The sequence below is a fragment of the Homo sapiens genome, chromosome 18 (assembly GCF_000001405.40).
Source record: "Homo sapiens chromosome 18, GRCh38.p14 Primary Assembly".
NCBI classification, from domain to species: domain Eukaryota; kingdom Metazoa; phylum Chordata; class Mammalia; order Primates; family Hominidae; genus Homo; species Homo sapiens.
The window spans coordinates 71,714,007-71,858,185 of record NC_000018.10 but is presented as its reverse complement, the minus strand read 5'-3'; the positions used below and the strand labels follow the sequence as shown (position 1 = coordinate 71,858,185).

Here is a 144,179-nt window from a genome sequence, read left to right as displayed (position 1 = left end):
CATGTGGAACTGTGAGCTAATTAAACTACTTTCCTTTATAAATTACCCAGTCTAAGGTATGTCTTTATTAGCCATGTGAAAACAGACTAATACAGTGACCTAACAAATGATATATCCTTGGGAATTATTTATGTGCTGAAAACAAGAATGTGTGTTCTGTAGCCACTGGATGAAATCTGTATATTTATATTAGATCTATTTGTCTATAGCAAAGATAAAGTCCAATGTTTCTTTGTTGATATTCTGTGAGTAAGATCTGGCCAATGCTAAAAGTGAGTGTTTATGTCTCCAATTATTATTATACTGGAGTCTACCTCTCTCTTTAGCTCTAATAATGTTTCCTTTATATATCTGGGTGCTCCAGTGTTGGGTGCATATATATTTCAAATTGTTATATTCTTTTATTGTATTGACCCCTTTATTGTTAGTCACCTTCTTTGTCACTTCTCAGAATTTTTGCATTGAAATCTATTTTTTCTAATACAAGTAGAGTGACTCCTGCTCTTTTTTTGGTTTCCATTGGCATGGAATATCTCCCTTTATTTTCACTATTTTTGTGTCTTTATAGCTGAGGTGTGTTTCCTGTAGGCAACAGATCAATGGGCTGTTTTTTCTTTATCCATTCAGCCACTCTATGCCTTTTGATTGGAGAGTTTAGTCCATTTACATACAATGTTACTGTTGCTAAGTAATGATTTACTTCTGTCATTTTGTTATTTATTTTCTGGTTGTTTCATGGTCTTTTCTTCTCTCTTTTACTGGAGGTGGTTTTCTCTGGTGATATTGTTTAGTTTCTTTTTGCTTTTTGTGTATTCATTCACTCAAACCATTTTTGGTTTGAGGTGAACACGAGATTTGGAAATACTCTCTTATAACAAATTGTTCAAGCTGATAACAACTGAACACTGCATAAACCAACAAATAAGCAGAAATAAAACTAATAAAAATATCTATATCTTAACTATGTCCCCTGATTTTTAACATTTTTTGTTTCTATTTATATCTGATCATACTATATATGCCTTGCAAACTTGTTGTAGCTACTATTTTTGTTTAATGGTTTAGTATTTCTACTTAGCATACAAGTAGTTTATACACCACAATTACAGAGTTATAATATTATGTGATTTTCTGTGTGTTTATTACCAGTGAACTTTGTACTTTTAAGTGATTAGGTATTGCTCATTAACATCCTTTTTCTCTGATTGAATTATTTTCTTTAACATTTCTCCAAGTCTGGTGTTAATGAAATCTCTCAGCTTTTGTCTTGGAAAACAAAACAAACTTGTTTAAGGGATATTTTTGCTGGATATACTATTCTAAGGTATTTTTTTTTCCTTCAGCACTTTTATTATGTTGTGCCACTCTCTCCTGGCCTGTAAGATTTCCACTAACAAGTCTGCTGCCAGACATATTGGAGCACAATTGTATGTTGTTTCTTTTTTCTTGTTGCCTTTAGGATCCGTTCTTTATCTTTGATCTTTGAGAGTTTGATTTTTAAATGCTTTCTGGTAATCTTCTTCGGGTTAAATCTGCTTGGTATTGTATAACCTTCTTGTACTTTGATGTTGATATCTTTCTCTAGGTTTGGGAAGTTCTGTTGTCCCCTTGAATAAACTTTCTATCCCTATCTCTTTCTCTGTCTCCTCTTTATGGCCAATAACTCTTAGATTTGCCCTTTTGAGGCTATTTTCTAGATCCTGCAGGTGTGCTTCATTTTAAAAATTCCTTTTCTTTTGTCTCCTCTGACTGTGTATTTTCAAATAGGAATAAACCCTATTTGATTATTGTATATTAATGTTTTATACCTTGCTGAATTTGATTTGCTTGCATTTTATGGAAGATGATATATATATGAAAATTAATTATATAATGCATTAATATTTTATTAAATTTAAGAAATAAAGCTAATGCCAATTAGCAAATTGAATTACTTTGAGCTAAATAAAAATAATTAGCACATCCATCAAAATTGTGCTTTAATGCAACTCTACCTGTATATGTATCTATATATTTATTTACATATATAAATTTAAGTATAGAAATTTATCCTTAGTGAGAAAACATTTTATACATTTTTAGACTATACAAACTAGCTGATTTTTTTAAAAAATAAAAATATATAACATTCCATTATTTCTCAGCTCTAAATTCCAGAAAGTGTAAACAAAAAAAAAAAAACCAAAATATTTTGAAAGTAAAATTATTATAAATATGATCTTTAATTTTCCTCAGTTTTATTCCTTACAGAGTGATATGGTTAGGCTTTGTGTCCCCACTCAAATCTCATCTTGAATTGTAATCCACAGGGGTTGAGTGAGAGACCTGTAGAAAAGTGACTGGATTATGGGGGCCATGTACTCCATGGTGTTCTCATCATAGTAAGTAAATTTTCACAAGATATGATGGTTTTATAAATGGTAGTTTTTTTCTGTGCTCACACACACTCTCTCTTGTCTGCTGCCATGTAAGACATGCCTGCTTCCCCTTCTGCCATGATTGTAAGTTTCCTGAGGCCTCCCCTGCCATGTGGAACTGTGAGGCAATTAAACCTCTTTCCTTTATAAATTACACAGTCTCAGGTATTTCTTTATGATGGTGTGAGAATGGACTAATATACAGAGCGAACAAAATTTGTCTCTCTTTCATAGAGACAATTAAAATTTGTCTTTCCTAGACACCCTGTGGCTTTTTAGTGTACTATTTTGAGACTTTGTTTATGAAATATAAAGGAATTCTTGATAATAAGACTTTATGTATTATCATGTGCTAATGGTTGATAATCACTTGCTGCATATGAATATATCAGACCACAAACTAGAATTTAGTGTTATTTCATCAATAACACAGCATTATTTTTCTTTAAGGTATTCCTTGTGTTTGTTAACTGTTTATTATTTTTAACGTATTTCCCTTGGCTTTAATTGTCATATCATACAGGAAAACATTATTCATTTTCCCGCCAAATAGGAAACCCAAGCTGAAAGAGGTAATGATTTGCCTTACATTATGCAATTAAAAATTATGTGAGCTATAATTTGAACCAAAAATTTTCAAGTCAATCTTTTGAAACATTTCTAGAAAATTCCACATTTTAGTAATTCTGAAATATATTCATTTACCTCACAGAAAATCTCTGACATTATAAAGCAATGATATATCATCTCTGTTTTAAGCATGATTCAAACTAACTTATGTTAAAATATAGAGTCTCTCTCTCTCTCTATATATATATATATATGAAATACAATTTTAAGTACAAAATTTTTCTATTGTTTTTAATTCATAAATTAGCTTTTCTTCTGATTTTAATTCTGCTAGTTTTTATTAATCAAATTAAGTCACAAAAATTTAATTGAATATTTGTGTCACTCAAGAAAAATAAAACCTGATCAAAAAAGTTTATATTAGCACTTATATAAATTTATTTCTGCCACAACCTACAGATTATATTTTACTATAATATGAGATGTAATATTTAATGTAATATTTTATCTATATTTTTTGACAAATATTTTATCTATTTTGGTTGACAATACCAATTTTTCAAGTTAATGTATTCCAGGTACCCGTGTAGCAATCAGGAGACTATTAGATCTACACAGTTTTTCTAGCCAAAAATTGATAACATAAGAAACATTAGGAATGGAAGTTATATTAGCTTGTCTACTCAGTGCTGTTCCTAATAAAGGAATGTTCCTTTTAGGGTGTTGTAAAGTGTTCAATTTACTCATTAAATGATTCAGAGTTCAAAAATCTACAGCCATTCCCTGAAGAGCTCAGTCTGCTGCCTAAAAAATTTCACAGTAATAAAAATTATCTCCAGTACTTAATCTATTTTTACAATTGAATTAATTAATTAGTTATATTTAATTTTCTACTTGCGTACCTTTTTGGCATTTCTTTCATTTTTATTGGGTTTATTATAGCACCTTCCTTTTAATGATTAACTAATTTGCTATCACTCCTCAGTCATTTATATTACTTTCAGAAAATTTTCCCAATTTATACTGCCGAAGTGAGTCATGTTGTATACAGTTGTTTAATATTCCTTCAGTTATTCAAAATATTTTTAAAATCCTGCCTCTACAAAGTAATCCGGAAGTGTTTTGAGAAAAATTTGATTATATCCTTTTAATTTCACATCATTATTTCAATAAATTTTGGAAGTTCATTCTATACTTCTAACATGAGTCCTAGCTGGCTTATTCCCTGCTGAATTAATCTTCCATGGTACTCCTCTTTAACTGATCAATTCACATAGCTCCTCCATAAGGATTTACTGAATAAATACTGCTTTATAAATATTGTTTTATAATATGAGGACACAGTACTCAGGATGATGGGGGACAATCACAAATAGCTTAAATTCACGTGAGGGAGCATAAAATAAATCACTAAATTTATCAACAATTTTCTTTTAGGAAGTGAGAGTTCATATGATAACTTTTCTGTCCAATCTGCAAATTCTCTCTTTCCCTTGCTCTATTTCTAGCACTTGTCTTTGGAAACAACCATGTAGGAGCGCTGGAAGTGTTTGTGGGTTCATCCACGCAGCATTCACATCCATTTTCCTTTCAGATCTCACCAGTTTCTCTTTCTCAGGGGTATTAGGTTTTTGCTGTCAATTACATGGGCATTGTGTGTGACGTTTTCGTATTGGCTATCATTATTTATTCAAAACATATACAGTATCTATGAGAAATCTATGTTCTAATCTATCGAATCACAAACAAAACAAAACAACAACAAAAACAACAAACCTCAAAAGGTAAAAAGAATTGTCATCATCCTAATAAAGGAAACCACGAATGGAAAGCACAAGCAGTTCTATGTGATGACCACACCCGAGAGTCCACACAGAGCTGATTCTCTCCTGCTTCCATTTTAAAAACATGTTAAAATACGTCATATCTTTATGTAATGTTTATAGCAACATTCTAAAATGTTGCTTTTCTAACCTCATATACAACAAAAATAGCTTTATAAGATGAAGAGTTTGAAGATTGATCTCCTAGAACTCTAGATTTCTCCAAAGAATATTTGGGAATATTTATCACTTTCAACAATTGTATTCTTACATAACAGCGCAAGATGCTTCTCATAGAACAACAGGATTCCTCAAAGATCTTTTTCATTTCAACAATTTAGAAATAATAACCAGGTTTCCATAGCAGCTCTTGGCAATAAAAGCCTCATGATTTTCTAAAAAGACCATAGTCTTATGGAATCATAGAACATTACAAGCCAAAGGAATCTTACCAATCACTAATTTCAGCATTTCTGGTAGCATACATGACAATCTCCTCCAAGGGAATGAATGGAAAATACAATACCTTACACTCTTCATTCTATATATTTGTTACTTACTAATGGTCTATTTGGAATAAAACATTCTAGTGCATTTAAAACACGTTTGAAATGTACTGATGTAAAGTGACCACTCAATTTATATATTAGGGAATTAAATAGGACTTGTCCATAATAACAAAAAGCTTTTTTTTTTTAATCAGAAACCAAAATTACAAAATGGAACCTTATTACCTACATTTTTTTTTTATGATACTAAGTTTTAGGAATCTCTAGAGGTTACCCTCTATTCTAAATTTATTATTTAGGCCAAAGCTTTCTTGTCTAAAGACTTTTTATATGAAGGATTAAAATCCATTCAGATTTTTGCTGTTGTTGCTTAGCACACAAGTAATCAACTGGAAATTAAAATTATCAAATGAATTAATATATCTGTGAGGGGCTGAAAGACATCTGAGAAGCAGATTTTGAAGAAATAGTATATAAAATTTAACTCTATTTTTGGGTGAACTTGAGTGAACTTGGGATCAGATTAATTTCAATGCTTGGACAGTTCTAATGTAGTCCCTCCCCTAAGTAAATGGGGAGGGGCTGGGAGCAGTCACTCACACCTGCAATCCCAGCACTTTGGTAGGCTGAGGTGGGTGGATTACTTGAGGCCAGGAGTTCGAGACCAGCCTGACCAACATGGCAAAACACGTTCTCTACTAAAAATACAAAAATTAGGTGTGATGGAACATGCCTGTAATCCTAGCCACTTGGGAGGCTGTGGGAGGAGAATCTCTTGAACCTGGGAGGCGGAGGTTGCGGTGAGCCAAGACTGTGCCACTGCACTCCAGTCTAGGCAACAGAGTGAGAATCTGCCTCAAAAATAAAATTAAAATTAAAAAAATAAAAATAAATGGGGAGAGACTCCATCCTAGATATTCATTCTTTAAACAAGTATTTATTGAGATGACCTCACTTTATAACAGTGATTACTCTCGAGGCACTGAGTACCCTCAGTGGTAAATCAGAATACAAAATCCACAAAATTACTGCTATTATGAAACATACATTCTAGTGCAGATTTAGACAATTTACAAAGTAATTAAAATGGGGGTTGTTTTAAGTATATTATCTTGCTTTGGCACATATTTCAGAAACAACAAGAACAACAAAACCAAAAAGAGGAAGAAGAAGTCTGAGTGGCTGACAAAACAAAATTATATTTCCTTGGTTACATGTAGTTACGAGCTAACTGCAGGTACTAATATAAGGGAGTGTTTCTTTAATTGGAGGAAAGGGTTCTCATGGCAGAAAAAATTTTAATAGTGAAGGCAGATCATTGTTCTTATTGTTTCTACTTAAATGTAATGTATGTCACCTTCTTTTAAACTCCACTGGACTAGTGAGGCCACAGGACCAAATGGGAGGCAGAGATGCATTCTCCAATCACGGGAGACTGTCAAGCACCTAGGAATAAACAGGGATATATATCTTCACACCAGGAATACTGAAAGTCTGCAAATAGTACTTCAAACTAGTGGTAGCAAGTTTCTGGGTTAAGAGCTCCACAGAAAAATAAAATGGAGATGGGGCTGAGGCATGCCAGGAGTTAGGGGTTGTGGTATTAAAAATTAAGTAGATGAGTCAAAGGGGACCCAAGATAGCAGTTTTGGAGTGAAGTCTTGAGGGAGGTGAGCGAGTGGAGCGGAAGCATACTCTGCAGGACGAGCCCATGTGGAGCACAGTGTGGGTGAAGCTGACTGAGAAAGGGTGGGAAGAACAGGAAACAAAGTCAGGGGTCAGAGAAGAACTGTCTGAGGTGGATCAAGTGGGATTTTGAAGATCAGTTTAAGGGATTTGACTTTTACTCGTAGTGAGATGAAAAGATATGGTGGGGTTTTGATCATAGAAGTGCCACAGTGACTTAATTTTTTATAAGACCACTCTGGATGCTTTGTGAGTAAACTAAAATTATGAAGAATCAAATAAGAGAACAGTTGGGAGGTTATTTTTTACCAGCTAGTAGACATGACAGTAAAATGTGCCAGAAAGGTATCAATGAGAAGAGTCAAATGCTGGTTTTATTTGAAGGCAATGCACGCTGATTGATGATATATGTCACAGGCAGGAATTCTTTTCTGCCTGTATTTACCAAGTGTGCTTATAGAAGTAGGATATTAAGGAAGGCATAGTGTCAAGCTTCCAAAAGAATGGACATGAAAGTGACTACATCAATAGGAAATTATATATAAAATTTGGGAGTTCAGAGGAAAGGTCTAAACTTTTAGGAAACTGAAATATATATATTTTAATATATATATACACACATACAAATGTATGTAATTTGTACATATATTTTATTTCATATTTTGTCCCTTCTTAGTAGTTTAAGGATGTGGCCATAGTGATCATATTTTTCAAAAAAGATCCAATGATAAATATCTTCTTCAAAGAAGATATGTTACTCAAGTTGAAATCTACTTAAAAAAAAAAAAGAAATTTATTCGTAGAGAGAACACTATGTATTAGTCTGTTATCACACTGCTGATGAAGACATACCTTAGACTAAGCAATTTATAAAGGAAAGAGGGTTCATTAACTCACAGTTCACGGCTGGCGAGGCCTCAGGAAACGTACACTCATGGCAGAAGGGAAAGCAAACACGTCCTTCTTGACAACATGGCAGGAGCGAGAAGTATGAAAACCAAGCAAAGGGGGAAGCCCATTGTAAAACCATCACAGGAATCACATGAAGGAAATGGCCCCCATGATTCAATTACCTCCCACTGGGTCCCACCCACAACATATGGGAATTACGGGAACTATAATTCAAAATGTGATTTGTGTGGGGACACAGCCAAACCACATCATTCCACCCCTGGTCCCTCTCAGATATCATGTCCTCACATTTCAAACACAATCATGCCTTTCCAACAGTCCTTTAAAGTCTCAACTCATTTCAGCATTAACTCAAAAGTCCAAGTCCGAGGTTTCATCTGAGACAAGGCAAGTCCCTTCTGCCTATGAGCCTGCAAAATCAAAAGCAAGTTAGTTACTTCCTAGATACAATGGGGAACAGGCACTGGGCAAATACACCCACTGCAAATGAGAGAAATTGGCCAAAACAAAGAGGCTACAGGCCCCATGCAAGTCTGAAATCCAATAGGGTATTCATTAAACGTTGAAGTTCCAAAATGATCTCCTTTGCATCCATGTCTCACATCCGGGTCACACTGATGTAAGAGGTGGGGTTCCACAGCCTTGGGCAGCTCCCCCTGTGGCTTTGCAGGGTATAGCGCCCTTTCTGGTTGCTTTCATGAAATGGCATTGAGTGCCTGCGGCTTTTCCAGGCACATGGTGTAAGCTGTCAGTGGAGCTACCATTCTGGGGTCTGAAGGATGGTGACCCTCTTCTTACAGCTCCACTATAAAGTGCCCTTGTGAAGACTCTGTGTGGGGGCTCCAACCCCACATTTCCCTTCCATACTACCCTAGCAGAGGTTTTCCATGAGTGCCCCATCCCTGCAGCAAACTTCTGCCTGGACATCCAGGTATTTCCATACATCCTCTGCAACCTAGGCAGAGGTTCCTAAACCTCAATTCTTGTCTTCTTTGCACCCACAGGACCAACACCATATGGGAGCTGCCGAGGCTTGGGGCTTACACCCTGTGAAGCAATGGCCCAAGCCTGGATATTGACCCCTTTTACCATGGCTGAGGCTGAAGTAGCTGGGACACAGGGCACCATGTCCTGAGGCTGCACAGAGTTGGGGGGCCCTGGGCCCAGGTCATGAAAACATTTTTCCTTCTAGGCCTCCAGGCCTGTGTTGGGAGGGGTTGCTGCGAAGGTCTCTGACATGCCCTAGAGATATATTTCTTATTGTCTTGGTGGCTAACATTTGGCTCCTCATTACTTATGAAAATTTCTGCAGTGGGCTTGAATTTCTCCTCAGAAAATGGGTTTTTCTCTTCTATTGCATCATCAGGCTGCAAATTTTCCAAACTTTTATGCTCTGCTTCCTCTTGAATGCTTTGCCACTTAGAAATTTCTTCCACCAGGTACCCAGATCAAGTCTGTCAAGTTCAAAGTTCCAGGGATCTCTAGGTCAGGGATAAAATACTGCCAGTCTCTTTGCATAGTGAGAGTAACCTATACTCCAGTTCCCAACAAGTTCCTCATCTCCATCTGAGACCACCTCAGCCTGGGCTTTATTATCCATATCACTCTCAGCATTTTGGTCAAAGCCATTTGACAAGTCTCCAGGAAGTTCCAAACCTCACTACATCTTCCTGTTTTCTGAGCCCTCCAAGTCTAGGAGGTTTCAAACTTTCCCACATTTTCCCATCTTATTCTGAGCCCCCCAAACTGTTCCAACCTCTCATGTTACCCAGTTCTAATGTTGCTTCCACATTTTTGAGTATCTTTATATCAGCACCCCACTCTCTGTGGTACCAATATGCAGTATTAATTCTCAAACTACTAATAAAGACATGCCTGAGACTGGGTAATTTATAAAGGAAAGAGGTTTAGTTGACTCATAGTTCAGCATGGATGGGGAGGCCTCAGGAACCTTACACTCATGGCAGAAGTGAAAGCAAACACGCCCTTCTTTGCATGGTGGCAGGAGAGAGAATGAGAACCAATTGAAGGGGGAAGCCCTTCATAAAATCATCAGATCTCAGGAGAACTCACTCACTATCATGGGAATAGCATGGGGGAAACCACCCCCAAGATTCAATTACCCCCCACCAGGCTCCTCCCACAGCACGTGGGGATTATGGGAACTATAATTTACAATGTAATTTAGAGGTCGGGCATGGTGGCTCATGCCTGTAATCCCAGCACTTTGGGAGACTGAGGAGGGTGGATCATGAGGTCACATGTTCGAGACCAGCCTGGTCAACATGGTGAAACCCTGTCTCTACTAAGAATACAAAAATTAGCTGGGCATGATGGCATGTGCCTGTAATCTCACCTACTCGGGAGGCTGAGGCAGAATTGCTTGAACCCAGGAGGCAGAGGTTGTAGTGAGCCAAGACTGTACCACTGCATTCCAGCCTGGGTGACAGAGTAAGACTCCATCTTGAAAAAATAAAAATAAAAAATGAAATAAAATGTAATTTAGGTGAGGACCAGCCAAACCGTATCATTGCACCCCTAGGCCCACCAAAATCTCATGTCCTCACATTTTAAAACACAATCATACCTTTTCAACAGTCCTTTAAAGTCTCAACTCATTTCAGCATTAACTCAAAAGTCCAAGTCCAAGGTCGGACAAGCCAAGTCCCTTCCGCCTATGAGCCCACAAAATGAAAAGCAAGTTAGTTACTTCCTAGATACAGTAGGGGAACAGGCATTGGGCAAATACACCCAATGGGAAAAATTTGCCAAAACAAGAGACTACAGGCCCTATTCAAGTCTAAAATCCAAAAGGACCGTTTGGAACCTTAAAGTTCCAAAATGATCTCCTTTGACTCCATGTCACACATCCAGGTCACACTGATGCAAGAGGTGGGCTCCCATGGCCTTGGGCACTGGGAAATTCATAAACGAAAGAGATTTAATTGACTAATAGTTCAGCATCCCTGGGGAGGCCTCAGGAAATTTATAATCATGGTGAAAGCAGATGTGAACATGTCCTTCTTCACATGGCAGCAGTAGAGAGAAGAATGAGAACTGAGAAAATGGGGATGCCCCTTATAAAGCCATCAGATCTCATGAGAACTTACTCACTATCTCGAGAATAGCATGGAGGGAACCACTCTCATGATTAATTATCTTCCACCAGTCCCTCCAATGACACGTAGGGCTTATGGGAACTACAGTTCAAGATGAGTTGGGTGAGGACACAGCCAAGCCATATCACACTAATATTCACTAACAACTGTGTTCATTATCTTCTTTCTGGGAAAAGGTCAATCCCATGTATTTCGCTGATGATTATTAAGTGGAGCTGGAGATCTGATTTCTGGATGCAAGGAGAAAGGCATGTGCAGTCTCCAAGCCTGGCCTCTAAACTGCTCATTGCACAGTCCTCTTTTCTCACCCCATTTCCCCTCTCTGATGCAGAAGAGCTAATAGGAAAATCAGGGGACTTAATGGACAAAGAAACCACAGGATGGAAAGAATCCCATTTGTCATCCTTCATTGGACATCAATATAAGATAAACAGCAATCTTTGCTGTGTTCAGCTGCCAAGATTTCGGGGTGGAGGTGGTTGTTTCTTACAGCCTCTGGTGGTACACACTCGGAATAAATAACATTTTATATGAAGAAGAAAGTGATAACAAGTTTTGGTGAGAATGAGGAGGAAAGGGAACCCCTACACTGTTATGGAAATGTACCTTGCAATAGTCATTGCGGAAAACAGGATAAAAATTCCTCAAAAAATTAAAAAACAGAACTCCAGTGATCCAGCAATCCTACTACTGGGTATATATTCAAAAGATATTAAATCAATGTGTTGAAGAGAAAACGTCACTTTCATATTCATTGCAGCATTATTCAAAATTTCTGAGATATGAAAACAGCCTGAATATCTCTAGGCAGATAAATGGATAAAGAAAATGTGGTGTATATATTTACACACACATATACACACACAAACACTGAATACTATTCAGACAAAAAAGAAAACAATTCTGCCATTTACAAAATCATGGATGAAACCGAAGGACATTATGCTAAGTTAAACAAGCCAGAAATAGAAAGAAAAATACTGCATGATGCCACTTATATGTGGAATCTAAAACAAACAAAAAAAAGGTTTAATACATAGAGACAGAGAATGAAACAATAGTTAACAGGGGCAGGGAGGGAAGGGAATTAGGAATATGTGGAGATGTAAGTCACAAGGTAAAAGTTGCAGTGATGTGGGTTGGATAAGTATGAAGATTTAATCTATAAATAAAGACTACCGTTTAAAATATTGTACACCTGAGATTTGCTAAGAGAAGATTTTAGGTGCTCTTACCACACACATTGACTTTCACACCCCCACCTACACACACACAGTTACTATGTGAGCTGATGGATTTTTCTTTTGCATGATCTAAAATTTCACTATGTATATGTGTATCAAAACTTCATGTTGTACACATTAAATATATGTAATTCAAAAATAATAAAGGCATGCCTGCATAATGTTCATGGTGGTGCAAACTGGTGCTAACAATATCGCAATATTGCTGAAAACCTTGCGAAAGTCTCCTTGCCCTTTGATCAGTTATATATTTTTAGAAATTTTTGGTAAAGGAGAAAATCAGATATGTATCTAAGGTTTTAGCTCAAAGTCATTCACCTCAGATTGTTATAAATATTCTTACAGCACAAAAAGTATAATAATGTCCAATAAAAAACGGGCTGAGTAAAAAAAAAATAAAGTCTTTAAGATTACATCTTACTCTGAAATATTTTTTTGAAAACATATGCAAATACTCCATAAATAATCACTGTAATGGTTTTGTTCATATTAATTTGCTTTGGTTAAACATATTAGTGCAGTTATTGGTTTTTCAGCTATGAATAATGAAATCCTTAGAAAAACTATATCTGAAGTATAAAATAGAGCAAGGTAGACAAAAACCAATATAGCAGATTTTCCAGGAACAAATTTATACAAATATACAAAATAATAAATATAGGACTATGGCTCTATATTTTGTATAATATAATATAACATTAATTATAACTATTAACAGTCATTCTATTTGTGATGTATTTTTTAGTACGTTCTTTGCAATATGCAATTTTCCTTAAGAACAACTTTCTGGATTCTTGTGTTATTTAACATTGGAAGAGTTCTTTGACAGTGCGAGTATGTGGGCCTCTCTCCTGTCATTTTCAGTAGTAAAGTGAAATGATTTTCAGTTTCCAGTGAATTCACTGCTCTCTTAATTGCCCCCGGAAGAGCAAACTGTCAGCAAGAATTTCTACCGAATCTTGCATAATGATTAAAAATGGAGAAACCAAGGCAGCTACAGAAAAGGTCACTGTATAATCTCCTCTTATTGAAACAAATAGATTTAATGGAAGTACTCCATCTTTTCGGTAGATATTGGTGACTTTTCTCAGTCTTGAAGAAAAGATCCCTTCCGATTTTATTACACTGAATTAAATGTTATGTTTATGAGTTTCTTCTTTTCAACAGTAATGAGGTGAGAGTCTTTAACTTTCATTGTTTCCATCATGAAAATTAACTTTTAAATAAGGCTTAATTGTACTTTTCTTTATCAAAGACTAGAGAAATATTCATTTACAGAGAAAAAGATATTTTTGTTCTCTTTTAGATTCAGAGCTTAGGCATAAAGCCTGCTCAGCCTCTGAAAATAGCTGCCCACCTTCCACTGTTTTGAGTGTGATTGAATACACACTCTTTTCCTTTAATATTCAGAAAATGTTTTCTATTGCAGAAAATGTAATTAACATTAAATTGTAGACAGCTTATTATAGGAAAAGACACCAAGTATACCTTACTCAAAACTCATATTTACAGATGAGAATTAGATTGAGTAATTGTAGCGTCTCCTAAATAATAATGATGATCATGATAATGACATTATCAACAGCCAATTTACTTTCTGGATCCTAACAATCTTCTGGCCAATCTGATAAACACTTTTTGCATGTATTCAACTAATTTAATCCCCATAGGTCTTTTGCATATCAGTTTGTTACTCCCATGTTAGAGGGAGGAAACTGATTTTTATCAAGGTTAAGTAATTTTTCTAGATCCCACAGTAGGCTAGCTAAAGTCTAAAATCATGGTCCAGGTATTTGAGGAAATTCAATAAAATTTAGAGGCTGAAAAATATAGAACTAACTTAAATTTTTTTATAACAAAAGCTACTCATCTTGAAAAAATATTTGCCTATGAACATATATATTTGTGCTTTGGGCACTGTAAACTTTAAGCTACTGTTTAAAAACATTTCTGAGCGGCAAATAATGTCTACAGAAAATAGTGTTTGCAATAATGGTGTCATTTTACAGTATTTTACAAACTAGCAGTCCTTTCAATTTGAGGGTTAGTATGCTTAAATCTAAAAATTAAAATGGAATTCTGTAAAATAATTCTATATAAATTAGCTTACTTTAATTCACTAAGATTTTACTGATTGTTTTGTTTTATAGGGAAAATAAACTCATATATGAAGTTCTGGCTAATAATTCCTCATGAGATTTGCTTAAAGAAATTGTTCAGAAGACTGTGCTTAAAGTTTGGTTTACTTAGATATGGTGAAAATAATTTAAAATCAAAACACTTCATTTGTAATAATAGTTATAAGAGTCCCAATGTTAAGAGAAGCAATCTATTTAAAACTTGTATATATTTTTCATGTGTTAAACAAGCTTAGACCATCATAGTATAAAATTAATTCATATGTTTTAACTTGCTTAGAAACTTACCTTTTTAATAAAATTGAGTTTTATTCTCTTGCCTTAAGACAATACATGATCTTTCAGATAATTGTGAGCAGTTAAAAATATGTAAGCTCAAGTACATATCTTCAATGCATAATATATATTATGGATTATACATATTATATATATATAATTCTGTAATGTTTATTTTAAATATTTTAAGGTTAGCATATATTCATGTAACTAGTTTCTAAACCTATATCCATAGTAATTTTCTAGTTTTTTAATGTCCCATAAATTATTTAGCCAGTTTCTCCTTGTTTGGATATTTAGAGAGCATCATTTGATGCTATTGGGGAAAAGTCTAAGACATTTTTCTACACTAAGCAAAATAAATTTTAGGAAAAGCTTAATGGTAAAGCAAATGTGTTGTTGAGATACTATCTTATATCTAAGATTAGTTGAATGACTAAAATTGTATCATCCCTTTTTACATCCATATGTTTGAAAAGGCCAAGAGGAAACTTCCTAATGTATGAAATTGTACTTGTAAATGTTATCTCTCTTTGGCTGCTTTCCTTTCCTTGATTAACACTCTCTTACAGGTGGAACGGACTATCTCTTGCAAAAAAGCCTGAGGCTTGAAATTCCTGGCTCTTGGAATGTCAGATTGAGTTTATTCCTCAAACATACGGTTTCTTATTTCGATGAAAATATATACTTACGTTAGTCACATGAAATTCTTACGATGATTTTTAATTATCTCTTTATTTTGACAGGCCAGAATAACAAATTCAGATTGATTTATACCAGTTTATTCTACAGAATCTTATCTCTAAGTTAACCTTCTCTACTTCCTAAATTTTAACTGTTCATTTCCTTAATATTTATATAAAGCCATGCTTCCATTTTGCTACATTGTGTAAATAAACATAAAATATTTTTTGGTCAGGCGTGGTGGCTCACACCTGTAATCCCAGCACTTTGGGAGGCCGAGGCGGGCGAATCACAAGGTCAGGAGTTCGAGACCAGCCTGGCCAACATGATGAAACCCCGTCTCTACTAAAAGTACAAAAAATTAGCTGGGTGTGGTGGCGGGTGCCTGTAATGCCAGCTACTAGGGAAGCTGAGGCAGGAGAATCGCTTGAACCTGGGAGGCTGAGGTTGCAGTGAGCTGAGATTGTGCCACTGCACTCTAGCCCAGCCAACAGTGTGAGACTCCATCTCAAAAAAAAAAATTCATATATTCCAATAAAATGTCTTACATAGTCAATAAATATGTGTATAAAAATAGATATTTTAAAAACTATCATAAAATTTCTAATTTATTTATATTTTAAAATAATAGGATAAAAATTCTCCATGAGACTTCCTTATTTTGTCAATATAGTAGATATTTGCCTTTATGTGTTGTCTAGTGTATACAGTACTCATATTTCACAAAGGTATCAAGTTTCATCTGAGGGAAGTTGTTTCTTTCTGGTTCTGTGTTGTATTTGGTGACTGTTTATCCCATTTGCTATCCTTCCTCTATGGAATCACAAAAGTGCCGGATCCTTCCCTTGCTCAATTTCCAGGAAAATAAATGATAGATGGGAGGCGGGAGGCAGGCGGGTCACAGTAATGCCCAACACATGCTGTCTCCCATGTCTGAATTTTGATTAAGTGGCTAAGGATAAGGTAACTCATCCCTGAGTCTTAGCAGTGGCTTTGATGGCAACATTCAATGCAGCTGTCAGATAATTGCTATTTGCAACATGAATCAAGAATTTGAAAGAGATCATACATTCTTAGCCCTTGGTTGTAATTTATGACCACTAGTTTATAGAAATAGTGCAGATAATTATACTGTTAATTCATCATAGTAATATAATATTACTTAAGACTTACCTTAAGCTATTTTCCCTGAAAACTATTTTGCATGCACTATCTCACTACCTATATTGCCCAATGTTTGAAATAGTATTTAACTCTCTAAGGGCACACACACTTGGATTCATAGCTCTAAATCTAGAGTTCCAGCTCTCAACCACTCACTGTCCTATCTATTGTCAACCTATTTAGTATCTTATCTATTATTTTCAACTCATGCGACATCTCTTGAGGACTTCATTTCTATGAGACAGGGCACTATATACTGGATTTACACAGTTGAATTTGATATTATCCCTGCCTTAGTTGCAGTTTATTAAGAAGAGACCAACATTTAAGCAATGAAGTGAAATTGAATATGGTACTCACCATGATATGTGTCAGGGATAGGGAGAGGATTAATTAAAGATAATGGTCAGTTCATGCATCAGGGTCAGAATAGGATTTACAGCAAAGAGACCTGCTAACACTTTAAAGATAATGAGGTATTTTGTGGCAGCCAGAATACAGGAGAGATTTTAAGAAGAGGTAATACCTTGACTAGATTTTTATAGCAATGAAACAAACTGCCATAACTTAGAAATGGAATTATTTAGATTGTCCTGAATAGAGAGAGGGGAAACATCTATGTGGGAAGCAGCATGTGAAAGTTTAAAACGTGGGCAAAGACCAGATCATGGAAGGTATCAAATGTCATGATAACAATTTACATTATTTTGCTACATTTAATAATAATATGCAGATGTTTTTGAAAATAGATAATAAAAGGCTCAATTAGAAATTTTGGAAGATGTATTTATATTTTAATTATATACTGAAAAGTTATAAAATTATGATTAATCTTTGCAATGGTAGCCAATACTATATATAGTGCATTATGACTTACAAATTCTAAGAGATTGAATGTAGATCCATTCCAAGGAACTAAGAGCTTTTAAATTATGTATAATATTGCTTTTTATTCAAACCGTTGTTTTCTTTCTGAGATGTAGAATTAGCTCTGGGTAAAATCATTTGTAGAGATTTGTCTTGACAATGTTTTCATCTTCTGGGTTCTCTGAAGTGCCCTCTCCCTCATCATACCTTATTTTCTCAAAATTCCTTTTGTAGTTCAATGATACTTATCAGCATTATACACATATAATTTTCTTGGGACATGGGTTGCTCCCCAGTGACAGCAATCACAATTTTTTAAAAAAACTTAGGCTAACAGTAGAGGCTATGTTTATTGGGGTTTTCTTTGTTTTTGTTTGTTTGTTTGTTTTGAGACAGAGTCTCAGTCGGTCTCTCAGGCTGGAATGCAGTGGCGCAATCTCAGCTCACTGCAACCTCCACCTCCCAGACTCAAGCAATTCTCCTGCCTCAGCCTCTAGAGTAGCTGGGATTACGGGTGCTTGCCACCATGCCTGGCTAATTTTTTGTGTATTTAGTAGAGACGGGGTTTCACCATCTTGGCCAGTCTGGTCTTGAACTCCTGACCTCAAACCATCTGCCCTCCTCAGTCTCCCAAATTGCTGAGATTATAGGCAGGAGCCACCATGCCTGACTAAAGCTATGTTAATATAGTATCTCCATCTGAGTTTATTATTCTGATAACCAAAAAAGTGGCCTTAATTGTTGAAATTTCAGTTGCAGCATGTGATTTGGTAAGTTGCGTCCTTATTAATAAGAATTTTTCAGCAGCAGTTAAGAGTGTAGACATATCCAGAATATCGTGTTGATTCGTTTACGGCTCCACAGTTTTCTGAGATTTATTATGCGTCATACTTCACTGTCCTTAAAAAAATTTCTTCCAATTTCTCAGTATTAGTCACGGTATTTTCTTGATGTAAAAAGTGTCAGAAAGACAGGGACTGAAAGAATAAATAAAATAAAACAGTACTTCGGAAACAGGCAAGCAGCATGACACTTCCCATTACTGGTCCTCTTGTTCTTCAGGATCTATTTATTAGCTCCCTCCCTCCGCATTTAGAGTAGGATGAGAACTAATTATCTTAAAAAATAGAAAATAAAATGAAAAACATGAGGTCCAAGATAAAAAAGGTAACTGCAGTGTGAATTCATCTTTCCTCCTTGAAGTTTATTTAAATTGGCACTAAAATGAGTGATTTACTGCAAATAACCTCCTCATTCTTTATCCCTTATAGACATGTTCTGTACCTTTTAGAAGCATTGTGAAAATAATATTTATGTTGGGAAAGTAATCTGCTTTGACATTACAGAACCAAAACATTTTTGATGAACACCAAGGGTGTGTCTTTCTATAGGAATTTTGTTACAATATGTATCGTTAGAAAATCACTAGGACATTGTCTAATAAGTTCAAGGTAAAACCATTTATTATATTTACCAGTTTACATAGATCTAGTTAGATGTATGATTCATAACTTGATTACAATAGGAGTAAAACATATCACTAAAGAACTAGATAACTTTCGTACAGCATAACCATATTTTGATATTATTAGATCTTTTAAAGATTTGTTCCCTCTCGTTTTTTATATTCATTTATGCTGCTCAGATCAAACCAAGTAGGACGTTTGCTGCTCAGTTACTAAGGAAGAAGAAATTTTAACAGCTTGCTAAGTGTAGAGTTCCATTAAGTGACCCTAGGACTCCTTAGAATTGAAGAGGCTCCAAAAAAAGAGTATAGCATCTTGCTTTGATACGCAACCTGGAATTTTTAAAATGAGACTTTTTCTTATCAATTGTTGCAGGTTTTATTTAATTGACAGTGTTGAAATATTTGTATTTTGAAGAGTTGTATACAGTCCTATATCATGTACATTTACTGAAAATCAGTCCTTCAAGATGTTATACAGTCTTAAGCCATAAACTAACTGCTCTGTTCCAAACTGGCTACAAAAAAATAAATAAATTAAATAAAATAAGACCCATTTATCCTCCTTTACATTTGAGGTTTTAATTTCAGAAATATTTCATTCAGATTACTTACTGGGGAAAAAAAATCCAATTTGTATCTCTACTAGGACAAAATGTGATTTTACTTTTCACACGTCTGCATGTTAGTGAGATCTCACCAACAATGCTGATAATGCTAGACAGTGCATATCCCAAAAGCTAGGATAGCTTAGTGCATCAGATTCTCACATTTTCCTAGTGTAGTTTTTCCCAGAAAGTGATCATTATTGCCTCGTGTTCTGCTAAGGGACCATGAAGTCCTTCAAGAACATAGCTAGGTCTAATTGAAAGTTATATCATTGACACTAATAATAAATGGTATGTAAAGGTATGTTGAATAACACAGTATTTTTTTTATGAAAGCCTCAGAAGTAATTTTTCTAATGAATGCTTAAACTAATCAGTATGATTATTTGTGTAAGTTACTAATTTACCTTTTAAAATATTTTATTTATCCATTGAAAAAATATATATTTTATTTATCCATTGAAAAAAAAATTTTTAAACAATTGCTTATATAATTTACACATTATTAATTTGATAGAGAGAAACATACTCCTTAAGTCACCTTTTATACTCATTTATTATCCAAAATATAATAAATATTTATAAGTAACATTTCTCTGATAGGAAATATTGATAAATATTTTTGAGACATTCTTTTATTCTGTAGATCATTTAATTATATTTAACATGGAAAATACCTTTAGTTCCAAGACACATACCTGACAAACACTTTTAATCTGATGTTTTTTAGCTACATTTATTAGAATTCAGAATTGGAATAGTCTAAGATTTCCTATCTCTATGATGGTTATTCTCTATCCTGACTTCTCTCAGAATTCACCTGGTCTTAGATTTAATTCAGCTTTTCATATCCCCATCATTTTATTGTCAAAGTAGGCTGACAGATTCATTTTATCTAGATGTATGCAGACTCGGTGCAAGGCACAGACTGAAAGGATCTGGATTGATGCACACAGCTGTCAGGCACCTTCTATGCACTGCTGAACAACCCATTCCAAGCAGGGTTCAATGTCATGATTCATTGAGAGTTTGGCCCACCCAGGAGTGGGGGCAAAGCAAAAAATGACAATATTTTTAACAGTATTTCAAGAAGACAATTGTTGAAATGAAATACTAAGATCAGTTCCTTTGAATTCATCCCAGTGGATTGGTGACAGGTAGAATGCTGCTCTAATGAATTAGGGGAGAGTGATGGTTGCTTGAACTATATTGATGCGGTGGAGACACAGAGAAGAAGAGAAATTGGAGAGCTATTGAGGAGAAAAATCAATAGGACTCGACCAATTGATTACGCAGGTTAAGCGAGAAAAGAGTCAATGATGACTTTTAGATTTTTTATAAATTTTCATCCATAATTATCCATAAAAGTGTCTGACAAAACAAAATGATACACTCAGTAGAACCTGAAATATAGCCCTTGTGCTTCAATAAAATTCTGTTCACTGTAATGCAACTTACAATAATGTGAAATGTTGGAAACAGGAGTACTACTGCTTTATCGAGGAGTCCGTCTTCTGAAAGAGTTCAAATAGTTCCCTAAAGAATAAATGAGGAGTGAGTGATGTTGGGACTATTGTGGTACAAGTGAGTCAGGTAATAAAGGCAGGGCCATTTGCTGTCATGGCCTATCCACCCACATTCATATCTAGTGCTCATGGGAGTGTCTTCAACTCTGAATGTACAGGACACTGTTTCAGTCTCAAAATTCTGATACAGTGTTCTAGTCTCAAAATTCTGTCTCTGAACACTTTTGCAGTCTTAAAGAATATTGACAGCCACCAAACCATTGGTTTTTAAAATATTATATCTCTTTATATTTCCCATACTTGAAATTAAAACTAAACACACACACACACACACACACACACACACACACACATCATTATGTATGTCAGTCAGAGCGGTGACATCTTCTCTCACCATGTAGCCTCAAAGAAACTCCACTGTGCCTGTGGAAAAAAGAGAGTAGAAAAATTCACATAGCAAGCAGGTTAGTATGAAAGTAGTACAATCCTTTAAAAGAGGGCATGGATCATCAGGCATCCCCACACAACACTTTGAGAACCACTGCTGTAGTATTAAATAAATGAATGGTATTTGTTGACCATCTATTGTATACGACAGAATATGCTAGAACCTACTCATATATTGTTATCATTAGATTTTCAATAGCTTAGAGAATATTATTTTCATATAACATATTGGCAATTGATGCCTAATGAGACAAACGTTATTTGTCTAATGTAATGTTAGATAGGAAAATAATTTCAAAGCCAGATCAGTCGGCATCCAGAATCCATCTTTCCCCTATACATTATAATTTTACCAAGTAACAGTTAGTCAAATGGTGTTTCCTTAGAAATAATTATGAAAATTGCATTGGGAAAAAACGTTGCCAGCACATGATCTCTAAGGTTTCCTCCATATGTTTTTTCTGCTGCTTATACAAGTGTCTAATACTTTTTGGGATCCAAAAGTCAAGTAATTAACTAGGCATCTGGAACTGACATACTTAGTTTTGTCTAATTAATGGTGGTTTATATATGAGAGTTTCTTCATAAATTTATTTCAAATTTAACTTACTTTGGTGATAAAAACTCAGTTTTATATAATCACATGTTACAACCCCCAAGCTGAAAATCCAGGAATGTGTGTTTGTATATGTGTGTATATTTTTAAAACTTAATTGAGACAAATATAGTTTAAAATTTATTCTGAAATACTGGTAATGCTAATGTAAGACATGCCATGAGCAGAAAAAAAATGATTTCTTGAAACAAAATTTCATAAAGTTGGGTCTTAAGTCGATTGGCCTAATTTTAGTGCTAAAATTTTAATTTCTGGATTTCAATTTATAAAGACAGCCAAAAATTATTCTTCTTCTATCATAAACTGTTAAAACAATGTAAGATTTACTGGCGATGCTAACACACATTCCTTCTGTAAACATACATTTACTGACTGTACGAGGGTTCTCTTAGAGAGACAGAACTTACAGGATATATATATATATATAAAGAGAGAGAGAGAGAGAGAGAGTTTATTAAGTATTAACTTATACGATCACAAGGTCCCACATTAGGCTGTCCTCATGCAGAGGAGCAAGAAGAGCAAGTCCCAGTCCCAAAACTGAAGAACTGAGTCCAATGTTTGAGAGCTGGAAGCCTCCAGCACAGGAGAAAGATGTAGGCTGGGAGGCTAGGCCAATCTCGCCTTTTCACGTTTTTCTGCCTGCTTTACATTTGCTAGAAGCTGATTAGATTGTGCCCACCAGATTAAAGGTGGATCTGCCATCCCTAGCCCACTGACTCAAATGTTAATCTCTTTTGGCAACACCCATACAGACACACCCAGGTTCAATACTTTGTATCCTTCAATCTAATCAAGTTGACAGTATTAACCATCACATTGTCTGTTAAATCATATATATTCTGAAGATTTAATGGTGAACAAAATCAACATAAACCTTGACCTCACAAAACACACCCTAGTTGAAGACACACGCATTAAACTAATAATCACAAAATAGGTACGTATTTATTATAGCAGCAGTGTGCTGCTACTAGAAAATACTCTAGGTTGAGAATCATATACTTTTACTTTAGAGATAATGTAATGTGATGATATACACCAGATTGTAAATAAAATTTGAGAAGATTATGCTATCAATTTTGAATTTGTATTTATGAGGAAGATGATAGTAAATTATAGCCAGGTATTTGGTCGTTTTCATCTGTATTCAACAATTTTTGTCTGCTTTTCTGCTGATTTTTGCTCTATTATTTATGGGTTTTTGTTTTTTTGTTTTTCCCATTTCCATGTGTGACTTTCTTGAAACAGGGCTCATACTTTGAGGATGAGAACTAGTTACTTTGTGATCTTGGATTAAAGTGTTGACCTGATGTAAAGACTCGTGGTGGATTAAATTGAATGGATGGAAACGCAAAGGTTTGCGGTAAGAGAAACCTAGCACATTGTATTTTTGCATCTTTTAACAGTAATAGTTCTGAATCCCAGTTTTCTATAAAATTATCAATGGATTTATTGGGTTTGTATATATTCAGAAAGAACAAATTGGGATTTGGAGACATAAATTACATTTATATCATGTAATAGTGATGTGATTGTGAAGTTTCTGAATTAGTTGAAAAATTATTATGGTGCATGATAATGAATGGTCACCTACTAAACAGATCTTTTTTATTAATATCTATTTATTTCTCTGTGTAAGACTGTATCAAGTTCAGATTTCTTACAAAGAATTTACCATTTTTTCTAGGACATATTAATGATAATACTAATGATAATGTATTTAATCCTGAATGATCTTCATGTTACATACTGAGTGCTTTCTTCACATGTGTGCAGGGGCTTTATTTTAAGAAATGCTATCGGGAAAAGGTATGTGAATCTAGGAAGAATGTTATGGAAAAGGGAAGGATATCTTTTTTGGAGTCATTTCTCCTGGGGTTTATCATGTAGGACAAAATGAGCATCTCTGTGGACAAGTGGACTGCACTCCCTCTGGAAGCCCTCTGAGATGCTGTATAGAATATACTCCAGGCAGGGCGTGGTGGTTCACGCCTGTAATCCCAGCACTTTAGGAGGCCGAGGAGGGCGGATCACGAGGTCAGGAGATCGAGACCATCCTGGCTAACACGGTGAAACCCCGTCTCTACTAAAATTACAAAAAATTAGCCGGGCGTGGTGGCGGGCGCCTGTAGTCCCAGCTACTCAGGAGGCTGAGGCAGGAGAATGGCGTGAACCCGGGGGGCAGAGCTTGCAGTGAGCGGAGATCGCGCCACTACACTCCAGCCTGGGCGACAGAGTGAGACTCCGTCTCAAAAAAAAAAAAAAAAAAAAAAAAATCAGCTAGGTGTGTTGGCGCGAGCCTGTAACCACAGCTACTCGGGCGGCAGAGGCACGAGGATTGCTTGAACCCAGGAGGCAGAGGTTGCCGTAAGCGGAGATCGTGCCACTGCACTCCAGCCTGGGGGACAGAGTGAGACTCAATAAATAAATAAATAAATAAATAAATAAATAAATAAATAAATAAATAAAAGAATATACTCCAGATGGGAAAGAATAGGTACTCATCCACGGATTCTCGTGACGCTGTTCAATTCCCTCACCATTTCACACTGGCCCACGATGAAATGGATGAGCAAATTCCAACAGGCCCGATACCAGCTGCAGGCAGAGGAGTCCAGGCAGAAAGTGAGCTGTGTGTGTGGGCTGCTGCAGCTAAGGTGAGGTGCTGTCCTTCATGCCTACCCACAGACGGTTGCCGTGGCAACACTGGAGTCACTTTGTTGGCCAAGAGAATGTGAAGATTTGGCATTTAGTAGAGATAGGGTTATTTCAGCATCCAGGCTAAATTAAAATTGAATCCAGTTTCTCTGACCCTTTCTCTTGCAGCATCTTGCTTCTATCTCAGGGAAAAGAGCTTCTATTTTGGAGAGCGGTAAACTAAACTTCCACTCTTTCCTGTTCCGCCTTCCAAATTCCCCCTTGCTTCACGCTTCTGGCAGGATTAGGCTTAGGAAGATTATTCACGTCTCCATCTCGGGTGGGAACACTGGGTTCTTGATGAGGACCAGACCTGAGAATGGAAGATGAAACACTGGTAATCGCTTTTGGCATAGATGTTCAAGGAATTAGTGTTAACACTCTCATATTGACTGCCAAATACTTCATACTAAGGCTTATGGAGAAGACAGCAAAAATCTCATTTTTGCTGCTAGAAAAATGAGTTTCATCTTCACCAAACTGATCAGGGCAGTGAAACTATGTTTTAACAAGATGAGAAATTATGTGTGCCTACATTGTCCGATTAATAACTAAGATCTATCTCACCTCTTATGTTGACTATATATGAAAAACTTAACATTTCTGTTTACTTGCCATAATTATTAGCTGAAGATTTTAGTGTCAAAAATTTAGCTTTATGCTTATTGAATTTATTTTACATGTGAAGTGTGTATATATACATATGTGTGTATACATATATTTATTTATTTATTTCCATTTCTTAATTGTCGCCTTGGTTCAGAGCCTTCATATATGATGCCTCTTCTGCTCAGAATTCTTTCTCCAATGAAACTCCCGTCACACCCAGCAATTACTATTCTTCACTGATGTTTCAACTCAGGGAAGATTTCGAAAAAACCCTGCCTATTCCCCCAGTAGAATTGGATATTTCCCTGTATTTCTCTTTATTATATTTAAGTATGAGTTTTTACATTTTTTAGTAATATCTGTTTTCCCTAGTAGCATAAATTTCATGAGTGCACTGGGTATTCAGTTCTGAACATAGTGCCTTAAATTTCTTGGTAAATATTTGTTGAATCCAATAGTTAACCTACAATATATTAAAATAGAATAATACAAATTCTAAGTACTTAATTTTAATTTATTTAATAAAATTAAAATGATACATATCTATAAGAAGACATATAGACAAGTCGTGTTCTATATATTATTATTTTCCTTTATTATATGGTACATACATTAACTTAGGTGCTATAATTTTACATGTTGTGATATCATGCCATGCACTGCTACAGTCTAGTTGGTTTTAAACCTGGATTGATGAAATAAGATAGTATCTGATAAGGTGATAGAATTATTATGCTTTTAATATCTGTATTACAGGTTTTAAAAGTATAAGAGAGAAATGTCGTCTTAAAATGAATACTTAGCTCTCTGAAACAGAGGATGGGTGACAGTAATGTAGATTGTGGAGACCCACAATTAAATCTGAACTTATCTCTGGTGACTATTAATTATAAACGTGACATTTTTGAGGTCAATACAGATGGTTGACAGTTGAACCATAATTGACAAACTGCTTAGGTTGAGATGACAATATTTAAATTAAAATCTATACTTGAAATACCATATGACAAAGCATCTTTTATAAGTGGGGTAGCAGGTCTTTTAAGATGACTCTAATAATTCACTGACAGTACTGGATTAAAGACCACCAGCTATTAGTTTTGGAGACACTATTAATAATCTGTGGCCCCAAAGGAAAGTAAGAAACATTTCTGGGTTTTAATTTCATGCATATGAAAAGAAAACAAATTGATAGTTTTTAATATGTAGGCTGATTATGAGGCTTAAGTTAGTAAATTTCTATAAAGTCCTTACAATCTTAGTTCTGACTTCTTAGTAAGTACCTTATAATATACTACATAATATGTAAAATATGTATCTTTTTTCAGAAGCAAACTATTACAGGGGTATTTATAAATGAGGCTGAACCCATCAGAAGAGAGAAATGGTATATTTACCAGAGTTTACCAGACCCTCTGAACAACTTGCATTTAGCTTATCACAAGGGAAAATGGCCTGGGAAGTTAATTCTACTGGGCCAAGTTGTAAAACCTGAACTGGGAAAATGGCCAATTGTTCTAGCTTTATTTGCAAATGTGTCAGAAAACTATGACAAACAGAATAGTTTAGTGTTGAGTAATAAAACTCTTAAAAATATTGGCATATGCATTCTACAGCTTACAGGCACAGGTTGTGTCCTACTGATAATGGTCCAAGAGTTTTGACTTTTATTTTGGAGTTAAGCCACATTGTTCTTCCAGCATCTACACAGATTTCAAACCATGAGTGCCCTGAGTCTTTGAAATGCTTAATTAACACAAACCAGAGCCAGTTATTCTAAACTAGGGTTTAAAGGAGAGTTTTAATTATATATTCCACTGAAGGAAAATGTGACACAACTTGAGAATATCGTTCACACACTTCCCAAAGAGAGGTGGAATGCTGCCATAACCTAGTCTTCATCAAGGCACCCAGGAATAATCTGTGAGAAGCATGCAATGAAGTGTGGATTCAAACTGACGAATTGCATATACATAAAATCCATAGGTAAATCCTCGACAGTGAGTGAAATATTTTGGATGAAAAAAATGGGTAAAGTCTTCCCGTAAAAAAAAAAATAGTTCATTGGAAAAGGGCCCTGAATGTCCTCAGAGAAAAGCAGCCTCTCAAAGATGTGAAGAACAGTCTCATTCTCTCTGGTCTCTGAGGCTTATGCCATGATAAGTGATGGAATGAGAAAGGGTTCACTACTTTCTGTTGTCCTTATTCCCCTTCCTGGATCACTTTCACTTTAATCATTAAGTAAATTTTCAGAAGTAAATTAGCTGTAGTTCGAGAAAGTTTCAATGTGATTAGATTAAAATTAAAAGAATCCATAAAAATGGAACAAAGAAGAAGAGGAATGAAATTACTTTTACTTTAAATAGCATTGTTATCACATAAAACATGTATCTTACAAATTCATGGGATAGCCCATAAATGGGACTACAGCAACAATGGTAGGAGAGTCCATCCTTCTTCAAAAGCAACCCAGCAGGAATTTTCTGTTCAAAATATTTTTCCTGTCATACTGAAGTAACTGAGATAAGCTCCAATGTTATGAGAAACTAAATTTCCTACATATCATTTGACATGATGAAAGTGGTTTTGCCACTTGCCTTTTTAACTTAAATTTTTTGAAATAAGATTGATTTATTTATATTTTATTTGAATAAATATCTATTTGAACCTGTCTCATGTGGGAAGCAGTTTACAAGCTATGTCAAGTTTTAGAAAAAAAAAATGTGCTTCAGTGATTAAGGGACAGCATGTTTTAAAACTGTTTCAATTGTAAAACAGCAATAGTGTAAAACAACAAAGAAGCAGGATCACTGTTTTTTGTTACAAAACCACATAAGCCGTTGTAGCCAAAAGTACAAATCAATAGTTCAGAAATTGGCGTTAAGATTATATGGGAAAGAGTTCAACTTCCCTTAAACTGAAAAGGAATTATAGCAATCATAGTCAAACTATGTCTGGGAAAGATAGACAGAATTAGGAAAGAGAAAGACACCTGGAATGTCTTTGTTTTTACCAGAAGGAGTTGTCAAAGGGTTGTCACTTCAGGAAAGGGTGACAATGGCAATAGCAATGGTATTTCTCACTTATCCACAATTAGAGGCGAGAAAGCAGAGGCATTGAACAATTATTATTTCTTAACATCAGGCAGACTTGGCAAAGTCAAGATTCAAAAGCAATGCTAACTCCACATTCTACATGCTTTTAAGAAATAACACATTCAAAAAACTGGTTCTCCAGAGACACACCTCATCCATATGAACCAGAGGACAAAAGGAAAGAATAGACATCATGTTGGGAAGCTTTATGTTGGGTGATTTAAAAAAAAAAAAAGTTCCAGAATTGAGCTGCTGCAGCCTCTATTTCATCTGATGTGATTTTTGAATTAATCAGCTGAGAGTGAGGGTGAACTGGAAACTGGATTAATAGTTGATATATTTAGCACAGTTATAAAACTTGTCTTCTGCAGCACGCTTTTGAAATCTTATAGACATGGAAAGAGCAGGCAGCTGGACTTCGTGTAGACATGATCAAAGCAGCATGATGTTAGGGGAACACAGGGGATTTGAGATAATCTGATTAAATGTTGTATTAAAGAAATGAAATTGTATAGGTACATGGAATAAAAAGAAGTGGCTAATATAGAAAGAAAGCATCCATTAGACAAGAAGGGCTGGTTTTAGTGAGTTTATAGAATAGTTATCATTAGATTACATATAGTGAGACACTGTGAATATAAAAGCATAGATAGAGAATATATATTTGAGAATGTTTCCAAATGTTACAAGACCTGCAAGTTGCAAATTTCTGGGCAAGGTAATATGTGAATTTGTTTCAGTTCAAATACAGGTCACAGGAGATGAGGATGCCAAGAAATTGAGAGGTCAAGCCTTTACAATAGTCATGGGCATGAATGTTAAATCTCATGGAATGAAAAAATAACTGAGTAGAAAGAAAAATGTAGACATTGATGTTAACAGTGTTTCTCAGTGAGTGATGGGGAGAGACCTCAAGTTTGAAAAATGACCTTAAATTAGATAAGTAGATACTAGATTTAAATAAAGTGTCAAAGAGGTATAGACAGTTGAGTTTTGGAGTTCATTAACTTTTCCTGGATCCACAGATAAGTAATGTTTACAAAATATTAGTGATACTTAGAGTAGAACCTACAAGACTTGATAATTGTATGTGAGGTATTAGGAAAGAAAGGGTCAAAGATGACTCAGAGAGTAGAAGAATGGGGATTGTGTCCATATAATTGTGCTCTGTTGCTTTTTTTTTTCAGTTAGGCATTGGGAAGAGATTTACCTGTATAGTAATAGAAAATATGTTGCTAAAATGAGGTTGAACATTTCTTCTCTGTATCAGGAATTACCTGGCTGAGGTGCTGTCTTTGGCATTACAGAACTGAATAAGAATTTCTAGATGAGTGGGATGTGCCTGCCCAGTGTTTTTTCCATTTTCTTGATAACAGAATGCCACCTTTGCTTGTGTTAACAATGTGTCCAGCCATACTCAAAGCAATACACAAAAATCTCATGCCCTCTACCAGTGACTTGTCTACTGATGAACATGTGACCAAGCTCTGATCAATAAAATATAAGAGGTTATCTCCTGGAGGCTTCTGAGAAAGTCCTCCCTGAGGGGCGGGAGATGAGTGAAATAGTCACGTGAGGAAAAAGTTCTTCTTCCTCATTCCTACCGACACCTCACCCTCTGGCTGCGGACGTTGAATCTGGTGTCTAGAGCTGAGCAGCCCTCCCGTGAATGTCAGAAACAAGTGTGGGCATAGAAGCCAAAAGCTGGGATGTGGAGGTTAGTAGAATGCAAAGATTTTAAAGATCTGGGTCCTTGTTTACATGACTGAGACACTGTACCAACCCTGGGGCAGCCTACCTCATAACTTTTCATTAAATCAGTCAGGATTAAACAAAACAAACCAAAAGAATTACCAGTCTGGAGCACCACATTCAGAACAAGAGCTGCTCAGCAACGTATAATTACCTTATCTTCAAACTGAAAAAAATTAAAAATAAAGCTACTGACTAATTACTAGTAATCCATCTCTCAAACACCACAAAACTTTGATGTGAACTGTCTCTCAAAGAGTCCTTTCTGAATTCTCCACACAACTTGAGTCATAAACGTTTCCGTTGTCAAAGCATTGGCTGGATGGCTTTATTCAAGGCTATTGCAATAGCAAAGAGGGGCCATGCCTATCAGTTGTACAAAAACAAAGAGCTAGAGGATTTTTAAGAGCTGGGTGTGGGGAACTTAGCCCATCTGTGCTTACCAGTTGGACTACCACAAAGGAGCAGTCATCTTCAGGGTGGGAGGTAGTTTTAGACCTTGGAGCAAGGGCCCCAGGAAGTTAGGCTCCTCCCCTCCCATGGAGACAAGACCAGGGAGGCGCTATCTTCCTTGATGATTGCATTTCAAAGGGATGGCTCCCAGGTCCTTAAAAAATAAAGTTGGGTTTTAAAACCTGAAAGAGGCTTTTTAAAAACTACCATTTCAAAGAGGTACAGAAAATAAAAGTTTTCTAAAGTAAATATTCTAAGAAAATTGAGGAGAGGGACAATTGTGGTTAGGCCATCTGGATTCTAGAAGTGTTGGTGTTAGGGAGGCCAGGAGCCTGGCGGCAGGAAGAAGATCCTGTAAGTTATAGTCAAGCAGTGGGGAATGCAAGGCAGTGTGGGTCATGCCTTATTACCTTTTAAGGAATAATTTTTCTTTTTTAAATATTTGCTTGTAGGTTGGTGCAAAAGTTAGTTCAATTGTTGGCATTTCTTTCAGTGGCAAAAACCGCAATTACTTTTGCACCAACCTAATATTTAAGCTAGTATGAAATGTATTCTTTATTCAACAATTTATTTTTAATTTAGTCAAATAAAATAAATCACACATCTTTCATGTGTGTTCACTTAGGCAATGTTCTAAGTTCAAGAAATATTACAGTGAGACAAAATTCATCATTTTCTAAAAATCCTTATATTGAGGGTAAGAAAGATGTAAAAAATTAAAGAAATAAATAACATGTCAGGTGAACTATCTACGAAGAAAAACAATTTACAGTAAAAAAATAAAGAGTGTCGGCACCTTAGAATGGTTCTCTGATGATATGATATTTGTTCATTATGATTCAGGGCATCCCTAGTAAAACCTAGCAGCAGTGGAGAATGTTTGCCGTGGGTCTAACATAACTTTAAGAATTCTTCATATAAAACTCATTTAATCTTGCTAGCAATACTATGAAGGCATTTTTTCCACTCAAAGATGAGAGAACTGAGTTACAGAGAAATTAAATAATCTACTCAAGTTCACTCAGCTAGTAAGCAATAGGGCTGAGAATTGAACCCAAGCACTCTGACACCAGATCAAAGATTTTAATCACTATACCAGACAACTCTCAACTGAGGGAGTTCATATTTTATATTTGCCTCAGGTGATTCCAGTCCTAACAAAAGTTTGGGAAATAATACCTTCCTTTACGTAAATCACTACATTAACTACATTAAGTCATACTTGGAGTGCGGTGATGGTGTACAATAATCAAGAAGTGGACAAGGCCCTTTCTCAGGAAATGGGAAAGCTTGTTAGTAGAAGATACATAAATATCACAGTCTAATTCCCATTGTGTGCACCACAGCACTTAATAATTTGTGCAAATAAGCTTTAGTGAGTCTTCCCCAGTAGACTGCTAGCTCATCAATTGCCCAGGTTTGATGCTTTCCATTGTTTTTTTAATCTCAAAATCTGGCCCCTTGCTTGACAAGGTGAAGAGGAAGTCAGTATTTTAATGCATGAATGGGAATGTTCTTCTTGCTGTCCTCCTTCTCATCTTAGCAATGATGAAAAGAAGGGACAATGCGTGTTCCAGAACAAGTGTGCTAACACAGGCTCTAATGTTAGTGTAAGGAAGTGTCATTCCACATGGTATAGATTATATAAAAAATTAATGCATTTTAAACGTTGGGTTGGGTTGCCAAAATATTGACATAAAATAAAATTTCAGTAACAGGGTTACTGGGAGGGAAGAAAAATCTTTTTGTTTGAGATTTTCAGGGAAAGACTATGCCTCTCTGTGATTTAAAAAAGAAAAGATCTTGAGGGGATAAACTCTTCTCCCACTGAAGTCTCAAATAGCTGAGAATTTAGTGCTTTTTCTATCCTCAGGCTTCTCAAAACCTGTATCTACTAGAAACGTGTATAAAAAAAGAAATAGACAGAACCCTAATTTGTATCAGTGTTAAGTGCTTTGATATATTACCTCTGAAGCAAATTTCCTTTTTAAGGTAGAAAAGTCAGAGGAAAATCAAATAGGCACCTTAAATAAAAGGTTAGTAAGGAAAAATAAAATAAAAGACAGTAAGTTAGAGTTGACCAAAACTGCTGCAGGGCTTCCCATTCGTATTCCAGTGGCTTCCTTAAAGGAGCCTTTGTTAACAGATGACTGACATGGATTTGCATTTCATTTCCTTGGAGGCACAGAAAAATCCTAAACCATCAGTTATTTTAGAGTGTAGTGATTGATCAATTAATAATTGAATTCACAATGACATAACATAATCTCAGTTCATTGGAATACTTGATGAACAGTCAAAATATTTTTCCAGTGGATTTTTAGACGTTATTGCCAATTACCCACAGTAGCACAGGGACTGAGGAGCTTTCGCAGGGATATTTCAGTGAGCAATTGGCTGTTTGGGTATGACAGCTGGAAGAACAAATAATCCTCTCTTAACCAAAATAAAATTTATTTTTTACAAAAGGAGATATTCCATATTAACAAGAGATTTGATGAGTTAACAAAGTAAAGACATTCATAAATAAAATGCTGGAGATTTTAGACCTGCTTCATGCATAAAATTGTGGGACCTTTAAACTCCTATGTAGTATATTTTTTGAGGCGACCTATGTTCAGAGACCATAATGTGAATCATTCTTGAAAGATGTCTTATTTCATCTACTACACAATGAACAGATCTCTGTTTTTGCCATTGAGTTTCTTTTTTTGCATTTAGTTCAGTTGTATCGACGTCTTTTTCTCACTTTCCTTTTCCCCTTTACCTTCTTTGTTTTCTTTACCTTTGCTCTTCTCATTTCTTTGCTTGCTTAAAGTTTAAATATCTCAGGGTTGAGTAGTATCCTTTACTCTCCTTATGGCGTTGAAGAATTTTTTAAATCGTCTATTTTATCAATAACAATGTCAAACTAAAATCTCTCCTTTGGCTAAGGAGTTGCCACAGCACAGGGATGCATCAACATCTGGTGGCTGTTCTTCAACCCTCCATCATCGTCACCGTGGTCATGTCATTTTAAAATTCTATTCTGCTTTCCAGTACTGGGATGAGTGTAAACTGATGCTTTAATCCGCTGCACCCTCTGAGATTCAGTATATACTAACTCAATTTTGTTTTCATTGTTCAGATCTGTGCAGAGAAAAAAAAAATCATAGGCTTTCATTGAGCTTACTTCCTAATAGAGGAGAGTAGCAAAAATCAGAGACACAAAAATTAATGGAGATGTAATTTGCTGTTAACGATTTTTTTTTTTTTTTTTTTTTTTTTTTTTTTTTTGAGACGGAGTCTCTCTCTGTCGCCCAGGCTGGAGTGCAGTGGCGCAATCTCGGCTCACTGCAAGCTCCGCCTCCCGGGTTCACGCCATTCTCCTGCCTCAGCCTCCCGAGTAGCTGAGACTACAGGCGCCCGCCACCACGCCCGGCTAATTTTTTGTATTTTTAGTAGAGATGGGGTTTCACCGTGTTAGCCAAGATGGTCTTGATCTCCTGACCTCGTGATCCGCCTGCCTCGGCCTTGTTAACGATAATTTTTAAAAAGGCCTATGAAAGAAATTAATGGAATACGATACCTACTCTTGGAGTTAACAAAACCTCTTTGGGAAGAAATGATATGTAACTCAAGCCTTATCTCCTAATATGTTGAGTGTTTATGTCTGGAGTGGTGTCTGGCGAGGTCTCCTCTCTGTTTTCAAGCTGGCTTTTTGTTTCGGCATTCTCTGTAGAGGAGGAGTGCTGTGTCTTCAAATGGTCCAAGGATCTGAAGGGCAAGAGAGAGCTCCCTTCAACCTCAAGCCCTTTTATGAAGGTGCTAATTCTATTCATGAGGGTGGAGCCCTCATGACTCAATCACCTCCCAAGGCCATGCCTCTTAATACTGTTGTATTGGGAATTAATTTCAAAATAAATGTTGGAGAGTACATCATGATTCAAACCCTGGCATTTCACAAAAGAGTGTGCTCTATTTTGTTCAGATGAAGCATCACACAACAGCTGCATAATGCTAGACTTGCTCAAGAAAGCTAAACTTACCAAAAACTACCCAGGAATTAGTAGTATCTTGTCATTGAAATCTTAGATATAAATAGATACCTATAGATTAGATATAGATATTGGTATAGATGTCTAGATATAGATATGTACTGACACCTGTAGACTGGAGTTAGTGTCCTCATGATTAAAATAATCTCATATTCATGGAATCATGTTCTTTGAGAAAAAGAGGCTCTACATCTGTATTGACAATCAATGCATATGCAGAATAATACAAAAGATTTTTCTTATATTACTGTGTAAAGACTTACATAATATCAGGTTAGGTTAGTTTTAAATTTCTGGAGTTCCTTTTTCAAACCAATATTTAATCCAATAAAATAATATGCACTTACAAAAACAGAATTGACAGATTAAACTTAATTGCCTAGTGATTAAGTATGCTGGACATGTTGAAACCTGCAATTAGAGCTTGACATTGATCTAATATTTGTGGATGTTTTTGGAAATGCTACCTTTTCAGGAAAATTAACAATTCTCTCATTGAATGAACTCACATATAAAGAAGTAATAATTTCATGTAAGTCCAATTCTAGGTTAAACTTATTCAGAGTATACTTAAGCAAATAAGTTATAATTTGATTAAACTACAAGTCAAATTCCCATGACTCATACTTTTTGGTCAAAGAATAAAAAGTAATCTGATAACAAAATTTAAAATGATATATTTGAAAATTATATTTATATAAAAGTGATGAACTGCAAATGTCAAATTGAAGGGTAAGGTAAACTTAGTCTTAACATTTAAGACTAAGGTTTCAAAAAATTGTGAAATTTCCAATTTTTCTCTCACTAACAGCTCTTTCTTCTAATATCCAAATACTATAGTACCAACTATGTCTGCCTGACTACAAGAAATCTTTGTTCCTTATTGAATCATTTCTGATCCTGAGAATTTCTGAAAATGCCAGGGAGTATTTTGAAAATTTATCTTAATTGTCACCTGTCGCTTTTAATTTAGAAGAGTTTTTCATTGTTTTCTGCATACTATTTCTGTAGTACAAAAAATCCTCCAAGATATTTTAGTTCCACTCCTAGATACACTTATTTTCCAAGTGTGCTTGGAAGCTGTTTTCTTTGATTCTCAAAAGCACAGTCATAAGGCTGAACTAATCAAAAAAATTTGATTGATAATATGAAAATAATAGAAAATCAGTGAAGAGATTCATTTATAAAAAACATGTTATTTTGCTTTGTTGAGGGAACAAACAAATCATATTGGCTTAAACAAATGGAAACTTGACAAAAATATAAAATGACTCGTTTTGGACATTGTACCACAGGCTATGCAAGACTGTGATTCCCAATAGAAGACAAACCAAGTAATATAAATAACATGATTTCCCTAGATTATCATTTGGAGGCAGTGACCAAAAATCAGACCGAGAGCAGACACCCAAACAGAGTCTTACAATAACCTTGAATCAAGGAGACAAAAGTTGAAGTTGGAACATGTCAAATTGGCTAGCATTTGTAGGATAGAATGCCAGGCAGAAGGGAGCTGCAGAGAGAAAAAGAGAGAAGGATGTGCAGAGGGATGCCTTCATTGTTTGGATAAATGTTTATATGCACATGAGTCCATTTGTAGGAAAATCAACAACAACAACAACAAACAAAATGAATAAATCGTCCAACAAATATAATCCCCTGGCTGAAATATGAACTTTAGCAAACATTTATAGAAGAAAAGGTATGAATTCTACACAAAATATTCCACAAAATAGAATAGAAGGAAATAATTCTCAATTCATATTATGAGGGCACCACTACTCTGACGCCAAAACCAGACCAAAACATTATTAAAGCAAATACATACAAACATGTAGATTGACTTTATTCATGAACATACATGCAAAGACCTGTAACAACATATCAACACACACAATTCAGGAATATATAAAAAGGATAATACATACTTGGAATGGAAGAAAGGTTTCACATTAAAAGGTGAAATGGATAATTGTTTATCATAACAGTCCAGTAAAAGAAAAGAAATATTCATGATCCTGTCAATTATGTGCAAGATGTATTAAATATTTGAAAATTAGCAAAATCAATCTAGGATAAAAACTCTTAGCAACTAGGAGGAAGAATTTTTGCTAATAATGCTACCTATAAAAATTCTACTGTCAATGTCAACGTCAACGAACAGTTCAACCTAGAACTATACTTTAATTATTTTTTTTCTTTTCCTCTTTTCTCCCTAGTCTCAAGATATAAACTTGAATGTTACTACAGAAACCCCCTTCTTTTTTTTCTCTGTAGTGTTGGAATACAGCTTTGAAATATATTTTCTTTGAAAATTACAATCTTCCTTTTCTCACCATACACTCCCTTACAACATACACATTTACCTAACTATATGCTTGTATCGAATTATGTGCTTCTTAAAAGTTCTGGGGGCTAATCTTGAAACAAACCAGGCATAGAGACCTAGCTGCATTATCCTCCTGCTTAGGTGGAGTTATGAAGAGTTAGTCCACCACTACAAGGACAAAAATGAGATGACACCAACCAGACCTCTGGATGGGCGATTACCTAAGATAGCCATCAGAACAAGACACACAGACCTGCACCCTCCTGCACCACCCATGTTTCGCACCCCAAGTTTTCTTTCTTAAACCCCTTCATTAAGCCCCAAAAGCTGGAATGATCTTTTAAAGACGTGAGCCTGGCCAATCCTTGACTACTAGCATTTGATTAATAAAACTGCTTTCCTTTCACGACACGTTGCTTCTCATATGGTCAGCTTCTGAGCAGTAAGTGGCCGGACTTGAGCTAGGTAGAAATTTGGTGCCCCATTTGAGGAACCGTCTGGTTCAAGCAGCTTAGCCTATACACATGGTTTCCAATGAATGGAACCATTGGCTGCAGCCATGTACCAGGGCTTACCCATTCATGCTACCAGGTGGGATGGCAGCCACTTGCAAATGCCAGTTGCTGGTGGCCTGGTGACCCCCTTGCTGGGAACTCAGGGAATTCCCAGCAGCTGTTGAGAGTGCTTTTGGCTCAGAGATCGTCCCTTCTCTCCCCTTCATGGCATCACCCACTCCAATATTCTGTCAGTGTAAAAAAAGAAACATCTGAGAAGTTGGCAGGCTCTCAGAACTAGGTAAATCAACTAAAGTGCACCCAGAAATCTTGTCTCTGCCATCTGGGCTCTCTAGCCATCTAGACCTAGTATATGTCATCTGTGGTGCCATGTGGACTTAATGCAGGTCACTCTGTGGTGCTCTCTGAGTTTGAGGTTAAGATCTCAGGACTTTGCTTCAGTCTCCCCTCTTTCAGAATCAGTTTGGAGTGCTTCATCTGCATCAGATTCATCTGTATTTATGTGTCTGTTTAGTGTTACCCCCACCCTCCAAGGGTGCTTTGGCATAGTCTCCATCTCACTGGCCAAGACCAGGTCCATCTGATTGTCAGAAGGCAGCAAGAGAGGCTGTCTCTCTCCTAGTTAGGGGAGAAACAGTTTCCAAACTCCTGGCCCTCATGTTGTCATCCTCTTTGGGACTCCAGAGTATTCCTTGTATCTATGGCAAGTGTTCTAGGGGAGAAAGCATGTGAACTCTTTTCTAAACTATCTGAAATTCCAGCTAGTTATATAATATGGCTCATTTTTGTGCACAATTTAAACTGATGATCGAATAACAGAAAGACAAATCCAGAGCTCAAATGCTTCGTCTACAACAATAGAGTTAGGTACAGTCTTCTAAAGCTCAGTATTTCTGATTTTTATTTCCTGCCTGATTTGAATCTGCTGTTATTAAGCTACCAGTGTTGAGATAAAATTCATTGTTTCAAGGTTACTTGGAGATTTTGGTTTTTTTATACAGCTCAGTCAGTTCATGCTAAAATAAAAACATTAAAATCTTATTTAAACTTTAAAAAGTAAACAGAAGTAAAAGAAGTTTTAAAATGAAAACTGCCAGTTAAAATGCTGTACCCAAAATTTTGCTTTATGGCCCTCATTGGATCACCTATTAAGCAATGTTTAGCCATTTAGACAGGTCACCATTTTGTCAGAAATAACTTGGATCCAGCTATCTTTTATTGTTCAGTGAGTTTGTGATGCTGTCTCATGGGTAGAGTTTTGAGGAAAAAACTGTTGGATCTTTGTTTGTATGTGTGCATACATGTATAGATACATTTATGTGTCTGTACATGTATTATCTTCTTTATTGTGTCCAGCATCCTACCAAGTTGGCTTATAAATAGATGAGAACTCTTAAATAAGTCCAAATGATATTCAAGGTCACATGAACTTAATAATCTTCAATAAATAAACTGGCTTTAAAATCCCTGATGAGATAAAAATAAAAATATCTCCAGAATTGTCAGCATACATTTTGTCTGGATAAATAAGTTTTATATTTGCCTGTGCTAAATGTTTTCAGGTTGACTCTATAAACCCAGCCAAAACCAATAATCTTCAGCGTTTTTATGATAAATAAGTCTAATTTCAAATTACTAGTTCAATGAAAAGAGACAAAATGCTCATATGTTTTAAGTTTCTCAGGTGAACATTTAATGCTCACAGACTTTAAAAATGGTTAACAGAAAAATAATTTAATGACTAAAAATAACTTTAATGACTAGATTTGTGTAATATCTCATTTTTCAAAAGTAATCTAAATCTAAGCTTAAATTTTTTTTTAAATTGAATACACGTAAATGAAATAAATGCTTGTAAATGGACTTCTTTGTAATTTAAAACTAAAATTCTTTTGGATGCTCATTGGGTGTCTGGGTTATTTACAACTTTAAAAAAGTTATAATGTGGGAATATATTTCTAAAACTTCTCAGATTGTTGCATCTACAAAATATTGAAATCTAATAAACAGTTTAGGAATTCTTGCTTCCTAAGTTTTCACTAAAATTTAAAGTTACTAAAAATAAACATTCTAGTTAATGTATAATTCTATAAATTATGTTCTTATTGAGAAAAAATATTTTTATGTAACTTGAGGGTTATTTATAAGTTATTTATGAAAAAGGTAAAAGAAATCAGTAAGTAGGGGAGAGAGATGTGAATAAAGTTATGAATATGATTATGTATTTTTGGTAAGGAGGGTTATAAAGAAAAAAGTATAATTTTATATAGGAAAGTGTATTATGTGGTGAATTTTGTCCTCAAGAAAAATAATTATTTAGGAATAAGGGAAGTATAGGACAAGTTAGAAAGTCCAATTGTGTCATAAATAATCTGTATAAGCTGGAATAACTTTCATGAAGAGGAGTTTATAAAAGGAGTTTTGAACGTGATTAAGTTAGTTATAATGAAAAGGGAATTATTTAAAATAGTCTTCTAAAGTTTAGTCCCCTATGTTCAAATAATGTTTTCTTAAGGTATTGATTTACTCTTAATACAATCATAAGAGGTTTTGATTTTAATTCTATAAACTATTTCTTTTAAAAAGTTATCAGACTCATATGTTAGAAATTCAACTTTTATCGTGCCTTGCTGTTTTCAACTTTGTCTCCCTTTAAAAGGGCCTGAGATAAAACTCTCGCCTTCAGCTTTTTAGCTAGCTTCTCTAAATTTTTGCCTCTGGTTCTGACCATTATTTTGACCTGATGCTGAAATATTTTTATCTTATAGGTCAAAAATGTATAACTTAATTCTATGCTCTTGGCTTTTCTTAATAGGTCTAAATTTTCAAAGTAATCAGAAAACTTGTCATGCTGTTACCAAGAGTCCTGTGTTCCACTGCTCAAGGTACCCATTTTCCTTTCTCTTGTTTCGTCTATAATATAAGGTTCACTCATAACCTTAAACGTACTCTTCCTGTGTCCAATTAAATTCAACCACTTTTTAAATCACGTTTGACTTCCTGGTTATCTAAATGGATTTTCCATAAGGAGAGGCAGTCACACTGCAAAACGATTTTTTTTTATTTTTTTGTTTCCTTGGTAACTTGTTATGAAACAAAATTTATACTTTATCAGGATAGGTCCTATACTGTCTTTATTAGAGTTTTAATTGCTTTAAAAAACTGAGATTTAAGAGGCTTAAGGTTTTTACATAGATATAATTTTCTGTGTTGCCTTTAAGGATTTTTAATTATCACTTCAGTTAAATGAGTAGCTACTATTTTACAATGACCCATGGTTCTGTTTTGATCAAATGTTGTAAGCCTTTTAACATCTTTGACAAACGTGCTCAAAATTAAATCCTAAATTAAGTCTCTGATCTATTGCTGGGGTTTATCAAAGTTATAAAAATTCATCACCATGCTCTTACAGAATCTTTTTACAGTTTCTAGTCAGGCCATGTACTCCAGTATCACGCCCTCAAGCCCCTTGAAAAGGTCCTTATAATGTGCTATTAACTAATACTTGTGTTATAAATTATAGGGCTTTGACTTCTGGGTACATGTATCTCATCTAAGGAGGGCGCTGACTCCTGCTGGTATCTGACTCAAACTCAGGCTAACGAAAGTCTTGTCGTTAGACACAGGCAAAGGCAATAATCAAAGTAAACTGCTTTCATGCAATGCAGGGACAGGTCTGTATTCAAAAACATTAAGATTCATTTAATACTTTTGCCTCTATCTAAATTAACATAATTTATTCTATGCCTTAATACTAAATAATGTAAATATTTAGCCACGTATAAGCTTCCTTTTCTGTTATTCTCAAAACTAGGCAGGGCTTATGACATCTTTATTGAAAACTTTGCAAATTCTTTATATTTTGTTTTACCTACAGAATTTGAAACTATTCAATTTCTTCAGGCCCAGGAACCATCACATGAGATTGTAAGGGGCAGTTTTGAAGGATATAATTAGTTCATGTCCTCCAAATCAAGGGCAGGCACACAGATGCCTGAACAGCTGAACAAAATGCTTCTATTTTGTAAAACTAATTGCTACAAGCCAAGATTACAGTAGCTCAATTCATAAAATTTATAAATAAGTCAATTTTGTATCCTTGCCTTTTGGCTTTTAATTTTTGGCTCTAATGTTGTTTAAAATGGGTTTTAAAGGTTAATGCATACTTGCCCTCCTCCATTCCCATCTGTCCTAGAACATGTAATTGAGTATGAGTCTTCTGGCTGTAAGTTCCTTGGCCATAGGGGACCCACCTAGGGCCATGATAGAACCAGGTCAGGCCACACACCACTCTGGCATCGGCATGAGACAAAAATAAAAACTTAGCCATCAGTACCACTACTAGCATACTTTGACAAAAAAGGAGACATATAAACTAAAAAATAAAATCCTAAAGACCCCCAAAGACTGAATTGACTACTGAACCCTGCTCTTGCCCAAAGGGAATCCCAAAGAAACCAGACGAACTAGTTGTGGCCATAATGGGACGTGAGGAGTCAGAGATGTCTCACTATAACTTCCTCCTTTGAAAATTTAGGCACAACTAATCAGCACTAACATAAAAATAAAAATCCCAATACTGACAAAACAGACTCTTTACCACAATAAAAGTCCTACTGACCTGTATGAAAATCATAATGATATTGCAGATCATGGTGCATAGGCAAGAGAGACAATGACTTCTCACAAAAAGCTTTTTCCTAAAAGCACAATTTATGGGGAAATCATTTATTTACTTGATTGCCCGTGTATCTAAACTACTTATTCTCTCTACCAACTTGCCTATTCTGGACATTTAATATAAATGGAATCATACATTATACAGCCTTTTATGTCTGGCTGTTTCCCCTAGCATAATGTTCTCAAGCATATATTGGACCATGTTGAAGCATATATTGGACCTTTTATATTTTTATGGCTAAGTAACAGTCCATTGTATAAGTGAAATACTTCATTATATATCAGATATTATGTATCCATTTGTTAGTTGGTAGACATTTTGGTTGTTTTTAATTTTTATGCTTCTTATAAATAATGCTTCCATGAGCATTCGTGCTCAAATTTTGTGTGGATGTTTGTTTTTAATTATCTTGAGTGTATTGATAGGAGTAAAATTGCTGAGTCATATAATAAACTGTAAAACTGTTTTGCACAGCATTTGCATCATTTTAAATTACCACTGGCAATTTATAACGGTTCCAATTTTCCAAGGAATTGCCAACACTTGTTTTTGTCTGACTTTTTGATTATAGCCACAGCATGGAATATTAAGTGATATCTCTTCTGGTTTTTATTTGTATTTTCTAATGCAATGATGTGGAATATCTTTTCATATGCTTCTTAGCCAATTGTATAGCTTCTTTGTTGAAATTTCTATTGAAATAAGTTGCTATATTTTAATTACTTATTTATTTTTAATTTTTTATTCAAATTTTATTTTAGGTTCAGAAAGTACATGTGCAGGTTTGTTACACGGGTAAATTGTGTGTCACCGAGGGTTGGTACACAAATGATCTTGTCACACAGATAGTGAGCTTAGTACTTGATAGGCAGTGTTTCACTTCACACCTCTCACTGTCCACCCTCTTGTATTGTGCCTGTTGTTTCCACCTTTATGTCCTTGTATACTCAATGTTTCGCTCACACTTAAAAGTGAGAACATGAGGTATTTGGTTTTCTGTTTCTGAACTAGTTCACTTATGATAATGGCTCCCTGCTATATCCATCCATGTTTCTGCAAAGGACATGATTTCATTCTATGCGATAACTGCAAGGTATTTTATGATGTATTTGTACCATATTTTTTTCATCCAGTCCATCATTGAAGGCTACCAGGACTTTGGTTGATTCTATGTTTTTACTACTGTGAATGGTGCTGCAACAAACATGTGAGTGCCTTTGTCTTTTTGGTATAAAGATCTATACTCCTTTGGGTATATACCCAGTATTTGGGTTGCTAAGTTGAATGATAGTTCTGTTTTAAGTTATTTGAGAAATTTCCAAAATGCTTTCCACAGTGGCTAATTTATATTCCCACCAACAGTGTATAAGTGTTCCCTTTTCTTCATAACCTTGCCATTGTCTGTTTTTTCTTTTTTTTTTTTGACTTTTTAATCATATCCAGTCTGATTGGTGTCACATGCTCCCTCTGGGTGGTTTTTATTTGCATCGGTCTAATGATTAGTGAGGCTGAACATTTTTTCATATATTTGTTGGCCACATGTAGGTCTTCTTCTGAGAAGTTTCTGTTCATGCCTTTTGCACATTGTTTAATTTGGTTATTTGTTTTTTGCTTGTTGAATTTTTTAACTTACATATAGATTCTAGATATTAGACCTTTGTCTGATGCATTTGTGAATATTTTCCCCCATTCTGTAGGCTATCCACTTTGTTTGTAGCTTCTTATGTTGTGCAGAAGCTCTTTAGTTTAATGAGGTCCCACTTGTCAATATTTGGTTTTGTTGTAATTGCTTTTGGGGACATAGTCATAAATTCTTTGACAAGACTTATGTCTAAAATATTACTTCCTAGGTTTTCTTTTAGGATTTTTATAATTGGAGGTCTACACTTGTGTATCAGGTTGAGTGATGAGGTTACGCCTTTAAACCAGTCCCACAGACTCTCACAGAATAAGTGTTCCCTGTGGCTCTGAACCACATTGTGGACTGGAGATAGGCTACAGTGTGCATGTGAAGTAGGAGTCATGAGCTTGAAACAGGGGTGGATGGGGAAACAGGTTGTGTTCCTGCCTATGTAGGATAGGAAACAAGTGCAGCTTCCCAATCCTGCTGCAGAGACCTCAGTGCACTTCACCAGGAGCCTCTCTCAGCCACCCTCATCAGGGCTAGTACCTGTGCTCAGCACTGAAATATCTATGGGCAAGCCGAGGGCTCCAGCATGGTCCAGCTGTGTCCCCTGTGAAAGTGGCCTCAAGGAATAGGAAGCTCAGAGCACCAGCCACCCCATTGTCCAATCCTTCACCGGAAACAAGAGACCACCTCACAGTAAACAAAGATTGGGTCCATACACACCTGATTGTGCGGCAGCTGGCATTTACCTACAAATACAATTTAATGGACTTTAGGTTAGACCACCCAGCTCAATACAAAACCTGCTGACAGAAGTCCACAGGACTACAGAAGGAAAGCCAAAAGACCCTATCCGACACAGCCCTCTCCAGATGAGAAGAAACCAGCAAAGAATTCTGCCATCATAAGAATCTGAATGTTGTGACACTACCAAAGTTTCACTCTAGCAGTGAAGCCATGGTTCTTAGCCAAAATGGAGGCAGAGAGATAACAGATGGAGAATGCAAAGCATGGATTTCAGGGAAACTCAACAAGATCCAAGACAAGGTTGAAAATCAACACAAAGAAAGTTCTAAAGCAATCAGAGAAATAAAGGAAGAGGTAAACATCTTAAAAAGAAATCAAGCAGAGCTACTGGGACTAAAAAACACACTTAAGAATTTTTAAAATACAATCAAAAGCTTTCTCAATAGACTAGATCTGACAGAGGAAAGAATTCAGAGCTTAAAGATTGGTCTTTCAGACTAAGCCTGTCAGACAAAAAAAGGGAAGAGAATTTTTTTTTTAAATGAACAAAGTCTCTGAAAAATATGGGATTAAGTAAAGTAACCAAATCTTTGAATTATTGGCATTCTTGAGAAAAAAGGAGAAAAAGTAAACAACCTGGAAAACATTTGAAGGAATAATTTAGGAAGATTTTCCTAATCTTGCTAGAGAGGTAGACACATTTAAATTATTGCTGAGTTGTAAGTGTTCTTTCTACTTTATAGATAGCAGACACTTACGTACTATTTTTAAATATTTTACCCCATTGTTTTTGTTGTTGTTGTTTATTTTTGACACACAAAAATTTCAGCTGTGATGACATTCATTTTACATTTTCCCTGCCTTGGTTGCTTGAACTTTTGCTGACAGGTCTAATAATGTGGCTAATCAAAGATCACAAGGATTTTTACAAAGATTTTCTTCTAAGAGTCCATATAGCTTATAGCACTTATGTTTAGCTCTTTAGTCCATTTTGAGTCAATATTTACTATATAGTCTATTATGGGGTTCTAAATGTATTCTATTGGATGTGCCTATCCAGTTGTCCCACCACAATATGTTAAAAATTATTTCTGTCTTATTGTTTGGTTTTGACACAGCTATAAAAATCTATTGACTATGGAAGTTGTGTGTCTGTTTCTGGACAGTCAACTTTATTTAATTAATCTATATGTCTATCCCCATGCCAGTTTCACTCTGTTATGATTTCTGCAGGTTTGCAGTTACGTTTTATAAAATACTGCCATCAACAATATTAAGTCTTCCAATCCATGACCACAGGATGTCTTTTCATTCATTTAGGTCTGTAATTTATTTCAGCATTTTGATTCCTTTTTCCTTTTTTTTGTTACTAATGTATAAGTCTTGAACTTCTCTAATTAAATATACTACTAGGTATTTGATTATTTTTATGATATTGTAGAAGGAAATGCTTTCTTGCTTCTATGACTGGATTGTTTATTGCTATTGCACAGAAATACAACCAATTTCTGATTACTGATACTGCATCTTTCAAACTTACTAAAGTGGTTTATTAGCTCTAAAGATGTTTTATGGATTCTAAAGAATCTAGATTTTTAGAATGTTTACTTGGTATCCTTTAATAATTTCCATCACTTTTTAAAAATGCCTTTTAAGGGTAGTTTTAGATTCATAGCAAAACTTAGAGGAAGGTGCAGAAATTTCCTATATACTCTCTACCATTTTATATATGCGCAGCCTACCCCATCATCAGCATTATCCACCAGTGTGTTAAAATTGATGAACTTGGCCAGGCACGGTGGCTCACACCTGTAATCCCAGCACTTTGGGAGGCCAAGGTGGGCTGATCATCTGAGGTCAGGAGTTTGAGACCAGCCTGGCCAACATACTGAAACCCCGTCTCTACTAAAAATACAAAAATTAGCCGGTTGTGGTGGTAGGCACCTGTAATCTCAGCTACTCAGGAGGCTGAGGCAGGGAGAATTACTTGAACCTGGGAGGCAGAGGTTGCAGTGAGCCAAGATCGTACCGTAACACTCCAGCCTGGGTGACAGAGCAAGATTCTGTCTCAAAAAAAAAAAAAAAAAAAAAAAAAGATAAACATACATCAACACATTATTAGCACCAAAATCCATAGTTTACATTGGGGTTTACACTTGGTACTGTACATTTTATGGGTCTGGGCAAAGGTATTACCATTCTAGTATTATTAGGAGTATTTACATAGCCCTAAAAATTTTCTGAGCTTACTTTATTGATACTGGTATTTGAGGCATTGTTCTATGCGTTCCATTAGTTCTTTATACATGGTTTTCTTGAGCTCTTTGAACATATTTAAACTGCTAGTTTAAAATTTTTGTCTTTTAAGTCTAATGTTAAGGTTTGCTCTTGGACAATTTCTATTGATTTTTCCCCTTGGCTATAGGCCATATAATTTTTGTTTCTTTGCATTTCTTAATTTTTGTTGAAAACTTCACATTAAATAACATTATATGACAATGCTGCAAATTCCCATGCTCATGCAAAGCAGGTTTACTAATTACCAATCTCAAGAGACGATTCTTACTGTTTGGAGAATAGCAAAGGTCATTATTATGCCAACCAGCAGGAACAAGAATCCATGCACTTATGCCAACTGTATTCTTGACTACTGTTTAGGTCCTCCTTGCACTGCTTACCTATTTGTCTGAGTCCTGTGAGACAGAACACACACATAAAATGAAGCATGTTATGCAAAGCAAGTTTGATACTTACAGATAGGCAGCCAGGGACAGAAGAGGTCTCAGATCCATCATTGGCAGGTCCCTCGAGGCTTAGGCAAGCTGCCCAGGGTAGATGGCGTCTTGACTGCACATGGCCCATTTTGCTCCATATCTGAGAGACTCCAACAAGGCATCCCATCCTGGGTTACGTATGTCAGGAGCCATGTGTCCCACTGGGCAAAGCTGTGGAGGACATTTGGCTTCTAGAGGAGAGAAGAACAAAGCAGTTCTTAACTCAAGATGTCACATTCCTCAGCAAAGAGAGGAACAAGCCCTGAGCTGTTTCAGGCAGTTCTTCCCTATCTCAAGATGTTATATTCTCAGCACATTCTGTGGTTATACTTTAACTACAAGCAAGAAAGGAGAACTTGGCCTGTCTAAGGTCACCCAGATAACTGTCCTGTAGCCTCTGCTTCTTTATTGTTGTTTCTGCTTGTCACAGTAGGTGCTGCTTGTTTGTTTAGTGGCTATTTATAACTAATTCTATATAATCTATATTCATTGTCATGTGTGTCCACTAAAGTCTCTGCTCAGTTAACTTCCTGGTCAGATAATAATTGAACAAAGTTTTCATTAAATCCTTGGAATCAATAAGTCTTTCAGTGTTTGCTGAGGGGCTCTCTGTGTGTCTAGGGACATACCTTTGACACTGAGGCAGGCAGGTTACGGCTCTGCTTCAGGCTTCATTTCAAAACCAGCTGGATGAGAATGTTTAGCGCCTTCTCAGATTCTTCTTGAGGGTGCCTCCCATGGAGAAAAGTATCTCTATTTAATATTTTAAGGGTCTTTATGTGTACTTCATTGGAAACCCTTCCTCTGAAACTCTTTGATTAAGCAATTGTTTGCTCCAACATTTATTCATTGCTTCAGGCTGCAACCACATTAAACGTGTCTGTACATGTTTTTGGCAAATACTCCCTAGGAAGAGAATTTTAGCACCAGCAGGTCTCTGAGTCAGGTCAAGTAAAGGCAAGCATTCAGGTGGGGGTCGTCTAGCAAACTACCAAACAGATTAAATAGTAACAATTTTTAAAGAAATGAATCTTTGAAAGAGCAGCAGCTCCATTTTGCACTCTAGGTACCAGAAATGTGGGATGTTATTTTTCAAAACTGCAGCTGAACTGGGGATGGAAAGATTGGGCTAAGACAAATTAAAATGTGACAAAGTTCACTGTCCTTAATAAGATCCAGCTCTTTTCTTGAATAAGTGCTTCTAGGTTAGTCAATACATAACTGCATAGCTTTAATTAGTTTCCAGAGTTCTGAAAAGTTGATTCTGACAATCTTTGTCATTTTCTGTTTTATCTTTGAAGGGATGATTTTCAGAGTTTCTTACTCTGCCACATTGACTGACATCACCCAGTTTGCTTTTTTAAAGGTATTGAAGTAATATTGTTAGTACATCCTCTAATATTTTATTTTCACCATAAATTTTCAGTAAGACAGAATGTATTCCTATGTCTTTCTGCCATTGGTATTCTACACAGTGGTGTACAGTTAGCAAGTTACCATCCAATTTTGCTTATTAGCAAGCGATTTTGGAGAGGAGAAATGTCATTGTCCATTTATTAAAGAGTTCATAGGTACATTAGAAAGACATGCAAATGTGGATCATGTATCAATAGGCCTAACCATATTTTCCACCAAATAAACTCTGGAAGACGATAGTAACTTTTTTATGTAAAGGAAAATCTGGAATTCTGTGAAAAAGAGCCAAATTAATGTGGTGTGTTGGGTTAAAAATTAAGGCATAGTTACTCTATTACTTTCCTTGTTACATTTATGTGTAATAATTGATGTATTTCTCAGCATTTGGACCACAGGGTAAACAATGGTATCTGGAATTTTGAAGAAAACTGGAGTACTTCACCAGAGAATATGCCTCCATGATATAAATATTTCTGAGGAATGTGTAGTTAAAAAGCAGTAGATACCAAGGGATCCATCTGAGCTACCCTTTCTCACATAGGGCAGGCCATAAAAATTCCTGTGGCAAGGAAGCAAGAAAACTGTCTGCTTCCCATCTGTGTGCCCGATTCACAAAAATAGAAAGTTGTCCTGCCCGCTTTCCCGACTTTTGGCCTACAGATAGAGATGACAATGCTGCTTCCTTTTCATCTCAAAGGTGGCCCAGTGGGGCCAGGGGAACCTGGAAGCAGATTTTACATCCTTCCCACGGTGTCCCGTGTCTAAGAACCTGAGACTGCCAACTCCTTTGTCTCCTCACCATGGTGAGATTTATTGTTCTTTGCTAAAATACTATTTAAGCACAGCTCTTAAGCCACTGAGTTGAGAGAGTTACTTTTTTCCCCCATCATGGGCATAGCACATATTACTAAACCTGCATATTTTTCTCCTGATAGTCTGTCCTTTATTTCAGAAGAGGGTCTCCACTACAAGCTTAAGAGGGTTGAGAAGGATTATATGTTTTCTCCCCTGCAATCTATTAGACAAATTCTAACTATAAAATGTTTTGTACTAATACTAATGGAAGTGAAGAGATTCCATAATTTCAAAGCATGATATATTTATCATGTTAAGAGAAAAGCAACTCTTCCCTTTAAATTTGTGCTTGTTTCTTTTTTTATAATTATGGTTGTATTTAAAAATTTATATTTGTTATGCATCTTATAATAAACAATGTGTTTTGATTATTTAAAAAGTGTATCTATATATCTTTATAGCCTCAAATGATTGTTTTTAAAAAAACACAGTAAGTAGCTCACATATATTATTTCCTCTGGTCAGCATTCCCCTTTGGAAATACTTTAAAAGTTATACCAATAAATTATTAATGTATGTCAAGAAATAGATAAGTTCTATTTGCAAACATGTGCTCTGCCCAGAGTGGCATATTAGCTCACAATCAATAAACAAAGGAAACCTGAGTAAGTATCCTTAACATCTATAGATGGAGGATATTTATAGATATAGGGGACAAATTGCATAGGAAAATCTTGTGGAAATGGTGTCAGAAAAGAAAGTTCTCAGATTCCTTATTGAGTCATTTTGCAGATAGTTTACTTACTGGTGTGGCTTGATTCCAAACCATAATAAAATAGAATAGGATAAACAACTTTTTAAAAATCTCTCCTAGAGATTTACAGAGAACATGTTGTTCTTCTATAGAAAAGCTACGGTACTTATTTGAAGTTCAGATCAACATTTAAATCTTTAATTTGACTAATAAGATGAATGGAACATCTTTCTTTGCAGATGTTCCTGATACTTAAAAAGTATAAAATTAAATTAGACTTCAACACGATTGAATTTTGTTCATTTTGTATTTCAGTACTAAGTATTTGTTCACCAAAATAATGCAGCCTTTTAAAAATCTCCTTGAGTGTTTTCACCTTCAACCTGTCCTTATATCTTCCTCAAGAGCTCCCTATAATTCAGCCTGTTTTTTTTTTTTTTAATTATTTTTTGTTATACTTTAAGTTCTAGGGTACATGTGCACAACGTGCAGGTTAGTTACATATGTATACATGTGCCATGTTGGTGTGCTGCACCCATTAACTCGTCATTTACATTAGGTATATCTCCTAATGCTGTCCCTCCCCCCTCCCCCCACCCCACAACAGGCCCCAGTGTGTGATGTTCCCCTTCCTGTGTCCATGTGTTCTCATTGTTCAATTCCTACCTATGAGTGAGAACATGCGGCGTTTGGTTTTTTGTCCTTGTGATAGTTTGCTGAGAATGATGGTTTCCAGCTTCATCCTTGTCCCTACAAAGGACATGAACTCATCACTAATTCAGCCTGTTTTATAAAGATGCAACATTCTGCCCTGGGCCATTCACTGCTTAAATCTTGTTGTTACTCCGTCCTAAAATCAAATCCATTCTCCCATTAACATGTTATTCTTATCTGCTTCATAAACTACTTTATTTCTCCTATCAGACATTGTTCTTCTACTTATTTGAACTTCTATGCCTGCACATTATTTCCTAAGAGTCAGTAGAAATCTCCAGGTTCGCACTGATGGACACAATACTGTATCCGTCCCCTCAAACATCAACTCCTCCCTTGCACTCCCACCTTTGCTGGGTTGTGAAATCTTTTACTTATCAAGGCAATAGAGTCACTCATAAGACATTTGATTATGTTAGTGACCTTGATTTCTTTTTTATTATTCAACTGTCATTTTAGATTCAGGGAGTTCATGTGCAGGTTTGTTAACAAAGGTATATTGTGTGCTGTTGAGGTCTGGAGTACAATCAAGTCTGTTATTCAGGTAATAAGCATAGCACCTTATAGGTACTTTATCAACACCTTACCCACCTCTCCCAGGCCCCTCCACTAGTCTCCAGTGTCTATTGTTCTCATGTTTATGTCCATGTGTACTCAGTTTAGCTCCCAGTTATACATGAGAACATGCAATATTTGGTTTTCTGTTTCTACCTCTTGTGGAATCCATGTTGCTGCAAAGAACACGATTTCATTTTTTATGGCTGCATAGTATTCCATGGTATATATGTACCTGATTTTCTTTATCTAATCCACTGTTGATGGGCACATGGGTTGATTCATGTCTTTGCTATTGTAATAGTGCTGTAATGAACATATGAGTACATGTCTATTTGGTAGAACAATTTATTTCCTTTTAGGTATATACCCAGTAATGGCATTGCCAGGTTGAATGGTGCTTCCATTTTTAGTTCTTTGAGAAATTTCCAAATTGCTTTCCACAGTGGCTGAACTAATTTATATTCCCACCAACAGTGTATAAGCAACCCTTTTCTCTGCAGCCCAACCAACATCTGTTATCTTTTGAGGTTTTAAAAATAGCCATTCTGACTGGTGTGACATGGCATCTCATTGTGGCTTATATGTACATTTCTCTGATAATTAATAATGTTGAGCATTTTTTTGTGTGTTTGTTGGCCATTTGTATGTCTTCTTTTAAGAAGTATCTCCATTTCTTTTCTTTTTTTTTTTTTTTTGAGACAGAGTCTTGCTGTCGCCCAGGCTGGAGTGCAGTGGCGTGACCTTGGCTCACTGCAAGCTCTGCCTCCTGGTTCACGCCATTCTCCTGCCTCAGCCTCCCAAGTATCTGGGACTACAGGCACCCGCCACCACACCCAGCTAATTTTTGTATTTTTAATAGAGACTGGGTTTCACCGTGTTAGCCAGGATGTCTGGATCTCCTGACCTTGTGATCTGCCTGCTTCGGCCTCCCAAAGTGCTGGGATTACAGGCGTGAGCCACCGCGCCCAGCCAGGAGTAGCTCCATTTCTAACATAACTCTGTTATGTGAGGCCTTCTTTATTGGCCTCAGATGAGGTGATTCCATGCATTACCAAATGAACCCACAATCTGGAATTTTAATAACCGGCCACTTATACAAAGGTTAGTTCAGCCTACCAATGCATTAAAGTTTTCAGGACTCCAAACAAACTCTCCTTAGACCCATCCTCCCATTATAACAAATCTATTTCTCTTTTCTCTTTCATGCCCAAACCTCTTTAAAGTTTTATCTGCACTTACCAACTTCTGCTTGTACAAGTTTTTATCTGAGTCCAATATAATTCCCCCCCAGTCACACCGAAGACACTATTATAAGAGTCACAATCGACATTCTCATATGTACACCCAATTAATATAGCGAATCGAAATGTATTTACTTAGAAGTTAGTCAGTTATAGATTCAATGGTGAACAAATGAGAAATGCACTCCTTATTACAACTTAAAGTTTAACAATGGAAGCAAATGTTAAGAATAACACGTGTATACGAGATTTAATTTTTTTTTTTTAATATAGAAACAAGGTCTCACTCTGTCATCCAGGCTGTGGTGCAGCAGCACAATCATAGCCTGCTACAGCCTCGAACTCCTGAGCTCAGTTGATCCTTCTACCTCTGATTCGCAAGTAGCTGGGACTACAGACACGTGCTAGGTGTACTTTAAAATGAATTAACTGAGGATAATTGTATGGGGATATCCTAGCTTACTTCTCCATCTTAGTCTCTGGGCTCACAAAGATTATACTTGCATTAGCTACATTTGATCTTTCTACAATATATATACATAGATAAAAATATAGCATTGTCCTCCATAAATTACACCATTTTTATTTGTCAATTAAAAATAAAAAATAAACAACAGTGGGTTTTTTAATTATTTTTTTTTTTTTGATGGGGTTTCACTCTTGTCACCCAGGCTGGAATGCAGTGGCGCGATCTCAGCTCACTGCAACCTCCACTTCCTGGGTTCAAGCAATTCTCCTGTCTCAGCCTCCTGACAAGCTGGAATTACAGATGCCTGCCAGCTAATTTTTGTATTTTTAGTGGAGACGGGGTTTCACAATGTTGGCCAGGCTGGTCTTGAACTCCTGACCTCAGGTGATCTGCCTGCCTCGGCCTCCTGAAGTGCTGGGATTACAGATGTGAGCCACCACACCTGGCCACAATGTTTTAAAAGAAGCTTATTTTTCCTGTCTAACTGAAATTTTATAGCCTTTTATCAACATCTCCCTTTTCCCCATCAAACCCCTTCCTCCAGCCTCTGGTAACTCTCATTGTACTCTCCACTCCTCTCCAAACCTCATGTAGGAATGTAATCCCAGTGCAGGAGGCGGGGCCTGGTGTGAGGTGTCTGGATCATGGTGGTGGATCCCTCATGAATGGCTTAGCGCCATCCTCTTGATGATGAATGAGTTCTTCCTCTGAGTTCCCAGGAGATCTGATTTTTAAATGTGTGTGACACCTTCCCCTCTTTCTCACTGCTGCTCTCATCAGGTGATACATCAGCTTCCACTTTGCCTTCCACCACTTTGTAAGCTTCCTGAAGAACTCACCAGAAAGAATGTTGCCGCCATGCTTCCTACACAGCCTGTAGGACCATGAACCAATTAAACCTCTTTTCTTTATAAATTACCCAGTTTGGATTATTTCTTTGTTACAGTGCAAACAAACTAACACATCAACTTTTTGAGATTCCACATAGAAATGATATCATGAAGCATTTGTCATTCTGATCTGACTTGTTTCACTCAGCATAACGTCCTCCAGTTCATGTTGTCACATTGCACAGAATGGTGACTATACTAAATGGTAATGCAGTGTAATATATTTAAATTGCTAAAAGACTAGATTTTACATTTTTAACCAAAAAAAATAATAAATATGGGAGGGAATGGATTTGTTAATTAGTCTGATTTAATCATTTCACACTGTAAACACATATCACAATATCATACTGTATCCCATAGATATGTACAATTATTATTTGTCAGTCAAAAATAAAATTAGAAAAAGAAGGCATACAAAAGGCCAAACACATATACGAGGAGATGTTCAACATGGCTAGTCATTGGAATAATGCCACTGGAACCAGGGTGGGATGTCACCTCATGCCTATTATAATGGTTGTTATCAAAAAGATAAAAGATAAAAACTATTGACAAGAATTGGGGCTGGGCGCCTGTAATCCCATGATTTTGGGAGGCCAACATGGCAGGATCGCTTGAGGCCAGGAGTTTGACACCAGCTTGGTCAACATACTGATACCCTATCTCTCTCTCCCTCTGTGAATATATATATACACACTCACGTGTACACACATACATGTGTATATATACGTATATACTTATATACACATATATATGCATATATGCATATATGTATATATAAGATATATGTATATGTATGTATGGATATATATACACATACCTGTATATATGTATGCATATGTATGTATATATACATATAAGATATATGTATATATGATATATGTATATATGCATATATATGTGTGTATATATACATTATATACATTTTATCTTTTTGATACATGTTATCTTTTTGATAACAACCATTATAACAGGCATGAGGTGACATCCCACTCTGGTTCCAGTGGCATTATTCCAATGACTAGCCATGTTCAACATCTCTTCATATATCTGTTTGGCCTTTTGTATGACTTCTTTTTTTAATATAATACATATATATATACATATATATATATATATAAAGTATTGACAAGAATTTGAAAGGCAGAATGCCTTTGTACACTACTGGTGGGAATGTAGATTTGTATAACCGTTTTTAGTATGGTTACAAAAAAATAAAGAAAAATAAAAACTAGAATTACTATATGTTCCAGCAATACCACTTGTTGGTATATACCCAAAGTCATTGAAATAAGCATGTTGAAGAGCTGTCTGCATTCTTATGTTCATTGCAACATTGTTCACGATAGCCAAGATATGGAAATAATCTAAGTGTCCATCCAGAGAGGAATAGATTTCTTTAAAAGTGGTATATATACATAATTAAATACTATTCAACCTTTAAAAAATACAAAATTCTGTACTCTCTGACAACAAGAATAAATCTAGAGGACATTATGCTAAGTGAAATAATCCAGGCCCAGAAGGATAAATATCATTTGTTCTTATTAATATGTGAAATCTAAAAAAGTAGTCCCAGCTACTCGGGAGGCTGAGGCAGGAGAATGGCGTGAACAGGGAAGGCAGAGGTTGCAGTGAGCCAGTTTCAGTTAGACAAAGGGAAGAAGTCATAGTACACAACAAGGTGGCTGTACATAATAATCATGTATTGCGTATTTCAAAACTGCTAAGAGTAGGTTTTAAATGTTCTCACAATGAAATAATAAGTTTTTTAGTTGATTAACTTGTTAATCTGATTTACTCATTCCATAATGTATACCATACTTGTATAGAAGCATTATCTTCTACCACAAAAATATATACAATTATTATTCATTAATTAGAAAATTTTAAAAAAAACAAACAAAAAATACAAAAAAAATTATTTATTAATAATAGTTTAAAATAACTTTTAACTTCCCAATAATGTGAATCTCTTCCTACTCATGTCAAATTTATCTCTACTTTCAGAATATAGCATTCAAATGGTGCATGATATAATCCAAATTTACTTAACATAGGAAAAATCAAGAAAATATGTCTGATATGTTTTGGCTCTTTATCCCCACCAAAATCTCACATTGAGTTGTAATTCCTGATGTTGGAGGAGGGACCTGGTGGGAGGTGATTGGATCATGGCTGTGTATTTCCCCCTTGCTGTTCTCGAGATAGTGAGTGAGTTCTCATGAGAGCTGGTTGTTTAAAAATGTGTGACACTTCTCTATCCACTCTGTCTCTCTCCTGGAACCATGTGAATACATGCCTGCTTCCCCTTCATCTTCTGCCATGATTGTAAGTTTCCTGAGGTCTCCCAGCCATGCCTCCTGCACAGCTGTTGAACTGTGAGTCAATTAAACCTCTTTTCTTTATAAATTACTCACTCTCAGGTAGTTCTTTATGGCAGTGTGAAAATGGACTAATACAATGTCCCTTTCTGAAGAGAAGAAAAACAAATAAACATGAAAACCAGAAAGAAGTACAGAAGACAAAAGTTCTCATTTATTTTCTACATTCAACATATGGAGATTTCAGTCCACAGATTGGTTTGAGAACATTGCCCCAAATCCTAATATTTAAATTTAGAAACATGTGTGATCTAATCAATTTTCCTTGTAGTATTATTTACACTCAGGAATATAATATACAATGATTTGGTGGAAATAGAAATGATTTTCTTATGTTTTTTAATTGTTTACTTGTTAATTGCTTTGAATTTGCTTGTTTGCAAACAGTATTATACATACAACAAAGTTTGCTAGAAAAGCGTCATTTTTTGCACTATTTATTTATGTACTATGATAACTAGACTTATTTTACTTTCGGTTTATTATTAATTCAGATACCAAGCAAAATTTTTAAAACTTTAGGGCTTTATACCCACCCCCCCAGAAAAAAACAATTTCATCTCTTTCCTGCCATATTTGCTGTTAAATGTTAACCAGTAGGAAAATACACATTCATTTCACACGTTTTCTACAAATCCTTTCTGTTTTTACATGTCTAAAGATTTTTGCTTGGTTTTGAATTTCAAAGTTCTCCCAAATTTCTTGTTGACGACTCAGAGAAATTGTTTGATGTTACTGTTTCAAAATGATTTCCATGACTGTCTTTAGTTTCTTTGAAAATAGTTGCAACCTCCTAAATATTTGAACACATATGCTTACATTTATTTATAATAAAAATAATAAGCACAAAGGCTGTAGACACTAAATGCCTTCAATAGCATCATAAGTAACATATTTCTCAAATTCATCTAAAAATGAGTTGCTGGCATTTGAAAACTTTATTATGTATTTTTAACCTCCTTTTTCTCATCTACATTGTAATCATGAGAATTTTGATTTTAAGATGTATTACTTTGGAAGAAGTACAAAATGAGAACTGCTACTTTATTTATTGAATAACCATTAATTCAGTGTCAGTAAAGTTATTCTAAAAGTAATTTTTTTCTATCAACAAATATGGTAATGCTTTAAATATAATATTCTTAGGAAGATAATCTATAAACATCAGTAATTCAGACTATCCCTGGAAGACCCAGCATCATCTATCTTCAAGGAACAAGATAGAATACTTCATTTAAAAAATGTGTAGTCAGGCCAGGCACAGGTATGGTAGCTCACGCCTTTAGTCCCAGCACTTTGGGAGGCTGAGGCAGGTGAGCCCAGAGGTTCGCGGCTGCAGTGAGCTATGATTGCACCACTGCACTCTAGCCAGGTGACAGACCAAGACCCTGTCTCTAAAAAAAACCCTATAATATAATAAAAATCAGAAAAATGTACAGACAAGAAACATTATTTGTCAAGCAAAAGAAGTGACCTTTCAGAGCCTAAAACTTTTGAAGGATTAAAAAAGTACACCTTCTATAACCAGTAACACAGGCTTATGTAAGCTGAGAGAGGGATTTAGATATCTCACATCTTCCTCTACTCCTGCAAAAATATTTTGAAGTCCAATCTATATGAAAAAGTATTTTGCAAGCACAACCCGGGGAAGTATTACTTCACGGTCACTATTATGATGATTATCATCATTTATAATTATGAGATACTTATCAGGATCCAATAGCCTCCGGAGCACTTTATATTTGTTAATTTACTTAATAATTTCAACAAAATTTGTAGGGGTTACTATATTATTATTTCAATCTTACTGAACACATAGGTGGATGAAATAATTTCCCAAAGTCACATGGTTAGAAGGTAGCAAATTCTGAAACTTGTAGAAGTTGTTGAACTTCTTGTTGAAGTTGTTGAACTTGTAGAAGCAGAGAGTAGAATGGTGGCTGCCAAGGGTTGGAGGCTGGGGAAAATGGGGACATGTTGGTTAAAGGACATAAACGTTCAGTTATAAGGTGAGTAAGTTCTAAGGATCTAATATAGGATGGTGACTGTAGTTAGTAATACTGTATTGTTTATTTGAAATTTGCTGAGACAGAATCGTGTCATCACCACACACACATGCACAAAATGATGACTATGTGTGGTAGGTAATACACGTGGTAATATTTTCTCATTGTATACATATATCAAATTACCACATTGTACCCCTTGAATATATACTTTTTTTGGTCAACTGTACTTCAATGAAGCTGAAATAAATAAAATATATGCTTGCCGGGTGTTGAGCTCCTCCCTGCATCCAAAGTATGTTGAAATCTTAACCGTGGAACCTGAGAATGTGAAATTATTTGGAAATAGGGTCACTGCAGATGTTTCTAGTTAGGGTGAGGTCATCCTGTAGGAGAGTAGGTCTTTAATCCAATAGGACTGTGTCCTTAAAAAAGAAGAGCTGAAACACAGGAAGACGTGCAGGGAGAACCCATGTGGTGAGAAAGGCAGTGTTTAAAGGAAAGTGTCTACAAGCCAAAGTATTCCAAGGATTGCTGGCAACACAAGAAACTATGGGAAAGGTTTGGAAGGATTCTCCTCTAGAGGATTTGGAGGGAGCATGCCCTAGCTGACAAACTGATTTTATACATTTAGCCTCCAGAATTGTGAGAGAATAAATGTCTTTTGTTTCAGGCTAACCGGTTTGTGGGCCTTTATTACAGCAGCCCTAGGAAATTGATACAATGTTTTTAAGTGGCTTATTTGAATTAAAAATTAATAATGAATAATAGCCATTTAAAAATAAGGGCTAAAATAGCAGGTTCATTCTCAAATACCAGCCTTTAAAAAATAATTATAATAATGCATACATCCATTTATGCTGCTATAATAAAATGGATGAAACTGGATAGTTTGTAAATAATAGAAAATTATTTCTCACAGTTGTGGAGGCTGGAAAGTCCAAGGTCTGATGTCTGGTGTGGGCTGCTCCCTGCTTCCAAGATGGTGCCCTGTTGTTGCATCCTGCATAGTGGATAAATGTTGTGTCCTTGCCTAGGAGAAAGGATGGAAGGGGAAAAGGAGATGAACATTGTGTCCTCACATGGTGGAAGAGCAAAGGAGAACAAATTCACTCCTTTAAAACGTTTTATTCGGATTCTAATCCCATCCATGAGTGCCCGGCCCTTGTGACTTAATCACCCCTTAAGGTGTTACATTGGCCCCTTACGTTTTAACTATAAATTTTGGAAAACACATTCAGCCCATAGCATTCCTTTCCTGGCCTCAAAAATTCATGTCCTTCTCACATGGAAAATATATTTATTCCACCCCAATAGCCCCATAAATCTTAACTTGCTCCAGCATCTAAACGCCTAAGAGTCTCATCTAAATTAGATCGGAGTGAGACAAAAATTTCTCTCCAGCCGTGAGGCTATGAAATCACACGAGTTATGTGCTTCCAAAATATAATGAGGGAACAGGTGTAGCATAGATATCTTCATTCCAAAATGGGAGAAATAGGCAAGAAGAAAGAAGCAACAGGTCCCTAGCAATTCCAAAACCCAGCAAAGCAAACAGCATTAAATCTTGACGCTTGAGAATAATTTAATTTGACTCCTATCTTCTGGGAACAGTATCCTATCTCTGGAAACACTGGGGTGGAGATTTTGACACTCAGGCTCCAGGCAATCCTACTCCTATGGCTTTGCCGGGTGTAGCCCACACTGCAGTCTTCACGGTGTGGGGTCCAGTTTCTGTGGCTTTCAGGCTGGAGTTGCACGTCCGTGGCTCTATAGTTCTGGGGTCTCGGGAGTGACTCAGTGCTCATGACTCTGCCAGACATTGCACCACTGAAGACTCACTGTGGTTAACCTGACCCCATTACTATACTAGGTATTGCCCCAGTGGGGGTTCTCTGTGGTATCTCCAAACCTCTGGCCGTTCTCTACCTGGGCTTCGAGGCACTCTGAAGTATCCTTTATCATGGAGGTGGAGGCAGCCATGTCTTCACAGCTCCTGCACTCTGATCCCCTGCAGTTAGCACCATCAGGAGCTGCCAAGGTTTACCACTCATGCCCTCTAGAGCAGTGGCTCAAGCCACACCTGGGCCCACTTGAGCCACAACTGCTGTGGTCAAGGATTAGTGAATTAAAATGCAGGAAGCAGAGACTTGAGGTGGTCATGGGCAGTGAGACCCAAGGTCCAACAAGCACCTTGGGACCCTCCCTTGAAACTCCTCTATGCTCATGGCCCTGGCACCCTGGAACTCTGATGGGAATGGGAGCCTCAAAGATCTCTGAAATGCTTTAGGGGTCATTTTTCTTTTGTCTTGATGAATAATATTTGGCTTCTTTGTCTCCATTCTAAGGTTATTTTCAAATCCAGATGTTAGCTTGGCCACACCCTTGGTATTCTCTTCGAGACACACTTTTATTCTTCACAATGGTAAAGAATTATTCAAATCTTTAAGTATTGCTTCTTTTTTATTATAAATTCCATCTTTAATTTGTTTCTCCTCTCACATTTTATTATAAGCAGTCAAGAGAAACTATGAAACACCCTAAATATTTTGCTTAGAGATTTCTTCCACCAAATATCCTGGTTTATCACTCTTAAATTCTGCCCTCCACAAAGTGCAGTCTCCAACTTAAGACGGTTTGACTTACATGATTTTTTGACTTTATAATGATAGAAAAGTGATATTCATTCCATAGAAACTGTATTTCAAGTGCCCATAAAGTTTTTTTTTGTTTTTCACTTTTAGAATATTATTCAATAAATTACATTACCTATTCAATACTTTATTATAAAACAGGATTTGTGTTAGATGATTTTGCCCAACTGTTGGCAAATATAAGTGTACTGATCGTGTTTAAAGTTGGCGAGGCTAAGCTATGATGTTTGTTACTTTAGGTGTATTAAATGCATTTTTAACTTAATGATATATTTAACTTATGATTGGATATTTGAGACATAACCCCATTGTAAGTCAGGGAGTATCTGTACTTGGACATGGAAACAATTCAGCCAAGTTTTTTGGCACTTTGTAATGAGGATGGTCTTCCCTCTAGTTTCCAATATGATATTCCTCATTTTAGTCTGAGGTCACATCAGAATTACCTGTACCGTCCATATTTCTCCCAGCATTCTGATCCTGAGCATGTTAGATAATCTCTAGGAAGTCCGAGACTCTCTCTATAGCTCTCCTATTCTGAGCCCTCACCAGAGTCTGTCTCCCTTAATGATCCATTATGGCAATCTAGACTCTTTCTAGCATACACTTCAAAATTGTTCCTGCCTCTACCCATTACCACATTCCAAAGCTGCTTACACATTTTTAGGTATCTGTTATAGCAACACCTGACTTCTTGGTACCAATGTTCTGTATTAGTCCATTTGTTCTGCTACAAAAAAATACTTGAGACTGTGGAGTTTATAAGTAATAGAAAATTATTTTTCATAGGAAGTCCAAAACCAAGGTGCTGGCAGGTTCAGTGTCTGGGAGGGCGGCTCTCTGCTTCCAAGATGGTGCTATGTTTCAGCAGCCCCCGTGAAAGACACAAGCTATGTCCTCACATGGTGAAAAAAATGGAAGGGCAAGGGGGAGGAATGCTGTGCCCTCACGTGATAGAAGAGCAGAAGACTTTATAAGGGTCCTAATCCCATTCATGCAGTTTCCACCTCGGGACAATTAAAGACAGATCCCAGCTCTTTATACTGTTAGGCTGGCCCTAAGGCTTCACACCTGAATTTGGGGAGATGCCCTCAGTCCATAACAGCGTGTAATTTGAATGCATGTATAAAATTCCTTTACTATCTAATGATAGTTTAACTTTGGCACCAAATAATCACCACATAGTTTTTACAATTGCATAACTATAGTGACAGACACCCAAGTAATACCCAGTGTTCCTAATATTTAATCCATGTCATGTATTATAACAAAAGTTTTGTATAGTTACACTGAAACAATAAAGGATTCCTAAGGAAATTGTTATACAAATGAATGCTATTCACTAATCTTATTATGCATCATCTAAACTGTGGAGATAATTTTATTGCCCCAAAGCTTGACTACAATATTCTAAAATGTTTTGCTTTTTGAAATTACAGGGTTTAATAAAAGTCGATTAGCAAAATTAATAAACTAATTGATTTAATGTTCTGTATTCCTCAGAATAAATTTAAAACTAACAGCTTATTTAACAATGGAAATAATTTGAAACAACATCCTCTATGTATAGTAAATAGAGAAAAGGAAATGCACAGCTGTATGCAAATGCAACAAAAAATAGACTTCTTTGAATAAGCGGTTCAGTCAAAGTAAGGATAAATATTATACCAGGCCAGGGCAGTACACATGTATATTGTCATATTTATAGATAAAAATGAATACTGATATGATGAAAGATATAACATAAATATAGAATACATTGCATTGTTTTCGTGATTATTATAGCAGGCACCATTATTTACTATTCTATTCCAAGCTTGACTTTGTATCATTTCTGCTGTTATTATTTCCCATCTTTCAGAAATACTGTAACATACCAGTTAAGCCAATCTTGTCACTATTAAAATAACTTCAAAACTAATGGAAATGTAAAGGTTAAAAAGGGAAATAGGTTGCTTGCATGTGATTACCACCTTTCACTTAGCCTATTGAATCCGATGTGTTTTGGAAGGTCTCTAAACAGGTGATCATTTCTCTTTAACACTGTACTTAGAACAATAAATAATGCATAACATGCTTTAAAAATAAAAATTGCTTAAACAAGAGGAAATAAATTGTTCTTTTCTCATTAATTTAGCAAACTGTGAATGAGTCCCTTACTCTTATTAAGCAATGCGAGTTTAAAAATATACATCTTTATCACTGGCAATTCAATTAGATTCAACTCAATACAAGTCAGTTCAATCAAGTCAGCATTTATTAAGCAAGCAACCACATTTATCTATTTACTGTTAGAGAACAAATTATTCATTGTCCTCTCAATTATTCCGTGCTTTATGTTAAGGGTAAGCTGGACATACAAAAAACACTAGGGGCACAAAATGAAGGGACGTATGTGATAGATTCTGTTTATAAATGTTACAAGATTGTAGTGGAGGAAAAATCATTGACATTGAACCGAGAAAAATCTTGGTAGAAATTTGAATTTTGAACTATAAGAAACTGTATGGATTGAATTGAAATAAGTGTCTGTCATCTTGAGACAGATTACAATATATACTTTTAAGTTACCTAACAGTTTAGCCGTTAATATGTCTATCTCTAATTCATCTATAGGCAATATAGCCATTTAAATGGGTAGACATGAGATATCACATAGTAAAACTAGGTATTAATTTCCTGATTAAAACTAGATAGATAATAGATAAATAGATAGGACGATAGATAGCTTACAGATAAAGCTTAAAGGAAAAAATCCTTTTGACTCTTTAATTTTATTAGAGTTTATTTGAGAAATTAAAAATGAAGCAAAAGCCAAAGAAAACAAAGCAGAAACAAAACAAAACTGATATGCAAATCGGGCAGCTCTTAAAACCAAAACAAGTTCAGATAACTTCAGCTAACAACTTAATCTGACCTCATTTATAGAAAACAGAAGTGAGGTATTAAGACAACTTAGTTGGTTACAGCTTAATTGGTTAACTGGTTACAGAGACTCCTACATTTAACTAAACCCCAGCCACAGTGATTAAACTCTGTATTTAACTCATGTGTTTAACTTATTTGCCTAGTATACTATGTTATAAAAATGGTTAAACAGGAAAGTAAACTTTTAAAAGCCATTCCTAAATTATTTCTCACCCCTACTGGCTGGTCACTTAGCCAAACTTGCAGACAAAGAAAAGAAGAATTTGTGATTTCCAGGACAACTTATAAGTTTTGTTTCTCTATTTTTTTTTTTTTTACTTGCAAGTAGTGGAATCCTAAATCTTAAGAATTTTCTTATTTTATTTTTTATTTTATTATTATTATACTTTAAGTTTTAGGGTACATGTGCACAATGTGCAGGTTAGATACATATGTATACATGTGCCATGCTGGTGTGCTGCACCCATTAACTCCTAATTTAGCATTAGGTATATCTCCTAAAGCTATCCCTCCCCCCTCCCCCCACCCCACAACAGTCCCCAGAGTGTGATGTTCCCCTTCCTGTGTCCATGTGTTCTCATTGTTCAATTCCCATCTATGAGTGAGAACATGTGGTGTTCGGTTTTTTTTTCTTGCGATACTTTACTGAGAATGATGATTTCCAATTTCATCCATGTCCCTACAAAGGACGTGAACTCATCATTTTTTATGGCTGTATAGTATTCCATGGTGTATATGTGCCACATTTTCATAATCCAGTCTATCATCGTTGGACATTTGGCTTGGTTCCAAGTCTTTGCTATTGTGAATAGTGCTGCAATAAACATATGTGTGCATGTGTCTTTACAGCAGCATGAGTTATAGTCCTTTGGGTATATACCAAGTAATGGGATGGCTGGGTCAAATGGTATTTCTAGTTCTAGATCCCTGAGGAATCGCCACTCTGACTTCCACAATGGTTGAACTAGTTTACAGTCCCACCAACAGTGTAAAAGTGTTCCTATTTCTCCACATCCTCTCCAGCACCTGTTGTTTCCTGGCTTTTTAATGATTGCCATTCTAACTGGTGTGAGATGGTATCTCATTGTGGTTTTGATTTGCATTTCTCTGATGGCCAGTGATGGTAAGCATTTTTTCATGTGTTTTTTGGCTGCATAAATGTCTTCTTTTGAGAAGTGTCTGTTCATGTCCTTCGCCCACTTTTTGATGGGGTTGTTTGTTTTTTTCTTGTAAATTTGTTTGAGTTCATTGTAGATTCTGGATATTAGCCCTTTGTCAGATGAGTAGGTTGCGAAAATTTTCTCCCATTTTGTAGGTTGCTTGTTCACTCTGATGGTAGTTTCTTTTGCTGTGCAGAAGCTCTTTAGTTTAATTAGATCCCATTTGTCAATTTTGGCTTTTGTTGCCATTGCTTTTTGTGTATTAGACATGTAGTCCTTGCCCATGCCTATGTCCTGAATGGTAATGCCTAGGTTTTCTTCTTGGGCTTTTATGGTTTTAGGTCTAATGTTTAAGTCTTTAATCCATCTTGAATTAATTTTTGTATAAGGTGTAAGGAAGGGATCCAGTTTCAGCTTTCTACATATGGCTAGCCAGTTTTCCCAGCACCATTTATTAAATAGGGAATCCTTTCCCCATTGCTTGTTTTTCTCAGGTTTGTCAAAGATCAGATAGTTGTAGATATGCGGCATTATTTCTGAGGGCTCTGTTCTGTTCCATTGATCTATATCTCTGTTTTGGTACCAGTACCATGCTGCTTTGGTTACTGTAGCCTTGTAGTATAGTTTGAAGTCAGGTAGCGTGATGCCTCCAGCTTTGTTCTTTTGGCTTAGGATTGAGTTGGCGATGCAGGCTCTTTTTTGCTTCCATATGAACTTTAAAGTAGTTTTCTCCAATTCTGTGAAGAAAGTCATTGTTAGCTTGATGGGGATGGCATTGAATCTATAAATTACCTTGGGCAGTATGGCCATTTTCATGATATTGATTCTTCCTACCCATGAGCATGGAATGTTTTTCCATTTGTTTGTATCCTCTTTTATTTCATTGAGCAGTGGTTTGTAGTTCTACTTGAAGAGGTCCTTCACGTCCCTCGTAAGTTGGATTCCTAGGTATTTTATTCTCTTTGAAGCAATTGTGAATGGGAGTTCACTCCTGATTTGGCTCTCTGTTTGTTTGTTATTGATGTATAAGAATGCTTGTGATTTTTGTACATTGATTTTGTATCCTGAGACTTTGCTGAAGTTGCTTATCAGCTTAAGGAGCTTTTGGGCTGAGACAATGGGGTTTTCTAGATATACAGTCATGTCATCTGCAAACAGGGACAATTTGACTTCCTCTTTTCCTAATTGAATACCCTTTATTTCCTTCTCCTGCCTAATTGTCCTGGCCAGAGCTTCCAACACTATGTTGAATAGGAGTGGTGAAAGAGGGCATCGCTGTCTTGTGCCAGTTTTCAAAGGGAATGCTTCCAGTTTTTGCCCATTCAGTATGATATTGGCTGTGGGTTTGTCATAGATAGCTCTTATTATTTTGAGATACATCCCATCAATACCTAATTTATTGAGAGTTTTTAGCATGAAGGGTTGTTGAATTTTGTCAAAGGCCTTTTCTGCATCTATTGAGATAATCATGTGGTTTTTGTCTTTCGTTCTGTTTATATGCTGGATTACATTTATTGATTTGCATATATTGAACCAGCCTTGCATCCCAGGGATGAAGCCCAGTGGTGGATAAGCTTTTTGATGTGCTGCTGGATTCGGTTTGCCAGTATTTGATTGAGGATTTTTGCATCAATGTTCATCAAGGATATTGGTCTAAAATTCTCTTTTTTGGTTGTGTCTCTGCCTGGCTTTGGTATCAGGATGATGCTGGCCTCATAAAATGAGTTAGGGAGGATTCCCTCTTTTTCTATTGATTGGAATAGTTTCAGAAGGAATGGTACCAGTTCCTCCTTGTACCTCTGGTAGAATTCGGCTGTGACTCCATCTGGTCCTGGACTCTTTTTGGTTGGTAAGCTATTGATTATTGCCACAATTTCAGAGCCTGTTATTGATGTTGGTACCCAGGCAAACAGGGTCTGGAGTGGACCTCTAGCAAACTCCAACAGACCTGCAGCTGAGGGTCCTGTCTGTTAGAAGGAAAACTAACAAACAGAAAGGACATCCACACCAAAAACCCATCTGTACATCACCATCATCAAAGACCAAAAGTAGATAAAACCACAAAGATGGGGAAAAAACAGAGCAGAAAAACTGGAAACTCTAAAAAGCAGAGCGCCTCTCCTCCTCCAAAGGAAGTTTTGTTTCTCTTGACATAGCAGCCAAGATAGTGTGGGGTGGGAGTGGGAGGGTTCTGGATTGATAGCGTTTTGACTACAGTAACTAAAATCAAGCATTTTTTTGGTTTATGAGGATTAACTTCATCTAATCTCTCATGAAATCTTCCCAACATAATTGTTAAAAATGAGTAAATTAAATGAGATAAAGTGGAGTAAAATCTATAAATAAGTTTTTTAATAATAATGTTTTACAATATGTTTACTTAAAATTATTTCCTAATATCTTTGGTAATTACTTCATTAGAGTTTTGCTAAACCAGATTAAATAATGGATAGTCACTGCATATCTAGCTCATTTCCAAATAAAATATAATGCTAAATTTTAATTACTAACATAGGTTTAAACATATGTATTTTGGATTATTATTACAGAAAAGCAAAAAAAAATTTGAGTTTGTTAGTAAATATGTCCTGTTCAACATTTTAAAAGTTCTGTAAAAATCTATGTTTTTAGAAATTACAAAATATGTATTCATAAAATGTTTTGGTACATAATTATAATGGATTATTTCCTGGCTTTTTTATGGGAAATTAGAATTACTAAGAGTTAAACATATAATTAACCTATGTAATTAAAACGGCTAAAAATAAGGGACACAATTCTATACGCAATATGTACAAAAAAGGTTGTATCTTGGTAAGGAAGGTTATATTTGGTTGGTGCAAAAGTATTGTGATTTTTGCCATTAAAAGTAATTGCAAAAACTGCAATTACTTTTGCACCAAGCTAATAATAAGAATATAAGAATGTATTTTATTCTATTGAAAAAATAATTTTGTCCTGTTCCAAGTGCAGTGCCTGTTGAAACATAATTGTGTGAACTCAAGGAATGTTTTGAAACAGCTTTGACAATAATACCCTCCACAACATAGTGTAAGGCCCATTCCCAGAATGCCAACTAAGAATACCAATCTCAAATCTGTAAACATTTTTCCCTAGATTATTTTCTATAAATTATATAGTTAGGCTTCTCATATTCATGTCTGTGATCTACTTTGAGTTAATTTTTGTGTAAATACTAATGTCGGTGTCTAGAACCTTTTGTGTGTGTGTGTGTGTGTGTGTGTGTGTGCGCCTACATGTTCTGGCATCATTTGTTAGAAAGACTGTACTTTCTTCATTTAATATCTTTGCTTCTTAGGAAAAAAAAACCTGTTGGCCATATTTTTATACGTCTGTTTTTTGGCTCTATAATCTGCTTTGTTAATCCATTTGCCTGTTTTTTCACCAATACCATCCTGTCCTGATTATTGTAGCTTTATGGTGATTCTTGAAATTGGTCAGCCATCAGCTTTCTGAATATGTTCTTCTTCAGTACGTTGCTGGCTACTCTGGATCTTACATATTTCCTTATAAGTTACAGTCTCAGTCCATTGTCCATTGATATTCAGAATGTAACTTGCTGTTTTGTTTTGTTTTTTTGAGACGGAGTCTTGCTCTATTGCCCAGGCTGGAGTGCAATGGCGAGATCTCAGCTCACTGCAGCCTCTGACTCCCAGGTTCAAACAATTATCCCTGCCTCAGCCTCCTGAGTAGCTGGGATTACAGGCACCTGCCACCACGCCCAGCTAAGTTTTGTATTTGTTAGTAGAGATAGGGTTTCACCATGTTGGCCAGGTTGGTCTTGAATTCCTGACCTCAGGTGATCTGCCTGCATCAGTCTCCCAAAGTGCTGGGATTACAGGTGCAAGCCACCATGCTTGGCCAACCTACTGAAATTTTAATTGGCAGAGTTGAGACTATAGACCAAGTTGGAACGAATGAACATCTTAAAAATGTTGCTTCTTTATACAGAAAACCAATCGAAAAATAGAAAAGTAAGTTCTTTCCTATCAGTAATTGATTTAAATGAAAATGGATTAAACTTCCCAATAATTTAAATAGATTTGCAAAACGAGTATTACAACAAAGCAAACCAGGAACCAACTGTATGCTATTTATAAGTGAATAACTCTAGATATGAGGACACATATAAGTTGAAAGTGAAAGGATGGGAAACGATATTTCATGCAAGTAGTAATAAAAAGAGAATGCACATTTAAATTGTATTTTTACAATTTAAATTTAAATTTTAAAGTTTGTAAAAATACACTTTAAATACATTTTTAAAGTGTACTTATATTTCATTTATAATATGAATGAACTTCCTAGTAACTTCATGATGCAAACAGTGACAGAATTTAAGGGATAGTAGCTCTAAACTAATAGCTGAAGACTTCAAAAACCCTACTTTCCATTAAGAATAAAGAAATCAGACATAAGATTAATAAATACATAGAAAACTTGCACAAAAACATATATCAATTGGACTTCAGACATATACAGAACCCTCCATGTATGGAGACACAACAGAAATCTTAATCAATTCTTAGGAAGTTTAAATTATACAAAGTATTGTATCACAATGGAATGAAATGGGTGCTACCATGGTGACTGGCTGGTTTTCCTGAGTAGTGCCATATTAGAATCTCAGTGTTCCTTCATGCTTGTAGTACGTGGTACACTCAGTAATGCCTGACACCAGGTCACCTCTGGTGAGTGAACATCCACATTGTTGAACCCATGCACAACTTCTAACCGTGCCACATGGCCGTATTTTTCATACGGCAAGAATGGGCTGGTTAGGGAAGTAGGCTTAATAACATCCCCCAAACTAATCTACAATGTAATTATTAACTACAATTGAAATTACTACTGAATGAGCATTTTCACAAGTCATAGACCTATATTTACTCTATATTCATTCAGAGGTTAATACATGACACTTCTTCACCAGATCTTCTTATCACTAATTTTTCAATTGTATTTTTTCTAAATCTCTGACCACCCAGCCAAACAATTTTTCATTGGCCAAAATCAATATAGATCTATTTTCTATACATCTTGTTTTGCAGGAAAAAAAAAAAAACAGGTCCACTGCTAGACGTTCTGACCATTGGGATGATTTCCCTTCAGCACCATCATTCAGGGCTACTGTTATCTGAATTATAATGTTGAAGATGTCCACTTTGGGGTATATGATAGTGGAGAAATATTTCAAATCCAGATCTGAATATTTTCTTCTTTAATGAGCTGCTGATTGAAAACTTTCTTTGAGGCAAGATGTACGTGTGTATTATAAAAAAAGGACAATATGACTGAGATGCAACATCTTGTGATTTTGAACTACTTTCATGTGCAAATTGCTTGTACCTTTAGAAACTGCTTTAGTCCATTATTGTATATACCATTTTACTTGAGCATGAAGAGCTATTCTCCACATCCAATTTTATGACTCAGTAGATCAGATTACATCAAATTCGTGATATAAAACTCAGCTTAAATGACAACTTGAATACCATGCTCAATGAGCCAGTGTTAAAGATTTATGCATGTCAGCTCATTCTGATTATTGACTTGGGACTCATTCCCATTATGGTTACTACGACTACCATGTCTTTGGCAGATCAGATATATCCTGCCACTTGACCTCTGCTACACATCCCAATATCCACATTAAACTCCGAAAGCTCTGTTTTTATGGCAGCATTTTAGTGTTACCTCTAGCCTTACAGTGAATTATCTGCACAGATCACTTTAAGGACATCAGCATTGTCTTCCTCAACATATCTCCCAAAGCCTTGATGAAAAGAATCTCTCCTGGACATTTCCAGAGTAGATGGTGGGTGAGTGAGCAGATCTTATGTAATAAATTTTCTTCTATATTCAATATCCTTAAAGTTTTCAACATCTTCCTCTACCAGGGAAGAATACTTATCATCTCAACTTCCTGCTAAGTAGAACACCTTAGAGTACATATTTATGTAAACCAGTTGAGGACAATGGTAAAGCAGCTTCCATCCTCTCAAGCTAAGACATTAAATCCTAACTCAATTGATACATATATGTGATCCAATATTATATCACTTCCATCCTTATATAACATCTGTAAGATCCAATTCCCTACATATTTCCAGGTCTCAATGAATACACATTGGTAAATTTTAATTGTTTTGATGTGTTTTCTCCCTTCTCGTTAGTTATATTTGGTACCAAGAAGTTGCAGAGAGTAATAGGTTGATAAATGAGAGTTCATTGTGATATTGTGGAGAATCAGCAGCCACCTGCAAAATAAACACCTCAAGAGAAATCATTGCAGGTTTGTCAAGAAAGAAGGGCAGTATATTTAACAGGGGAAGAAAGGCTATTGTTGAGGGCAAAGAGGTGTGGTAGAGTGTTCAGGGTCTTAGCTTCATTGAAGTCTGCTCAGATGACCTGATCCCAGTTTTCAGATCAGTGTCATAACTTCACATAAGAAACTATGTGCATTAAATACCCAGTACTGTGCATTAAATTGGAATGTAAATTCAGCAACCCACAGAATTAGACTGGGTTTTGTTTTTCAGAATGATTCTGTGACAACAGGATGTAATATTTATTTTGGAGCTATTTAAAAAGTTTCATAGTATCTTACCCAGACGTTCCTTTCAAATTTAAATTCGAATTTAAATTTAAATTCCTGAGTTCCTTATTTCCTTTTTACCAAATTCTACACTACTCTTTGAAGCAACCAACAATTCAGAGAATTTTTATACTTTTTATTTCTACTAAAATGTACTGTGACAGCTAGGAAGTCACCCAGACCTTGCATTCTGTAAGCATGTGAGTGATTATTAAGGCCTACATTCAGAACTGGTTCAGCATTCATTTCTTCTGCATAGTATCAGTTAAATGAGTTACAGGACAACCACAATTGAGGTTGGGAAGAAACACACTCCAACTGTTGATAGAAGGAGCTGAAAAGTTACCAAGCAAAGAAGCTTGGCTATCAGGAGGGGATAAATAATTTCTTTTTTTTTTCAAATAACCTAACACAATAAGAAAATTAATTGACCTAACAGCGAATGGTTGTATTTGTCCCATTTATCATTCTATTGACTCTACTCACTGTAACTAGATATTAACATTCCTCAGGGTACATAATAGATCATATTTGTTTTTAGACACCTGACCTCTAGCATAGTTCTTAGGAGATGGCCATTAACCAATTTCTTCAATGAGTAATTTATTGAATAATGATTTTTTTTTCTATTCTTATTAGGAAAACTAAGTCTAACGTGGAAAAAAATTAGATATTCAGTCAAAGACACTCGTAGCCCTTTTAAAATGACTAAATCAGATTTTTACTGTGTGCAACAAGTTATCTTATGTTAGAAAATAATTATTTAGTCCTGTTTTTAAAAAGCTGTGTCTGATAGTGACAGCTAGAAATGCACAAACTTTGTCAAACAGTTCCTGCTTCAGTCTACCTACAGGTACAATGCATGACCCCAACTTTGGATACACACCTAAAATATAAAACATCTGCTTGTCTATTTTCATGATTTAAGAGCTCAACATTTTGAAAATCAGATTACTCAGTGCTTGGAGAGCCACAAATAAATATAGGCTTACTTAGTATAGAAAAGAATGTTCTTTCCTAAATTCTTCCACATGAAACATTCTATTCTAAAATAATATCCTCAAGAAATTAAAAGTAGCAACTAAAACTTGAGGTTAATTAATATTTTAATGATTAGTTTTAAATAATTCCGAGGGAGGAGGCCAGCAGGACTTGTTTTCCGGTTCTGTCTCCATGATTGAAGCAGGAGCTGGTGGAAATAGGATGCAGTGAAGAAACCACACCAGTAGGTGGTGACAAAAGCAACCTCAATTTGCCCTCACTGCTCATTAGAATAAAGGTACAGTGCCGTGGCCACTTGCCTTATACTGCACAGAAGTTATCTTATATGGTTATGGAATTTCCCGCCCCTTTTCCAGAAAGTTCTGAATAATGCCTCTCAATGAGCATATAATTAAAAGCAGATATAAATACAGCTGCCAACAACCCCATAGACTGCTGACTCTGGCCACACTGCCTGTGGGTTAGCCCTGCTCCTCAAGGAGCAGTACTGATTCAATAGAAGTTGCTTTCTGTCACGTCAGCTGGCCCTTGAATTCTTTCCTGGGTGAAGAGAAGGACCTTCCTACCTGCATCAGTTCCAAGTTCTCACATAAAACAGCAGCAAATAAACTGCTTAAGATGAAATTGGCAGGCCGCGGTGGCTCACGCCTGTGATCCCAGCACTTTGGGAGGCCGAGGCAGGCGGATCACGAGGTCAGGAGATGGAGACCATCCTGGCTAACACGGTGAAACCCCGTCTCTACTAAAAATACAAAAAATTAGCCGGGTGTGGTGGCGGGCGCCTGTAGTCCCAGATACTTGAGAGGATGAGGCAGGAGAATGGCGTGAACCCGGGAGGCGGAGCTTGCAGTGAGCCGAGATCGCGCCACTGCACTCCAGCCTGAGCGACAGAGCCAGACTCCTTCTCAAAAAAAAAAAAAAAAAAAAAAAAAAAGATGACATTATTGTTACAATTACATATATGCACAAAAACAAGTGCATTGTGTGTGTGTATGTGTGTTATCCATATTCATACGGGGTATTTCATGAAAGAAACAAAATAAGCAATGTTTTTGAAACTAGATCTAAATGAGTTGGCACTTTATAATCTAGACTTTGAGCATTTTGAATATTTAGTCCAAGTTACTCTTTAGTTAGCAAACTGTAAATGACAGTCTGTAAAGTTAAAATACAAAATACAAGTGGTTCCAACCTGAGAAAAGTATAATTTTAGAAATATAGGTATATAATTTCAAGTCTAAGTATAATTGAGTTCTTTGAAAAGGTGAGCTAATGCTGTCACCATGCATCCTGTACAGGCTACAGAACCATGAGCTAATTAAAACTCTTTTCTTTATAAATTACCCAGTCTCAGGTATTTCTTTATAGCAATGCAAAGATGGACTAACACAATTGTACACACTTTTATTTGAAAACAAAAAGGCAAAGATTGTTTAAAACCAATGGGAATGATAAAACACTGTAAGTAAACTTATTTTAACAAATGCCATATATAAGGGCCATTCAATTTTTTTATTAAAAAAATAAATTTTACTTGGGAGGCTGAAGCGGGTGAATCACCTGAGGTCAGGAGTTTGAGACCAGCCTGGCCAACATGGCCAAACCTCGTTTCTACTAAAAATATAAAAACTGGCCAGGTGTAGTGATGTGTGCCTGTAGCCCCAGTTTTCAGGAGGCTGAGGCAGGAGAATCGCTTGAACCTAGTGGGCCAGAGGTTGCAGTGAGCTGACTTTGCGCCAATGCACTGCAGCCTCGGGAACAAAGTAAGACTGTGTCAAAAAAAAAAAAAAAAGAAAAATTACTAAACAGAAAGCTTTGCTAAAAGACCTTCTCTGATACTGAATTATCTGTGAAGGTAATAGTGTTTATAATGTGAACTAAGTCTTCTGCAGTCACCTGTGACATCAACAATGATCCATGGAGACTTTGAGCAGATTCTCTACTATGTAAGCAGCTGGGAAAATGACAGAGGACAAGTTTCAAATGTCATATTTTACCTTTGTTTGCATTGAGAAAAATTCATTGAAATCCACCTGTATAGCATCTTCGTGAATTCCTATACTTAAAATAAAATTGGAAGCAAAGGTAACATCAAGAAGCTTATTTTATTACTAGAATGTTGATGTTTATTACAATAATTGGCTTAGTCTTCTTAAAACCAGTTAACAATAGGCACAATGGTTCTGTTACATGAATATACATTTAATGTTTTGGCTTCATTTATTTTTCTAAATTTTCCATATTTATTATAAGCACAATATCTCTACTATACTCATGTATAAAATGGCAAATAATTAAAAACAGATTCTTAAATATATTTATATAAAATGTTTTATATTTAAGAGAGTCATTCCTAATTTAATTTCTATGTATGAACTATTGGAAGGTAACTGAGAAATTAATAAGCATTAACAAAATTGAGTCAAATGTTTCCTATTAATAGTAACTTGATTTAAAACAAACATGTTTAGATTTCATATTTTTGAAATATTCAAATATTAGTACCATAGTGGGTGATAACAAAATTGCTCCTCTGAAGATGTGAAGGAATCATAAATATTATGATTTATGTAAATGCTAGAATGGAGATGTGAGAGAAAATTGCTAGTAATTCAATATTGAGATGAATACATGAAGTCCAAATAAGTCATCAATAGCTATATACAGGGAGAAATATCATGTGTTTAATAGATTCTATTTGAAAGCTAGATTGAGCCCAGTATACTCAGTTAAGTCTCTTAAACTGCTTTACCTTCAAAAAGGATAGTATCTACTCTGCAGGACTGGGTAGATTAAAAAAATACTGAGCGAAGCCACTAAGTGCTACGACGTGGGCTTCCATCCAGTGATTTTGGTATTTGTGTAGTATGTGTTCCATGTTGAAATGTGTCTGCATTAACGCTTGTCATCCTTTGTAATTCTTACAGTTCTTCCCCCAAATTACAAGGAATGGAGGCTGGGAAACTACATTTCTGAGACTCCTTCATCATCAGGATGCCAGATAATATTTTAAGTAAGGAAAATAAAATTAACTTTTCTGGGGCGAGATGACAGACGAATGTGCAAAGGCTTTCCTGTTTTCAAGAAGCAGTTTCTTACACTATGCTTTTTATTCACGTTAAATGAAATTCTATTAGAATAAATTGTATCATGAGTTTTTAAATAAAATATTTAATGATTTTTCACATCTCTCCATCTGACTGTTGAGGGTCAGAAGAGAGAATATCATTCTGCTTGTATAAGAAAGGACTGGACGCATTTCTATCAAATGTAAGTTCTCAGTAAATGTTAATTGGCTTACAATAAGTTACAACAGCATTGTGGAAACTAAATAAAATCATATCACCTTTTCTTGGAGTAAATTCTATGAAACGTAAATGCTCCATATGCATAAATCCTGGGTTAAAGTACTTTAAGAATATGCAGTTCTTCTTTAAGTTCTGCATTGCTATAAAATCTGCCTAGAAATTACAGTAAGAATGGCTTTCATTACCACAATGACATTGAAGGGTTAAATCTTTATTTCTCTCTGTGCGTGATTAAAATATAATATTGATTTAATAAGGAAATAAACTTATTTGATTAAAGTATAAAAATGGATTATGAATCATCTTATTTTAATTATATATGATAAACAAAATCCCTCAGAAAAATATTTCCCTAAATATTACCCTGGGTATTATTGCTTAATTTAATTAATACTTTTATATAGTATGGAGATAATTTTATTATCACATACATTTATTATGATTTATATTAAATTTATATGCTCTCTTTAGTAAGGGATGTTATGAAATTCCAGATATATGTACCATCAAACACTGATTGTAATATTTGGTTTAAAAATGCCACAGAGATTACTGAATAAACTTAATAATTAAATGCTATGCTTAGGATTTGGAATCAAGGAAAAGGTAAATAATTTTTTTGTTTTATTAACACTTAAAGGAATCTTGTTTTATGTCAGAAGAAAAGTAATTTTAATATTCACGGATATATACTTGATATGTTTGCATTAACAATATGGAAAATATATGTTTTTTAAATAACAAGTTTTGATTTTAAGAATGTAATGATTATTGGAAATAGTTTTGGAGATAGTATTTATGTTGTCGTTATATGTTGTACTTTTTTTCATTTGAGTTTGTTATCAATACAGGTAGTTATAATTTTAAACATTATTTTTTGACCCATTTATAAATCTACTACCCATTAGTTCTTTTACAGTGAACTGAAAACTTGGTTTTCATATTTTGCCTGAGGTATGGTAATATACCCAATGAGGGGTGCTTACGGCTACAAGTTTCAGTTCCCAAATGACAAGCTGGGTTCCCTTGACCTGTTTACCAGCGAGAAAAATGTATTTATTAATGCAGTTGTTAACAGGCAAACTTAAAATGCGTTAGCCTTAACATTTATCTTTGGAGCTTTACATAAACAAAAATATATAAATAAAAGTGGTGTTCATTTTTGTAAGTGGACATGAAGTGCAATCTTCTATAAATGCTTTTAGCACGAGTCGGTAAAAAACTGTGTTTTCACTAAAATATGATTCATAAACATTAATTGAAAATATATACTTCTATCTCAGATACGTAGGTAAAAATATTCTGGACTATACTGTAAACCACATTTAGTGAACACAAAATTCAACCCTGATCATAAGCCAGTGTATGTCAGAACTGTCTGGAGTTCTTTACCTCAGCAAATAATTACATTGACCTTTTTAAAAATTTTAATCCTGTGCATTGACCACATCCCGAACAACCACTCTATGTTACATTTGATATTATACCTAGCACAAATATGTAAGAAACAATATAAGACATGGATCAAACCCTCCTGGTAATCAAAATCCTTAAAAATAGTTGCCCTATCAAATGAAAGTTGTTAGTTCTGATAAGATAATTTTGCCCTATCCAATTAAAAAGACAATACAAGAGTGTGAGTCTGAGTATTAAAAATTGTACCAAATAAAATATTTGTTTCTATCTACATGTTAGATCTTAATAATGAATTCATAGCTTGATCACTACCTTTTCATGTTCAGACAACTTGATATTATAGAGTCACAGTAAAGATTTCAATTAAACATTCTTTTAAGTAATTTTTCTACGTGAATTTATACAGATGATTGATTAAAAATAGATTTCTGGAAACCTGACAGTCACTTCCCTCCGGCTCTTCACAGATCCACTCTGTTTTTCCTATAAATGAAAACTTAGATATGGTCCAGCTGAAAGTTTCTATTTTTATTAACTTTAAATTTGTACTACAGAAAGATCACAGATGTATTGATATTGCTTACTATTTTATTAGATGATTATAAAATGGGCATTATAAAATATTGATATGTATTTAAAAATGATTGCTGACATTTTTAAAAATTGCCATCGCAATAGGTTTTTATTGCTGCTGCAGTCAAAATGTGGACTTTGATTGACATTTTCCAGGAAGAGAATTGTGAGAAGAATAATTGGATATTCTGTAACATTGTTCTAAGAACTGTTAGCTCTGTTGCATTTTCTTGGTTTGACATTTTGCAAAATCCTACTGTCTTCATTTGCAAGGTAGAATGGAAAGTTTATGGAGACTTGGGCAACTTTCCTATGAAATCTGCCAATTAAATAAACAATTGAGATTGGAATGAGTGTGGCTTTTAATACGTTAGACAGAAAAAAAGAAGGAAACAATCCAAAAGTGTGAGCAGTTCTTTATCAGCTCCTAGAAAGCAACTTGTTCTTGGGAGTTGGAATTTCTTTTGTTTTATCTCTGTAATAAGGCTTTCGTTTGAATTATATTTTATTTATAATAAAACTTCCTTCTATGTGTGATGTTACAAAATGTTAAATATAAATATGACTAATACATTAACAGTGTAGTCAACACCAACAATGTCAGTTTCACATAATTTGACTTCTATGATATATTTCCTTTACATTCAGTTTAAAATCCAAGCCCAAGAAACATGTATTGTGTGTACAATTTACGCTAAACTTTATGTTGAATTCTGAAGACAAAACGATACATATGGCAAGACTCCTGCTCTCAAAGCATCTCACTTCTAGTTGGGAGGAAGAAAGTTGGCAGTAAATACACTGGATGGTAAGCAGGAAGCGCCTCACACAGGGAGAAACATTGTGCTATAATTGAGAAAATATGGGATGTTTAATTATATTATAATAACATTATTTTTATTATATGAACAATGTTTCAAAGTATTTGCTTTCTGAGGTAACAATTTTTGTTGCAGAGTAATTCAAAGCAAAAAAAAATGGGTGAGTGATACAAACGCAGGCAAATATAATGTAGTCTCAAATATTTAATCATTGCTTACTCATAATCATCAACACAATTCTCCATTTTCATGATAGTATCTTATTAAAACAGAAATCGATGAAGTCAACATAAAGTGTTCTAATTTATTTAGACTACAAATTACTACAGGTCCACTTCCCTAAATGATACATTTTTAGACTTAGAATAACAGGTAAGTGCAAAAAATAATCCACTGATTTTATTCAGTGGGGTGTGAAATGGAGTACACTTGATCAGTTCTCAATATGGATGCCAGAAGACCTTTGCTCACTAATTTCTTCCTCATCATAATTCAAAGAGTGTGTCGTGTCAACCTGCTTCAGATCTTCTACAGGCTAAATAAACATTATGAGGACATTGTAGAACTTTTACCTGTAGTGGATGGAGGAGGGCATAAAAAAAGGAACACCTTTTCTTTGAAAGGAAATTAAATAATGCATGAGAGGGCTAATGATTTTGCTGAGTACCAGTACAATACTTCCCAAGAGATTCCACCATATTAGAAATTATTTGATTGTATTCTATACCCCTGTCTACTAGCCTGGTGAGGGACAAATGTAGGAGAATGAAAATACTACCTGTAATATGCAGCAAAACCTGTGTTATGTTGGTCCAACAGGCTTTAGTTTAAGGTAAAAATAGCTCTCTATTTGTTTTCAAATATGACTTTTAAAATGAATCTAAGAATTGCATAAATTCAACCAATTTTTTAAAGTGGAGGCTTTGGCTGGGTGCAGTGGCTCACGGCTGTAATACCAGCACTTTGGCAGGTGGAGGTAGGAGGATTGCCTGAGTCCAGGAGTTGAAGGCCAACCTAGGCAACATAGGGAGTGACCCCATCCCTACAAATAATACCAATAATAAATTACCTGGGTATAGTGGCATGAGCCTCTGGTCCTAGCTACTCAGAAGGCTGAGGTGGGAGGATTGCTTGAGCCTAGGAACTTGAGGCTGCAGTGAGCTGTGATCGTGACACTGTGTACTCTATCCTGGGTGACAGAGCAAGAGTTTGCCTTAAAAAACAACAGTAACAAAACAGTCAAAGATTTGGCAGAATGAGAATATGACCACCATGTATCTACTGATGTCATTATTATGTCATAATGAAACATTTGGGTTTTCTCAAGTATAGCACCATGCGCTAGGCTCTCCACACATCCCGTTCTTCACCTTTATCAGATACAATACTTACCACCTGGTATACTTACTGCCAAATTTCTTCCTGCCAACTAGAAGTGAGACACTTTGAGAGCAGGAGTTTTGTCATATTTTTCATTGTGTTTCCAGAATTCAACACAAAGCTTAGCATAAATTATACACATGTACTGTTTTGAAGATGTATTTAGCATGCCACAGGTATTAAGTATCCTTCAAAATTTTACAAAAAATTTTTTGTACAAATGAGATGTTGAGAAATGTTCTCCATGAAAACCAATATTATGGATGCTTAAAATTAATTTTCATCAAAGTTGTCAAATATTATATTAATTTATCATCAAAGTTAATATTACTGTCTTCATCTTATAGATGAGAAAACTGAGTGCAAGTTAAGTTCATCTACAGAAATCAGAGAATTACTAATAGAAATAGAAACAATTGTGGTTTTTCGGGAATAAACAATCTGGTGACATAAAAGAAATTTAACTCCGAAAACAAAATATTATATAGGCTCTTCAAATATATTATCTCACAAATTGATCATGACATAGGACAGATGAATAATATTTATTCAAAACAAATGTATCTCACATCAAAATGGTTTTCTTAACAAATCTCAAATAAGGTTTGCGTCTTAAAATGGAGATTAAAATTTTCTACTCATCTTTGTTTGCTACTGTAAAAAATATGAGAATATAATGTTCTCATTTTAACTTATGGATTATGCAGGATAGAACATTGTTGCATTGCACCTTCTCTGTAGAACCATTGAAACTTGATCACGCCTGTAATCTCAGCACTTTGGGAGGCCGAGGTGGGCGGATCACGAGGTCAGGAGATCGAGACCATCCCGGCTAAAACGGTGAAACCCCGTCTCTACTAAAAATACAAAAAATTAGCCGGGCGTAGTGGCGGGCTCCTGTAGTCCCAGCTACTGGGGAGGCTGAGGCAGGAGAATGGTGTGAACCCAGGAGGCGGAGCTTGCAGTGAGCCGAGATCACGCCACTGCACTCCAGCCTGGGCGACAGAGCGAGAGACTCCGTTTCAAAAACAAACAAACAAACAAAAACAACTTGAAAGAGCTATGACTCAGAGGTCAATTTTATCAATTTTATACTTAAAATTGATAAAACAGAGAGAGATTACATTTACAAAATAGACACTATATGTATTTATTTTACATATGAATTTAGCCCATACTGGAAACAAATTTATGATTGTTCATATTTTATAGCCATTTCAATAAACTCTTTGTGTCTTCTGTTTATACTCCCAGCCTGAATCTGAAAAGCACAGCTCAGTCCTCTTAGCTCTGTGGTCATGGACTGAACATCCTCCTGCTACGAAGGGTCTGTCACCCTGTGAACAGGCTGCTCTTAATCATGAGCGCTTAAAGTTACATAGTAGGCTTAATTACAAGCAATAATTGGGAGTTTATAATTATAAAATTACTTTTTTTGTTGTCGTTAATCTGCATGACCTCACCTCACTGTGCCACATGTAGGCAATGTTTAAGATTCTAACTTTGGGGCTCATCACTAATCCAGGCGAAGCAAGCTTTTAGGCCAGAATTACAGAAGCTAGATGGATTCCACAGATCTCAATCATGTTTCTCCAAAAGACTCTCTGAAAACTGACATTTAAAACTAGAAAGTGAAAGAGCACCAGTATTATGCTGCACGTTTACACAAGCAAATAATGATCATTTCACATAAATGACAGAGCACACATGGAGAGAAGTTTAACTAGTCCTGGCGGTGAATTTATTCTCTTCTCTGCTTTCTGTTAAGAGTGAACAGTTTGATGATAATTTATCCCTTCACAATAGGGATTTCTTCCCCTGGCTATTCTGAGTTCATAGAAGAAATGCCTGCTGCTACTTATCACTGCCAAATTTAATGTAACAAGCAGTGAGCAAAACACAGTTAGTTCTTACCTGAAGGGAACTTAGATTCTCATGAGGAATAGAAGAGAGTAACAAATATGCGACAAGGTGAGCTAATATTTACTGAGGATTTACAATGTGCCTGATATTGTTCTGATTTTGTTTACACTACTAAAATTCATGTAATCTTTATAATAACCCTATGAAGGTGAAATATTATAACTTCCATTATACAGATTTGGAAACTGAGGCACATAAATCTTAATTAAATCATCTGGTTTCATACAGCTATGGAATAACAGAATCTTTGAATAATAAACCTTAAAAATGCTCAAAGAAATGAAATTATAGTAAGTGCTATGAATAAAACTATAGAGATATTTTTAATTAGAGACTAAAGTTCCTTTTTATTTTAGTGGGAATACATGGGGAGTACCTCTGTACAATGGTGGCTTTGAATATAGTCCTGAGAAAATGAAGAAACAAGCCATGTGCCCACGTAAAGAAAATGTGTTTCAAGCACAGGGAAGAACAAGTGCAAAGATTATCAATAGGGATGTGTTTGGCTTTAAAGGATGAAGAAGTCATAGAGAGATGAACAAAATGACAAGTGACAAAGTCAGAGTAGTAGAGACACGATCAGATTATGAGGCATCTTGAGCTAAAAAAATGTAATTTTACTCTGGCCAAATAAGAAGTCATGAGGAAAGTTTAAAGTTTTAAAGAAGAGTTTACAGAAAAAGAGCGGCATGAAATGAGTAATTTTAATAAAACCTTAAAGAGATCACTGTGTGAAATTGTATAGATATAATAATGGCAGGTAAGAGGCTTTTGCAAATCCAGAAATGATCGATGATTTAGATCCCAAAGTATTGATCGGTATTTTTTCACTCCTTTTCTCATTATTGTAACTTGTGCGTCGTGTCATCTAGTATGTGTACTTGCATGTTAACCAAAACAAAGGTTCAAATAAATGGCTACTATGATGACAATGTGAACTTTAATCTTTTGGAGGTAATTTTGGTCTTTGGAAACACGATGAAATTGGCATGGTAGAAAGGAGGAACATAGCTAAATAGAGGGTAGACAATCAAGAAGTAAAGTAGAAGAGACCTTGGGGAAAACTGTCTCCATACCTGCTCCCCCTTCCAGCTACCTGGCGCACGATCTGCTTACAATGGTTCTGGACACTTTCCTGAATGGACATAGGACCATGATGAGAGAATCCCACCCAGCAAATAGGACACAACTTACCTCGAGGAAGTGTTATTCTATGTATGAAGCTGTGAGGGACCAACTCTTACTGAGGTGCAGACACCAGAAGACGGTAGGGTGGATTAGGGAAGTGATGATGGGGGTAGTGAGAAGATATTTTGTTTAGGATGTATTTTAAAAACAGTGTTTATAGAATTTTTTAAAGGGCTGAGTGTGGGTGCAAGAGCTCCATTTTGATTTAGAATTGATAAACACCTGCGCTTGCATGTTTATCATAGCACTGTCCACAATAGCAAAGTCATGGACTAAACAGTGTCCACCAATAGTTGACTGGATAAAGAAAATATGGTGTATATATACACCATGGAATACTATGCAGCATTTAAAAATGAAATTATGTCCTTTGCAGCAATATGGATGGAGCTATAGGCCATTGTCCTAAGAGAACTAACTCAGAAGCAGAAAATCAAATATTGCATATTCTCACTTATAGGTGGCAGCTAAACAGTGGATACCCATGAACACAAAGATGGAGATAATAGACACTGGAAACTAAAATGGGGGAGGGCGGGGTAATTAGGGTTCAGATATCATCTATTGGTTACAATGTTCAATATTTGGGTCTTGGGGGAATTTGAACCCCAATCTGCACATTATACATGTGTAAATCCATGAAAATGACTGAGGCAAGTCTGAATCATTTTATGAGGTTTATTTGGCAAAGTTAAAGATGAGCACAGGGAGACAAATCTATGTCTTTCTCCAAAGATGACTTTGAAGGCTTTAATATTTAAAGAGGAAAGGGCAAGGCTGGGCGCAGTGGCTCACGCCTGTAATCCTAGCATTTAGGGAGGCTGAGACCAGTGGATCGCTTGAGGTCAGGAGTTCGAGACCAGCCTGGCAAACAGGGTGAAACCCCGTCTCTATAAAAAACACAAAAATTAGCTGGAAATCGCTTGAACCCGGGAGGCAGATGTTGCAGTTAGTCGAGATTGTGGCACTGCACTCCAGCCTGGGCAACAGAGTGAGATTCCATCTCAAAAAATGTGTATAAAAATAAAAACAGAAAAGGGCAGACATTGAGGAAAGAGGGGAAAAAAATTAAAAGGTGTGATAGATAAGAGGCAAACAGTTACATCTTTTGAGTCTTTGATGAGCCTTTCACTGAATACACAATTTACATGTGAGGGCATGTTGAGGAATACTCACTTATGCCATGCCCTGGCTCAGTGAATCTGCATTTTTACATAACATAATGTAGACAATAGGGCAGAGGAAGCAATCAGATATGCATTTGTCTCGGGTGAGCAGAGAAGTGACTTTGAGTTCTGTCCTTTGTCCTGTACCTATGAAGATACTCTATCAGTTTACATTGCCAGGGTGAAATTCAACACAACTGTTTTAGGGTGAAGATCTTGGAACCACAGGGAATTTCCATGTCAGCAAGTTGTAAGGGAGGTGTGTAGTTTTTTTTTTTTATCTCTGTAGTCATCTTATTTAGGAATCAAATGGGAGGCAGGTTTGTGTGACCAAGTTCCCAGGTTGACTTTTTCCAACAGCTTAGTGAGTTCAGGGTCCCAAGATTTATTTTCCTTTCACACATATAATACCCTTGAGACAAAAACGCATATGTACTTCCTGAATCTAAGATTTTTTTTTTTTAAAGAGTTGACTGGGGAAATGTTAAGCCTGTGATGATTATTAAACATCCAAATGAGGATGCTGTATAGAAGAATAGTGTGGAGGTTTAAATTTGGAAAGGATCGTATTCAAAATCATGAGACAAGATATTCACCTGGGGAATATGTGGATTTACAAAAGAGAAGTCAAAGTACCCTGTACCTTGAAGAATTTCAGCATCTAGGAGGCAAATACTGGAGGAGTAATTGAAGAAAAAGACTGGGAAAGAATAACTATAAAATAAAAGGAAAACCTTGAGAGTACAGTTTTACTGAAGTCAAGTTAATAATAAAAAAGAAGTTGGTTTTCTGCTTTTATCCATAAGAAGGGAAAGCAACGTTGTTCAGTCCTGCTGAGTCCGGTCAGATGAAGACTAAGAACTGTATTCCTACTCGTTATTAAAGATCATGATACCAATTTAAAAGGAGTGCTAAGAAAAAAGCCTGATTCAGTTTGATTCAAAAGAATCAATTGAAATAAATTAAGGTGAACTGTAAACGCTCGCTGAATTTTTTTCTGTGAAAGAGCAAAAAATATTGTGATTGACTTCTTGATGTTCCAAAACATTTTTTTTTCTGTCTTCCGCAGTATTGAAGCTATACTGAACACATGGCAGATTCTCTTTCAGATAGGGTTCTAGAGGAATACCAGTTTTGGCTTCGAGATGCTTTTGCATGTGTTTCAGCTGGCAGGAGCGATGCAGTTATCTGCAACCCTCGTTGCTGTTGTCCTTACATCATTATGATTTCATGAAGCGAATTCTATAGGATGTTTTCCAGCCTCAGGTGTTCAAACAAATTGGTGGGTATGAGTTCTGACATGAGTTCATAATCCCTGGATTGCTGTTTCTTGTGCCCATTCTCCAGCTTTCTACTGTAGCAGCGAAAAGTTTCCAAAATGGGCTAGTATTGCTGCAGTGATTGACCTAGAGGGCAAGTCAACCGTCAGGCCATTACACTGATTTTGTAAGGTCTTGAATTCCTGTATTAAATATTTCACTAATTAAAATAACTAGATTGGTTTCCACTTCCTGTGCTGTTTCCTGACTGGTTAGGATAGGCAGTGCCTATCCTTTGCTGTGTCAGAACAGTGCATGACTCCTAAGTGTCCATTGTGTCCACAAAGAGACAAGTAACTTAATCACAACCACGTACTGAACTGTGGACATGCAATGAATAAAATGAAGGCTAGTTATGCCTTTTCTCAAATCTCATGTTGGTTTGTTTTAACACTATGCATATATAGAAGATGGAAGTTATAAGAATTACACTGAATGATAATAAACAACATGTTTTATTCTGATTTTATAAATTGAGGTGAGGTGTGATGAAAAAGGAGAAAAAGATTACATAGCCCAGCTCCAAATGATAACCACATCTTAAGAGAATCTATTGTACTTTGGAAGCAGGACAATGTACAAGAAGTATTTAAAATATTATTTTTCCGCAGAACACAAATGAGCAACTGTCCTAATAAATGTCACATGGTCAAATTCAAAAGGAGTAATTTAAAATATTAAATTGAACTGCAGAATAACTTTGGCTTAAGATGAGCATTTAAATGTAGCCTTAGCTACAAAGAATCACTACGTTAGTAACACTTTAAACTTAATTTGCAGCAAATATATAGGCTATCTGAAACTACTGTATTCTCAGTATTTTAGAGTTGTGCAGATTGAGATCAACAATAATCATGCCCAATGGAAAACTTAAACAATTTATAGCAAAGAAAATGAAGTTGAAACATAGATTTTTAGCAAGGCAATAGATTCTGATTAGCTAATGCATTTTTAAATGACCAAATATACCTAATGCTATAAGTAAATATATGATACCACTTCTTAAATCATACAAATCTTTTATTTTGCATTACCATAATCTGATGACCCAATGCTTCATTATGCAGTCAGAAAGGGAGAAGAGATTTAACTCAAAACTATAATGATTTCAGAAGCTAGACAGAATTATAACAGTGAGTGACTGTAATTTTTCACTTAGATGTAATAAGAAGAAAATACATTAATAGGGAAATTCTAGAAAGGCTAAACTATCCGTATGATAAATCTGAGCAGTTACAATTGGATATGACCAAACGATGAGCTGCATTTGAAGATGTCTGCATTGCTTGTTGCTCTTCCTGTGGTTTAATCATTCAGTATATTTTGTATATTCTGGATCAGGCACTGTGAAAAATCGAAGGGATAAAGCAATACAGTCAACCGAACACAGTCTTCATAGAATCCATAATCTTACCAGGGATTCAGTCATATGTAGCTAAACATAATAGGATGTGATACATGATGTATTTGCATTTGAACCCTAGGGGAAGTACAGGTCTATTCTGCCAGGTCAACCAAGTAAACTACACAGAGGAAGACACATTCAACTGGGAAGTATCTTAGCCTCTGTCCTTTATTTCCCCACTATCCCCTGGACAATGCTATCATAGCACATGTAACACTTTCTTTCACATGTAGTAAAATAACCAGGAACAGTCCAGATTGCATAGTGGTTGAAAGTGTATAAAGTGGCTTCAAACTTTTGAGATAAAAATCTCAGCCTTCCTGTTTACTTGCATGGGCAACCCACTTACCTTCTTTGCATTCAGGGAAATGGCATCCGTTTTAGGAAAATTAATCAAACTTCACTGAGTAGCCTAAATTGGAACATTAGTTAATTGTCATTTATGAGAGATTTCATTCTGGAGTTGAAGACTGCAATTATCCCTGCTATACAATGATTATATGTAAATATCAAGGATGTTTTCTTAAATGCAGTCCTATCTTGTTAAATATTAGGACACATACCTAAACTCAAATGTTACCTAAATAAAATTAATCATGTGTGTGTTGCTGTGCTCGTAATCTGAATAATGGTAAATATATGCCAATATATCCAATTATTAGTATCATTATTATATTGTTTTATATTAAAGGTCATCTGATACTGTGGGGATATCATAGATATAGTCATTCATTATATATTCATTTGTAAAATATTGATTAAATTCAGTCTTTGCCAAGCACTTGATTGATGACTTTTGGAAATTTGGCAAAATGGTGATCTGCTCACTCAGAAAAGAATGTGTATCCCGCTTTTCTGGGGAAAGTGTTCTCAGAATGTTAAACATTTTAAGTTGAACGTGTTGTTCAAACCTGCTATGCCCTTACAGATTGATTGTCAACCTTCTTCTATCAATTATGTGGAGAAGGGTGTTAAAAATCTGTGACTATACTTATGAACGAGTCAATTTTTCCATATATTTCTGTAAGTAAGTCTTTATTTTATGTGTTCAAAAGCTTTGTTATTAGGTGTGTAAATATTTGGAATTATTATATCTATTGATGAATTAATTCTTAATAATTCTGAAAATGCCCTCTTTATCTTTGGTAAGAAATAAAATCTATTTATTTTGTTATTAATATGATCACTACAGAGTTCTTTTGCCTGGTAATAGCATGGTATTTTTCTTACCCATTTACTTTTAACTATGTATTCACATTGAAAGTAGAATTTTTGTTTGTTTGCTTTTGTTTTTGTTTTGGCAGTATATATTCTGTATATAATTTACAATATATGATGTGTTTATTCTATCTAGTATCTAGTATAAATTGTGCCTACAGTTGATGTGATTACTATTACAATTGATGTTGAGTAGAACAGGTTAATGTATTTAAAGAGATAAAGGAGAAAAATACATTTACTCATATATTTACAATCTAAGATGCTTTTCATCCTTTGTGAAAAGCAAGATTTGCATTAAGTATTGTTTTTCTTCTTCTTGGAAGGGGTCTTTCATTGTAATTATAACACAAGTCTCTGGAAATGAATTGATTTAGCTTTGGCATACACAAGAAAAACTTCATTTTGATTTTGTTTTTGAAATACAGATATTTCTAATTTGAGGGTTTTGTTGTTGCTGTAACTTAAATTACCGCTGTTTGGCAATGCCTTAAAGATGATAATCTACTGTCTTTCAGGTTGAATTGTTTCAAATAGAAAATGCTCTCATTCTGATTTTTGTATATAATGTTTTCTCTCTGGACACTTTAATCTTGCTCTATCATAGTTTTCATGCAATTTGATTATGATATGTGTTTTGGAGTAGTTTTACTCATATTGTGGGTATGTTTCATTGAGCTGTTTTGTTCTGAGAGTTCATATTATCCATTAAATTCGAAAAACATTCATCTATTTTTTTTTCGGTATTTTCTTTACTGTATTCCCTTCTTTCTTCTCTTGTGTGGGCTCTAATTTCACATATATTTGGCCACTTAAAATTGTCTCATACTGTAATCATGCTCTGTTACTCTTCTGTTGTGATTGTTATGGTAATCTTTCTGTCATTTTTTCTTGTTGGATTTTTTCATCTTTTTAAAATATTTATTTATATTACTCTCTCTTCAAGGTCACTACTTTCTTCCGCAGTGTTGAATTTGCTGATAATCTCGTATGGTGCATTTTTTGTCTCAGCCTTTGTAGTGTTTGTCTCTAGAAGTTATATTTTGTCTTCATATATTTTATCTGTCTTTTTAAACATAAGTGATGAATTTATAATAGTTTCTACATCCTGGTTTACTAATTCTATCATCCGTGTCATTTAAGTTGTGTCTCTATTTACTATTTGTGTCCTTACTGTGGATTGTATTCTCCTGCTTCTTAAAATGTCTGGTAATCCATAATATCTTTCTTAGTATTCTTGGTACTCATAATCCTGTGTATTACATTTTCTAGTCTTGTTATAGTGATACAAGCTATCCCTGGCCCCTTGCAAACTTTAGGGATTGTTACTGCTCATCCTTTTCAGTAGTTATTTTCTGACCCTTCACATGCACAGGCATTGATTTTTTTTCAGCTGAAGACTCAAAAGCTAGCACATGTGTTCTCTCCTCCTTCACCATCCTCCTCTCTTTGTGCACAGTTCTCTCCTATTTGGTACTCTTTTCTGTAAACTGTAGCCATCATGGCTTCCCTAGACCAACAGCTTCGTCTCCTCAGCTAAGAGAGACCAGAGTTCTTCCCTAGGCAATGGCCTGGAAACTTGCTCAGGGCAGTTAGTAGGGCAATGGTAGAAGTCACCATTTTGGAAACTATTTCTCAGGAATTGCTCTCCTATAATGCTTGACATCCAAAGTCTGGACCACATTTTTTTATATATATACTTTTGTTATTATGATTATTTTAGTAGTTTCAGTAGAAGGGTAAATCTGCTATATGTTAATGGATCCTGTCAGAAATCAAACATTTTGTTCTTTTTGTATTTGTCTTTTAAATTAATTTGGGGGAACATTGCAGACTATAAATTAATAGGATGAGAAAATTTTGACAGAAAAATGAATATGAGGTTACATATAAGAGTAATAACTAGAGAGAACATGCTATACATGCTGCAGTCATTTCGCCTTATTGAGAGGGTAGAATAAAGAATTTAATGATATCATTGGTTCTCCCCTTTCGCTTGCCTTATTCTTTTTATTCTCTCTGGTTTACCTTAAATTTAACTCTTTAATAAGATAATCAGACATAGACCTTTGTCCCAGGTTTTATTTCTGGGAAACTAAAACTAAGATATTTAGTGACACATTGTTGCTCACTGTATTAGTCAGGGTTCTCTCGAGAAACAGAACTAATAGGATAGATGCATACGAAAGGGAGTTTATTAAGGAGTATTCACTTACACGATCACAAGGTGAAGTCCCACGATAGGCTGTCTGCAAGGTGAGGAGCAAGGAAGCCAATCTGAATCTCAAAATCTCAAAAGCAGAGAAGCAAACAGTGCAGGCTTCAGTCTGTGGCTGAAGGCCCGAGAGCACCTGGAAAATTACTGGTTTAAGTCCAAGAGTCTAAAAGCTAAAGAACTTGGAGTCTGATGTTCCAGGGCAGGACGCATCCAGCACAGGAGGAAGGTGCAGGCCAGAAGACTCAGCAAGTCTGGTACTTCCAACTTCTGCCTGCTTAATCCTAGCTGCGCTGGCAGGTGATTAGATGGTGCTCACCCACATTAAAGGTGGGTCTGCCTCTCCCAGTCCACTGACTCAACTGTTACTATTCTTTGGCAACACCCTCACAGACACACCTAACAATGACAATTTGCATTCTTCAACCAAATCGAGTTGACATTCAATATTAACAATCACAGGTCCACCCCTTGTCAACTTCAACCCATACACATCTCCTGAGATCATACATAATCTTCAAATAAAGACAAAAGTAAGGTAATAATTATACCCAATATAATACAACTATCATTTGTACAACCAGAAAAGCACCAATCCCCAACCCAAATGCTATTACATAAAGTTAACAATACTTAAATGCTGATATGAAGTCAATAAATCTATGTCATATGATAAAGGAAAATGGAAATAAAATGAAGATATTTTCTTAGTACAAGTGTATATATGCACAAACATGTTTTTAAAAAAAGAAGGAGGAAATATTCATGACAATTACAGTCCCGTTTCTGCAACTGGGCACATGGTTGTAGCTGGTATTGATGACTACCTTCTCTACTACCCACTCTGTATTGCCTTTGGCTTCAGCAAGCACCTCAGCAGGTCTTGTTGTTTTTTTTTTTTTTTTCTCTTTTCCTGGTGGAGTAACCCAAACCTTCATTCCTGAAAGGTCTGGACCATTTTTAGTCCTTCCTGGACTGGGTTGTTGTAGTTTCCCATTGACTTTAACGACAGGACATGGGAATAATAAGAGATGCCCTAAGAGATCTCCCGTATTCCATACATACTCTCCCTTACCTCTGTTGTGGAGTAGTAAACTGACTTCATCTTGATAGTCCAGGTCAATCGCCCCAGCCAGCACTGTAATGCCCTTCTTAGCCTGTTGACTTAGAGTAGGAGGAGCCCAAAGTTGCCAGGTGGCAATCTTAACCTCCAGTTTAATGGAATCTTTGTTGTGTCTCTTGGCAGCAGCATTCTTCCCTCTGGAACTAAGGCCTCTAGGCCAGCAGAAGGTAATGCTGAAGGAAGAGGAAGCAAAAATTTTGCTAGTGGGTCACTGGGGTGATGGTGAGGGATGCCACTTCCACTTCCACCCCTTGATTCCTGGACCCAGGAGTCCTGGCTATGGGAGAAACAGTACCTGAAAATTTGAGACAAGTCTAAGTTAATTTAGAAATTTTATTTGGCCAAGGTTGAGGACGCACCCATGACACAGTCTCAGGAAGTCCTGAGGACATGTGCCCGAGGTGGGTGTGGCACAGCTTAGTTTTATACATTTTTGGGAGACATGAGACATCAATCAATGTAAGTAAGAAGTACATTGGTTCTGTCTGGAAAGGCGGGACAACTTGAAGCAAAGGCAGGAAGGCTCAGGGAGGGAGCTTCCAGGTCATGTTTAGGTGATACATAAATGGTTACTTTTTTTTTTTTTTTTTTTTTTTTTTTTTAGTTTCTGATTAGCCTTTCCAAAGGAGGCAAATCAGATATGCATCTATCTCAGTGAGCAGAGGGGTAACTGAGTAGAACGGGAGGCAATGTTGGCCTAAGCAGTTTCAGCTTGAGTTTTCCTTAGTGGTATTGGGGGCCCAAGATAATTTCCTTTCACATATTGAATGCTAATTCAGAGCATACACAGCCTCCTGGAGAACTGTGCCCCAGCCCTGAAAAGGCAATGCTCTCTGGAATACCGTGGCGGTGGATAAGGCATTCTGTGAGTGGTAAGGCATCCCTTATGTGATAAGACATTAGTCCTGGAAGAAGCATTGAGTGCAGGATAGACAAACCCATATCCGGAGGAAGTGTCTACTCCAGTGAGGACAAACCATTGCCCTTTCCATGATGTAAGAGGCCCAATATAATCAACCTGCCACCAAGTAGCTGGCTGGTCACCCTGAGGAATGGTGTCAAATGAGGGCTCATTGTTGATCTCTGCTACTGGCAACTTGAGCATTCAGTGGTGGCGGTAGCCAGGTCATCCTTGGTGAGTGGAAGTCCATGCTGCTAAGCCCATGTGTAATCTTCATCCTGACACCATGGCCACTTTGTTCATGGGCCCATCGGGTGATGACAAGAGTGACTGGGAAACAAAGCTGAGTGGCGTCCACAGAAAGAGTAATCCTATCTACTTGATTGTTAAATTCCTCTTCTGCTGAAGTCGCCCTTTGGTGAGCATTCACATGAAATACAAATATCTTCAGTTTTTGACCACTCAGGGAGGTCTCTCCACATACCTCTTCTCCAAATTTCTTTGTCACCAATTTTCCAATCATGCTCCTTCCAAGACCCTGACCATCCAGCCATACCATTGGCTACAGCCAATGAATCAGTATGTAATCGCACAGCTGACCATTTCTCCTTCAATGCAAAGTGCATGACCAGGTGCATTGCTCAATGTTCTGCCCACTGGGAAGATTTCCCTTCACTCTTCTCCTTCGGGGATGTCCTAGAAAGGGGCTGTAGTGCTGCAGTTGTCCATTTTCGAGTGGTGCCTGCATATCGTGTGGAACCATCTGTGAACCAGACCCTTGTCTTCCCTTCCTCTGTCAACTAATCATAGGGAACTCCCCATGAAGCCCTCAGTGCAGGCTGGGGTAGAGAAGGCAGGGTGGCAGGAGTGGAGACCATGGGCATTTGAGCCACTTCCTCATGTAACTTACTTATACCTTCAGGACCTGCTTGAGCCTGATCATGTATATACCACTTCCATTTGACCATGAAATGCTGCTGTGCATGCTCAACTTTATGGCTAGATGGGTCAGAAAGCACCAGTTCATGATAGGCAGTTCAGGTTGCATGGTGACTTGATGACCCATAGTCAAACGTTCAGTTTCTACAAAAGCCCAGTAACAAACCAAGAGTTGTCTCTCAAAAGTAGAGTAGTTATCTGCAGAAGATGACAGCGTCTTGCTCCAAAATCCTAGAGGCCTCAGCTGTGATTCACCTATGGGCAGCTGCCAAAGGCTCCAAACAGTATCCCTATCTGCTGCTGACACCTCAAGCACCATTGGATCTGCTAGGTCATATGGCCCAAGTGGCAGAGCAGCTCGCACAGCAGTCTGGACCTATTGCAGAGCTTTCTCCTGTTCTGGACCCTACTCAAAACTGGCAGCCTTTCCGGTCACTCAGTAAATGGGCTGGAGCACCCTCCCTTATTATTTTTTTTCATGATGGCTTTATTGGCAGAGTAAAAAATAATTAATTCTGTATTTCTATTTTCTAAATCTTCAGTCAGTTGCAGCAACCCATAGGGAAGGGATAGTGAGATAGCAAAAACCATAATAAAATAACGCCATAACAGTATATAAAATAAAACTATGGAGGAATAACATATGAAAGTAACAATAATGAATATCCAAGTGTAGTAAACAGCACTTAGTTCATTTATTAAAAGTAGAGGTGATATGATTTGGCTGTGTCCCCACCCAAATCTCATCTTGAATTTTAGCTCCCATAATGCCCATCTGTTGTGGGAGGGACCCAGTATGAGATAACTGAATCATGGGGCATGGGATGTTTCCCCCATAATCCTCTCATGATAGTGAATATGTCTTATGAGATCTGATCATTTTATAAGTGAAAACTTCCTTCACTTGGTTCTCATTCTTTCTTTGCCAGCTGCCATGTAAAATGTGCCTTTGCTCTTCCTTCATTGCCTGCCATGATAGTGAGGCCTCCCCAGCCAAATGAAACTGTGACTCCATTAAAAATAATTCCTTTATAAATTACCCAGTCTCAGGTATGTTTATCAGCAATGTGAAAATGAACTAATACAAGACGGCTATAGGAAAGAGAAGCAATTATGCCTCAATCATTCCATTGCATATTAGCACAGAGTTTGTAAAAGCATAAGTTGTTTAAAAAAATAGTATTAAAATTTGCTTTGAAATTGTAAAATATTTATATGTAAATATTGAATCCTCTTTGAAAACTACTCAGCTACCCTAAATTACATTAATAAAGTTCTTCGTTTATTTTTCAATTTACAAAGTAACATACCATATCGAAATAGGCAATGCCAGAGTAAATATTTTATTCAACAAAGTTATAATAGAAATAAAGAAGTTAACCAGTATATATTTTGAATTGTTCTTATCATTAAGTGAAAAAATGTATATTAAAGAATTTTAATCTGTTTTGAAAATGCCATCTATATGTTTTACCAGTTTGCTCGTTTCCTTTCATTTTCTTTTCTTTTCTTTTTTTTTTTTTTTTTTTTTTTTTTTTGGGACAGAGTCTTGCTGTCGCCCAGGCTGGAAAGCAGCAGTGGCGCGATCTCGGCTCACTGCAGACTCCGCCCCCCGGGTTCATGCCATTATCCTGCCTCAGCCTCCCGAGTAGCTGGGACTACAGGCGTCCGCCACCTCGCCTGGCTAATCCGCCTGCCTCGGCCTCCCAAAGTGCTGGGATTACAGGTGTGAGCCACTGTACCCGTCCCAGTTTGCTCTTTTCAAAATGACATTGTGAACATAAGTAAGAAAACATACTAATTTCTGGATAGGTGATAACTAATTTTAGGAATCCAGTAAAACTGGTGTGAGAAGAAAGACCTAGGGCTGAGTAATAAGATTCAAACAAGTTTGGTAAAAGAAATGTTACAGATAAGGCTCAACCAAAATTTGTTTCATAGGACACCATTCTTCTGAAAGAATTTCAAAGAAAACTGAGTTTGAGAAATCAGGTACACTGTTTTTGGATATTCATAATTAACATTTTATACATGTTTATAGCAGCACAATTCACAATTGCAAAAATGTGGACCCGACACAAATGCCCATCAATCAACCAGTGGATAAATAAACTGTGGTATGTGTATACAATGGAATACTACTCAGCCATAGAAAGGAATGAATTAATGGCATTTGCAGCAACCTGGATGAGATTGGAGGCTATTATTCTAAGTGAAGTAACTCAGGAATGGAAAACCAAACACCGTATGTTCTCACTCATAAGTGGAAGCTAAGCTGTGAGGAAGTAAAGGCAAAAGAATGACACAATGGACTATGGGGACTCAGGAGAAAAGGGTGGGAAGGGGGCGAGGGACAAAAGACTGCGAATTGAGTGCAGTGTGTACTGCTCGGGCGATGGCTGCACCAAAAGCTCACAAGTCACCACTAAAGAATTTACTAATGTAACCAAACACCACCTGTTCTCCAATAACCTATGGAAATAAAAAAATTTTTTAAAAAAACAGAATAAACTGTCAGACTTTTGAGGAGAAAGACAACTGTATATGTTTGTTTAAACCAATGTTGTCTAAACAATGGCAACTGTTTATGGCTAAAGAATATGTACTACAAAATTGTGGCATTTGGATTCCAGTCAAAGAGAAACCTGTAACATGTCATATGTCATTCTCTCTTCTTGGTCTTGAGCCAGTAAACATAGTCTATTATTTTTTTCTAGATATTGTTACATAGAGCTTGGGTTCTGACTGGCTTTAACTGATTCACCAGCATTTAGTATAGTACCTCATATATCATAGGTGCTTGATAAAGATCTGCTACATAGTTCTGCTTCATAGTATTTTCAAATTTTAACATTCGCTAGTTTCTGTTTTCCTGTTTTGTCTTATGTTCTCCTGCATACAAAGATAGGAGATTAAATGATTGAAAAACAAAGGCAAAAGAACCAACTTATTCCAATGTATTTTTCGTTGACTTATTTTTTCTCCCCGAAAGTATACAGTGTAGCCTTTAATAACACAGGTTGGAACTGTGTGGACACAATCATACGATTTTTTTCAATAAACGAATTGGAATATTTTTTGGGGATTTAGAATAATTTGAAAAACTTACAGATAAACTATGTGGCCAAGAAATATTGAGAAAATTATGAAAAATTTAGATATGTCATGAATGCATAAAATATATGTAGATAAAGTCTATTATTGAATTTATTGCCAAAAACTATAAACAAATCTGTTGTAAATAGTTAAAATTTATCAAAATGTATGCACACACAGGCTGTACATAACAGCCAAGTTATGTACAGCCTTGACTGTACGTTAACAGTCAAGAGAAAGGTAAATAAATGTAAAGACGCAGCATTAATTATAACTGCATGAAATTAACTGCAGTAAACACAGTACTACTAAAATAATTTTGTAGCCATCTCCTGCTGCTATTGTGGTGAGCTCAAGTGTGAGTATCTACTTAAAACGCCTTTCATGCTGATCACCTCCGTGTGAGCACTTGTCTCTCCAGTAAATTGCACATCACAGTAAAAAGTGCTCTCTCGAGCTTCTTGTGTATTTTTCACCGTGTTTAGTGCAATACCATAAACCTTGAATAACATCTTGGGACCCATACAAAGCACTATTGGTGCTGAAAGTGCTCCCAAGAAGCAGAGAAAAGTCATGACATTACAAAAAAAGTAGAATTGCTTAATATGTACCATAGATTGAGATGTGTAGCTGTAATTGCTTGCCATTTCAGACAGACGAATCTTCTTGTAAACAGAGGATATAAATGTACAGTATCAATAAATGCAGTACGGTAAATGTATTTTTTCTTCCTTTTGATTTTCTTGATAACATTTTATTTTCTGTAGCTTAATTTATTGTAAGAATACACTATATAACATATTTTTCAATAAATATAATACTGGAGTAGGAATGTGGTTTTAAAATCTAGGTCAATAAATTTCTGGGTAGGAATTTTTAGGTAAGTTACATAAATAATGAATTTCAACTTTGTCTTATGTTAAATGGATACATAATACTTGTGCTAACATTTCAAAGACAGTTTTCAAAGTTTTTTATTAGAAATGCTTTAAAAATATCAAATGTTACATGAAAAATATGCTAAGCACCTTGAAAGCTGCTAATTTGTAAGCTTAAGTATATTCAGGTATTAGGTAAAAGCATCAAGAAAATTATGATGAGTGTCTACCTAATTACAAAACAGGAATACTAGCTTAAATTATCTGGTTAATTATGAAAATCGTTGTTTCTTGAGTCCTTGGCTGTTTTAACTAAATGGAGGTAAAAATAAGAAAACAATAGGTAAATTGCAATGATCTCTATAAAATAATGATTTATTATCAGCATGAGCTTTAGAAATCAGATTCATTAGCATGTCCTATCTGGAATTGAGCTGATTTCTATTTCAGTTACCATAAGCCCCACTAGGAAAACTGGATTTACTTCCACTCATTGCTCTTCCAACTTCACATAATACCAACTCTGCCTAAAGCACTAATGAATACTGCAGCTGCTGTTTCTTGCCTTCTGGATTCAGGAAAATCATGAAAGAATAACTCAGAGAAATTAATTTTTCTTAGCCCTACTTTTTTGGAACTGATAAACTAAAGAATACATAGTTATAGAAAACAATAACCATTTTATATTTAGAGAGCACAAACCCTCTAGCAGGCTTCTCAATCCCTTTGGTAATTGGAGTGGCATAATGTACTGTCTATTTAAATTTACCTCTTGTGTATTATACGTTTTTGTTAAGGAATGAGTTTATTTGCTGAGAGGGACATGGGATGTGAACAAGTGTGTTGCTTTACGTTCTTTAGTGCAGCAAACTCAAATTGTCTTCATTTATACTATCAATATATTTTTTACTGTCAGAAATGCAATGTTGAAAATAAAAGAAACATTTATTGACCATCTACTATGTTTCCAACAGTGTTTGTTTTTCTATGTAAAATCTCATTTAGTGCTCTCACTGACCACTCTTATGTGTTAAAAAAATATGATTTTATTATTCGTATGAGAAAATAGAGATTCAGAAAGGCTACATAATTTGTTTCAGATCACAGAAAGTAAATTTATTCAAAAGAGTATGCATTGTCAATTGGGAATTTAAATCTAATTGTTTAAAAGTATAAAACTCATGCTATTTCTGATAAAGCATTCCTGCATTTGATTATCTTTATTAGGTAAAATTAAAATGGTACTATTATTTTAAATTTTCATAAAACGGATGAAAATAATAGGCTTATGATTTAATTCATCTCAATCATTTGATTTTAAAAAGCTAAAATCAGAATGTTGAGCACTCATTTTTCAGATATTTGCACTTAATAGGCAAAGGAGCATTTTAAACTTTAAATTATTTAAATTCAGATAATTAAAATATTTAAGATGTTTTAGTGTCTAATTGCTGAATAAAGCAGTCAGCTTCCATAAATAGGGAAACAATATAAGGAGGGTATGTCACAAAATAAATCAAGAAAATTTCAAGTCTGGAGGTGATGGCTCATGCCTGTAATCCAACCACTTTGGGATGCCAAGGTTGAAGGATCGCTTGAGTCCAGGAGTTCAAGACCAGCGTGGGCAACATAGTGAAACCCCATCTCTACAAAAAAATGTATTTTTTTAAAAAATAGCCAGCTATATTGGCGTGTGCTTATAGTCCCAGCTAATCAGGAGACTGAGGTTTGAGAATCACTTGAGCCCAGGAGTTTGAGGCTGCAGTGAGCCATGATTATGCACTGCACTACAGCCTGGGCAAGAGAGTGAGAACCTGTCTTTAAAAATAAAGAAAGAAAGTAGGAAATTTTCAATTATGGCCCAAAGACTTCTTTCTTAAAAGTACTTTGCCTCTAGAGGACAAAATAACTGAATGAACTCACATCCTAAGGAGCTTGGGCTAAAATACTGGGGCGAAAAGGAGTTAAAAAACCACAGTTTACTAAAATGTTCTACCTAAAGTGAGACAGCCTAAAGATAGAGGCCTGCATTTTTCAGAGACAGTGGAGATAAATGGATATGTCTACTTTTTCGTATTGGGACCTGAGACCATATTTTGGACTTAAGAATTTTAAGAATTTTTATTGAGTTAACACTCAATAGACAGGTGGATGAGTATGTTCAATGCAACACTGAAATGAAATGTTAATCTTAATCCCAGGCCCCCATTACACTTCACAGTATCTGGTACCATGTTTGTACTTTTTACTTCCGTGAGTTCAATTGCTTTGATTTTTAGATCCACAAATAAGTGAGGACATGTGATGCTTGTCTTTCTGTGCCTGGCTTATTTCACTTAACATAGTGACTTCTAGTTCCATCCATGTTGTTGAAAATGACTGGATCCATTCTTTTATATGGCTGAATGGTACTCCATTGTGTATATGTACCACGTTTTCTTTATCCAATCATCTGTCGATGGACCCTTAGGTAGCTTCCAACTTCTAGATATTGTAAACACTGCTGCAACAAACACAGGAGTCAGATAGCTCTTTGATATACTGATTTCCTTTCTTTTGGGTATATATCCAGGAATGGGATAGCTGGATCATATAGTAGTTCAATTCTTAGGTTTTGAGGACACTCCAAACTGTTCTCCATGTGGTTGTATCTAATTTACATTCCCATCAACAGTATACAAGGGTTCCCTTTTCTTCACATCCTCACCAGCATTTGTTATTGCCCATATTTTGAATATAAGCCATTTTAACTGGGTTGAGATAATATCTCACTGTAGTTTTTACATTTATCTGATGATCAATGACGTTAAGCACCATTTTATATGCCCTTTTGCCATTTGTATATCTTCTTTTGAGAAATGTCTATTCAAACCTGTTGCCCATTTTAAAAATCAGATTATTAGACTTTTTCCTATAGAGTTGTTTGAGCTCCTTATTTATCCTGATTATTAATCCCTTGTCAGGTGAGTAGTTTGCAAATATTTGCTCCCATTCTGTAGGTTGTATCTTCACTTTGTTGATTGTATCCTTTGCTGTGCAGAAGCTTTTTAACTTGATATTATCTCATTTGTTCATTTTTGCTCTGGTTGCCTGTGCTTGTGGCGTATTGCTCAAGAAATCTCTGCCCAGACCAATGTCCTGAATATTTTTCCAATGATTTATTGTAGCAGTTTCATAGTTTTAAGTCATAGATTTAAGTCTTTAATCCATTTTGATTTTATTTTTGTATATGGTGATAGATTGGGGTTACTTTCATTTTTCTGCATGTGAATATCCAGTTAACTTATAAGTTCCATTAATTAAAGAGACTTCTTTTTTCCTTGGTGTATCTTCTTAGCATCTGTCAAAAATTAGTTCACTGCAGGTGTATGTATTTGCTTCTATGTTTTCTATTCTGTTCCATTGGTCTATGTGCCTTTTTTTATGCCAGTGCCATGCTGTTTTGGTTATTATACATCTAAAGTATAATTTGAAGTCACTCAATATAATTCCTCCAGTTTCGGTCTTTTCACCTAGGATAATTTTGGCGATTCTGGGTCTTTTGTGGTTCCATAAAAATTTTAGGATTTTTTTCTCTATTTTTGTGAAGAATGTCATTAGTATCTTGATAGGAATTGCATGGAATGTGTAGATTGCTTTGTGTAGTATGAACATTTTAACAATATTGATTTTCCCAATCCATAAGCATGGAATATTTTTCCATGTTTGTTGTCCTTTCAATTATTTTCATCAGTGTTTTATGGTTTTCATTATAGAAATCTGTCACTTCTTTGGTTAAGTTAATTTCTAGGTACTTAATTTTGTGTGGCTATTTTCAATGGGATTACTTTTTTATTTCTTTTTCACAGCATTTATGTTGGCATATAGAAATACTACTGATTTTTGTATTTCGATTTTGTATTCTGCAACTTTACTTCATTTCCTTATCAGTTCTAATCGTTTTCCAGTGGAGTCTTTAGGTTTTTCCAAATATAAAATTATATCATCTGCAAACAAGGATAATTTCACTTTTCCATTTCCAATTTGGATGCCCTTTATATGTTTCTCTTTTCTAAGTGCTCTAGCTAGGACTTCCAGTATTATGTTGAAGAACAGTGATGGTAGTGGGCATTCTTGTTGTATTCCACATCTAAGAGAAAAGGCTTTCTGTTTTCACCTTTTCAATATGATACTAACTGTGGTTCTGTCATACGTGGCTTTTATAATGTTGAGTTATGTTTCATCTTTTCCCAGTTTTTTTGAAGGTTTTTATGATAAAGAGATGTTGAATTTTATTAGATGCTTTTCAGCATCAATTCAAATGATCATATTGGTTTTATCCTTCATTTTATTGATATGATGTATCAAATTGATTGATTTGCATATGTTGAACTTTCCTTGCATCACAGGGATAAATTATACTTGGTCATGATGAATGATCTTTCTAATGTATTGTTGAAATTGGTTTGTTAGTAGTTTGTTGAGGATTTTTGCATAAATATTCATCAGAGATACTGCCCTGTAGTTTTCTTTCCTTTTTTTTTTATGTTTCTTTGTCTGGTTTTGGTATCAGAGTAATAACAGCCTTATAGAATGAGTTTGAAGGTATTTCTTCCTCTTCTATTTTTTGGAATAGTTTGAGTAGGATTGGTATTAACTCTTCTTTAACTGTTTGGTAAAATTCAGCAGTCCAGCCGTCAGGTCCTGAGAGTTTTTATTACAGCTTCAACCTCATTACTTGTTATTGGTCTGTTCAGGTTTTGGATTTCTTCCTGGTTCAGTCTTGGTAGATTTTATGTATCTAGGAATCTGTCCATTTCCTCTAGATTTTCCAATTTATTGGCATGTAGTTGCTCACAGTAGCCACTGATAATCCTTTGAATTTCTGCAGTATCAGTTGTAATGTCTCCTTTCTCATTTCTTATTTTATTTGGATTTTTCTCTTTTTCACTTCGTTATTTAAGCTAAAGATTTGTCAATTTTTTAACTTTTTTAAAAAACAGCTTTTTATTTCATTATTTGTTATTTTTTATTTCAATTACATTTATTTCTTCTCTTTTTTTATTTATTTTCTTCTAATTTTGGGTTTGGCTTGCTCTTATTTTTCTAGTTTTTAAAGGTGGAATGTTAGATCATTTCTTTTAAGTTATTCTTTTTTTTTTAGATGCAGTCTCACTCTGTCACCCAAGTTGGAGTGCAGTGGCGTGATCTTGGCTCACTGCAACCTCTGCCTAGCGGGTTCAAGCAATTCTCCTGCCTCAGCCTCCAAATAGCTGGAATTACAGATTCCCACCACCATGCCTGGCTAATTTTTTCTATCTGTTAGTAGAGACAGGGTTTCATCATGTTGGCCAAGCTGGTCACAAACTCTTGACCTCGGGTGATCCACCGCCTCTGATTGGTGGAGCCTTCTTTTCTGCTGTCTTGCGCCACCTTCCTTTCTAACTTCTTGTTGTAAGCATGTAGCACTATATGCTTTCCTCTGAAGACTGCTGTCTGGGCATTGAAGATTCTGATATGCTACTTCTCTGTTTTCACTAGTTTCAAAGAATATTTTGATATCAAATTTATTTTTTTTCCTAAAGTCATTTAGGAGCAGGTTATTTAACTTCCATGTAATTGTATGGTTTTAATAGATCTTCTTGGTGTTAATTTCTATGTTTATTATGCTGTAGACTGAGAGTGTGGTTGGTATGATTTTGATTTTTCGAATGTGTTGACACTTGCTTTATGGCCAAACATGTGGTCTATCTTAGAGTGTGTGCCATATGTAGATGAGAAAAATGTCTATGCTGTTGTTTCAGGTTGGAATGTTCTGTAAATGTCTATGAAAACCTGAGAGCTTGGATATGACTTTGTCTTCTCAGCAACTATGCAGTCATGTAAACACAAGTGCATTACGTGTAAAGACTCTGTTCTGAAATCTCTGATACCACTTGGTTCCAGGGGCACTTGGCCATGGAGAGAGGCCTTGCCAGTAGCAGCTGCTGTATTCCTTCATTTTGATTTTCTTTTTCACTGAAGAAGGCATGAGAATTGAGAATTGAGAAAACTAGTGTATGTTCATTTGTTTCTTTTTAACTTATCCCAAGTTAGTAGCATTGGGCTTTTCACAAATATTTCAACTTTCCAGTTTTCAGACACATAGTTGAATTTCATTGTCCTACATCCTTCAAATTAGATAAGGTCATGACTGACTTTGACTAAATAGTATGAGCAGACATAACAAGTATCTCATTTAGAGGTCATTAAGAATGATCACTCTTTCATCATATACACACTTCTTACCATCATAGATATGAAAACACACATCAAGACAGAAATTCATAGCTTATTTCTCTGCGAGTCTGAAAGGAAAAATAGTGCACATTTTTGTGTTAAGCTACTGAGAGTTTGGCACTGTTTGTTTTTGTAGGATAAACTAGCCTGTCCTGATTAATGCAGTAATAACCTCAATACCTAAAAACACAAAAATAACAATAAAAAAATGTTAACATGAGGCCTTGCATTATTTTTGGAACATGAGAAAAGAAATATAACAAGAATTTTCCATGTTTTTAAAAAACTTCTATAGTTTTCTCATATATTATATATATTTGTATGTAATATATAACATTATATATTTGTATGAAATATATTATGTAACATTACATATTTATATATAATGTATTACATGTTTACAACTAAAATGTATCTTTATCTGGTTCCCCTAAAAACTTTTAATTTCTTACTAGTGGCATAAGATAAGTTAGACACATTTTTCCATGTGGCAATATGTACTATCAACATGAGTACCTGCTCAAAATGATAGAGATGAGTTAGTTTGGAGTTTTAATTTTACATATGAAAGTTTCTAGACATTTAAGAGTCTATATTTTGTTCAATGAGTCTATGAAATGAAAAAATGTTTTTGGAAATGTTTTCCAGTAAGGTATCACCCTAAAAAAATCTGCAATTTAATCAAATCACATATGTGTTAGTTATCCACCATGCAGAATCCACAATTCTGCTATCGCCTTTAATTGCTTTTCAGCATCCAAATATTAGTTTAAATGTCTGTCTTCAACATTAAAAAATAGTTGTGAATGTTTGCTTTCTAACTTATTTATTTCCCAAGGAAAGTTACTGTGCGAAAATTCAATTATTGTTTCAATCAGGCATTTGCCATGATATTTTGTTATACAGCAGCAACTCAGAAACCATGAGAGGATTTTTTCAACAGCACAAATCTACCAACACGTCTATTACCTACTAAATGAAGCATAAAATGAACAGATACTCTTGAGTCAGTTATCCGTATCATTGTTGCTAATACAGAAGGCATAATAATGAACAGTACATGAGTGAGCTTCATATATATTAGGCAATAAAAAAGGAAAAAAAAGAAATGTTGCTGCCAATGATTTATTCATTTAGGCAAAACTCTTGAGAGGATAAATAAGAATGTCACATATGCTACAGGAGCACAGACAAGTTACAAAACAATACCACTACTGATCATTTTAACTTAGCAAAGAACTGAGATAGATGTGAATGCAAAGAGAAGAAAGAAAAATGGGAGAGCAAAGGAGGTTTATTCATCAACCAACAAATTGAACTGTTATGGGTGTAGAATTTCCCTACTGACAGTTAACTTTTCTGTTATAAAAGGAATGATGCATAAATATTTTGGCTCATGCAATCATGAGAAGGATAACATACCTGAAGAATAGATTAATTCGTTGAATCAGACCTTTTGGGAATATGTCAGGGGGACTTAGTCATGAGTCCTATGGCATTAGGTATTAGATAAACGTCAAAGTAGGCGATCAGCTTTACATAAGAAATGTTGGCAATAGCTGGTAGGGATGTCACCCACAACAAAGGGAGTTCAGAGGTAAAAACCTAATTCCCAAAGGAAGGTTCAGAAAGATCAAGCTGCATCTCAGGCAGGTCCAAGCAAGTAGAATTTATGGAACTGTACCAAAGGATATAATTGTCCAAACATAAAGACCAAATACTAAAGTAAGAGCAGGGCCAGAAGTGAGACTTATTTGATACTTAGTTTGTAAAGGCTGTGGAGCCTGTAGGTGGACATAAGTGTATGAAGCAATTTGTATTGAAAACCGTTATGCTGCACAAAGGCATAACACTTTCTAGCACACATTAAACCAAGATGACACTTTCCTTGAAACTCCATAAGACAACTAAAAGTTAAGAGATTTCTTTTTTAAGTTCCAATATGTAAAGAGCTTATAAGGTGTCAGTTCCATACTGACAAGAAGAAAAGAGGTAAATAGCTAAATATTCAAACTTTTTATTAGATCCATCAAATAACTGAAGGCACAGCAAAAACTACCACCACGCCATCTGAAGAGATAGGGGGAAACAGAGACTCTCACAAGAGATTAGCTCACTGGAGCAAAGCTGCCAGAAGCATAAACTGATAGGAACAGGTAAATAAATGGTCATTGCATTATTTACTGGAGGCCAAGTGTGGACTCATGAGAGAGGAGAACTTCTTGGGGCTGTAGGCTTAGGGTGGTCCCCTCAAGCTCCTGGGTTTTACTTCCTCGAAGTAAAGACCTTACAAGATCTCACTGTGAAGAGACACGAATAATACCCTATGGCTCTAGCAGAGGGGAAACTTATATCATTTTGTGCATATATATGCAAACAATAAATCAAAAATCAAAAGCTAATCTTCTACCTTAGCAAATTAGAGAAGAGCAATTTAAGCCCAAAGCAAGCAGGAAAAAGGAAACAATAAAAATTAGATCTTCTAAAATACCAATTGGACTTGGTTTTTCCCTGACCAAAATACTGTATTAGTTAGGTCTTAGATAGACGGAACGCTTCAGAACAATATGCAATAATGCTGTCATGGCCTGCAAGGTCCTGTGTGGTCGAGCCTCCGTCTTTGCCTCCAGAATGCTGGCCACCACTCTCCCACACTCCCTCTTCTCTGGCCACATGCTGGTCCTCATCCTCCTTAGACAGGCATGGCATGTATTTCTCCCAGATGTAGCTTCATCAGTTGTCCTCGTTTTGTCTGATAATAGCTTCAATAATTATTACCTTGGAGAGACTTTCTACCCTCCCTGTTAGGATATATGTCGGTTTCCTACCAGTTTTATATCCAACCCTGGACACAAAGTTTGGACTATAATAGGTCCTCAATACATTGAAAGAAGTGAATAAAGTGTTCATTTGCAACATATTACTTCAAAATGAGATTTTTATTTTTTTGAGACAGAATCTCACTCTGTCACCCAGGCTGAAGAGCAGTGGCACCATCTCAGCTCACTGCAACCTCCACCTTCCGGGTTCAAATGATTCTGTATGTCTCAGTCTCCTGAGTAGCTGGGATCACAGGCTCATGCAACCAGGCTAGGCTAATTTTTGTATTTTTAGTAGAAACAAGGTTTTACCATGATGGTCAGGCTGGTCTCAAACTCCTGACCTCAAGTGATCTGCTCCTCTCGGCCTCCCAAAGCCCTGGGATTACAGGTGTGAGCCACCGTGCCCAGCCTCAAAATTAGATTTTTATATTTATCTATATTGATATGTGAATCTTTTATTTATCAACTTTTGCAGTTTATTTATTAAATGTTCACTTGACAGCCATTTAGATTGGTTTTCAACTTTTTTTATAAAACTATTTTTGAAATCCATGTATTTCCAGGTAACTGTTCTTTATCATGTTTATCCTCTAGTGTTTTGGAGAATAATTTTTTAAGTATGACATCTAGTCTTTTTAGTTGTGTGCAGTAAGAAGACTGACCTAACATACCTCATCTACGATTAAGAAAATCAGTAGTACAAGCCTATAGGGTAGGATTGTATTTCTGATTCTTATATACTGTATTATATAATTACATAGGAGATATTTATTAAATAAAAGCAAAATGAAAACCTGTTATATGGAAGACTTAACTTCCATACTGTCCTCCTTTCTTCAGCTTCTTTCCTAGAATGAAGAAACACTGTCTCAAGGTAGAACATCCAGTCTGCAACCATGAAGACAAAACCAACACAATAAAGATCAAAAGCAGGAAACCAGAAAGAGCATAATTTTCTCTTAATATATTTACACGCATATACTAATCTGAAATGTCCACCTTCATATCCCTCAGCTGGAACATGTGCACTCTTTAGGTTGGTGATTGATTGTTGGAAGTTTTTATATTTCCAGCCAAATGCTTTCTTAATATACAGATGTGCACATACTTTGACTTAACAACTCCATTGCATCAGATTATTAATTTGGATGTTTTAATGTAAGGTGGGAGATAGAATATCATGTGAAGATTTTTTTTTATTAATTTATTTTTTGAGACAGGGTCTCACTCTGTCACCCAGGCTGGAGTGCAGTAGTGCAGTCACGGTTCACTGCAGCCTCAACCTCCTGGGCTCAGGTGATTCTCTCGCCTTAGCCTTCTGAAGAGGTGGGACTACAGGCATGTACCACTATGCCCTGCTACCACGTGAAGATTTAAAAGTAATTCCTGAGACGTTTTTAGTCAAATGAGTCTGTTTGGTTTTAATTTAGAAAGAATTTTTTTTTAAAAAAATAGGATTTGTAAAGTTGTCTTGAATAAAACAAAAATTGGTTACATTTAATTCTGAGAAAGGATAATAAGAGCAATCAGATGCTAACACTTAACTCAAAGTCTAGAAAAAGGGCTTCAGGGGAAACTCATGGAATGAGAAGTGTTTTCTGCAGGTGGGGGGCTATATTGTAGTTGTGCCTAATTCAGGTCTGAAAAAATTAAACTGACGGAAGACACAGGCAGCTGTGAAAGAGATGCTTTGGGAAAAGAACAGACCATTCCTGACCATGGACCAAAATTCCGTGAAACCTGGGAACCAGGCTCAATACTAATTCTAATGGGAACGTTGGCTCTCAGTCAGGTTATTAGATCCTCTCCAAGAGGATTAGGAAGGATACATGCAACAGAGGCAGCACCTAGTCCATGTGCTGCAGAAAGGACAGTTCAGAAAAGGCATTTTCCGACCAGAGCGTTAAATGGACTATAGAGTCCATTTAAACATCTGCTGTAAGCAGAATGCAGGTATCCTAGTCGGCTCGGGCTGCCATAATAGAATACCACAGACTGAGTGGCTTAAACAATAGAAATGTATTTTTCTCGCTGTTCTGGAGGCTGGAAGTCCAAGATCAGGGTGCTGACCAATTCATTTCCTGGTGCATCCTTTTCTCTTGGTTTTTGGATGACTCCTTTCTCACTAGGGCCTGAAATAGTCTTTCCTTGGTGCATGCACATGGAGACCAGAGAGAGCGTGTGAGAGTTCTCTCTCTCGTCTTCTTCTTAAAAGGCTACCAATTTTATCAGTTGAAGAGCTCATCTTTATGATCTCATTTAACCTTAATAACCTCCTAAAATCCCTATCTCAAAATACATTCCTGTGAATTTTGGGGGTGCGCAGCTGGGGCTATAAAAGCATGAAATCAAATTGTAAGCATATCAGTCAAATAAATAGTTTACTTTTTATCTTCCTTTATCCCTGTTTGTGGTACTCATTCCAAAAATAGGGACAACAGATAAATTATCTGCAAATGGCAGGGTGCGGTGGCTCACGCCTGTAATCCCAGCACTTTGGGAGGCTGAGGCGGGCAGATCACGAGGTCACGAGATCGAGACCATCCTGGCTAAGACGGTGAAACCCCGTCTCTACTAAAAATACAAAAAATTAGCCGGGCGTTGTGGCGGGTGCCTGTAGTCCCAGCTACTCGGGAGGCTGAGGCAGGAGAATGGCGTGAACCCGGGAGACGGAGCTTGCAGTGAGCCGAGATCGCGCCACTGCGCTCCTGCCTGGGCGACAGAACGAGACTCTGTCTCAAAAAAAAAAAAACAAAAAAAATTATCTGCAAATAAAAATAGAGAATGACCATTTAAATGTAAACTGTAGATTAAAAATGATATTTTTGGCTGGGCAAGATGGCTCACACCTGTAATCCCAGCACTTTGGGAGGCCGAGGAGAGTATATCACTTGAGGTCAGTAGTTTGAGACCAACCTGGCCAACATGATGAAACCCCCATCTCCACAAAAAATAACAAAAATTAGCCAGCTGTGGTGGCACACACCTGTAATCCCACCTACTCAGGAGGCTGAGGCAGGAGAATCACTTGAGTCTAGGGGGCGGAGGTTGCAGTGAGCTGAGATCGTGCCAGTGCATTCCAGCCTGAGTGACAGAGTGAGACTTTGAAAAAAAGAAAAAAAAAGATATTTTTTATTATGAGTATATTTTGTACGTTACGTAGGACATACTAATACTAAAGAAATTTTCTCTTAAATTAAAAGTGAACTGGACATCCTGCATTTAATCTGACTACCGTACACCAAAGGGTCAGAAAATTCAGTTTTCATTACGGCAAGGAAGAACAGAAAGGAAAGCTGATTTACATGGAAAATAATCAAATTTAGATTTGATTATAATGTGGACAATTTTAATTACTGAAATGACATGGTTTATAAATTCAATTAACTGGAGCTTTTTTGTTACTTAACAGTGATCATAAAGTTCATTCAGGCTACTAAAATTTTTTTCCAGTTACAGGGCAATAAATATCCCCTAGGGCAAGTATCAACACTCTCTTGAGTGCTGGAAACAAAAGTAAAATTGATTTTAGGATTATCATTTAGTCTTGCCTGTTCAATGAAACCTATACACATCCACTTTTAATAAGACTTAGAGATAGAAAATACATAAATAATTATCTTAACAATGTTTGTTACAGTGTTAATTGTAATCCAGCCCTGGAAAAAAACTTGAATACCCAGCAAAGGGTAAAAAGTTAACCTATTATGGTAACTCATAAGACGAAATGTGATATAGTTATCATACATATCCGTATGCTTACCAAAGAAAGAGGCCCATAATAATGTAAAATAATAAAGCCATGTCCTTAATAATATGTAACATATATCCTGATTTTACAAAATACATAGAAAAAAGAACACAAAATTGTAACAAGGTAATTTCTTTTTGAGTATATAAGAAACATGATTAAAAATCAGGGGGAGATAAATAACTTTTAATTTACTTCTTAGCAAATAATTATACATATTTGCTTTGTAATAAAAATGTTTGCCATTATGATTTAGAAAGAAGTTTATTTGGGAATAGCGACCTAGGAATATCACTCGAAGGTCACATGGTTACCTGTAAAAATAAGAAAATCTTGAACCATTAAAGAGGGAATGAAGAATAAAAATATGGATTGGGGAATTGATGAAGTCAGATGTTTTCATGAAAACTTATACTGAGATCAAGGATAGGTTTAATAACACAGCAATTAAGAGAGAAATTTTAAAGTTTAACTTCTGTGTCCCTTTTCCCTGGGGGGAATAAAGTATATACTTGGATAAACTATATAGCCCTTGAATATCTGATATAGATGATTTAACCTCTGCCCTGTGTTTTTGGATTTGCCAGTTTAAGGAGAATAAGTTGTCAGGCTATATGACTGTAGAAATTTTAAAAATGCAAAACATGTCACAAAATAATTATTTATTTTGGGGTACATAAAGCCAGGGATCTAGATTTAATTTCAAACATAAATTTTAGCCAAAGAGGCATTTATTTCAGATAAAGTTTACTAAATGATCCTTGATTTCACAATACAGGTACATATGTTTATTTTTCAGTAAATATTTTTCTAAAGCTTTTTGGACATGAAAACAGGACATATGTATTAGAGTACTTCAAGTGAACATTTTTCCAGGAAAATAGAGGGTATCAACTTGATTCTGAATCAATAGAGCAAAGGTGAATTATGTCTGAAGATGCTGCTTCATTGCACGGAACAATTTATTTGAGGTACAAAGAATCATTTAAATAGATGAGTTTTAAAATGGCACTTGAGTAACTGTAATTTTAATAGTTTTTAAGTGACAAAAAATCACTCAGGGACTTACACTTCTCATAATCTTTGGTAAAACTCCTCAAGTAATAAAACAAGATGGAGAACAGTGAATGCAAGACACATTTTCCTTGGTTGCCACATACATTAACCTCAAACAAACATTTTGTTTATTTCAAAAACAGTACACATAAATTCCTCAATAGAATATACATTAACAATGATCCATCCTTATGAAATTGACTTTTTAAAGCCAATCAAAATATTAATAAATGTTTGAAATATAATCTCCTTAAAAATAAGATATATATTTTTAATATAAACATGTTTAAAGCATTCCAATCATTTTCAAAAACCATATTGCTATTTTTCACTGTAAATGGAGTTTGCATATTCTTTGAGTGGAAACAGGAAGAATATGCAATTTTATGTAATACATTGTCTTAAATTCAGAATATTTACATAATTTTATTTAGTGTTTCATAAGCTTCACACACACACACACACACACACACACATATATATATATATACATATATATATATAAAACATGAGATTCAACTGTGAAAAATATTTTCTAAATGGTTTTCCACTGCTTTTGGACTCTTACCAGATGCTCATAAATGGACCAAAATGGGCATAGAATTGGAGACAGAGATTTTATATGTGTGTTAGGGTGTAAGTCATGTGCCTGATTAAAGAGGAAAAAAATAACAAGAAGCAATTATGTCCAAAGACAGCCTCAGAAAAGCAAACAGGGCAACTCCATGTGGTCCCTTCCCATGGTCATGAAAATGCAAACCCAGGAGCCACCAGCAAACTTGATCAGTATCACAGTTAGACATTTAGAACATTTATTCCCTAAACTGATCATTCTCGTGCAGCCTTAGAGAGCTTCATCATATAAATGTGCCAAAACAATACCATTTCCACATGTGATATCAGCTGCTTTATGGTATCATCATTAATATATTTTGAAAGGAAAAAGTGATTTTCTTTTTACAAATAAAGCATTTAAAAGTACTGCTTTTCAGACAGATAGAAACAGAAGCCCTAAAATTTGAGTTTGTGCCCACTCTAGGTCTATGTATATAATATTTTCTTATTTTTGAATAAAACTACGACGAATTGTCCAATATGCTTTTCATATATCAGAACTCCATAGGAGGACAGAGTATAACGTGCAATGAGGAAGGGCGATTGGATTCTTATCAGTGCCCAATGTTATTCATATTGGGGATGATTGGAAGAGAAAATATCAAAGTGTATGATATCTTTAATGAATACATTTTAAAATAACTATTAAAGTATTTGAATTAGGGAAAATATCAACTATATATTCAAAGAGTTATATTTGGGACTAAAAAATTTGACTTAACCAGTCTTAACATATAGAACATGTTTGCCTTAAATATCCCTGCTTGGAAACTCCAATATTCATAATGTTGTAACTAAAATAATATTGCAATTATAATATTCCATAATTTTGCATCACGATTATTATGGAATATTCTGTAACACTGCAATTATAATATTCCCTAATATTATACAATAATTGCAATATTCCCTGATATTACATAATACTTACAATATTATGAGTAATTGGAATATTGCAATATTCTAACCATTATTTCAACCATTCTCTAAACCTTTTATTTAAATAATCGCTAAAACCTCTTTGTTTGCTTTGGCATTGCCCCTTTTGACATCCTTGCTTTCATTTCCATTGTGGACATAAATAAAGACCACACAAATGAGAACAAGCAGAAATTTCATTCTGAGCTTGGTAAACTAAGGGCATCAGCATCTTGTGTTTCACAGAGACTTAAAGGCGGCAGGGGAGTGGAAAGCTTCACAGTGAATAAAAAGGGAAACCTTCAGGTTTGTCCTGATTACGGCAATTGGCATACAGAAGTAGCAGTCTCCAACTCATTCTACCAGATTAAATTTACTAATATAGATGGTGTAGAGCTAAGGATTCATTTTATTTTCAGCAACACTTTCAATAACACTAAAAGTAATAGAATAATTTGTGATCATGGCTATCACGGGGATTATTGGTTTAAGAATTTCTACCAACTGTTTTCATTCAACTTGCCATATTATATCCAAAAAATTCAGACATCTCATTTATCAAGCATAGCTAATGTTTTCTTTTTCGCAATATGTTATTGATTGATCTCCTATATTTTTTGGTCTTTGCATATTCTGTACTTATTAAATTAGTATATGCATGCATTTCATACCCCTCAACAACAGTAATTACAAACAAATTAATTATTATTTTTGATTGCATTTTAAAACAAGTTATCCAATGCCTATTCTAGCATATAAATTTGTACAGACACTCGTTGAGGCATTCATTATATATGATACATACATCTGCCTTATATTTTAACTATATTGTAATATCTTCAAGAACAAAGAAATAATCTCGTTTAAATTTCTATTCTCCAAAATGCAAAAATAGTACTAACTCATACGTACTCAATAAACGTTTCTTAATTGAATAAGTGAAACTTTCATAAGAAATGGTATTTTCTCTTTTATTGTTGGTTTTTTTATTTTTTGACTTTTCAATAATAGTCTTTCTTATTGGCGTGAGATGGTGTCTCATTGTGGTTTTGTTTTCATTTCGCCAATGATTAGTCATGTTGAGCATTTTTTTTCTTTTTTTTGGCTGCTTGTATATCTTCTATTGAGATGTCTGTTCATGTTTTTCTTGATATTTTAATGGGGTTATTTGTTTTTTGCTTGTTAAGTTCTTTATAGTTTCTCAATATTAGAACTTTCTCAAATGCATAGTTTGTGAACAAATTCTCCTATCCTGTAGGTTATCTGTTTATTCTGTTGACAGTTTATTCTGCTGTTCAAATGCTCTTTAGTTTAACCGGGCCTCACTTGTGAATTTTTGTTTTGGTTGCAATTGCTTTTGAAGACGTAGACATACATTATTTTCCAAGGCCAATGGCCAGAATAGTGTTTCCTAGGATTTCCACTAGGATTATTACAGTTTGAGGTGTTATATTTAAATCTCTAGTCCATCTTGAGTTAAATTTTGTATACGGTGAAATGTAGGAGTCCAGTTTCACTCTTTGCATATAGCTAGTTAACTATCCCAGCACCATTAATTAAGGACTTCTTTCCTGATTGCTTATTTTTGTCAACTGTATTGAAAATCAGACACCTGTAGGTGTGTGGCTTTATTTCTGGTTTTCTACTTTGTTCCATTGGTTTATGTTTCTAGCTTTTTTTGTTTGTTTGTTTGTTTTAACCAGTGTTATGTTGTTTTGACTACTATAGCCGAATAGTGTAGTTTAAAGTCAGGTAATGTGATGCTTCTGGCTTTGTTCTTTTTGCTGAAGATTGCTTTGACAATTTGGGCTCCTTTTTGCTTCCATATAAATGTTTGCATAGCTTTTTGTAGTTCTGTGAAGAAAATGACATTGTTGCATGATAGAAAGAGCATTGAATCTATAGCTTGCTTTGGACTGTATTGCCATTTTAATGATATTGATTCTTCCAATTCATGAGCGCGGGATGTTTTTCCATTTGTTTGTTCCAATCTATGATATCTTTTATCAGTGTTTTTTGTTCCTGATTCAGACTTGGAAGGTTGTGCATTTCTGGGAATTATCCATTTCTTCTGGATTTTCTAGTTTGTTAATATAGAGGTGATCATAGTAGTCTCTGAGGATCCTTTGTATTTCCGAAGGACTGGTTGCAATGTCACCTTTGTTGTTTCTGATGGTGTTTATTGGATTTTTCTCTCTTTTTCATTGTTGAGCTAGCTAGTGTTTTATAGACCTTGTTTCTCCTTTCCACAACCCACTTTTGGGTTAGTTGATTCTTTGTGTGGATTTCTGAGTCTCAGTTTCATTCAGTTCTGCTCTGATTTTAGATATTTCTTTTCTTCTGCTAGACCTGGGGTTAGTGTGTTCTTGTCTTTCTAGTTCCTCTAGGTGTGATGTCAGATCATTAATTTGAGATCTTTCTAATTTTTTGAGTAGGCGTTTAGCACTATAAACTTTTCTCTTAGCATTGCTTCTGCTGTATCCTAGAAATTTTGGAATGTCTGTTTTAATTTATTTTAAAGAATTTTTTTATTTCTGCTTGAATTTTGTTATTTATCCAAAAATCTTTCAGGATCAAGTGGTTTAACTTTCATCTAATTGTATGGTTTGGGAGGATTTTTTGGGGGGGGTATTGATATCTATTTTTATTCCACTGTAGTACAAGATTATGGTTGGTAAGATTTTGGTGTTTTTGAATGTATTGAGACTTGCCTTATGGCTGATCATGTGATTGATCTTGGAACATGTTCTATGTGTGGACGAGAAGAATGTGTATTTTTTGGGTGATGAGTAGAGTGTTCTGAATCTATTAGGTCCTATTGTTTAAGTGTCAATTTTATGTTCAGAATTTCTTGTTAATTTTCTGCTTCAATGATCTGTCAAATGCTGTCAGTGGGGTGTTAAGTCCCCCACTATTATTGTAGGGTGGTCTAAGTCCTTTTGTGAGTCTAGAAGTAGTTGTTTTATGAATCTGGTTGCTCCCATTTTGCATGCATGTATATTTAGGATAGTTAATTCTTCTTGTTGATTTGAACCCGTTGACATTATGTAATGCCCATCTTCATGCCTTTTTATGTTCTTGGTTTAGTCTTTTTTATCTGATACAAGAGTAGTAATATCTTATCATTCTTATTTGCTCTTTTTTGCTTTCCATTTGCATGGTGGATTTTTATTCAACCCTATACTTTGAGCCTATTGGGCATCTTTACATTTGAAGTAGGTCTCTTGAAGACAGCAGACAGATGGCTTTTATTTTTTATCCAACTTGCCATTCTGTCCCTTCTAAGTGGGGCATTTAGGCTGGCTTACATTCAAGGTTAATATTGAGATTTGAAGTTTTGTTCCTATTGTGAGGTTGTTAGGCTGGTGGCTTTATAGGGTCTGAGGGCTATGTACTTAAGCATGTTTTTGTGGTAGGAGGTATTGTTCTTTTGTTTACACGTTTAAAACCCTTAGGGATCTATTGTAAAGCTTGTCTTATGGTAACCAACATAAGACAAGTTCTGTTAGTACTTGCTTGTCTGGAAAACATTTTATTTCTCCTTGACTTAGGAAGCTTAGTTTGGCAGGATATGAAATTCTTGGTTGGAATTTCTTTTCTTTAAAAATGCTTAAAATAGACTCCCAATCTCTTCTGGCTTGTAAGGTTTCAGCTGAAAAGTCTGCTGTTAGCCTGATGGGGTTTCCTTTGTATTTGATCTGACCATTTTCTCTAGCTGCCTTTAAGGCTTTCTAACTCAGTGTTGACCTTGGACAGTCTGGTAACTATATACATTGGTCATGTTTGTTTTGTATAATATCTCATTGGTGTTCTGTGTATTTATTGTATCTGGATGTCAACCTCTAGCAACATTAGGGATATTTTCATTAATTGTTCCATCAAGTATATTTTCTAGGTTTTTAACTTTTTCTTTCTCTCTCAGGAATACCAATACATTGTAGGTTTAGTCATGTTATATAATCCCATATTTCTAAAACACTGTTTTTTTAACATTCTTTTTTATTTTTGTCTGAGTGAGTTAGTTTGAAAGACCTTTAAGCTCTGAAATTCTTTCTTCTGCTTGGTTCAGTCTATTGATAAAACTTTCAATTGTATTATAAAAACTCCTTAAATGAGTTTTTTAACTCCAGAAGTTCAGAATACTTTTTTTTTTTTTTTTTTTACTGTTTATCTCTTCCTTCATTTCTTGGATTGCTTTATAAGTTTATTTATGCTGATTTTCAACTTTGTCTTGGATCTCATTGAGCTTCCTGCAATCCATGATTTAATTCTTTATCTGTCATTTTGAGTTTCCATTTCAGTTAGGGATCATTGCTGGAGAGCTAGTGCGGTCTTTTTGTGGTTTCACTGTATTCAGATTTTTCATGGTGCCAGAATTCTTGTGCTGGTTTCTTTGCAAATGGAGAAACTAGCACATCTCATTTTTGTATTTAAAAAATGGTATCGTCTTGACTTGTAATATCAGCTAAGAAAACACAAAAATGGGAGTAGAAGTTGCTAAAATTAATGAATACCAGAACTATAATACATACTAATGTGATTGGTGGCATCTGAGTGTTGGGAGGGCAAAATTTGGGTCAGGTCAAATCTATACAATGTGAAAGATTTTAGATGTGGGTTATAATGTCAGATAAACTTTCGTTGTTGTCTATCATCTATTTAATATGAGAGTTTGAAAGGCTTTGCCTTGATTTGGCAAAAATTTTTTAAACGTCAAATATTGTTGTTAAAGAGTTAACTTCTACTGAGATAAACATAAATTTGGAAAGATTAGTCAAGGAAAGAACCCATCATCAGTGACAAAGTTATATTTGTGTGATTTCTAGACCTCTTCCAAACATTGATTTTGTTGAAATGTTCTTTCTTATTGCAAACTTAGCATTTAACTTCGTGTTGCTTAAAATATAAATGTGTGTAACTCCAACATTGGACTACTACTGAGCATTAAAGGGTATTTAAAGAGCATTAAAGAGCATTTTCGGCACCCTTATATCATTGTTGAATGTTGTCAGTGTTTCTACTCTTTGGAATAGACAAGGTGAACAACAAACTAATTTGTATTTAGCTGTTTTTACTGTGTTTGTTTCATATTATGGATAATTTATTTATTTTTGGCCCATGGAAGTGGTTCAGGCCTGTGCTCCCAGATTTTGGGAGGCCAAGGGAAGAGCATTGCTTGAGGCCAGGAGTTCAAGACTAGCCTGGGAAACATAGCAAGACCCCATCTCTACGAAAATAAAAATTAAAAATTAGCCAGGTGTGGTGGTGCACACCTGTGGTTGCAGCTGCTTGGGAGGCTAAAACAGGAGGATTGCATGAGCCCACGAGTATGAGGCTGCAGTAAATTATAATCATGCCATACCACTCCAGCCTGGTTGACAGAGTGAGTGTCTCAAAAATTAAAAATAAAAGTATAATTATTTTAGGCCTTTTTGTTGAATTGTTTGCTATTAGTCTATGCATATTTTAAAAGTAAGTGTAATGGTTAATTTTGCAAGTGAAATATGTCTTTTTAACTATATACTTTTTAAAATCTTCTTTTCTATTTTTATATTATGCTTTAATTCAGATAAAAATTTACCCAGCATCATGATCGTATAATATGGTTATATCATTGGGTACTTCATGTGGACTTATATTTTATTTCATTTTATTTTTATAAGGAAAGGATTTAGCTTTCTCTACCTTATTTTGCTGGGAATGGTTAGAAAAACCATTATTTTATGTCTCATGATTGTATTTTGCTCAAATTGTTCTTCATTATAATTAGATTTGACCTTTCAGAAAACCTTAGAATAATACTTACAAGTATAAATGCTTCTTATGATTTGTGAATAATTCTGAAAGTCTAAATAGAATTTCAGAAAACATGAATTACTTTGAGAATAATTATATTATTTTTAAATTAACAATAAATAATATTTTAGAAAATGTCTAAAACAAAATAGAATGAAAAGTAATCTCATTTCAAAGTGCTTTAAATTTATATATTGCTCATATGTAAATTTTAACTATCATTCAAATGTATAAATTTTAAATGTCTGGCAATATTAATGTTAGAGTGAAGGTCAGGATTGTGACTAAGATTGCTTTTTATTAATTGACTTAGTTTTTTATTTAATACCTTTACATTGCTATCATATTAATATTTTAGGTTTTTAAAATTTGTACTTATACATTTTCTATGTCAGTCATATTCATTTACTTATTGTCTCTTCCAACATATGACAGTTTTCAGTGATTTGTATGTGTGTATGTTTTTGTGCCTATGATTGGAAAGTTCGGATGACTACTGATGACTCACTTTATAAAGGGTCCTTTATTTTGAATATCCAATCTTTTCTCATGGTTAGACTAGAATTTAAGGCATTAATACTATGGATTTGAAGTGCTCTTCTGATTAAATCGTATTACGGGATACCTAATATCATCATGACTTATTATTACTTGGCTATGGTATCTCTCCCGGGATTCTCTACTATAAATTTACCATTTTTTTTTCTTAGTATTTTGCTTTAGTTACTAAGGTTGGCTGAGGAATATCAAAGACATATGTTAAGGCCATTACATTAATAAATATTTTGGACTTTTTACTTAGAGGCTATATGAATAACCTGTTTCTTCAAGATTCAACCACCAGTTTCAGAAGTCATAGTTAGATTTTTACTTGAAGCAATTGTCACTGAGGTTTAAAAAAGTGATGTTCTATTTTACTCATAAATTCTATAGGCATTATTTGGAATTCACTTTTAAGGAATATGAGTCATTTCTCCCCCATTTCTTTCTTTCTTTCTTTAAGTATTTATTAATATCAGTGTGGGCTTATGAATATCTATTGTATCTTTATGTTTAAGATGCAATATTACTGCAGTTATATTTTGCTCACATTATTCCAGCTTTTAGTCAATGGGAGCACGTTCATGTTGCCTCCTGTTTCAATACACCACTTTAAATAGTGAAATATTAAAATTCCTACCAGTAATATCAGGAAGAAGGATACTCACCAACAAAAAGGATAAATATTTTAAAAACATAAAAACAAAAAAACAAAGTATTTAGTTCTATTCTCACTGTAATTATCTCAGTCTCTCACAGTTCATTTCTATTATGACAAGAATAGTTTTGAAAAAATAAAATAATTTTCTGGGAATATATAAATATTCTATCACAATTACAGCTGGAAACTGAAGATATTTCATTTCATATCCCTAAACATCATAACTTGACATAACATTTTAAAATAGGAACTGGCTGATTTCAAAATCTATATAGGAGAGTAAATATATGTGATTTGCTAGTTATATTAAATAGAAGAATTTAAGGGACTATATTAAATAGGTTTAAACTATACCATAAAAATATTCTATAAAAACACATCGTATGAGTTCAGAAAAAGACAAATAGACCAGTAAATAAGAATAAAATATTCTGAAGACAGATCCAAGTGGGAACTTAATATGTCATAAAAATGATATCCAGTTTAGAGGGAGGAAATAGTAGTTCATTCAAATAAAAAATAATATTGTAAAAATCACATATGTATTAGGGTTCTCCAGAGAAACAGCACACACACACCACACACACACACACACACACACACACACACACAGAGAGAGACAGAGAGAGAGAGAGAGAGTTCTTATAAGGAATTGGCTCACATGATTATGGAGGTTGGAAAGTCCCAAGCTCTACAGAGGGAGTTGACAAGCTGAAGACCCAAGAGAGGCAATGGCATAGGCTTAGACCAGGAGGGCTGATGGTCTGGTTCCTGTCCTGATGTTTGAGTCTGAATCCTCTCTTGCTCAAGGGAGGGTCAGCTTTTATGTTCCAGTCAGGCCTTCAACTGACTGGATGAAGCTTGCCTCCATCAGGGAATGCATTCTGATTTTTCTCAGTTTATCAACTTAAATGTCAATCTTACTCAAAAACACCTTCACAGAAACACCCAGAATAATGTTTGAACAAGTATCTGGGCACCCTGAAGCCCATTCAGGACACATATGACTAATCATCATAATTTATTAATAAATCACATGTGTTTCAATATTTTAAATATAATAAAAATAGTGATAAAATATTAGAAGAAAATACAGAACATTTGTTACATTGTTAATAAGGATAAATTTTTAAAACAAATTGTAAAAGCCAGAAGTCTAAAGGAAACTATGGAATAACTTAACATAAAAATAAATTATTTCTAGAAAGAAAAAAAAACATGAACATGTTCTTGGACAACATTGTGAAATGTATTGCTCATTTGTATTTTTAAGATTAATGTTCAATAGACTTTTTAATGTAAAAGTTAACCATAAACACTTTACAGATCTCTGAATTCAATATTTTATTTTTAATATTTTAGAAGCTGACTCCACCAGAGACCCGATTCTTGAACTTTTAATGCACATTTGGAAATCCCGTGTTTAGTTGGCTTAGATTATAAACTGCAGGAGAACAAGAAGTGTATCAATTATGTTCCAGTTTCTAGGATGTAGTAAGTATCGATAAATATTTGAATTACTGGATCAATGTTCTCAGGTATAGAAAGTGCTTACTCCCTAGACAAATGTGGCACTTTCTTTTTTCACAGTTAATAAATATGCTGTTTATTGTTTGCAACTTATTTTCTGCTGAAAAATTCTATTTAATATTGTATAGGTAAATGAAAATGTGTGTAAAATTTGACTGAATGAATCCCACAAGAATGCGCCTTACGTATTTGAAATAAGTTAAAGGGGAAAAGAAAAACTCATGAATAGGGTTGACTTTTTTTTTTTACTATTTTGTGTGTGTGTGTGTGTGTGAGCAATTCAAAGGGAATAGATCTGAAACTTACAGGAAGCCATATGCTCATCTTTGTTGACTGTAGACAGAACCTTTTCTTTTGCTAGTCATGCATGAGAAAAGAAACAAAAATGATGCTTCTAATATATTATTTTCAAAAACCTGCCAGTTTTATTATTCTACTAACTGCTACCAGTTAGTAAAATAATTTATTATGGTGAAAAGCTAAACATAAAATAATACAATTCTGTTTTCTTCAACATCTTAATAAAAATTGCATTTTCATGCTTTACATTTTACTAACCTAGCTTGAAATTGTATTGTTTAAGGAATCCTGTAAGACTTTCTCATATACCAAATACTATCACCATTAAACTAAGGTTGCATGTTATTTTATTATGAAAAAGATTTGAATAATAATTTCTAGCATAAGAAAACTAAACCAAAAATTTACCTTTTATACAACTCCTACTGCAAAACTTATTCAAAAGAGAAGGTTCACTTTATTTGAGTTTTGTAATGAGGCTACAAATAAAGGGACCTCATCTCCTGTGATGTGTGTGTGTATGTGTGTGTGTGTGTATGTGTGTGTGTGTATAGGTGTTTGTGATACCAGTTTCCCTATGTCTGCAATTTCCCTGTTAACTTCAAGTTTATTTCATGTATACAATACTTAGTTGAGTATAGAAATATGATACTATGTGAAGGAAAGGACATTTAATAAAATATACATATGTAACTAACCTGCACAATGTGCACATGTACCCTAAAACTTAAAGTATAATAAAAAAAAATCACGAAGTCAAAAATGGGTACAGGTTCAATCAAAGATTTTAAAGTAGATATCCAGAAAATTGTTTATGTATTTTCAAACACTGTTTTCTTCTCTTTTTGTTAACTTTGTTTCCTCCCCTTCTGTTATGTCTTTCTCACGTTCTTCTCAGCTCTTCTAGTGGATCCACAAGCAAAAGGGAAGAGGTATGTGGAGTGTAAAATAAGAGCTTCTGGAGTTATTCCAGAAGAAAATCATATAAAGTTGTCATCAAATTTAGCTCTCTGACTCATTGAACATTGTTAGGAGTATACTTTATCAAGAGAAATAACTCAATTTATCTGTACTGTCTTGAATAAATTACCTTCTTAGAAAATCCCTTTCTTCATTTTTTTCTTTGTCTAATTACTCCCAGGAAGAAATATCTTATTAAGACAATTGTTTGGAGTTTGGATTTTGTCTTCCCTTACTACCCAGCGTTTAACCGAAATTTAATTGTTGTTTTTGATATGTATGTGTTTGTTATTTTTCTGTGTATATTTTTCTAGGGGAGTGTGAAGGCAGAGAAAATAAAGCACAGCCTATGAAATTATAGCTTGCAGTTTTGCCAGAATGATGCTCTATTAATGCTCAGTGCCTCTTAACTTCTCACTTAAAACCCAATTGGGAAAAATCACCAACTAATAGGTATTTATTATATTAATTACAGTGTATCATGGGCATTGACCAAAACAAGCATTTTTACTCCCAGAAAATGGCATCTTAAACAGTCCAGTTTTCTTGAAAACTTAATAATTCTTCATAATGGATGCTCTTTTTTGATTTCTTTTTATTACTAAACCACATGTTTCTATATTAACTTGTTTCTATGTTCCCTTTTCATCCCTTATTTCTGGCATCATGATGCTAAATTGGATGAAGACTTGATGAAACAGTTTTTATTGTCTTTTAATATCAGGGTTTATGTTTTGTTCTGGAATCACTCTTAGCCTTGCGTGTTTTATATTAGCTCTGTAACTCCCCAACCTCACAAGGAAACCAAGGCTTCTTTCACATTTCAACACAATAATCTGCGGTCCCTTCTGGTCCAGGATTCCAAGCATCTGTGTGTCCCTTCCCTCAAGATGGAATTGTCTCTGGTCTCCACATTTGTCTCAGTTGGAAGTCACATTCAAATATTTTTTATTTATAGCTGTCGTTGGAACTTCCAAACTCTGTGTCCTCAATAGCCTCCATGCCTAGAGTTTTATAATCCTTTCTCTCCTAAAACTTTTTCTCTCAATTTTGAATTTCCTAGAACTTCAATCGCAAGAGGAATCCCTCACTCCCATCTGTATTCCAGGAGCACTGTCCCCACATCTGCTTCCTCTGATGTTCCCTTTCCATCCCAGTCTTCTTCAATGTAGACACTGCTGAATTTTGAAAACCTTGAACTGCTCCCTAAATGCTTTCCTTTTCTTCTCTACCACATGTAGGGAAACGCTGTCATCTTTGCTTTCTTTGGTTTCTCATATACCCTTCCAAATGAAGCTCAGTGAAACTCCTTAGCAAACTATATGGGATCAGTATTTCTGATTCTGACAAATTATTTTTCCAAATAAATGCTGCCCTTATTAAGAATATTTTGAATATTTTTATATTTTAATATTTCATTAAATATCTTCTATGTATTTAATATTCTTAAACTATGTATGTAACCTTACCTACTGCTCTGTCACAGTATGCCAGCTTTCTTGTACATGCCTCTGTGGTTTTCCAAGCAATTCTCCAATTCTCTGACGCCATTTGGTTGTCTTACAATTCAGTTAAATTCTGACACTTAACTCCCTGGAGTTAGTACAGATCCCCAAAATTAACAGCTCAGTCACACAAAACTGATCCACTTCAGACACTAACCACAAATGTGTGCCCAGGCTAAGTAATCTGCTGAGTACAAATTCAGAGGTTCTCATGACCTTCTCTCAGGTTTGGTAATTTGCTATAACGACTCACAGAACACAGGAAAATGCTATCCTTACTGTTACAGGTCATTGTAAAAGATCAAAGTACAGCTAGATGAAGAGGTACATAGGGCAAGGTGTGGACAGGTCATTCAATCTCCATGGATTTGGGGTGTGCCACCTTCCTAGCACTTAGATGTATTTGCCAACTTGGAAGCCTTCTTTGCCTCATTGTTTCAGAGTTTTTATTGAAAATTTATTTAGCAGGCATAATTAATTAAATCTTTAGCCAATCTAGTCTTGTGCCAACCACCAAATGTCAGCCAAAGGTGGCCAATTCTTCAAATCATGTTCAAATATGGCAAACACAGCTGTAACCAAAACAGCTGTTTCTGTACCTCACTTTTGTTTTATGTACCTCACTTTCCTTTCCCTGTCCATAAATCTCTGACCACTAAGCAGGCTGAAATTTCCCTGAAGCTATTCGGGTTTGGGGCTGCCCATTTTACAAATCATTCTTTGCTCAATTAAACTCTGTTAAATTTAATTTGTTTACTGTTTTTCTTTTCACAGAGGCTATTCCGTATACTTACTAGAATATATGAGTTTTACAAATTGGAATGATAGGCATTGATATTGACACATCTGGAGAAGGAGTGATCAAAGAGAAGTGGCCCTGGAGCTCTCCCCATGAAAAGATTAAATTTTTAAGAAGATGCTGCTCACCTAAAACTTATCAATAAAGTCAACTATAGTTTCCAATTGGTAAATCATTGTATGAAAAAACAATAAAACTATGAAATAAAAGTAATAAGTATTCTAATGCCTTTCAGCTTGAATAAAATTGCAGTCAATAATTTGGTGCCAGAAATGATGTCATCATTGTAAAAAAACACTTGTGGAGAAGAATACTGTAACAAGACACATTTTCATTCAACTCCAAATATCGAAATGTGTCTATTCATTTCTTGTTTTTAAGCCTAACTGGTTTACCTCAGCAAGTAGGCTGACTTATGAAGGTAAGTCATGAACAGTAGCACTTTTCTAAATGGTAATCATTATTCTCTTTGATATGGTCGTCCATATACTAGCTGTTCTTTCTCAGGTATTCCCTTCCTTCCGCTCTACTGCATTATTCAGTGTTATTTCTGAAGGCCATGAAGTCCTAAAGTTTGTTGCTATTTTGCTGTTGGTTTTACGACCATGTGCACTTGTTATAATGAGAGGCATGGTATCTTCCATTTTTATTTTTTATTTTATTTTACTTCTTATGAGACAGAGTCTCACTCTGTCACCCAGGCTAGAGTGCTGGCATGACCTCTGCTCACTGCAACATCCACCACCCAGGTTCAAACGATTCTCCTGCCTCAGCCTCCCGAGTAGCTGGGATTACAGGCACCCACCACCACGCCCAGCTAATTTTTGTATTTTTAGTAGAAACTGGTTTCACCATGTTGGCCAGGCTGGTCTTGAACTCCTCACCTCAGGTGATCCGCCCGCCTCGGCCTCCCAAAGTGCTGAGACTACAGATGTGAGCCACTGCGCCCAGACGTATGTTCCATTTATAAAATGGCACTGGATTCCATTTATACTATTGGTTTTGCCAATTGCCAATTGACTTAATTGGAAAACTCCTCAGTGAATAAAATCTCAATGGCCTAGGCAGGGTATGACTCCTCTTTCAATACTAAGTTGTAGGCATAAATCATTCCCAAAAGAAGATTTACATTAAAGTGTTGGTTATTAGTAATTATTTATTACAAATATTATATAATTAATAACTATTATACATTTATATGCTACTGATATAGTAATTATTTATTTAATAGATAATATATGCTAATATTATATAATTATCATCTAATAATTATAATATAATATATTAATTATATTAATTAATTAATAATATTAATATAATCATTTTTCATTGTTAGCTGTTATGTCCTTAGTTATATCTTCCATTTATACCATTTTTACCATAGGATGTGGTAAATGTTGTTGAATAAACCAACAGATGAGTAAATGCATAGATTTCAAATTTGAGACCATCCTACTATAATATATTGTTTATCTTTCAAAGAAGGAAGTAACTGGAAGCTTAATAGATTGGAAAAAGTTCAGCTTTCAAACTTAATTGCAGAAGAGAAGATGATGGTTAGTTAAAGTCAAGGAAAATGAAATGCTTATAAAAATGTATTAGCAAAGATAAAGACTGTTACTGGAAGAAAAAAAAGTTTTTTGCTAGTTTAAATTTTTTGTTACCTGGGTGAATATCCTTTTAACCAATGAAGAACCTCAAGAATGAATAATGTATTTTTGTAACCCAAATTATGATGTTACAGATAGAAGAGAAGTTATGAACCTCTATCTTTACTCATAAATATATATAAATAAAATTCCAATTAGCACTTCAGTGAGAGGATCACTAAAAATGATAGCATATCACAAATTACTTGGAACTGCAAAGCATGCTAATTCATATTTTGGAATAAATTCTAGGTTTGTCAGAATGAACTTAAATCAGTTTTCATATTTCCCTCTTTAGAGTGACTTTCAAATCATGAGATATTATCAGAATAATTTCCATCAAAGACAAAATTAATCTTCATTTTTCAGTTTAATGTCTTGCCAGTAGATAAGTTGTATCCCTTTAGATTAACGGCTAATTATTTCACAAATAAAATTCAAGTTGTTACTGTCTGTGGACATACCATCTAAATTAAATTACTCACTGCTTTTGAAAAACCTAAGTTATTAATGTGCACATATCAGAGTACTTTTTTATTTATCTTCATTATAAATGATTTATGCAATTCATTAGATTGTGGTAATTATCATTTAAGACTCATAAAGCTCTTGTTTATGCAAGCTTTGCTGGTGTTGAAGTGCATACTGATTTACAAGATAGGTTTGGTAAGTTGTATATACACAATAATGAAGCCATTCAAATTATCTTTAAAAGATAACTAGATGCAATGTGTTTTATTTCTGATAAGACTATACCTGGAAATGACTTATAAAATAATTATTATGTAATGGGTGTACTGGGGAGTTAGAGAGAAAAAAAAAGACTGGGTCGATTTTGGCTTATTATCTCCAGATTAAACATAATGCTGGAATAGGTGACTAGGGCTTCCCAAACACACAATCTAAGTTAACTGAAATTACCTCTGGGTGCTGCGTTTTTCAAATGCTGCAGTTACCATAATGAATGTCTATTTTGTCCATAAGCCAAAACAGTCACTAAGTTACAAAACACAGATTTTTAAATATATCCTAACACATTAATGTTGTATGCTTTCAGTTTCAACATTTAAAATGTTTACTTCTTTGCTTTCAAATACACTCCTTGATCCACTAACTTAAAGATTACATTCACTTTTCTATTATTGGTTAAAAGTGGCAACGTGTAAGAGTTAAGATAAAATTTTCATAATTGTGACAGAAAACATCATCACTCTCATAAGTCTATTTTTTATATGAAATTCAGAACAATAGCCTAAGTAAGTATTTGTATTTTGTGATAGTCCTGAGGTCATTGTTTCTTGCTGGATTGCAGTAAGAGCTCACTTTCAGATCCTCAAGTCCACCTGCACCCTTGGCCTACAGCCCTCTTCCTCCAGCCTCAAAGCCAGCACTGAGAATTGAATCTTTGACTCTCCCCTCGGCCTCCCCGGCCAGTTGTCTCTCTTACTCCAGCTAGAGAAACTCTGCTTTTAAGAGCTCAGGTGATTAAATTGGATCCACTGGCATAATCCAAAATGACATTTCTATTTCAAAGTCTAGATGCTTAATTATATTTGCAAAGTTCCTTCAGCATTACCTAGATTAGTGCTTAATTGCTAAGGTATAGGAATCCTGGGTTTGGCATGTTCAGAATTCTGCCCATTGTACCTCTGTATGTATTTTTGTTTTAAAGTTTTAAAATTTATTTTTCCAGCTTTATTGAGATATAATGAACACATAAAAATTGCATATATTTAAGATGTACAATATAATGATCTGATGCACTTATACATTGTAAAATAATTACTACATCAAATTAGTTAACATATATACAGTTGAGGGATGCTTTTACATCCGATCTGAAAATCTGTTTTTTAACTCAGTGTTAGGACATTTATTTTTCAAATTACTAGTAAGCTTTGGGAAATTCTCAGCATGGATATTCGTGTTCTATTTATTACATTTGTTTTGCTCTTTTCTTTGTCTTTTGTATTATTAGAATATTTTTATTTTCACCATCTACTATTATATATAGTTATTATAGTTATACATTGTTTCTTTTTTTTTTTTTAGTGGAACTTCTAGGGGTTGAAATATAGATTTTTACCTGAAGAAGGCCTACTTTTAATTATGTTATACCATTACAAGTATAATACAGGAAGTTAACAACGTTATGCTTTGATTCCTTGACTGTATGATTTTGTGTCACATATTTTATTTCTAGATATGCTATAAATTCTGCTAAACACTGTATTACTTTTTGCTTCAGTAGGTACTTGTGAAATACATTGAAAATGAGAAAAATGTCTTCTATTTACCCCATTTTACTATTTTTCACATTCTTCTGTCTTTTCTTTGAAGTGCTCAGCTGGAATATTTTCTTTCACCCACCAAACTATCTTCCACAGTTATTGTCATTCATTCTGTTAAAAATTCTCTCTTCATGCTTGTCTCAAACAAAGTACTCATTTTGTCTCATTTTTGAAGCACAATTTCATTGGTTTGTTTTATCTTCCAGCACTTTAGAGAGATCATTCTCTTATTTTCTTAGAAAATATTTCTCAGAAAATATTTCTATTTTCTAAGATCCTGAAGTTATTTTTTCCTTCATTCTTGTGGATGTAAGGTATTATTTTTCTCTGGTTACTCTAGGGTCTTTCTCTTAATCACTCTTTTCAGCAATTTATTACAACTTTTTGTGATTTCTTTGCATTTTTTTCTCTGAGGCAGGATAGGTAGTCAAGGAAATAATCATGTCCTTGGGATGTGGCAACCATGTCCATAGCACTGTCAACACCAAGCGCCCGAGCACTGGCATTGCGGTCATGCTCATCTATGCAGAACTATCTCCAGTAGGGACTTCTGCTACTATCTATCTCCTGCAGGGAGAATGCACATTTTGGGTTTTCTTGTCCTCAAACTGACTCTTTGCTCATTATAATAATGAAGACACACCCCTGGATAGAGATTGATGATGCTAATGAGCCACACAATGTGTGAACAAGCACGTACAGCTACTGTCCATGTGCACCTAGAGGGCCACCCACAACATGCTTACCAGTAACACCTATTACTCCCTTATGAATAATCATGTAAGACTCCCATAAAGGGGGTATCCCTAGTGCCAGTCTTTGCTGACTCTCAGTCAGCCATCTCTAACTTGTCTTTCAGAGCATACTTTCACTTTTACACTTAGCTTTCAGAATGTTCTTTCTCTTTTCCAAGAAACTGATTTCTACCACTTTCTACTGCTGTGCGTCTCTTTAAATTCTTTTAAACCAAGAAGACAAGAACCGAGGTCTCTCAATTGCCATCAACATTTCTGTTTTGTTGAACATCTTAGACTTGTGGTTTTCTAGTCTTAATACAATTAAGAAATTTTCAGCCACTATTATCGGAATTATTTTTCACATTCCTCTGACCTCCAGTTTGGGTCTACAGGGAAACATAAATTACACCATGACATATTATCTCACAGCATGATGGTTAAGACAGAGTGTCAAATTGATTGGATTGAAAGATGCAAAGTATTGATCCTGAGTGTGTCTGTGAGGATGTTGCCAAAGGAGATTAACATTTGAGTCAGTGGACTGTGGAAGGCAGACCCACCCTTAATCTGGGTGGGCACCATCTAATCAGCTGCCAGCACGGCTAGAATATAAAGCAGGCAGAGAAACGTAAAAAGGTGAGACTGACTTAGCCTCCCAGCCTACATCTTTCTCCTCTGCTGGATGCTTCCTGCCCTCGAACATCGGACTCCAAGTTGTTCAGCTTTGGGACTCAGACCGGCTTCCTTGCTCCTTAGCTTGCAGACAGCCTATTGTGAGGCCTTGTGATTGTATGAGTTAATACTACTTAATAGTATTAACTATTAGTTCTGTGCCTCTAATACACTCAGATCAAAGACATTTCATTTTTCATTTTTGATAGTTTTTATTGCTATGTGTTCAAGTTCACCAATCTTTCATTCTATAGTGTCTAATCTACTATTAATCCCATTCTGTGTTTGCAATCTTGAACATTTTATTTTCATTTCTTAAAGCTGAATTTGGGTCTTCAATTTATCATCCATGTATTTCTTTATTATGCTCCTATTTTGCTCTGCTTTCCTAAATGTATTTGAAATAGTTGTTTTTTAATGTTTTAGTATATTACTTGTTTCGTCTATACTGCATGTCTGATCTATGGATTTTTTTATTAGTTGTAATTTCCTGCTTGTTTTGGATCTGATAGCAAGTTTTTTTTTAATTTTTTTTATAGGTTTTTCAGGAACAGGTGGTATTTGATTACATGAGTAAGTTCTTTAGTGGTGATTTGTGAGATTTGGGTGCACCCATCATCCAAGCAGCATACACTGAACCCAATTTGTAGTCATTTATCCCTCACCCCCTCCCACCCTATCCCGAGTCCCCGAAGTGAATTGTATCATTCTTATGCCTTTGCATCCTCATAGCTTAGCTCCCATGAAAGAGTGAGAACTTACAATGTGTGGTTTTCCATTCCTGAGTTACTTCACTTAGAATAATAGTCTCCAGTTCCATCCAGCTTGCTGCAAATGCCATTAATTTGTTCCTTTTTATGGCTGAGTAATATTCCATTATTCCATATCTATCATCTATCTATCTATCTATCTATCTATCTATCTATCTATCTATCTATCTATCTATCACAATTTGTTTATCCACTTGTTGATTGATGGGCATTTGGCCCAGTTCCATATTTTTGCAATAGTGAATTGTGCTGCTATAAACATGCATATGCAAGTATCTTATTCAAATAAAGACTTCTTTTCTTCTGGGTAGATACTCAGTAGAGGGATTGTTAGATCAAATGGTAGTTCTACTTTTAGTTCTTTAAGGAATCTTCACACTGTTTTCCATAGTGGTTTAACTACTTTACATTCCAACCAGCAGTGTAGAAGTGTTCCCTTTTCATGGCATCCATGCCAACACCTATTATTTTTTATTTTTTGATTATGATCATTCTTGCATGAGTAAGGTGGCGTTGCATTGTGGTTTGATTTACACTTCCCTGATCGCGATGTTGAGCATTTTTTCAAGTTTGTTGGTCATTTATATATCTTCTTTTGAGAACTGTCTATTCATGTCGTTAGCCCAGTTTTTGATGGAATTGTTTGTTTTTTAAATGCATGCTTGCTAATGTTTTATTGGGAACCAACCCTTAAGAATTTCACTTCGCTAGGTGCTGAATTCTTTTGTGTATCTTTAAATCATGTTAAACTTTGTTTTGGGACTCAGTTAACTCATTTGGGAACAGTTTGAATCCTTTTGAGGGTTTTCATAGGACTTCTTAGATTGAGCTAGAAGGCCCTACCCTGCTACAGACCCCATTCAATATTTCTGGTGTTAGGATGTCTTTCTGATCTAGCTGACAGAATCACAAGTTCTTCCCAGCCCTCTGTAAGCCCCAGTAACTGTTCTGCCCAACTCTTCTTAGGTTTTCTTTTTGTTTTCTGGCCTCATGTAGTTTCCTCATACATATGAGCTGATCAGTTCTTGGCGATGTGAAGAATCTAGAATTCTCTATCTCTGGGTCGCTCTTGTCTCTTATACCCTGCCCTCCAGTTTCTATGTGCCTCAGTATTGCTGAACTCTAATCTCTCATCTCAGCTCATGGAAACTGTGGGACTTTGCACTGCAGCCTAGGGACGCTCTCACTGCATTTGTTTCCCTTCTCAGGAATCACTGTCTTGTGCAACCTCTGCCCAAAGTTTGGAATCTATGGTCCCACATGTTTTGTTTTTAAGGCAAGTAATTTAAGATTGAAGAATATTTGCTGTCACTGGTGGTCCCCCATGGTCAACTGTTTTGGCCCCAAAATATTTACATTCCAATGAAGAGGTCTGTTTATATAATAAAGACATGATGTTTAGGGATATGAAATGAAATATCTTCAGTTTCCAGCTGTAATTGTGATAGAATATTTATATATTCCCAGAAAATTGTTTTGTTTATTTTTTCAAAACTATTCTTGTCATAATAGAAATAAACTATGAGAGATTGAGATAATTACAGTGAGAACAGAACTAAATACTTTGTTTATTTATTTATTTTTATGTTTTTAAAATATTTATGTTTTTCTCCAACCAGTCATTTTAACAATCCACCAGCAATTGAAGTGTATAAAAATAATATGATGTATATATGAATCTGAGTACTTCGAGGCAAGAAGAAAATTAAATATGAACATTATAAAGACAGGTTAATCTAATATCTGAAAAAAATCATAAAAAATTTAAAATTTTATTTTTAAAAAATTTGCAAAATTAGATAAAGCAGAATAATAAGTTATACTACTTAACTATTTGTCATGCCTTTATGATACAGTTTTGCCATTTTCTTTTAATTATTTATTTATTTTGGCTGCATTATCTAGCTCTTCTTCATATTGTGAAAGGAAAATAAATCTCAGGACCCCAAAATCACTATGTCAAAGGAAAAACTCAAGCTGGGCACTGTGTCAGGCAAACCTGTCTCCCATTTTATTCTGTTGAATTTCACCTGGCAATGTAAACAAACAACTTATCTTCACAGGTGCAGGAAAAGGGAGAGGACCCAAAGTCATCCCTCTGCTCACCTGAGACAAATGCATGTCTGATTGCTTCCCCTGCCCTATTGTCTATTTTATCTTATATAAAAATGCAGATTCAATGAGCTAAGCTAATGCATAAGTGATTATTCCTCTATACCCCTCTCACAATAAATAGTGTATCAGTGAAAGGCTGATCAAAGACTCAAAAGAATGCAACTGTTCGTCTCTTAGCTACCCACACCTTTTAAAAATTTCTTCCCCTTTCCTCAATATTAACCCCTTCCACTTTAAATATTGAGGCCCTCAAAGTTATCTTTAAAGAGAGGGAAGGTGGAGACCTGTGTCCCAGGCATGTGTGCTTAAGCTTGGCAAAATAAAATTTCTGAATTGATTGAGATGTCTCAGATTCTTTTTGATCTCTAGTATAATGGTAAATATTTTTGCAACATATTTTTATTAGGAATATGGAAATGTTTAGTCTTATTTTCTAATGTGGTTATTTGATTATTGCAACATCAGTGATGATTCAAAAAAACTAGTTTCTGCTTCACAATTTTTATTGACAACTCCATATGAAATATTTGGAATTTTGTCACCCACTACCAAGTTTTCTTTGTAAATGAGCTTTCAAGTTGAGAAGAATATCCCACGCTATCATCTGGGCTACAAGCATTTCATATCTTTTTTCTCCTTCTACCAGTGTCCTACCCATGCATGCAGCAGAAAGCATCATTCACATCAAAGTTCATTCCCAAGTAGTGAGAGACAAGAGCGTTCCTAAGAGCCATGGTTCCACCAGGACAAGCAGGAATAATGACACTAAGCAGTGACGTGACTGAAATACTATAAAAATACATTCCACTAAACTCTAAATCTATCTCAACTCATCTTTTCTAGACACACCCCCCCCCCAAATGCCAGTAGTCACTCCAATGCCAACCATAACAGGCATGTGACATGTTATAGAGTAGCATTTGGGGCACAAAACAGACAACACCCTTAATTCATTGCAGTTAAAATTGATTTGTTTAAAAAACTTCAAATTTATTTGATCAAGCGAAGATACTATTTGGGTTCCTTCCCAGGGTTTTGGAAGTTGTCCATGGAAGTAAGGATTCCCACTAGCTTTTGGTTAAATTTGTCTCTGCATTTACATTAAACATTGATAGAATAAAATTTAACAATAACATATTAAATATCTCCTAGCCAACAAAATCAAAAGTGAATGAATGATTCAATACTATGAAATCAGAAAAAATATTTCCTGTCAATATTTACTGTTTCTTTGTTGATTTACTGAATGTGAATTGCATATGCAGTAGATCTACCAGGGATTCTTGTGAAATGCTTGTTGTTTCTATCTTAAATAGGCCCTTACATTTAAGAATATAAAAATTTACTTTCATGGTACATGAATTCTAAAAACAATAGCCAAGTGAATAGGTCCAAAAAAAATTAGTCCTGAATTATTTTTTGCCTTGAAAACATTTATATGCTATGTAGATTACATTAAAATGTTTGATAGAAATAATTGTATTGCTGAACCTACATAGACACTGTCTATATAATGATTTTTTTCTAATTCTAATAAATGGAAAATATGTTATCTTTCCTGATATCTTATGGCATACATTGGAAGAAAAAAGATATGCTTTACGTATAATTCTATGTAATGAATTGTAAATTATTATTAATAAAGTAATAATATACAATGATAAAACTATTTTTACTAGGCTAAACTAAACCTCTGTGTCTAAAACTCATTAATATTCCATTTTAATATTTGGAAACTGTGTGTCAGTTGTATGCATGTGAAGAGTAACTAGAATTGCATTTTCATATTTTAACAAATGCTTTTATTTCTCTGAAAAAGTGGTGAGGAAATGGATTGAAAATAAAACCAAACCATTAAAATGGTGCAACTTCTGTCATAAGAATTGTCAGAGCAAGCAATTAGAGACAAGAAAGCAAAAAAAAAAAAAAGCCATATTTTAATGACTGTATTTTAAGGGGAATGAGTTTTACAAAGAAAAGTAATCAATGCTGATTTTATATCTTTTTTATTTTCCCAAAGTCATAATGCCTATTTAAAAATATAAACCAGGCTTTTTAAGAATTCTAAATTTTAATTCAATCAATACTGATTAAATTTACAATTTAACTGCAGGTTTTATAGATTTTACTGGAGCAATATTTTTTATATTTTTGTTTCATGATAGAGCTATACAATAAAAATTGTTTTAATCTCATTTTCTGACAGGCTGACTGCTGCTGTGAGAGTTTAATTTTTTTCTTTCAAATGCTAACATATAGTTTTTCTTCTTCAGTTATGGCAGATCTAAGTTTTAAAATAAATGGCATTATAATTCTCAATCGCAGGTATTCAGCTGGGAATTTCTTTATTTAATTCTCATCTTTCGAGATATACGTTGTCCTACTGAATTGTCATGTTTTCACGTCTAACTGAACAATAAAGATATCCTCTAAGCACAGTGTGAATTCCAGATTCTGGATGTGTGCCTTTGCCTTGCCAATGGACTCTGATAAGACTATGGGCCATCATAAATGAGTCAGAAAATGTCATCAATCAGAGCGTTATATGCAGTCATGTAGGGACAGGGTGAAATATATGGGTTAGTGCCATTCTATAACATTTGTTCCAGAAGGTCACAGGAATCTGAAGGGGTGAAGTTACCTGTCGTTTATAATGCTGTGAATCTTGGTGAGCAAATCTGGTCATATAACACTATATTACTATATCCATTGGTTTTCTAGACAGTGGTTTCTATTCACTGACTCACTGTTAGAGTTTCCCAAATATTTTGATTTAAGTGAATGTCCAAATCATTCTGAACATCAACTAACTGTATAAATGCCAGTGGACGATCTTGAAAAAAGAGTAAATGAACAAAACCATAACAAAGCAACACACGACATTGAAAACAAGCCATGTACAGATATATCAATAACCAAATGAATCTAGTCCTTAGATATCTATTTTAAATACAATTAGAGAAAAAAATAAGAAACCCAATTGATAAGATGAATGAAAAAGGTCAAAAATCTTTAAACAGAATCTGGGCTTAATTCACTCATCCCGTTTTACAAAGCAAAGGTTTTTCATTTTTTAATACCCTTGTGCAAGGTAATATGGTAATCTAGTTATGAGCACAGGACAAATAATATCATCAGCAAGCATTTTAACAACTTTGAGCTACACTTTTATATTATTTATGATCATTATTTATGATATTAGGAACATATAATACATCTGCCAACTAGGAACTCAACAATGATTTAGCCAAATAGGGTCTCATATGATAACTATAAGAGCATGCTGACAGATCACAGAATTACCTGGGGGTAACGGCTGAAAGTTGATAAGTTGATTCCAAAATGCATTAAAATGTTTGTATGAGTAATATATAGATTACCAAAACTTATTCCTTCAGTCTAAAACTGTATTCTTTGGTTAACATCTTTCTTTTCCTCATCCTTCTCTCTCCCCGTAGGTCTTTGATAACGACTTTTCTACTCTGTTTTTATTCCACTGCATAGTGACAACAGTTAGTAACATATTATGTATTTCAAAGTTGCTAAAATGTATTTTTAACATTCTCATCACAAAACATGAGAAATTGGCAAGATGATGGGCATATTAATTAGCTGTAATGAATTTTTCTAGAATGTGTATAGCTCAGAATACCACATTATACCCCATAAATATATGTAATTGTTGTCTATTAAAAATAATAAGTAAAAATAATGTATACAAAGGGTCCAAATGCTTTCATTTTGCATGTATCTGTATGTTAGTAAAACATTTTACCATGCCGTCCTTAATTTTAAATAGAATATTTTTGGTAAAGAAGATAAAATATTTTCCCAAAATTAATTATACGCAAACACATACCCACAGATGTGTCAAAACACATGCAAGTTTTTCCCTATCTTTAATATAATTTTTAATATAATGGAGTTTTTTCTTACAATACATACACTAAGTATCATTTCAAAATTTCTCATTAGTATTTTATTAGCTGTTTTATTTCACTGGCCACAGCTATTTATCTACCCATAAATACTTAAGCAAGGCAATCAAATTATATTAGTTTTTAAAAATGGCTTAAAACCTCTGTGATCCTTGATCAAGAGGGCTGTGAGAACATGCACCCACCCAGTGATAACTGCTGTCCTGGAAATGAGGGATTGTGTCGGTTATTAATAAAGCGTGTCTTTCCTAGTATTGAATATCATTAAAGTATGCTGCATGTGAAGACAGACTGCCTTTGCTCAAATTTTGAGTTGACTGTTTCTTAGCTGCAGACTGTGGACAATAAACTTAATGTCCTCTACTGTAAAAGGGTAATGGCAACATGACTAAGTTCATAAGGTCATATATGGGCACCATTTAGTATGGTACTTGGCTAGTTCTCAACAAATATACGTATTGTTAGGAGGGTACCCAAGTACTCTGAGATTAATTCATATCTCATTGTTTTGGTTTCTTTATTAACCAAAAAAAAATCGACAGTGGTCATGGAATGAATTTGAATCTTGTGGCTGAAACATCAGCAAAAATTTTCTAGCCCCTATCAATTTCAGCCGCTCACCCTCAAGGGCCAAATTTTAGTCCGTGTGTTTCCAATAGCAAGTGTCTAAAATGTGCCTTGACAATTAAATTCAGCAAATAGTTTTAGTGTGCATATTGTGTGCTTGGCGCTGTGCTTTGGCATAGAGAGGATTCTCCAGTGCATCAGAGGACATGGCAGGAAAATGAGATGCACTCCCAGTGTTTCCATTTTCATCAAAAAGAAATATTAATTCCTCTTTTCAATTTTCCTAATTTCAATTTTTATTAAATATACACATAAAGGGTCTTTATGAGTTTGTACATGAACTGGGAATAACAATCTGCATTGTATCACCCAAAACTAAATCTCTTGGATAGACCAGTTATCCTTAATTCATGTTTTGTGTTTCAAATTCTGCTCTGCATCACAAGTGAAATATCAAAAGTCTTCATGTTTTTGATTTAAATATGAATACAGCAGCTAAATAGCTTATCAAACCTTAGTTTATTCAAAGGTGCTGAGATTTCTCTATAGTAAATGTAGTAGTACACTATCAGTTGATACTAATGAAAACTCAAAATAAACTAACCAAAAAAAAAAAAAAAACACAAACAAAAAAAAAAAAAAAACAGGGAGTTCAGAACCTAACTGCTGGAATGAAGAAAAAAGAGTAAAGACTTTCTCCCAAACAATAATTTAACTGGAAGAAATTACTTGAAGAACAATAATAAAGACTCTAGAAATTGTTCTAATGCATACAGCAAATGCAGAAACGTACGTTCAAAAAAGAAATCAATTAAATTTCAGTAGGAACAATGAGTCTGTGGCATTGAATGAGGTCCACCTCCAAGCTCAGCTGAACAGAGGCCTCCTGGTCCCTCAAGCTCTCTTTCTTTCATATAGGAGGTGGAGAGAGAGGAACAGGCCATGAGCATCTCTCATGCTCCCAGAGTTATCTTCTCTCTATTCAGAAGTTCTCTCTATTCAAGGTAGGTAGTCAAAAGTTTGGAGGTTCCCTGGCTGGACATGGTGGCTCATGCCTGTAATCACAGCACTTTGGGAGGCCAAGATAGGCAGATCAGGAGGTCGGGAGATTGAGACCATCCTGACCAACTAAACAACAACCCATCTCTACTAAAAATACAAAAATCAGCTGGACATCGTGGCACATGCCTGTAGTCCCACCTACTCAGGAGGCTGAGGCAGGAGAATTTCTTGAACTTGGGAGGCAGAGGCAGAGGCTGTAGTGAGCTGAGGTCATGCCATTGCACTCCAGCCTGTGTGACAGAGCGAGACTCCATCTTAAAAAAAAAAAAAAAGGCCGGGCACAGTCACCCACGCCTGTAATCCCAGCACTTTGGGAGGACAAGGAGGGTGGATCCCGAGGTCAGGAGTTTGAGACCAGCCAGGCCAAGATGGTGAAACCCCGTCTCTACAAAAAATACAAAAATTAGCCGGGTGTGGTGGCGGGTGCCTGTAATCCCAGCTACTCAGGAGGCTGAAGCAGGAGAATTGCGTGAACCCAGGAGACAGAGGTTGCAGTGAGCCGAGAATGTGCCACTGCACTCTAGCCTGGGCGACAGAGCAAGACTCCGTCTAAAAAAAAAAAAAAAGTTTGGAGGTTCCCTTTCCTACCTGACCCCTCATTCATACAGTAGAAGGCTAGTCCTGCTACAGGAGGCCAAGAATACTGAGGCCCTTTGTCCATAGGACAGAAGTTCATGTTGGGAAAAACAAGACAAGAATACTTGGGTTACCATCCCCCTTAACACCTGCTAACAGAGCTATGGTGTCACTGTGATAGCAACTGGCTGCTGTCTCTACACCAGGTCTTGTGAAGTGACAAGAAGTTTCTGTCTGGGATGGAGAGCCAGGCCTTAAGAGCTTCATAGCCATGCCTGAGCAACTGACTCATTTGCAGCAGAGCTGGGAGAATGTCATGCATAAGGATACCGTCGGCCGGGCGCGGTGGCTCATGCCTGTAATCCCAGCACTTTGGGAGGCCGAGGTGGGCGGATCACAAGGTCAGGAGATCAAGACCATCCTGGCTAACACGGTGAAACCCCGTCTCTACTAAAAGTACAAAAAATTAGCCGGGTGTGGTGGCGGGCGCCTGTAGTCCCAGCTACTTGAGAGGCTGAGGCAGGAGAATGGCGTGAACCTGGGAGGCGGAGGTTGCAGTGAGCCGAGCTCGCACCACTGCACTCCAGCCTGGGTGACAGAGCGAGACTCCGTCTAAAAAAAAAAAAAAAAAAAGATACCGTCAAAAACAATGGAGATCTTACTGGAGAGAAATTAAAAAATTAAAAGGCACTCATAACTCCATGACACAAGAGTCAACAAGAAAAATGACAGAGTCAGAAGTTTAATAAAGAGAGACAGAGAAAGAGTCTGGAATGTCTGTCCCAGGGTCACAGTCACCCCTAGGGGTTGAGAGGATAATGCAGAAGTGCCAAGGAGTCCTCATGCTGAAGGAGTCAGAGAAGGACAAGGCAGGCTTGAAACATTTCTCAAGCTCCACACAGATCAATTAAAAACCGACCAACACAATAAAACAAATTTAAAAACCAACAGAATTCTTAGTGACTCTACGGGTTTAAATACAACCTCGGATCAACCACTGGCTGAGCTTGGGCAACTTGTGGGAAACTAGGCTTACAAATTAAAAGAACACACATCCCTGTCGGCCTGGAACACTAAGTGTGTGAACAGGCTTTGCCCTCTTAGCAGTAACCAGAAAGAGAAAATCCAAGCCAGTAGCTGCTTGATGTGACAAAACAAGGTAAGATTCTTAAAATGTGATCGCAGTGTTCAAGCCTCATGTACATGCAGTGGTCAAGGGTCAAAACCTAATTGACTAAGAGGATTTAAGCACAACCTTTGACTGATAAGTAAGTTTAGATGATGTAGGAGAGGCGCTTAGGTAGCCAGGCTAATGGAAAAACAAGGAAAACAACTGAGAACATCAGAAACTGCATACTCCAGGGAAAATAGACCTGACAGGGACAGTTGAGTCCTGTCACTAAACACATGAAAAAGTCTAAGCAAATAAAAACAACAATAAAAACATCCACACTCTTGGGGAGGGAGAATCGATAAATAGAGCTGCTATGTTATAAAAAATGTACAATTTTCAACAAAATGTATAAGACATGCAAAGATTCAGCAGCAGGTGACCCATACATAGGTGGGGAAAGGAAATAGTGGCTTTGAAGAAGCCCAAGTCGTAAAATCAACAGCCACAGACTTCAATGTAGCCATTATAAACATGCTCAAAGAGCTAAAGAAAACTAAAGGATTAAAAGCAGACTTGAAGACTATATCTTATCAAACAGAGTATCAATAATATGATAGAAATTATTTTTAAAAAGAACCAGATAGTAATTGCAAAGTTGCAAAGTAAAATAACTAAAATTACATTCATGAGAGGACAATAAACTTAGTCTTCCCACATGATTCAGAAATCATACTTCTAGGTATTTACCCAACTGCTCTGAAAAACTATGTTGATATGAAAACCTGCATGTGAACATTTATAGTAGTTTCACTCATAATGATCAATAATTGAAAATAATCAAGATGCCTTTTAACGGATGAATGGAAATACAAAATGTGACATGGACATAAAATGGAATATTATTCAATGAGATAAACAAATGGGCTACCAAACCACTGAAAGAGACGAAAGGCCTTAAACGTGTAATGGTAAGTAAAAGAAGACACTGAAAAGACTACACATACTGTATGGTTCTAACACTATGAAATTCTGGAAAAGATAAAACTGTATAGATGATAAAAATATCAGTGCTTTCCAGGTGTTAAGAGATGCAGTGAGATATGGTTGAGCAGGTGAAGCACAGGGAATTTTAGGGCAGTGAAATCATTCTGTATGATAATGTAATGGTAGATACTTGTATGCATTTGTCAAAACACATCAAATTTTATCATATAAAGAGTGAACCTTAATGTATGCATTAAGAACCAATATGTCAATATGTTCGGCTTCCCTGTTCTTTGTTCTCCATTTTAAAGTTTAACTTCCTCTTTCTTTCCCCTCCTTTCCCCTAGTTTCAGTAAACAACCCCCACCTAGCCTCTATCTCCTGTTCTGTCCTTAGGCATCCTTAGTCACCTGTTCTGTAACCTTCCTCCCACCAAAACTAACTCCGCCACTCCAGCTCATACCCTCACTCTTTTTAAAATAGCCAATCAGAATTAGCTTAGACTGTGGGATCCAACCCTAGCCAATGGGGGAAAGACACAGCAGTAGGGGCTAGCCGCGTTAGGAATAAGACCCCCTTCCCCTCCGTAGTCGGGTGTGCTCTCACCATTGCCCCGTCTGCAAGCAAGACGTACCCTTCTATAGAAATAAATTGCCTTGCTGCGAAAACTTTTGTGTGAGTGCTATTTTCACATGGCGGCAGCTAGCATTTACTTCCAACACAAGTCAAGCATTTATGGACAGATAAACATTCAAAATATAATAACTGGGAAAGTATATCTTTTACCCAGTTTCTGGCCACAGATGAGCAACGGAGTTCCAGTGGAGGCAGGAAGAAGCAATGAATGCTCAAGTGCCTAAAATAAAACCTAGGTGATCCAAAAATCAAGAGCAGGGTAAGAAATGGCAGGAAATGAAGAAGAGTTCAAAATGTAATGGGTTTGTATTGGACACGTACAGATTTTTTTGTTTTCGTTTTTGTTTTCATTGGAGAATTGGAAAGTGCTGAGTGATTTGTGTCGAGGGGCTGGGGGATACCATGTGCTTGAAATGTTGAAGGTAATTGAGGTTACACTCTGGAGACTGGATTGGAAGTGGAGTGGATGATTGAATGCGGACAAATCAAATAAGAAAGAGGCTTTTGCTCAATCCAGGCAAAAGATGATGGAGGATTAGAGGTTGAAGCTCTAAGTGGAGATAGAAAAGAATGTGAGGCATAGGATAGAGGAAAAAATGCAATGCTCAGGATTTGGGGATGGCTTGGATACAAGGTATAGTTGTCTATAAAGAATAATGTACTGGTTTCTCTCTTATACAATTTTGCTGGATTACAGTCTCCTTAGCAAAATTAAATATTCTGTGTTTTCACATTACACTGAAGATCTTCTTAGAGAAAAATAGGTGTAACATGAAAAGGGCAAAACAAAATAGCAAAACGTTACTATTTTTCTGGTCATTTTACTTCTACAAATGCTTCTTAAATTAGATTTAATTTTCCTGGGAGTTGCATTATATTTTATACTTTTCTTAATTTTTTTGTCAAGAAAAGGTATTTTGTGAACTTCGTAGTGTTTAAGTTGGGCACTACAATTTTGTTGTAAAATTTTTCTTCTTTTTATTTTAGGTGTTACTTTTTAGGATATCACCAACCAAATTCAAATCTCATGTAAGCTGCAAATGCATTCTTATTATTTCATGAAAATGTCAAATAACATCATTTCTAGGAATTTTCTTAGAATTACTAAATTCTCTTTCTGTTGGTCTAATTTTTCTAGTTTCATTAAAGAAATGATATACTATTAATTTCTTTAGAAAAATCTAATTTCATATAAATCATTTATATAAATGATTTCATATTTACTTAGAGCATATACTTACATGTGATATGCATACCTAAGATAATATTCAACAGTTACCTGTCTAGTGTTTTTCTTTGCTTTTAAGACAGCTACTGAGATCAGTACTCTCATAATTTGTGCAACTTTAATGTGTCTCTTTTCTAAAAATATGTTTTTATGATGCTTGTAATATATTTTATCAATATTACAATAAATCTAAGTATATACTATAGTATTAAATAAATTGCATAAATATCAATGATTATAGAAATCAAAGGTCAAATTTTGTGTATGTTCATTTACACACCTGTATACAGTCAGAATTTTCACATCAAAATTTAAAAAGCAGTTTCTTCTATATTTCCAACTGTATTTTTAAATTTATTGTTATTTATTTAGTCACTGACTAGTAGTGGTTATGGTATAATGAAATATTTTCTAATCTCTAAACTGATAGAGTTGATGATATGTTAATGATGCTGTAGTTGGATTAACTGGGAAAAT

The 144,179-nt window shown here is 35.3% G+C and overlaps 3 long non-coding RNA genes across 4 annotated transcripts; 1 reads left to right on the top strand and 2 right to left on the bottom strand.

Moving 5' to 3' along the window:
• Window positions 1–18,854: 18,854 nt before the first annotated feature.
• LOC102725148 (uncharacterized) lies at window positions 18,855–47,666 on the bottom strand. 2 transcript variants are annotated; one of them, XR_935616.3, is made up of 4 exons: window positions 47,371–47,666; window positions 24,615–25,084; window positions 21,403–21,431; window positions 18,855–21,018 (listed from the first exon to the last, which is right to left on the bottom strand). It is a non-coding gene; the product is annotated as an uncharacterized LOC102725148 (long non-coding RNA). The 2 variants fall into 2 exon arrangements; XR_935615.3 differs by having other exon boundaries at window positions 18,855–21,431.
• Window positions 47,667–58,416: 10,750 nt separating this feature from the next.
• Window positions 58,417–80,267, bottom strand: LOC105376873 (uncharacterized). Its single transcript, XR_935614.2, has 3 exons — window positions 80,171–80,267; window positions 59,541–59,653; window positions 58,417–58,571 (listed from the first exon to the last, which is right to left on the bottom strand). It is a non-coding gene; the product is annotated as an uncharacterized LOC105376873 (long non-coding RNA).
• Window positions 75,960–125,571, top strand: LINC01899 (long intergenic non-protein coding RNA 1899). Its single transcript, NR_126324.1, has 5 exons — window positions 75,960–75,996; window positions 121,632–121,763; window positions 122,998–123,031; window positions 123,374–123,512; window positions 125,339–125,571. It is a non-coding gene; the product is annotated as a long intergenic non-protein coding RNA 1899 (long non-coding RNA).
• The last annotated feature ends 18,608 nt before the right edge of the window (window positions 125,572–144,179 follow it).